Here is a 117,064-nt window from a genome sequence, read left to right as displayed (position 1 = left end):
GGGAATCTCTCCAACAGCGTCTTCCCCTTCAAAAATACTTCCGTGGCCCTGGCCAAACACTCCCTTAACCCCACTCCACCATCTGGAGATCAATCAATCAATCAATCAATCGTATTTATTGAGCGCTTACTGTGTGCAGAGCACTGGACTAAGCGCTTGGGAAGTACAAGTTGGCAACATATCAAGCCATATATATATATAGCCAAACATATCAAGCCATAACATATCATGGAGATCAAGCCATCCCTCCTCCCATTTCTGTTCAAGCGCTTTAATTATCGTGATCGATCGGGGTACTGGTTAGCAGTTTTTACGGGCCACCACCAAGCACAATGGTAGACACAACATAATCGGTTTGGACACCATCTTTGAACCTAATCCCCATTTTACAGATGAGGAAACTGAGGCCCAGAGCTGAAGGAACTGAACTTCTTATCTTCCCCCCAAAATACTTTCCTCCCCTAACTTACCCATCATTGTAGATGGTGTTGCACGTAAAATTATGCCTGTTCCTTGCTCTGCATGGTCATGAGACACATGACGATCTCCAAATTTTATTCTGCAGAATCATCATCAATCGTATTTATTGAGCGCTTACTATGTGCAGAGCACTGTACTAAGCGCTTGGGAAGTACAAATTGGCAACATATAGAGACAGTCCCTACCCAACAGTGGGCTCACAGTCTAAAAGGGGGGGATGGTCAAATGCCACACCTCGGGAGGTGATCAGTGTACATATGTATATATGTTTGTACATATTTATTACTCTGTTTATTTATTTATTTATTTTACTTGTACCTATCTATTCTATTTATTTTATTTTGTTAGTACGTTTGGTTTTGTTCTCCGTCTCCCCCTTTTCGACTGTGAGCCCGCTGTTGGGTAGGGACTGTCTCTATATGTTGCCAATTTGTACTTCCCAAGCGCTTAGTACAGTGCTCTGCACATAGTAAGCGCTCAATAAATACGATTGATGATGATGATGATGATATATGTTTGTACATATTTATTACTCTATTTATTTTACTTGTACATATCTATTCTATTTATTTTATTTTGTTAGTACGTTTGGTTTTGTTCTCTGTCTCCCCCTTTTCGACTGTGAGCCCACTGTTGGGTAGGGACTGTCTCTAGATGTTGCCAACTTGGACTTCCCAAGCGCTTAGTCCAGTGCTCTGCACACAGTAAGTGCTCAATAAATACGATTGATTGATTGATTGATTGTAAGACCCCTCCACCCTACCCCGAAGACATTTTTTTTCTTCTTCTTCTTTTTCTTGTATTTATTCTATTTAGGTGGTACTATTCTATTTATTTTGTATTTATTTTATTTATTTTGTATTTATTCTTGTATTTATTCTATTTAGGTTGTACTATTCTATTTATTTTGTTAATACAACCCAAACAATAGCCCCCCTTCCTTCCCCTCCCCTACATGCACATTTCAATCACTACCATAGACGTCTTGATTCTCAATGGTCGCAGTAAAATTCAGCCATTACAAAGGATTCTCTAAACCAGAGGCATCAAGCACTTAAAAAGCTATATTAACATTTTAAAAGTTCTCTTCAGTGTTCCTCAAAAAGGTGTTACTTCAGCTGAGGGCTAGGTTTCCAGCAAATGGCAGTGCCTTGGCTCAGGTAGGGCAGTTTCATTATATTGCTTTCCCCAGTGGAAATAGGTCTCACAAACCCGAACGGTGTTATCCTTGACTCCTCTCATTCAACCCACATACTCAATAAATACGAATATTTATTACTAAATCCTATTACTAAATCCTATCCTATCCTAAATTACTAAAGTCACTAAATCCTATCGGTTCCACCTTCACAACATCAATCAATCAACCCAATCAGTCGTATTTATTGAGCGCTTACTGTGTGCAGAGCACTGTACTAAGCGCTTGGGAAGTCCAAGTTGGCAACATCTAGAGACAGTCCCTACCCAACAGTGGGCTCCCAGTCTAGAAGGGGGAGACGGACAACAAAACATGGCTAGCCTCGGCCCTTTCCTCTTCATCTAAACTGCTACCACATTAATCCATTCATTCATTCAATCGTATTTATTGAGCGCTTACTGTGTGCAGAGCACTGGACTAAGCGCTTGGGAAGTCCAAGTTGGCAACACATGGAGACGGTCCCTACCCAACAGCGGGCTCCCGGTGTAGAAGGGGGAGACAGACAACAAAACAACGCATATTAACACAATAAAAGAAATAGAATATGTAAATATGTGCAAGTGAAATAAATAGCATAATATATCAATCAATCATATTTATTGAGCGCTTACTGTGTGCCGAGCACTGTACTAAGCATTTGGGAAGTACAAGTTGGCAACATCTAGGGACAGTCCCTACCCAACAGTGGGCTCACAGTCTAAAAGGGGGAGACAGAGAACAAAACCGAACATACTAACAAAATAAAATAAATACACTAGATATGTACAAGTAAAATAAATAAATAAATAGAGTAATAAATATGTACAAACATATATACATATATACAGATATATCTGTATCAAGTTCTATATAGGCGCTGTGGGGAGGGGAAGGAGGTAGGGCCAGGGGGATGGGGAAAGGAAAGAGGGGGCTGAGTGTGGGAAGTCTTCTTGGAGGAGGTGTGCTCTCAGTATTCATTTATTCAATCGTATTTATTGAGCGCTTACTGTGTGCAGAGCACTGTACTAAGCGCTTGGGAAACAGAGTGGCTCAGTGGAAAGAGCCTGGGCTTTGGAGTCGGAGGTTGTGAGTTCAAATGCCGGCTCCGTCATTTGTCAGCTGTGTGACTTTGGGCAAGTCACTTCACTTCTCTGGGCCTCAGTTCCCTCATCTGGAAAATGGGGATTGAGACTGTGAGCCCCCCGTGGGACAACCTGATTACCTTGTATCTACCCCAGCGCTTAGAACAGTGCTTTGCACATAGTAAGCGCTTAACAAATACCAACATTATTATTATTATTATTATTATTGGGACGTCCAAGTTGGCAACATGCAGAGCCGGCCCCTACCCAACAGCGGCCTCCCAGTCTAGAAGGGGGAGACAGACAACAAAACAAATTAACAAAATAAAATAAATAGAACAGTAGATATGTACAAGTAAAATAGAGTAATAAATCTGTCCCGACATCTATACAGGCGCTGTGGGGAGGGGAAGGAGGTAGGGCGAGGGGGATGGGGAGAGGCAGGAGGGGACTGAGTGGGGGAAGGCCTCCTGGAGGAGGTGAGCGCTCAGTATTCATTCATTCAATCCAATCATTTATCCTATCCCGCCTTGATTACTGTATCAGCCTCCCTGCCTACCTAGCTCGCTTCCTCCCTTCAAAGCCCTCCTGAGAGCTCACCTCCTCCAGGAGGCCTTTCCAGACTGAGCCCCCCCCCATTTTATCTCTCTCCCTCCTCCTCTCCATCACCCCTTCCCCACAGCACTTGTATATATTTGTACCTATTTATTACTCCATTTTATTTGTACATATTTCTTACTCTATTAAGGATGGGCATAAAGCTCTAATTCTATTTATTCTGATGGTATTGACGCCTGTCTACTTGCCTACCTCGCTGCCTCCGATCTCACCCCACTCCAGTCCATAATCCACTCTGCTTCCCAGATCATTCAGGCCATGTTTTTCCCACTTTTCAAGAAACTCCAGTGGTTGTCCATCCACCCCAGCATCGCACAAAAACTCCTCACCTTTGGCTTTAAAGCACTCAATCACCTTTGCCCCCTCCTACCTCGCCTCACTACCCTCTCGCTACACCGCAGCCGGCACACCTCAAACGCTAACCTTCTCACTGTACCTTGATCTTCTCTACCTCACCCCTCGCCCATGTCTTGCCACTAGCCTGGAATGCCCTCCCTTCCCAAATCCGACAGGCAATTCCTCTCTCCCCCTTCAAGGCCTCGCTGAAGGCACATCTCCTCCAAGAGGCCTTCCCTGACTAAGCCCGCCTTTCCCTCTGCATCACTCTGACTTGCTCTCTTTATTCATCCCCCCTCCCAGCCCAAGTAGCACAAGTAGGGTGCAAAATAGGTTAACTCGGTGTAATTATCGACAAGTAGGGTGCAAAATAAGTTAACTCGGTGTAAATCCGCAGCAGGATGCTTGTAGATTGGGAAAATGACTCGGAGACATGAGTTCAGATAGATCAGTAAAGAAGGAAAGTGGCTACCTGCCCGTTCACCTCCCGGGAGAGGGACGAGTGACAAAGCAGCCCCGATCCCAATATTTTATTGAGTTACAGGAACATGGGGGTGGGGCATTTGGAAATTTCAGGAATTCATTTAGGACCGGCAGGGTGTTACAAATTCCCTTTGTCCCCTTTGTCCTATGGCCTTGTGCAAGATGTTGGTATTTGCCCTATGCCCTTGCATAGATAGGTCTGTAAATTCTCATTAATAGGGAGGTAAATTCTAGTTAAGAGGGAGGTAAATTCTCGGTATCTTCGGATGGGTGTTCCTTGATGGCCTTGAAGGCATCTGTTGCAGACTTGTTCTCTCGGCCTGCGCAAATGGAGGGTTACTGTCAGCGTACACAAAAGGGAGTCAGTTATGTCAAGTCCGCGAGTGGACAACATACACATCTATAATTTATTTACTTATATAAATGTGTCTCCCCCTCTAGACTGTAAGCTTCTCCATCTGGATGTCTGCCCGCCATCTAAAACTCAGCATGTCCGAGACTGAGCTCCTTATTCACCCCGCACCCTCCGCTCCTCTGCCGCTAACTCCTCTCTGTGCCTCGTTCTCGCCCGTCCCGCCGTCGACCCCCGGCCCACGTCGTTCCCCCGGCCCGGAACGGCCTCCCTCCGCGCATCCGCCAAGCTCGCTCTCTTCCTCCCTTCAAAGCCCTACTGAGAGCTCACCTCCTCCAGGAGGCCTTCCCACACTGAGCCCCCCCATTTTTTCTCTCCTCCTCCTCCTCCTCTCCATCGCCCTACCCCCTTCCCCACAGCACTTGTATATATTTGTACCTATTTATTACTCCATTTTATTTGTACATATTTATTACTCTACTTTATTAATGATGGGCATAAAGCTGTAATTCTATTTATTCTGATGGTATTGACGCCTGTCTACTTGTCTTGATGTGTTGTCTGTCTCCCACTTCTAGCCCTTTGTTGGGTAGGGACCGTCTCTAGATGTTGCCGATTTGTACTTCCCAAGCACTTCGTACAGTGCTCTGCACACAGTAAGCGCTCAATAAATACGACCGAATGAAGGAATCCCGACTCTGTCGTATTGTATTCCCCCAGGTGCTTAGTACAGTGCTCTGCAAACAGGAAACGTTCTATAATAATAATAATAATAATAATGATGGCATTTATGAAGCGCTTACTATGTGCAAAGCATTGTTCTAAGCGCTGGGGAGGTTACAAGGTGATCAGGTTGTCCCACAGGAGGCTCACAGTCTTCATCCCCATTTTTCAGATGAGGTAACTGAGGCCCAGAGAAGTGAAGTGACTTGCCCACAGTCACACAGCTGACAGTTGGTGGAGCCAGGATTCGAACCCGTGACCTCCGACTCCAAAGCCCGGACTCTTTTCCACTGAGCCACGCTGCTTCTATAAGTAACATCGATTGACTGATTGACTAATAAATCCATCAATTTAAGAGAAGCAGCGTGGCTCAATGGAAAAGAGCCCGGGCTTCGGAGTCAGAGGTCACGGGTTCAAGTCCCGACTCCACCAACTGTCAGCTGCGTGACTGTGGGCGAGTCACTTCACTTCTCGGTGCCTCAGTTCCCTCATCTGCAAAATGGGGATGAAGACTGCGAGCCCCCAGTGGGACAACCTGATCACCTTGTCACCTCCCCAGCGCTTAGAACAGTGCTTTGCTCATAGTAAGTGCTTCATAAATGCCATCATTATTATTAATAAATAGTATTGAAACCATTTCCTCTCCCTGGTCACCGACTGTCCCACCAAATCGAACAGAATCCAGCGCGACTGTCCCACCAAATCTAGCAGAATCCAGCGCTTAGAACAGTGCCCGGCGTTTAGAATAGTGCTTTGCACATAGTAAGCACTTAACAAATACCATCACCATAATAATAATAATAATTCAATAATTCAGTCAATTATTATTATTATTATTATTATTACTCCGTCTTAATCCTCCTTGACCTGTCTTTGACGTTTTGGGCTACCCCCTTCCCCCACCTCTCACCCCAGCCCCACAGCCCTGAAGTCTCTTACTCCACCATTTTCCCGATCTGCAGTTTATTTTAATATCTGTGTCCCCCCACCCCGCCTCAGACCGTAAGCTACCCGTGGGCGCGGGATCTCACCTACCGATTCGGTAATAGCGTACTTTCTCGAGCGCTTAGTACAGTGTTTTGCACGGAGTAAGGGCTCGGTAAAGTGCTTCTCCTCAGTTTTGTTCACTGGCTCCCGCTTTCCTACCTCCCACCCCTTACCTGGTGGCTCCAGTTCTATTCCGGACCCTCCTCTCAACACCCGAAGCCTCTTTATCGGGGAGCCCATCTGCTCTCATGGCTCCATTCATTCATTCAATCGTATTTATTGAGCGCTTACTGCGTGCAGAGCACTGGACTAAGCGCTTGGGAAATTGGCAACATCTAGAGACGGTCCCTACCCAATGGTGGGCTCACAATCTAGAAGGGGGAGACCAGAGAACAAAACAAAACATATTAACGAAATCAAATAAGCACAATAAATATGTACAAAAACGCTATCCGGCACCAGAGCCAGAAATAATAATAATAATAATAACGATGGCATTTATTGGCAACATATTGAGACGGTCCCTACCCAACAGTGGGCTCACAATCTAGAAGGGGGAGACAGAGAACAAAACAAAACATATTAACAAAATCAAATAAGCACAATAAATATGTACAAAAACGCTATCCGGCACCAGAGCCAGAAATAATAATAATAATAACGATGGCATTTATTGGCAACGTATTGAGACGGTCCCTACCCAACAGTGGGCTCACAATCTAGAAGGGGGAGACAGAGAACAAAACAAAACATATTAACGAAATCAAATAAGCACAATAAATATGTACAAAAACGCTATCCGGCACCAGAGCCAGAACTAATAATAATAATAATAACGATGGCATTTATTAAGCACTTACTATGTGCAAAGCACTGTTCTAAGCGCTGGGGAGGTTACAAGGTGATCAGGTTGTCCCACGGTGGGGGGGCTCACAGCCTTAATCCCCATTTTCCAGATGAGGGAACTGAGGCTCAGAGAAGTGAAGTGACTTGCCCAAAGCTGACAGTTGGCGGAGCCGGGATTTGAACCCATCATCATCATCATCATCATCAATCGTATTTATTGAGCGCTTACTCTGTGCAGAGCACCGTACTAAGCGCTTGGGAAGTACAAATTGGCAACACATAGAGCCAGTCCCTACCCAACAGCGGGCTCACAGTCGAAAAGGGGGAGACAGAGAACAAAACCAAACGTACCAACAAAATAAAATAAATAGGATAGATATGTACAAGTAAAATAAATAAATAAATAGAGTAATAAATATGTACAACCCATGAACTCCGACTCCAAAGCCCGGGCTCTTTCCCACTGAGGCACGCTGCTTCTCAGAAAGATACCTGGCGCCCAGAGATACTACAGGTCAGCGGGGGCTCAGAAAGGATCTCGGGGGCTCGGAAAATCTTTCCGGCCGCCCCTCGGAGAGCAACCGTGTCGGGATCCTGGCCAAATTCGAAGGCCAAAGGTACGAAGAGCTTTTCCCGCCCCGTCAGTGAGATTCCAGGTCCGGCATCAGGCCTGGCACCTTTAGCTGGACCGAATGAACCTCCTCACGCCCGCTGCCGGACCGAATGGATCAGATCCCTGACCCTCTCCGAGGTCATCCGGAGCCACGTTTCGCTTTCCGGTGGGCGGAGGACAATCTTCCCGTCTGTTCCCGGTTTGGAGCGGGGGCGGCTTTTCACATCGCCGGTCAGGATCCTCAACCCGTCTTCTCCTTCTTCCCGCTCCACCGTGGCGGGCAGGTCGGTGGCCATCGGGGAGGCATCAGTAGCCGTGGGATCCAGGTCTCATGGGGGACATTTTTAAGGCCATGGCTAAAGTGGAGACGTCTAAACCGTTCTTCTTTCCAAAACAGGGCCACGGAGTTTGCCCGATGGTCCCCTAACACCGGCGGCTCCTCCTTCTCCCTCTCCCTCCAGGACCTGTTCCCGATGTATGTGCCAAGCACTGTCCTGAGCGCTGGGGTAGATACAAAGTAATCAGGTCGTTTTCAGGGGACGTCCCAGTCTTCATCCCCATTTTCCAGATGAGGGAACTGAGGCCCAGAGAAGTGAAGTGACTTGCCCGAAGTCACCCAGCTGACCGTTGGCGGAGCCGGGATTGGAACCCATGACCTCTGACTCATTCATTCATTCATTTCATTCAATCTTTTAGACTGGGAGCCCGCCGTTGGGTAGGGACTGTCTCTATATGTTGCCAACTTGGACTTCCCAAGCGCTTAGTCCAGTGCTCTGCACACAGTAAGCGCTCAATAAGTACGATTGATGATGATGATGTTGACTGTTGGGTAGGGACTGTCTCTATATGTTGCCAACTTGGACTTCCCAAGCGCTTAGTCCAGTGCTCTGCACACAGTAAGCGCTCAATAAATACGATTGATGATGATGGTGATGATTCAGTCGTATTTATTGAGCACTTACTAGGTACAGAGCACTGCACTAAGCGCTTGGGAAGGACAAGTTGGTAACATCTCGAGACGGTCCTTACCCACCAGCGGGCTCACGGTCTAGAAGGGGGAGACGGACAACAAAACAAAACATATTAACAAAATAAAATAAATAGAATAGTCAATATGTACGAGCAAAATAGAGTCATCAATCTGGACAAACAAATGCCATCATTTTTATTGCATCTACCCCAGCGAGCCGTACAGTTTTTGGCGTGCGGTACGCGCTTAGTGTAGACCGTTATTATTATTATTATTATTATTATTATTATTATTATTATTATATCATCATCATCATCACTTCGACTCCAAAGCCCATGCTCTTTCCACTAAGCCACAGTGCTTCTCTTACCGACTTGTACTTCCCAAACGCGTAGTACAGTGCTCTGCACACAGTAAGAGTGAGAACTGAGGCCCAGAGAAGTTAAGTGACTTGCCCAAGGTCACACAGCAGACATGTGGCGGAGCGGGGATTCGAACCCATGACCTCGGACTCCAAAGCCATAAAATAATAATGACAACATTTGTTAAGCACTTACTACATGCAAAGCACTGCTCGATTTAATATTTTAATAATTAATATATTAATTTTAACAATAATGAAACAATTAATTGATGGAATAATAAAAATAATTAAAATGTCAGCTGTATTATTTATTACACTATTTATTTTACTTGTACATATTTCTTCTATTTGGTTTATAATAATAATGATGATGGCATTTGTTGAGCGTTTACTATGTGCAAAGCACTGCTCTATTTAATATTTAAATGATTAAGATATTAGTTTTAACAATAATTAAGCAATTAATTAATGGAATAATTAATGGAATCATTAAAAAAATTAAAATGTTAGCGGTAATATTTATTACTCTGTTTATTCTACTTGTACATATTTATTCTATTTATTTTATTTGGTTTATAATAATAATAATAATGATGATGGCATTTGTTAAGCGCTTACTATGTGCCAAGCACTGTTCTAAGCGCTGAGGGGGGATACAAGGTGATCAGGTTGTCCCACGGGGGGCTCACAGTCTTAATCCCCGTTTTACAGGTGAGGGAACTGAGGCTCAGAGAAGTTAAGTGACTTACCCAAGGTCACACAGCAGACATGTGGCAGAGCGGGGATTTGAACCCATGACCTCGGACTCCAAAGCCATAAAATAATAATGACAACATTTGTTAAGCACTTACTACATGCACAGCACTGCTCTATTTAATATTTTAATAATTAATATATTAATTTTTAACAATAATCAAACAATTAATTGATGGAATAATAAAAATAATTAAAATGTCAGCTGTAATATTTATTACACTATTTATTTTATTGTACATATTCTATTTATTTTATTTGGTTTATAATAATAATAATAATGACGGCATTTGTTGAGCACTTACTACGTGCAAAGCACTGCTCTATTTAATATTTTAATTATTAAGATATTAGTTTTAACAATAATTAAGCAATTAATTAATGGAATAATTAATGGAATCATTACAATAATTAAAATGTCAGCTGTAATATTTATAACTCTATTTTACTTTTACATATTTATTCTATTCATTTTATTTGGTTTATAATAATAATAATAATGATGGCATTTGTTGAGTGCTTACTACGTGCAAAGCACTGCTCTATTTAATATTTTAATAATTAAGATATTAATTTTAACAATAATTAAACAATTAATTAATGGAATAATTAATGGAATCATTAAAATAATTAAAATGTCTGCTGTAATTTATTAGTCTATTTTACTTGTACATATTTATTCTATTTATTTTATTTGGTTTATAATAATAATAATGATGGCATTTGTTGAGCGCTTACTACGTGCAAAGCACTGCTCTATTTAATATTTTAATAATTAAGATATTAATTTTAACAATAATTAAACAATTAATTAATGGAATAATTAATGGAATCATTAAAATAATTAAAATGTCAGCTGTAATTTATTACTCTATTTTACTTGTACATATTTATTCTATTTATTTTATTTGGTTTATAATAATAATAATAATAATGATGGCATTTGTTGAGCGCTTACTACGTGCAAAGCACTGCTCTATTTAATATTTTAATAATTAAGATATTAGTTTTAACAATAATTAAACAATTAATTAATGGAATAATTAATGGAATCATTAAAATAATTAAAATGTCAGCTGTAATTTATTACTCTATTTTACTTGTACATATTTATTCTATTTATTTTATTTGGTTTATAATAATAATAATGATGGCATTTGTTGAGCGCTTACTACGTGCAAAGCACTGCTCTATTTAATATTTTAATTATTAAGATATTAGTTTTAACAATAATTAAGCAATTAATTAATGGAATAATTAATGGATCATTAAAATAATTAAAATGCCAGCTGTAATATTTATTACTCTGTTTATTCTACTTGTACATATTTATTCTATTTATTTCATTTGGTTTATAATAATAATGATGATGGCATTTGTTAAGCGCTTACTATGTCCCAAGCACTGTTCTAAGCGCTGAGGGGGATACAAGGTGATCAGGTTGTCCCACGGGGGGCTCACAGTCGTAATCCCCATTTTACAGATGAGGGAACTGAGGCTCAGAGAAGTTAAGCGACTTGCCCAAGGTCACACAGCAGACATGTGGCAGAGCGGGGATTCGAACCCATGACCTCTGACTCCAAAGCCATAAAATAATAATAATAATGACAACATTTGTTAAGCGCTTACTACATGCAAAGCACGGCTCTATTTAATATTTTAATAATTAATATATTAATTTTAACAATAATGAAACAATTAATTGATGGAATAATAAAAATAATTAAAATGTCAGCTGTATTATTTATTACACTATTTATTTTACATGTACATATTTATTCTATTTATTTTATTTGGTTTATAATAATAATAATAATAATGGCATTTGTTGAGCGCTTACTACGTGCAAAGCACTGCTCTATTTAATATTTTAATAATTAAGATATTAATTTTAACAATAATTAAACAATTAATTAATGGAATAATTAATGGAATCATTACAATAATTAAAATGTCAGCTGTAATTTATTACTCTATTTTACTTGTACATATTTATTCTATTTATTTTATTTGGTTTATAATAACAATAATAATAATGATGGCATTTGTTGAGCGCTTACTACGTGCAAAGCACTGCTCTATTTAATATTTTAATAATTAAGATATTAGTTTTAACAATAATTAAACAATTAATTAATGGAATAATTAATGGAATCATTAAAATAATTAAAATGTCAGCTGTAATTTATTACTCTATTTTACTTGTACATATTTATTCTATTTATTTTATTTGGTTTATAATAATAATAATGATGGCATTTGTTGAGCGCTTACTACGTGCAAAGCACTGCTCTATTTAATATTTTAATTATTAAGATATTAGTTTTAACAATAATTAAGCAATTAATTAATGGAATAATTAATGGATCATTAAAATAATTAAAATGTCAGCTGTAATATTTATTTCTCTGTTTATTCTACTTGTACATATTTATTCTATTTATTTTATTTGGTTTATAATAATAATGATGATGGCATTTGTTAAGCGCTTACTATGTCCCAAGCACTGTTCTAAGCGCTGAGGGGGATACAAGGTAATCGGGTTGTCCCACGGGGGGCTCACAGTCTTCATCCCCATTTTACAGATGAGGAAACTGAGGCTCAGAGAAGTTAAGCGACTTGCCCAAGGTCACACAGCAGATGTGTGGCAGAGCTAGGATTCGAACCCATGACTTCTGACTCCAAAGCCCGGGCTCTTTCCACTGAGCCACGCTGCTTCTATGTTTTGTTTTGTTGTCCGTCTCCCCCTTCTAGACTGTGAGCCCGCAGGGGACCGTCTCTAGATGCTGCCGGCTTGGACTTCCCAAGCGCTTAGTACAGTGCTCTGCACACAGTAAGCGCTCAATAAATACGATTGAGTGAATGAATGAAAATGTGGCCTGTACACAGTAATTGCTCAATAAATACGATTGAATGAATGAAAAAGTGGTCTGTACACAGTAAGCACACAATAAATACAAATGAATGAATGAATGAATGAATGAATGAATGAAAAAGTGGTCTGTACACAGTAAGCGCTCAATAAATACGACTGAATGAATGAATGAATAAATACAACTGAACGAGTGAATCCCCCTTCTACAGATTAGGAAACCGAGGCCCAGAGAAGGGAGGTGACTTGCCCAAGGTCACACAGCGGGATAGGGGCGGAACCTGCCCCCCCCCCCCCACGCCACCTGTATATATGTATATATGTTTGTACGGATTTATTACTCTATTATTTATTTTATTTGTACATATTTATTCTATTTATTTTATTTTGTTAGTATGTTTGGTTTTTGTTCTCTGTCTCCCCCTTCTAGACTGTGAGCCCACTGTTGGGTAGGGACCGTCTCTCTATGTTGCCGACTTGTACTTCCCAAGCGCTTAGTCCAGTGCTCGGCACACAGTAAGCACTCAATAAATACGATTGAATGAATGAATGAATGAAAAAGTGGTCTATACACAGTAAGCGCTCAATTAATACGATTGACAACGAATGAATGAATGAAAAAGTGGTCTGTACACAGTAAGCACTCAATAAATACGATTGAATGAATGAATGAATGAAAAAGTGGTCTGTACACAGTAAGCGCTCAATAAATACGATTGATTGATTGATTGAATGAATGAATGAATAAATACAACTGAATGAGTGAATTCCCCTTCTACAGATTAGAAAACCGAGGCCCAGAGAAGGGACATGATTTGCCCAAGTTCACACAGCGGGATAGGGGCGGAAACTCCCCCCGCCTTACCTCCTTCCCCTCCCCACAGCACCTGTATATATGTATATATGTTTGTACGGATTTATTACTCTATTTATTTTATTTGTACATATTTATTCTATTTATTTTATTTTGTCAATATATTTTGTCTTGTCTGTCTCCCCCTTCTAGACTGTGAGCCCACTGTTGGGTAGGGACCGTCTCTAGATGTTGCCAACTTGGACTTCCCAAGCGCTTAGTACAGTGCTCTGCACACAGTAAGCGCTCAATAAATACGATTGAGTGAATGAATGAATGAAAAAGTGGTCTGTACACAGTAAGCGCTCAATAAATACGATTGAATGAATGAATGAAAAAATGGTCTGTACACAGTAGGCGCTCAATAAATACGATTGATTGAATGAGTGAATGAATAAATACAACTGAACGAGTGAATCCCCCTTCTACAGATGAGGAAACCGAGGCCCAGAGAAGGGAAGTGACTTGCCCAAGGTCACACAGCGGGATAGGGGTGGAACCTCCCCCCCCCCCGCCTTACCTCCTTCCCCTCCCCACACCACCTGTATATATGTTTGTGCGTATTTATTACTCTATTATTTATTTTATTTGTACATATTTATTCTATTTATTTTATTTTGTCAATATGTTTGTTTTTGTTCTCTGTCTCCCCCTTCTAGACTGTGAGCCCGCTGTTGGGTAGGGACCGTCTCTAGATGTTGCCAACTTGGACTTCCCAAGCGCTTAGTCCAGTGCTCTGCACACAGTAAGCGCTCAATAAATGCGATTGAACGAATGAATGAATGAAAAAGTGGTCCGTACACAGTAAGCCCTCAATAAATACGATTGAATGAATGAATGAATGAAAAAGTGGTCCTTACACAGTAAGCGCTCAATAAATACGATTGAACGAATGAATGAATGAAAAAGTGGTCCGTACACAGTAAGCGCTCAATAAATACGATTGATTGAATGAATGAATAAATACAACTGAATGAGTGAATCCCCCTTCTACAGATTAGAAAACTGAGGCCCAGAGAAGGGAGGTGACTTGCCCAAGGTCACACAGCGGGATAGGGGCAGAACCTCCCCCCACCTCCCCACACCACCTGTATATATGTATATATGTTTGTACGGATTTATTACTCTATTTATTTTATTTGTACATATTTATTCTATTTATTTTATTTTGTCAATATATTTCGTGTTGTGAGCCCGCTGTTGGGTAGGGACCGTCTCTCTATGTTGCCGACTTGGACTTCCCAAGCGCTTAGTCCAGTGCTCTGCACACAGTAAGTGCTCAATAAATACGATTGAATGAATGAATGAATGAATGCAAAAGTGGTCCGTACACAGTAAGGGCTCAATAAATACGATTGATTGAATGAATGAATGAATGAATGAATGAAAAAGCGGTCTGTACACAGTAAGCGCTCAATAAATACGATTGATTGAATGAATGAATGAAAAAGTGGTCCGTACACAGTAAGCGCTCAGTAAATACGATTGAATGAATGAATGAATGAATGAAAGAAAAAGTGGTCCGTACACAGTAAGCGCTCAATAAATACGATTGATTGAATGACTGAATGAATAAATACAACTGAACGAGTGAATCCCCCTTCTACAGATTAGGAAACCGAGGCCCAGAGAAGGGACGTGACTTTTTTTTTTTTAATCGTCTTTATTGAGCGCTTACTATGTGCAGAGCACTGTACTGAGAAGCAGTGTGACTCAGTGGAAAAAGCACGGGCTTTGGAGTCAGAGGTCGTGGGTTCAAATCCCGGCTCCACCACTTGTCAACTGTGTGACTTTGGGCAAGTCACTTAACTTCTCTGGGCCTCAGTTCCCTCATCTGTAAAATGGGGATGAAGACTGTGAGCCCCCCGTGGGACAACCTGATCACCTTGTAAATTCCCCAGCGCTTAGAACAGTGCTCTGCACATAGTAAGCGCTTAATAAATGCCATTATTATTATTATTATTATTATTACTAAGCGCTTGGGAAGTACAAATTGGCAACATATAACATGACTTGCCCAAGGTCACACAGCAGGATAGGGGCAGAACCTCCCCCCTCCCCACAGCACCTGTATATATGTTTGTGCGTATTCATTACTCTATTATTTATTTTATGTGTACATATTTATTCTATTTATTTTATTTTGTTAATATGTTTTGTTTTGTTCTCTGTCTCCCCCTTCTAGACATTGAGCCCGCTGTTGGGGAGGGACCGTCTCTAGATGTTGCCAACTTGGACTTCCCAAGCGCTTAGTACAGTGCTCGGCACACAGTAAGCGCTCAATAAATACGACTGAATGAATGAATGAACCAGCCGCCTGACCCCGGGCCTCCATCCCCGCCCCTTTCCCAAGCGCTTAGTCCAGTGCTCTGCACACAGTAGGCGCTCAATAAATACGATTGATTGATTACGTGTTGGGAAGTAGACCCCGCGGCGTACAATCTGCTGAATTGTGCTTCCCAAGCGCTCAGTACAGTGCTCTGTGTTGAGTAAGCGACGAACGAACGAACGAACGAACGAACGAACGAACGAACGAACGAACGAACGAACGAACGAACGAACGAACGAACGAACGAACGAACGAACGAACGAACGAACGAACGAACGAACGAACGAACGAACGAACGAACGAACGAACGAACGAACGAACGAACGAACGAACGAACGAACGAACGAACGAACGAACGAACGAACGAACGAACGAACGAACGAACGCCCCCAAAGGGCTGCTCAGCTCTCTGCCCGCGGCGGCGCAGGCGCAGAAGCCTCGATCGCCCCTCCCTCGGGGCTGCAGCGGCGCAGGCGCAGAAGCATCGACCGGGGCTGCAGCGACGCAGGCGCAGAAGTGGCGGCTCGGCCTCCCCCGCGTCCGCAGCGGCGCAGGCGCAGAAGCGTGGGACCGGGTGTGCGCGAGCCCGGGAGACTGCGGATGACGTGCCGTGCGGAGCGCGCGCGCCCGACCGCCCGCCCGCCAGCTGGTCACCCGGGGAGACGGCCCAACGGGGAGCCGCCGGCCGGGGAGCAAACATGGCCGCGCGGGTCAGTGAGGAGACGCCGGGGGGGGGGGGGGGGGGGGGGGGGAGAGTGCGGGGGGAGTGTGTGAGGGGAGAGGGGGGAGTGTGAGGGGGGAGTGTGAGGGGAGAGAGGAGTGTGAGGGGGGAGTGTGAGGGAGGGGGAGAGTGTGAGGGGAGAGTGGAGTGTGAGGGAGAGGGGAGTGTGAAGGGAAGAGTGTGAGGGGGGAGTGTGAGGGAGAGAGGAGTCTAAGGGGGGGAGTGTGGGGGGGGAGTGTGAGGGAGAGAGGAGTCTAAGGGGGGGGAGTGTGAGGGGGGAGTGTGTGAGGGAGAGGGGGGAGTGTGTGAGGGAGAGAGGGGAGTGTGAGGGGAGAGAGGAGTCTAAGGGGAGGAGTGTGAGGGAGGGGGAGTGTGAGGGAGAGAGGGGGGGAGTGTGAGGGGGGAGTGTGTGAGGGAGAGAGGGGGGAGTGTGAGGGAGAGAGGAGTCTAAGGGGGGGAGTGTAAGGGAGAGAGGGGAGTGTGAGGGAGAGAGGAGTCTAAGGGGGGGAGTGTGAGGGGGGAGTGTGTGAGGGAGAGTGGGGGGAGTGTGAGGGAGAGAGGAGTCTAAGGGGAGGAGTGTGAGGGAGAGAGGGGAGTGTGAGGGAGAGAGGAGTCTAAGGGGGGGAGTGTGGGGGGGTGTGAGGGAGAGAGGGGCGTGTGAGGGAACGAGGAGTCTAAGGGGGGAGTGTGAGGGGGGAGTGTGTGAGGGAGAGTGGGGGGGGGTGTGGGGGGAGTGTGAGGGAGAGGGGGGAGTGTGAGGGAGAGAGGAGTCTAAGGGGGGGAGTGTGAGGGGGGAGTGTGTGAGGGTGTGAGGGGGGAGAGTGGGGGGGAGTGTGAGGGAGAGAGGAGTCTAAGGGGGGGAGTTTGAGGGGGGAGTGTGTGAGGGAGAGAGGGGAGTGTGAGGGGGGAGTGTGGGGGGGGGAGTGTGTGAGGGAGAGGGGGGAGTGTGAGGGGAGAGAGGAGTCTAAGGGGGGGAGTTTGAGGGGGGAGTGTGTGAGGGAGAGAGGGGAGTGTGAGGGGGGAGTGTGGGGGGGGGGGAGTGTGTGAGGGAGAGGGGGGAGTGTGAGGGAGAGAGGAGTCTAAGGGGGGGGAGTGTGAGGGGGGGTGTGTGAGGGTGTGAGGGGGGAGAGTGGGGGGAGTGTGAGGGAGAGAGGAGTCTAAGGGGGGGAGTTTGAGGGGGGAGTGTGTGAGGGAGAGAGGGGAGTGTGAGGGGGGAGTGTGGGGGGGGGAGTGTGTGAGGGAGAGGGGGGAGTGTGAGGGAGAGAGGAGTCTAAGGGGGGGAGTTTGAGGGGGGAGTGTGGGGGGGGGAGTGTGTGAGGGAGAGGGGGGAGTGTGAGGGAGAGGGGGGAGTGTGAGGGAGAGAAGAGTCTAAGGGGAGGAGTGTGAGGGGAGTGTGTGAGGGAGAGTGGGGGGAGTGTGTGAGGGAGAGTGGGGGGAGTGTGTGAGGGAGAGTGGGGGGAGTGTGTGAGGGAGAGTGGGGGGGGGAGTGTGAGGGAGGGGGGAGTGTGAGGGAGGGGGGACTGTGAGGGGGGGACTGTGAGGGGGGAGTGTGTGAGGGAGCGGGGGGAGTGTGAGGGGGGGGGGAGTGTGAGGGAGAGAGGAGTCTAAGGGGGGGAGTGTGAGGGGGGAGTGTGTGAGGGAGAGTGGGGGGGGGAGTGTGAGGGAGGGGGGAGTGTGGGTGGGGAGTGTGAGGGAGAGAGGGGAGTGTGTGAGGGAGAGTGGGGGGACCTGTATATATGTTTGTACATATTTATTACTCCATTTATTTATTTATTTTACTTGTACATGTCTATTCTATTTATTTTATTTTGTTAGTATGTTTGGTTTTGTTCTCTGTCACCCCCTCCTAGACTGTGAGCCCACCGCTGGGTAGGGACCGCCTCTATAGGTTGCCACCTTGTACTTCCCAAGCGCTTAGTACAGTGCTCGGCACACAGTTAGCGCTCAGTAAATACGATTGATTGCTTGATTGATTGGGAGTGTGGGAGTGTGAGGGAGAGAGGAGTCGAGGGGGGAGAGTCTGAGGGAGGGAGAGAGTGTGAGGGAGGGAGAGGGAGGAGTGCGCAGTAAGCGCTCAGTAAATACGATTGAATGAATGAATACCCCCCCCCCCCCCGCCTTACCTCCTTCTCCTCCCCACAGCACCTATATATATATGTTTGTACAGATTGATGACTCTGTTTCGCTCGTACATATTGACTACTCTATTTCTTTTATTTGGTTAATATGTTTTGTTTTGGTGGCCGTCTCCCCCTTCTAGACCGTGAGCCCGCTGGTGGGTAGGGACCGTCTCTAGATGTCGCCGACTTGGACTTCCCAAGCGCTTAGTACGGTGTTCCGCACACAGTAAGCGCTCAATAAATACGATTGAGTGAATGAATGAGTGTGAGGGAGAGAGAGGAGTGTGAGGAAAGGGGAGAGTGTGATGGAGAGTGGGGGGAGTGTGAGGGAGAGTGGGGGGGAGTGTGAGGGAGAGTGGGGGGAGTGTGAGGGAGGGGGGAGTGTAAGGGGGGAGTGTGAGGGAGAGAGGAGTGTAAGGGGGGAGTGTGAGGGAGAGAGGGGAGTGTGAGGGAGGGGGGAGAGTGTGAGGGAGAGTGTGAGGGAGAGGAGGGAGAGTGGGAGGACAGCGTGAGGGAGAGGAGGGAGAGTGGGAGGAGAGCGTGAGGGAGACTGAGGGAGAGCGTGAGGGAGAGGAGGACTAGTGGGAGGAGAGCCTGAGTGGGAGGAAGGGAGAGGGGAGAGTGGGAAAAGAGCATGGAGGAAAGGAGAAAAGGAGAGGAGAAGGTGGGGGAGAGGAGAAAGCTTGAAGGAAAGAGGAGGAAAGATGAGGGAAGAAGAGGAGGGGTGGGGTAATCATCATCAATCGTATTTATTGAGCGCTTACTATGTGCAGAGCACTGTACTGAGCGCTTGGGAAGTACAAATTGGCAACATATGCAGTCCCTACCACCCAACAGTGGGCTCACAGTCTAAAATCGAGGGAGAGAAGGGAGTGTGGGAGGAGAGCATGGAGGAAAGGAGAGGAAAGATGGGGGAGAGGAGAATGTGGAGGAAGGGGAAGGGGGAGAAGTGGAGGGAGGGAAGGCAAAAAGGGAGGAGGTGGGGGTGCAGGGAGGGAGAGTAGAGATGGGGCCAGGAGGGGAAGGACCAGTGAGGGTCCTTGGTTGAGGGGTAGAGAGCAGGGAGGGAGTTTGGGGGGTGGAAGGCCCTGCTCAAGTTTGGAAACGGCTCAGGGGGGAAAAGGGGCTATGGGGGTGGCATCCTCCCCTACCCCCTTTGGGCTTTCCTGCCTCGTTCCTCGATTGCTTTGGTGCTGGGCTATCGCTGGGTGACGATGGGGCTAGCAGCGGCGCGGCGCGGCCTGGCCCCCTCCGTTAGCGGACCCCCCGGGATGTACCCGGGGCGGCCCCTCCACTAGCGCTGGGAAGAAGAGGAGGGTGGCAGCTACACCCGCCCTGCGCCGCATCACCCTTCGGAGGCCGATGAGTGGGAGAGGTGGAAATTGAAGCTGTTGCTAAGGTAGAAAGCTGTGCGGTGTGGGAACGGGCTTCGATTAGCTCTTCGGCTTCCAGTGGAAGCCGAGGGCGTAGTTAGAGTGGACGCTGATGCGAGGGCAGGGCCAGGATGGGCACTGGGGGACTGTAACGCATCTTTCCGCCTGGCAGAAACCGAGGGCAAGGCTGGGAATTAAGACTGTGAGCCTTCTGTGGGACAGGGACTGTGTCCAACCCGCTTATCTTGCATCGACCCCGGCGTTGAGAGCAGTGCCTGGCATATAGTAAGCACGCAACAAATATCATAATAGTAATTATTATTGTACCTCCTGGCAGAAGCTTAGGGCACCGAAGGACTCTAATGCAGCATACTGCCGCGTGGCCTAGTGGATGGAGCACGGACGTGGGGGTAAGAAGGACCTGGGTAATTAATAATAGTAATGATGGTGTTTGTCAAGCGCTTACTATATGCAAAGCACCGTTCTAAGCGCTGGGGAGGTTACAAGGTGATCAGGTTGTCCCACGGGGTGCTCATGTTTTTTAATCCCCATTTTCCAGATGAGGGAACTGAGGCACAGAGAAGTTAAGTAACTTGCCCAAAGTCACACGGCTGACAGTTGGCGGAGCCGGGATTTGCCCGTGCTCTTCTTTCCCCCGAGGCACGGGTACTGATCTCAGCTCCGCCACCTGCCTCCTGTGTGACCTTGGACAAGTCACTTCCCTGGGCCTCAGTTCCCTCATCTGTAAAATGGGAATTAGGACTGTGAGCCTTACGTGGGACAGGGACTGTGTCCAACCGGATTATCTTGTGTCTACCCCAGCGTTGAGGGAACTGAGGCACAGAGAAGTTAAGTGACTTGCCCAAAGTCACACGGTCACAGGTACTGATCTCAGCTCCGCCACCTTCCTCCTGCGTGACCTTGGACAAGTCACTTCCCTGGGCCTCAGTTCCCTCATCTGTAAAATGGGAATTAGGACTGTGAGCCTTATGTGGGACAGGGACTGTGTCCAACCGGATTATCTTGTGTCTACCCCAGCGTTGAGGGAACTGAGGCACAGAGAAGTTAAGTGACTTGCCCAAAGTCACACGGTCACAGGTACTGATCTCAGCTCCGCCACCTGCCTCCTGTGTGACCTTGGGCAAGTCACTTCCCCGGGCCTCAGTTCCCTCATCTGTAAAATGGGAATTAAGACTGTGAGCCTTATGTGGGACAGGGACTGTGTCCAACCGGATTATCTTGTGTCTACCCCAGCGTTGAGGGAACTGAGGCACGGAGAAGTTAAGTGACTTGCCCAAAGTCACACGGTCACAGGTACTGATCTCAGCTCCGCCACCTGCCTCCTTTGTGACCTTGGGCAAGCCACTTCTCTGGGCCTCAGTTCCCTCATCTGCAAAATGGGAATTAAGACTGTGAGCCTTACATGGGACAGGGCCTGTGTCCAACCGGATTATCTTGTGTCTACCCCAGCGTTGAGGGAACTGAGGCACAGAGAAGTGAAGTGACTTGCCCAAAGTCACACGGTCACGGGTACTGATCTCAGCTCCGCCACCTGCCTCCTGTGTGACCTTGGGCAAGTCACTTCCCCGGGCCTCAGTTCCCTCATCTGTAAAATGGGAATTAGGACTGTGAGCCTTACGTGGGACAGGGACTGTGTCCAACCGGATTATCTTGTGTCTACCCCAGCGTTGAGGGAACTGAGGCACAGAGAAGTTAAGTGACTTGCCCAAAGTCACACGGTCACAGGTACTGATCTCAGCTCCGCCACCTGCCTCCTTTGTGACCTTGGACAAGTCACTTCCCCGGGCCTCAGTTCCCTCATCTGTAAAACGGGAATTAAGACCGTGAGCCTTACGTGGGACAGGGCCTGTATCCAACCGGATTATCTTGTATCTACCCCAGCGTTGAGAACAGTGCCTGGCATATAGTAAGCACATAACAAATATCATAATAATAATAATAGTAATTATTATACCCCCTGGCAGAAGCTTAGGGCAGGGCCAAAGTGGGCACGGAGGGACTCCAATGCGGCAGACCGCCTGGCAGGAGCTGAGGGCGGGAGGAGGGGAGCTCTGAGGGATGCTAATGCAGCATTCCGCCTGGCAGAAGGATTTCCCCACGACACTAAGCAGGATAAACCGCTCTTTATTCCGAGACCGCACCGCCCGCGGCCCCGCAGCGAACATCAGCTGCATCACTCTGTGGGGAGGGAGCGGGGATAATAATAATAGTAATAATGATGGCATTTGTTAAGCGCTTACTATGTGCACAGCGCTGGGGGGAATACAAGGATGGAGTCGGCTCTCGACAGATGTGCGTGTGTCTTTTTTTGCGGGTGTGCATATATAGCTGCCCTGCGTACTCAAGGAAGACACGACGGGGAATGCGTGCCGGAGACTGAAAAGGCAATGCGACACTCACAGTCCTGACCGCATTGTGTACCCGTAGTGCGTATACTCTCCATGGCCCCCAACACTGGTTTATTTCCTATTCATTCATTCATTCATTCATTCATTCAATCGTATTTATTGAGCGCTTCCTGTGTGCAGAGCGCTGGACTAACAGCACAGATTTCTCCCTTGTGGTATGGTGGTTTGGAGGGGGCAGCTTGACCTAATGGAAGGAGCAGGGGGCTAGTCAATCAATCAATCAATCAGTGGTATTTGCTCAACACCTACTGTGTGCAAGTCAATAAATCATATTTATCGAGTGCTTTCTGTGTGCAGCACTCTGTACTAAGTGCCTGGGAGAGGACAGTGTAACAGAGTTGATAGATAATAATAATGGTATTTGTTAAGCGCTTACTGTGTGCAAAGCACTGTTCGAAGCACCGGGGGGTTACAAGGTGGTCAGGTTGGCCCACGTGGGGCTCACAGTCTTAATCCCCGTTTTCCAGGTGAGGGAACTGAGGCACAGAGAAGTGAAGCGACTTGCCCAAAGTCACACAGCTGACAGGTGGCGGAGCCGGGATTTGAACCCACGACCTCTGACTCCGAAGCCCGGGCTCTTTCCACTGAGCCACGCTGCTTCTCTGTACCTCTGTAGATCTGTACCTCCTTCCCTTCCCGTATATATGTATATGTGTTTGTACGTATTTATTACTCTATTTATTTTACTTGGACATATCTGTTCTGTTTATTTTATTTCGTTAATGTGTTTCGTTCTCCGTCTCCCCCTTCTAGACAGTGAGCCCACTGTTGGGTAGGGACCGTCTCTATGTGTTGCCGACTTGGACTTCCCAAGCGCTCAGTACAGTGCTCTGCACACAGTAAGCGCTCAATAAATACGATTGATTGATTGATCTGTTCCCTGCCCACAACACGGGGTGGCCTTTCCATGGGCCTGACGTGGCCAGGGCTGGGGTTCCCACACACTCTCGTGGCTGAATTCCACCATCACTGATGCGGTCTTCAGGTGCCCTAGATTGGAAGCACCTTGAGGGCAGGGATCGCATACCCTCGGATCTGCACCCTTTAAACCCTTGGTATTCACCTCACCACACCTATAATCGTATATGTAATTTATTGTAATGTCTGTCTCCAGTTCTAGACTGTGAAGCTCTCTGTGGGCTGGGAACATCAGTCAATCAATCAATCGTATTTATTGAGCGCTTGGGCAAGTTGGCAACATATAGTAGTAGTAAAAGTATAATGTAGTCATATTCTCTTTAGAAATATTTTCATCTATTTAAACTCCCATAGGTGTCTTTAATACACGTAGTTGTACATGCCTACTGCATGGAGAACACCGGAATCAATCCATCAATAGCATTTATTGAGCACTTACTGAGGACAGAGTGCTCTACTAAACACTTGGGAGAGCACAGTACAACAAAGGTAGTAGACACGATCCTTTCATTCATTCAGTCGTGTTTATTGAGCGCTTACTGTGTGCAGAGTACTATACTGAGCGCTTGGGAAGTACGATTCAGCAACAAATAGAAGCAATCTCTGCACACAACAGGCTTACAGTCTAGAAGGGGGGAGACGGAGGTCGAAACAAGTGAACAGGCATCAGTAGCATCATTATAAATAAATAGATTTATAGATTCATTCATTCATTCAGTCGTATTTATTGAGTGCTTACTGTGTGCAGAGCACTGGACTAAGCGCTTGGGAAGTCCAAGTTGGCAACATCTCGAGACGGTCCCTACCCAATAGCGGGCTCACAGCCTAGAAGGGGGAAACGGCCGACAAAACAAAACATATTCACAAAATAAAATAAATAGAATAGTCAATATGTACGAGCAAAATAGAGTAATCAATCTGTACAAACATATACAAACCAACCGTACTAACAAAATAAAATAAATAGAATAGATATCATCATCAATCGTATTTATTGAGCGCTTACTATGTGCAGAGCACTGTACTAAGCGCTTGGGAAGTACAAATTGGCAACATATAGAGACGGTCCCTACCCAAGAGTGGGCTCACAGTCTAAAAGGGGGAGACAGAGAACAAAACCAAACATATTAACAAAATAAAATAGAATAGATATGTACAAATAAATTAAATAAATAAATAGAGTAAAAAAAATGTACAAGTAAAATAAATAAATAGAGTAATAAGTACGTACAAACATATATACAGGTGCTGTGGGGAGGGGAAGGAGGTAGGGCGGGGGGATTCATTTCAATCGTATTTATTGAGCGCTTACTGTGTGCAGAGCACTGTACTAAGCGCTTGGATAGATACACAGCATGGCTCGGTGGAAAAGAGCCCGGGTTTTGGAGTCACATCATCATCATCAATCGTATTTATCGAGCGTGTACTATGTGCAGAGCACTGTACTAAGCGCTTGGGAAGTACAAATTGGCAACATATAGAGACAGAGTCTATAGAGTCACATGGGACAACCTCATCTCCTTGTATCCCCCCAGCGCTTAGAACAGTGCTTTGCACATAGCAAGCGCTTAACAAGTACCAACATTATTGTTATATACATTTATACAGGTGCTGTGGGGAAGGGAAGGAGGTAAGGCGGGGGACACGTCTCCCAACTGCGTTGTCCTCTCGAAAGCGCTGTGCACACGGAAAGCACTCAGTAAATCCTGTTGATGGGCTGGTGACGTATACTCATTCGTGTTTTCCTAAATGCTCTGGACAGACCGTCGCCGTCTCCAATTTTTCCATCTTCGAAGCCCTGCCAGTGTCCTCCAAGAGATCAACCCCTCATTTGACCCTCCCTCCTGTGTTGCTTAGGCACTTGGATCTGTAACCTTTAGGCACTTTGATATTCACCAGCCCCATCTCCATTTTTCCATTTTTCCATCTCCGAAGCCCTGCCAAAATCTTGTGTCCTCCAAGAGATCAACCCCTCATTTGACCCTCCCTCCTGTGTTGCTTAGGCACTTGGATCTGTAACCTTTAGGCACTTTGATATTCACCAGCCCCATCTCCATTTTTCCATTTTTCCATCTCCGAAGCCCTGCCAAAATCTTGTGTCCCCCAAGAGATCAACCCCTCATTTGACCCTCCCTCCTGTGTTGCTTAGGCACTTGGATCTGTAACCTTTAGGCACTTTGATATTCACCAGCCCCATCTCCATTTTTCCATCTTCGAAGCCCTGCCAAAATCTTGTGTCCGCCAAGAGATCGACCCCTCATTTGACCCTCCCTCCTGTGCTGCTTAGGCACTTGGATCTGTAACCTTTAGGCACTTTAATATTCACCAGCCCCATCTCCATTTTTCCATCTCCGAAGCCCTGCCAAAATCTTGTGTCCCCCAAGAGATCAACCCCTCATTTGACCCTCCCTCCTGTGTTGCTTAGGCACTTGGATCTGTAACCTTTAGGCACTTTGATATTCACCAGCCCCATCTCCATTTTTCCATCTCCGAAGCCCTGCCAAAATCTTGTGTCCTCCAAGAGATCGACCCCTCATTTGACCCTCCCTTCTGTGTTGCTTAGGCACTTGGATCTGTAACCTTTAGGCACTTTGGTATTCACCAGCCCCATCTCCATTTTTCCATCTCCGAAGCCCTGCCAAAATCTTGTGTCCTCCAAGAGATCGACCCCTCATTTGACCCTCCCTTCTGTGTTGCTTAGGCACTTGGATCTGTAACCTTTAGGCACTTTGATATTCACCAGCCCCATCTCCATTTTTCCATCTCCGAAGCCCTGCCAAAATCTTGTGTCCGCCAAGAGATCAACCCCTCATTTGACCCTCCCTCCTGTGTTGCTTAGGCACTTGGATCTGTAACCTTTAGGCACTTTGATATTCACCAGCCCCATCTCCATTTTTCCATTTTTCCATCTCCGAAGCCCTGCCAAAATCTTGTGTCCGCCAAGAGATCAACCCCTCATTTGACCCTCCCTCCTGTGTTGCTTAGGCACTTGGATCTGTAACCTTTAGGCACTTTGATATTCACCAGCCCCATCTCCATTTTTCCATTTTTCCATCTCCGAAGCCCTGCCAAAATCTTGTGTCCGCCAAGAGATCGACCCCTCATTTGACCCTCCCTCCTGTGCTGCTTAGGCACTTGGATCTGTAACCTTTAGGCACTTTGATATTCACCGGCCCCATCTCCATTTTTCTATTTTTCCATCTCCAAAGCCCTGCCAAAATCTTGTGTCCTCCAAGAGATCAACCCCTCATTTGACCCTCCCTCCTGTGCTGCTTAGGCACTTGGATCTGTAACCTTTAGGCACTTTGATATTCACCAGCCCCATCTCCATTTTTCCATTTTTCCATCTCCGAAGCCCTGCCAAAATCTTGTGTCCCCCAAGAGATCGACCCCTCATTTGACCCTCCCTTCTGTGTTGCTTAGGCACTTGGATCTGTGACCTTTAGGCACTTTGATATTCACCAGCCCCATCTCCATTTTTCCATTTTTCCATCTCCGAAGCCCTGCCAAAATCTTGTGTCCCCCAAGAGATCAACCCCTCATTTGACCCTCCCTTCTGTGCTGCTTAGGCACTTGGATCTGTAACCTGTAGGCACTTTGATATTCACCAGCCCCACAGCACTTAGGTACACATCCATCTCTGTATTAATGTCCGTCTCCCTCTCTGTGGGCAGGGATCCCAACGTCCCGGATTATCTTTCGACGGAAACGTTCGGGACGGGTCGCCCCCCTCCTCGAAAATCCCCAGTGGTTACCTGTCAACCTCCATATCAAGCAAAACCTCCTCACTATTGGCCTCAAAGCTCTCAATCCCCTTTCCCCTTCTTACCTCACTTCCCTGCTCTTCCTCTACATCCCAGCCCGCACATTAATAATAATAATAACGGCATTTATGAAGCGCTTACTCTGTGCCAAGCCCTGTTCTAAGCGCTGGGGAGGTTACAAGGGGATCGGGTTGTCCCACGGGGGCCTCACAGTCTTAATCCCCGTTTTCCAGATGAGGGAACTGAGGCCCAGAGAAGCGAAGCGACTTGCCCCAAGTCACACAGCTGACAATCGGCCGAGCCGGGATTTGAACCCATGACCTCTGACTCCAAAACCTGGGCTCTTTCCACTGAGCCACGCTGCTTCTCATTCCGCTCCTCCGCTTCTCACTGTGCCTCGATCTCACCTGTCCCACGGTCGACCCCGGGCCCACATCCCCCCTTCAAAGCCCTACTGAAAGCTCACCTCTTCCAGGAGGCCTTCCCAGATTAAGCCCCCCTTTTCCTCTTCTCCCCCTCCCCGTTGCCCCGCAGCACTTGTGTATGTATGTACATATTTCTCTCTCCCTTTAGCTCGCTTCCTCCCTTCAAGGCCCTACTGAGAGCTCACCTCCTCCAGGAGGCCTTCCCAGACTGAGCCCCTTCCTTCCTCTCCCCCTCGCCCCCCTCTCCATCCCCCCCATCTTACCTCCTTCCCTTCCCCACAGCACCTGCATACATGTTTGTACATATTTGTTACTCTATTTATTTTACTTGTACCTATCTATTCTATTTATTTTATTTTGTTAGGATGTTTGGTTTCATTCTCCACCTCCCCCTTTTAGACTGTGAGCCCACTGTTGGGTAGGGACTGTCTCTATATGTTACCAACTTGTTCTTCCCAAGTGCTTAGTACAGTGCTCTGCACACAGTAAGCTCTCAATAAATACGATTGATGATGATGATATTTATAACTATAATTCTATTTATTGTTATTAACGATAATAATAATAATAATGACATTTATTAAGCGCTTGCTATGTGCAAAGCCCTGTTCTAAGCGCCGGGGAGGTTACAAGGTGATCAGGCTGTCCCACGGGGAGCTCACAGTCTTCATCCCCATTTTCCAGGTGAGGGAACTGAAGCCCAGAGAAGTGAAGTGACTTGCCCAAAGTCACACAGCTGACAGTTGGCGGAGCCGGGATTTGAACCCATGACTTCTGACTCCAAAGCCCGGGCTCTTTTCCACTGAGCCATGCTGTGTATCTATCCAAGCGCTTAGTACAGTGCTCTGCAATCAATCAATCAATCGTATTTATTGAGTGCTTACTGTGTGCAGAGCACTGTACTAAGCACTTGGGAAGTACAAGTTGGCAACATATAGAGACAGTCCCTACCCAACAGTGGGCGCACACAGTAAGCACTCAATAAATACGATTGAATGAATGAATCCCCCCGCCCTACCTCCTTCCCCTCCCCACAGCACCTGTATATATGTATATATGTTTGTACATACTTATTACTCTATTTTATTTGTACATATTTATTCTATTTATTTTAGTTTGTTAATATGTTTTGTAGTGTATATGTTCGTACAGATTGATTACTCTATTTTGCTCGTACATATTGACTATTCTATTTATTTTATTTTGTTAGTATGTTTTGTTTTGTCGTCCGTCTCCCCCTTCTAGACTGTGAGCCCGCTATTGGGTAGGGACCGTCTCGAGCTGTTGCCAACTTGTACTTCCCAAGCGCTTAGTACAGTGCTCTGCACATAGTAAGCGCTCAATAAATACGATTGAATGAATGAATGAATTACTCTATTTTGCTCGTACATATTGACTATTCTATTTATTTTATTTTGTTAATATGTTTTGTTTTGTCGTCCGTCTCCCCCTTCTAGACTGTGATCCCGCTATTGGGTAGGGACCACCTCTAGATGTTGCCAACTTGTACTTCCCAAGCACTTAGTACAGTGCTCTGCACATAGTAAGCGCTCAATAAATACAATTGAATGAATGAATGAATCTATAAATCTGTTTATTTATAATGATGCTACTGATGCCTGTTTACCTGTTTCGACATCCGTCTCCCCCCTTCTAGATTGTGAGCCTGTTGTGTGCGGAGATTGTCTCTATTTGTTGCTGAATCGTACTTCCCAAGCGCTCAGTATAGTACTCTGCACACAGTAAGCGCTCAATAAACACGACTGAATGAATGAAAGGATCGTGTCTACTACCTCAGTTGTACTGTGCTCTCCCAAGTGTTTAGTACAGCACTCTGCCCTCAGTAAGTGCTCAATAAATGCTATTAATGGATTGATTACAGTGTTCTCCATGCAGTAGGCATGTACAACTACGTGTATTAAAGACACCTATGGGAGTTTAAATGGATGAAAATACTTCTAAAGAGAAAGTGACTACATTATACTTTTACTGCATTTTCTAGGATTAGGTTAACTCTTCTTAAACTCCCAGAACTCACTGGCAGAGTTTTCAGAGTCTTGTGTCTGACCCCTTTTTTTTTTCCTCTCCTTTCTCTTGCTTTTTTTACCCGGTTAGTCCATGCAAGCGGCAAGATGCCCAACAGATGAACTGTCCTTGAGCAACTGTGCCGTGGTGAATGAAAAGGACTTCCAGGCATTCCAGTGAGTATCTGATATTACCGTATATTTTCTTTACCTTGGAGAACCGGGCCTCTCTCGGGGGCGGCTCCGTTACTCACCGTTTTGGCCAGATGTCTCGATGAGGGAAGGGAGAGGATTGGGAAGAGTCAAAGTAGGTGGAAAGAACTCAAACGTCTTGCCCTGCCTCACCTTGATGCTGTTCTATTTATTTTCTTTTGTTAATATGTTCGGTTTTGTCCTCCGCCTCCCCCTTCTAGACTGTGAGCCCACTGTTGGGTAGGGACCGTCTCTATATGTTGTAGTCCAGTGCTCTGCACACAGTAAGTGCTCAATAAATACGATTGGTTGATTGATTGATGCTCTTCTTCAACAGCCCAGCCATCACACTTTGCTCCTCTAATGCCAACCTACTTACTGTACCTCGATCTCATCTCTCTCACCACCACCGTCTCGCCCGCGTCCTGCCTCTGGCCTGAAACACTCTCCCTCCCTAAATCCGACAGACAATTCCTCGCCCCACCTTCAAAGCCTAACTGAAGGCCCGTCTCCTCCAGGAGGGCTTCCCTAAGTAGGCCCTCAGTTTCCTCTTCTCCCGCTCCCTTCTGTGTCACCCTTGCTATAGGATTTGTACCCTTTATTCACACGTCCCTCAGCACTTATGTACATATATGTTGCCAACTTGTACTTCCCAAGCGCTTAGTACAGTGCTCTGCGCACAGTAAGCGCTCAATAAATACGACTGATTGAAATACGATTGATTGATATTCGCAGTTTATTTATTTATATTAATGTCTGTATCCCCCCCTCTTGACTGTTAGCTTGTTGTGGGCAGGGAACCTTTCTATTATCTCTGTTATATGGTGCTGTCAAGTGCTTAGTACCATGTTCTGCACACAGTAAGTCCTCAATAAATACCATGGATTGATTGATTGAGGAAATTAGAGAAGCAGCGTGGCCTATGGGGAAGAGTCGGAGGATCCGTGTTCCCATCCCGGCTCTGCCCGGTGCCTACCGTGTGACTTTAGGGAAGTCACTTCATTTTTCTGGGCCTCAGTTCCATCGTCTGTGAAATGGAGATTAATGCTTGGGAGCCTCATGTGGGACATGGGCTTTGTCCCGTCTGATTATCTTGTATCTGCTCCAGCGTTCAGTGAAGTGAAGCGCTTAACAAGTACCATTAAAAAAAAAAAGCATTTGTGCTTTGAGTTTCTGTAGTTTCCCTAGCTCCAGTGTTCAGTGATGTGAAGCGCTTAACAAATACCATTAAAAAAAGAAAAGCATTTGTGCTTTGAGTTTCTGTAGTTTCCCTAGCTCCAGCGTTCAGTGATGTGAAGCGCTTAAAAAATACCATTAAAAAAAGAAAAGCATTTGTGCTTTGGGTTTCTGTAGTTTCCCTAGCCCACCCTGGTTCTTCCAGCTCTGGTGGGGAGGATCCCCGGGTGCCAATTTGACTTCCACCACCCTCCCCAACTTCAAAAGCCTTCTGAAATCTCATGTCCTCCAGGAGGCCTTTCTCGATTAATTTCTGTCCTCCCCACCCTTTTTCTCCCACTTCAGCATTTTGGCACCCTGTATGCACTCTAATCCATCAGTCAGTTGTATTTATTCCGGTCTTACTGTGTACTGAGCACTGTATTAAGCACTTGGGGAGCACAATAGAAGAGTCGGTGGGCGCGTTCCCTGCCCACAAGGAGCTTACAGTCTAGAGCGGGAGACAGACTTTAATATATTTAAATAAGGACTGTGTACATAAGTGTTGGGGGGCTGAATATATATAAATAAATAAGGACTCTGTACATAAGTGCCGTGGGGCTGAGTGATAGGTGAGTAAAGTGCGAGGGCGATGCAGAAGCGAGTGGGAGAAGAGTAAATGAGGCCTTAGTCAGGGAAGGCCTCTTGGAGGAGATTTGCCTTCAGTAAGGCATGGAGGTGAATATATCTGTCAGATATGAAGAGGAAGGGCGTCGCGGGCAAGATGTGGGCGAGAGGTAGGAGGTGAGATAGATGAGATGGAGGTACAGTGAGTAGGTTGGCCTGCGGGCTTGGTTCTAGAAGGAGAGTAGTGAGGTGAAGTAGGAGCGGGCAAGGTGATCGAGTGCTTTAAAGCTGATGGTAAGGAGTTTTTGTCTGATGCGGAGGTGGAAGGGCAACCACTGGAGGTTTTTGAGGAGTGGAGAGACTTGGACCAAACGGTTTTGTAGAAAAATGATCGGGACAGCAGAGTGAAGTATGGACTGGAATAAGGAGAGACAGGAGGCAGGGAGGTCAACAGGGAGGTTGATGAGGAAATCAAGGCGGGATAGGGTAAGTGCTTTGATTAACGTGGTAGTGGTTTATATGGAGAAGTACAAATTTTAGCAAGGTAGAACTGACAAGATTTGATGACAGATTGAATATGTCTTCTAGACTGTGAGCCCACTTTTGGGTAGGGACCGTCTCTATATGTTGCCAACTTGGACTTCCCAAGCGCTTAATACAGTGCTCTGCACACGGTAAGCGCTCAATAAGTACGATTGAATGAATATGTGGGTTAAATGAGAGAGAAGAGTTGGGGATAATGCCTAGGTTATGGGCTTGTGAGACAGGGAGGATGGGTGGTGGTGCCGTCTCCAGTAGATGGGAAAGTCATGGGGAGGACAGGGTTTGGGTGGGAAGATAAGGAGGTCTGTTTTGGACATGCTGAGTTTGAGGTGTTGGAGGGACATCCAGTTAGAGCTGTCCTGAAGGCAGGAAGAATTATGAGACTGCAGAGGAGGAGAGAGATCAGAGCCGGAGACGTAGATTTGGGAATCAGCCGCGTACAGGCGATAGCTGAAGTCGTGGGAGTGGATGAGTTCTCCAAGGGAGTGGGTGTAGATGGAGAATAAAAGGGGATCCAGAAGTGAGCCCTGAGGGACTCCCACAGTTAAGGGGTGGGTGGCAGAGGAGGAGCCCGTGAGAGACTGAGAATGAGCGGCCAGAGAGGTAGGAGGAAAACCAGGGGAGGACGGTGTCGGCGAAGCCGAGGTTGGGTAGTGTTTCCCGGAGGAGGTGGAGCTGAAAGGTGGAGGAGGATTAGGATTGTGAGGCCTGTGGTGGCTCAGAGGGAAAGTAACAGCCTCGAAAGGTTGGAGGCCTGGGTTCTAATCCCCCCTCTGGTGTGAGAGTTGAAAAAAAATTGTAAATACCTAGGAGGGTTCAGAATAGATCACCTAAGAGTGCTGAGATAAAATTTTTCATTCTACCTTGTCAGTACTCTCTAAAATTGATTAATTGATCCCTATCATTCTTAATCACCGGTGCTAATGCAATCGTTGTTGTTAACGTTACCGTTTGTAATCGACCAAGGTATTGTTTCTGTCATCATTGTTGCTGTAAGCGCTTAGTACAGTGCTCTGCACATAGTAAGCGCTCAATAAATGCGATTGGTGATGATTGAGTAGAGGCCATTGGATTTGGGAAGAAAGGAGATCGTCGGTGACCTCTGAGAGTTAGGTTTCCGTGGCGTGAAGGGGGCGGGGTCCAGATTGGAGGGGGTCAAGGAGAGAGTTGGAGGAGAGGAAGTTGAGGCAGCAGGTGTCGGCGAGGGGACTCGCTCAGGGAGTTTGGAGAGGAATTCTAGGAGGAAGGTGGGGCGATAACCGGAGGGAGCAGCGAGGTCGAGGGAGGGTTTTCGTGGGATCGGGGAGACACGGGCATGTTTGAAAGCAGTGGGGAAAAAGGCATTGGGGGGGTGAACTGTTGAAGATGGCAGTCAAGGAGGGACAGAGAGAGGGGGGCAAGCACTTTGATAAGGTGCGACGGGATGGGGTGGGAGTGCGGGTGGAGGGAGTGTATTTTGAGAGGACTTCAGTCCAGCCCCTGAGTGTTCATGTGCCTATTTTACATCACCACACACTTAAATGCGAAATGGAGGATGATTAGGATTGAGTTTTAGATTGTGAGCCCACTTTTGGGTAGGGACCGTCTCTATATGCTGCCAACTTGTACTTCCCAAGCACTTAGTACGGTGCTCTGCACACAGTAAGCGCTCAATAAATACGATTGATTGATTGATTGAGTAGAGGCCATTGGATTTGGGAAGAAAGGAGATCATCGGTGACCGAGGGGGACAAGCACTTTGATAAGGTGCGACGGGATGGGGTGGGAGTGCGGGTGGAGGGAGTGTATTTTGAGAGGACTTCAGTCCAGCCCCCGAGTGCTCACGTACCCATTTTACCTCACCACACACTTCAATGCGAAATTCCCTTTTCTTTCTTCAGTTGGTAATTGCTTTTGAAGCCGCTGTCCCACCGCTCGATTGCAAACTCCTTGAGGGCAGGGATCACGTCTGATTCCGTTGCAGTCTCCCGAGTGCGTAGCACGGTGCTCTGCGCACAGTTGGCACTCAGGGAGTACGATGGATTGATTGGAAATGGTTCCGAGTGGCTATGGATTGCTAATAATATCAGTAGTATATATGTGTATGTATAGGTATACCTATATGTAGGTATATCTATACATATATATATATAGATATACCCATATATATAGATATAGACATATCTATTTATAGACATACCTATATATAGATATACCTATATATATAGATATAGATATAGATAGATATATAGATATACCTATATATATAGATACCTATAGATATAGATAGATAAAGATATATAGATATACCTATATATACACATATATATATAGATATACCCATAGATATACCTATATATAGATATAGATATACCTAGGTATATCTATATCTATATGGGCATATCTATCTATATAGATATAGGTATATCTATATCTATATATGTAGGTATATCTATATATAGAGATATATACCTATAGATATAGATATACCTATATATCCATCTGTATGTAGATATAGATATACCTATATATATCTATATCTATATCTATCTATCTATATATATATGTATACACCTGTATATATGTTTGTACATATTTATTACTCTATTTTATTTGTACATATTTATTCTATTTATCTTATTTTGTTAATATGTTTTGTTCTCTGTCTCCCCCTTCTAGACTGTGAGCCCACTGTTGGGTAGGGACCGTCTCTAGGTGTTGCCAACTTGGACTTCCCAAGCGCTTAGTACAGTGCTCTGCACACAGTAAGCGCTCAATAAATACGAATGAATGAATGAATAGTGGTGCTTAGGGCGTGCCGTGTAAGCACTGGCATAGATAGATTGAAGATAATCAGATTCGACGTGGTGGTTGTCTGTAGCTGCGGATAATGCCACTTATCATTTCAAGCTCGCTGCCTTCTGATTTCCTTCTGATTTCCTTCCTCAGATTGTTTTGTGTTTTTAGGTTATTGGATCAGTGGTTCATTAACGTTGCACAGAGATCTTAATTATAACTTCAAAGTTCATCATTACTTAAGATTTTCTGGGTGCAGAAGTAGTCGTAGCGTGGCCTTTTGGGAGTTAGAGATCCTGGGTCCTTATCCCAGTTCCGCAACTTGCCTGCCGCATACCCTTCGGGAAGTCGCTTCACTTTTCTGGGCCTCAGTTTCCTCATCTAGAAAATGGGGATTGAATACCTGTGATCCCTTCCCTTTCGACTGAGAGGAGAACCAGGAGAGGACGGAGTCAGTGAAGCCAAGGTCGGATAACTTATCAAGGAGAAGGGGATGGTCCACAGTGTCAAAAGCAGCCGATACGTCGAGGAGGAATAGGATGGAGTAGGAGCCGTGTGGACCGGACTGCGTAATAATAATGACATTTATTAAGCACTTACTATGTGCAGAGCACTGTTCTAAGCGCTGGCGAGGCTGCAAGGTGACCAGGTTGTCCCACGGGGGTGGCTCACAGTCTTCATCCCCATTTTACAGATGAGGTAACTGAGGCACAGAGAAGTGAAGTGACTTGCCCAAAGTCACACAGCTGACAGTTGGTGGAGCCGGGATTCGAACCCATGACCTCTGACTCTTCTCACTGAGCCACGCTGCTTCTGTAACGTTACTATTTTATATCCACCCCAGTGCTTGGTACAATGCTTGATACATAGGGAGCACTAAACCATCGGAGCAATAAGTAGAAGTAATAGTGTTTATTTGGGGGGTGGGGCAGTTCATTCAATCATTCAGTCGCATTGAGCGCTCACTGTGTGCAAAGCACTGTACTGAGCGCCTGGGAGAGTACATTATAACAACAGACACATTCCTGCCCACAGTGAGCTCACCGTCTAGAGGGGGAGGCAGACATTAATATAAATAAATAAATAGATTAAATAGATAACTAACGCTCAGCGCATCACACCCCACCTAGCCTCCATACCCAATCATCATCATCATCAATCGTATTTATTGAGCGCTTACTGTGTGCAGAGCACTGTACTAAGCGCTTGGGAAGTCCAAGTTGGCAACATATAGAGACAGTCCCTACCCACCAGTGGGCTCGCAGTCTAAAAGCCCGCTCTTGATTACCAAATAAATGCTTTCAACGCCACCCTCTCAACTCCCTCGCTCCCCTACCCCTTGGTCGCTCCCGACCCACTAACCCACAGCCCCGGACCGTCCGCCTCCCTCGCTGTTCCGCTCGAGCCGCTGCCGGCGGAAAGCTAAATATCAGGCCCACGTTGTCCACTTGAAGTTTGGCCTTTCTCGCCTTAACTCCGCCCGGCAGAACTATATCTCTTCCCTTACGGGCACCCGTGACCATCACCCTCGCCAGCTGTTCCAGACATTTAACTCCCTCCTCAGGCCCCCTGTCCCTCCCCTTCCCCATCTCTCACCCCCCAATGATCTGACCATCTACTTTATTAAGAAAATTAATGCCATCAGGTGCAAGCGCCCCCAGATCACCCCGCCCCCGCCGCAATGCCCCCCCTCGGCCCCCGCTTCAACTTTCCCATCCTTCCCAGCAGTATCTCCAGAGGCGATCTCCTGCCTCCTCTCAAGTGCCGCTGCCTCCACATGAGCGTTGGACCCCATTCCTTTTCACCTCATAAAAACTCTCTTCCCTCCTTAACTACCATCTTCAACCGCTCACTCTCCAGTGGCTTCTTCCCCACTGCCTTCAAACATGCCCACGTCTCCCCCATCCTGAAAAAAAGCCCTCCCTTGACCCCCACACAGTTCTTGCCTCTTCTCCCTCCTACCTTTCCTCTCCAAACTCCTTGAGTGAGTCATGTATGCTCGTTGCCTTGAATTCCTCTCTTCCAACGCTCTTCTGGACCCCCTCCCATCTGGCTTCCGCCCCCTTCGCTCCACTGAAACCACCGACCTCCTTCTTGCCAGATCCAACGGCTCCGACTCCATCCTATTCCTCCTCGACCTTTCAGCTGCTTTTGACGTTGTGGACCATCCCCTTCTCCTTGATAAGTTATCCAACCTTGGCTTCGCTGACTCCGTCCCCTCCGGGTTCTCCTCTTACCTCTCTGGCCGTTCACTCTCAGTCTCCTTCGCCGGCTCCTTCTCCCCCTCCCACCCCATTGAGAAGCAGCGTGGCTCAGTGGAAAGAGCCCGGGCTTTGGAGTCGGAGGTCATGGGTTCAAATCCCCACTTGTCAGCTGTGTGACTGTGGGCAAGTCACTGCTCTGGGCCTCAGTTCCCTCATCTGTCAAATGGGGGTGAAGACTGTGAGCCCCCCGTGGGACAACTTGATCACCTTGTCCCCAGCGCTTAAACGGTGCTTTGCTCATAGTAAGCGCTTAATAAATGCCATTATTGTTATTATTATTATTATTATTATCCCCCAATTGTAGGGTTCCTCAAGGTTCAGTTCTTGATCCCCTTCTGCTTTCCATCTACACTCACTCCCTTGGAGAACTCATTCACTCCCACGGCTTCAACTACCATCTCTGTCATCATCATCAATCGTATTTATTGAGCGCTTACTGTGTGCAGAGCACTGTACTAAGCGCTTGGGAAGTACAAGTTGGCAACATATAGAGCCAGTCCCCACCCAACAGTGGGCTCACAGTCTGAAAGGGGGAGACAGAGAACAAAACCAAACATACTAACAAAATAAAATAAATAGAATAGATATGTACAAGCAAAATAAATAAATAAGTAATGCGGATGCCACCCAAGTCTATTATTCTCCCCTCTTCTCTCTCCCTCCCTCCAGGCTCACATCTCCTCCTGCCCTCAGGACACCTCTACTTGCATATATCCTCCCGCCACCTCATATAACTCTATTTATTCCGCTGGTATCGGCACCCGTCTAATATCCTCCCGCCACCTCATATATTCTATTTATTCCTCTGGTATCGGCACCCGTCTGCTTGTTCTGTTTTGTTGCCTGTCTCCCCCGTCTAGACGGTGAGCCCGTTGTTGGGTAGGGACCGTCTCTCTGTATTTCCCAAGCGCTTAGTACAGTGCTCTGCACACAGTAAGCGCTCAGTAAATACGATTGAATGAATTCATTCAGCCATTCTGAATGACTGAATGAATGAACGGAGGAGATGTGCTTTTAATAAGGCTCTGGAGGGGAAGAGTGATCGTCTGTTGGATCCAAACGGGGAGGGTGTCCCAGGCCGGAGGCAGGAAGTGGGCAAGGGGGCTGGTGGCGAGATAAATGCGATTGAGGCACAGCAGAGTAGGTTGGTGTCAGAGGAACGTAGTGTGCGGCCGGAGTTGCCGCAAAATAGGAGGGGGTGAGGAGATCGAGTGCTTTACCGTTGGTGGTAAAGAGTTTCTATCTGATGGGCAACCACTGGAGGTTTTTGAGGAGTCGGGAGGTGCGGACGGGGTGGTTTTGTAGAAAGATGACCCTGGCAGCAGAGTGGCGTATGGACTGGAGCGGCGAGAGACAGGAGCTGCCGGACCGAGGTTGGGAAGTGGTCGGGTTCTGAAACTGAAGCTCGGTCCTGGGGCTGCTCCCTTGCCCAGCCTCAGGAGGAAAAAATAAAAAAACAAAACACTCTGCGGCCTGGGCGTCTTCCAGGGGAAACTCCGGTTGGTAAAAAGCAAAGCTGAGGAATGGAGTATTCTGGGTGGGCTTTTCTTCCATGGTGTCTTGTTTGTCAATCAATCGATCGTATTTATTGAGCGCTTACTGTGTGCGGAGCACCGTACTAAGCGCTTGGGAAGTCCAAGTTGGCGACATATAGAGACGGTCCCTACCCAACGGTGGGCTCACGGTCTAGAAGGGGGAGACAGACAACAAAACCATCGCTTAACATCCTTCAAGTTCTGCCAGTGGCGCAAATATTTTTCTTTTCTATTAACTTAAACTCGACGAGCCCGATGGACGGCTTCAGTTCTCTCGGTCCCTAGTGTCTTTATGGCATTTTAGTGTCCGTCTTCCCTGGGAGACTGGAAACTCCTTGAGGGCAAGGATTGTGTCTTTTCCCTCTTTTGTACTCTCCCAAGTGCGTAGTCCCCTCTCTTGGTCACACCTGGAGAGTTTCCAGTCCTCTACCAGCCTCAAACAGCATGGCTCACTGGAAAGAGCCCAGGCTTTGGAATCAGAGGACGTGAGTTCGAATCCCAGCTCCACCACATGTTTGCTGCGTGACCTTGGGCAAGTCACTTAACTTCTCTGAGCCGTCGAGCCTGAGCCGAGCCGTCGAGCCATCGTCGAGCCTGAGTAGTGCACTGCACAGAGAAGCAGCGTGGTTCAGTGGAAAGAGCCTGGGCTTTGGAGTCAGAGGTCATGGGTTCAAATCCCGGCTCCTCCAGTTGGTAGCCGGGTGACTTTGGGCAAGTCACTTCACTTCTCCGGGCCTCGTTACCTCGTCTGTAAAATAGGGATTAAGACTGTGAGCCCCCCATGGGACAACCTGATCACCGTGTATCCCCCCCCGTGCTTAGAACAGTGCTCTGCACCTAGTAAGCACTTAACAAATACCATCATTGTTATTATTATAGTAAGCGCTTAACAAATACCATTATTATTATTATTATAGTAAGCGTTTAACAAACGCCATCATTATTATTATTATTATTTGGGAGGGAGAGCCAAGCGGAGGCCTACCCATTCCCTTCCCACCTTGGGCGGTGGCTAGCGAGTTGGAAAGCCATCTGCTCCAAGTCAAAATTCCCTCGTGCGGGAATTCAAATCGCGGCTCCACCAGTTGGCAGCCGGGTGACTTTGGGCAAGTCACTTCACTTCTCCGGGCCTCAGTTACCTCGTCTGTAAAATGGGGATGAAGACTGTGAGCCCCCCGTGGGACAACCTGATCACCGTGTATCCCCCCCCCCCCGTGCTTAGAACAGCGCTCTGCACCTAGTAAGCACTTAACAAATACCATCATTATTATTATTATAGTAAGCGCTTAACAAATACCATTATTATTATTATAATAGAAAGCGTTTAACAAACGCCATCATTACTATTATTATAGTAAGCGCTTAACAAGCGCCATCATTATTATTATTATAGTAAGCGCTTAACAAACGCCATCATTATTATTATTATTATTCGGGAGGGAGAGTCAAGCGGAGGCCTACCCATTCCCTTCCCACCTTGGGCGGTGGCTAACGAGTTGGAAAGCCATCTGCTCCAAGTCAAAATTCCCTCGTGCGGGAATTCAAATCCCGGCTCCACCAGTTGGCAGCCGGGTGACTTTGGGCAAGTCACTGCACTTCTCCAGGCCTCAGTTACCTCGTCTGTAAAATGGGGATGAAGACTGTGAGCCCCCCGTGGGACAACCTGATCACCGTGTATCCCCCCCCCCCGTGCTTAGAACAGTGCTCTGCACCTAGTAAGCACTTAACAAATACCATCATTATTATTATTATAGTAAGTGCTTAACAAATACCATTATTATTATTATAATAGAAAGCGTTTAACAAACGCCATCATTACTATTATTATAGTAAGCGCTTAACAAGCGCCATCATTATTATTATTATAGTAAGCGCTTAACAAACGCCATCATTATTATTATTATTATTATTATTCGGGAGGGAGAGTCAAGCGGAGGCCTACCCGTTCCCTTCCCACCTTGGGCGGTGGCTAGCGAGTTGGAAAGCCATCTGCTCCAAGTCAAAATTCCCTCGTGCGGGGCGGCAGCAGCACGGATGAGAGTCGAGGGTGGAGGCTCGAGGGGACTGCGGAAAAAGGCCAGGTTAAACCACTGCCGTATTTTTACCAAGAAAACCCTATAGATACACCATCAGGACGATTAAAGACGGAGGCGGGGAGTTCTGAGAGAGACGCGTCCGCGGCGGCGTCGCGTCGGGTCAGAGACGACCCGACGGCCTAAGAAAAGACAAGCGCTTAGTACGGCGGCGCCCAGCCCGCAGTAGGAGCTCAGTGAATTCAGTTTGATGAATTCTGTTTATTTTGTTAGTATGTTCGGTTCTGTTCTCTGCCTCCCCCTTTTAGACTGTGAGCCCACTGTTGGGTAGGGACCGTCTCTATATGTTGCCAATTTGTACTTCCCAAGCGCTTAGTACAGTGCTCTGCACAGCGCTCAATAAATACGATTGATGATGATGATGCGGACGAGGGACTTGGTCGATGCAAGGAGGCGGTTACCTTCCGGTGACTCAGTGGTTCCTCGTATTCTCCTCGACATCGGTGAAATTGTCGTCGTTTCCCTGTGCGGCAAATTAAATCCGATGGCTTACTAGGCCCGTGTTTGGTTGCCTAAAGCGGAGCGTGATGCAGTTGTAAGCGCTTGTAGCTGGGAATTTATTTGTAATTTTAAAGAGTTGGAAACAGTAAGGATGCTTTCCCCTTTCATAATATATTTTTATAGGCAATATTTATTCTATTTATTTTACTTCGTTAATATGTTTTGTTGTCTGTCTCCCCCCCTCCTTCCCCTCTGCATCCCCCCCGCCTTACCGTAGTACAAGCGCTTAGTCCAGTGCTCTGCACACAGTAAGCACTCAATAAATACGATTGATTGATTGATTACCTCCTTCCCTTCCCCACAGCACCTGTTTATGTTTGTACGTATTTATTACTCTGTTTTACTTGTACGTATCTGTTCTATTTATTTTATTTTGTTAATATGCTTTGTTTTGTTCTCTGTCTCCCCCTTCTAGACTGTGAGCCCACTGTTGGGTAGGGACCGTCTCTATATGTTGCCAATTTGTACTTCCCAAGCGCTTAGTACAGTGCTCTGCACATAGTAAGCGCTCAATAAATACGATTGATGATGATGATGATGATGATGAGGACGGGGGACTTGGTCGATGCAAGGAGGCGGTTACCTTCTGGTGACTCAGTGGTTCCTCGTATTCTCCTCGACATCGGTGAAATTGTCGTCGTTTCCCTTTGCGGCAAATTAAATCCGATGGCTTACTAGGCCCGTGTTTGGTTGCCTAAAGCGGAGCGTAATGCAGTTGTAAGAGCTTGTAGCAGGGAATTTATTTGTAATTTTAAAGAGCTGGAAACAGTAAGGATGCTTTCCCCTTTCATAATATATTTTTATAGGCAATATTTATTCTATTTATTTTACTTCGTTAATATGTTTTGTTGTCTGTCTCCCCCCCTCCTTCCCCTCTGCATCCCCCCCGCCTTACCTTAGTACAAGCGTTTAGTCCAGTGCTCTGCACACAGTAAGCGCTCAATAAATACGATTGATTGATTACCTCCTTCCCTTCCCCACAGCACCTGTATGTGTTTGTACGGATTTATTACTCTATTTATTTTACTTGTCCGTATCTGTTCTATTTATTTTATATTGTTAATATGTTTGGTTTTGTTCTCTGTCTCCCCCTTCTAGACTGTGAGCCCACTGTTGGGTAGGGACCGTCTCTAGATGTTGCCAACTTGGACTTCCCAAGCGCTTAGTACAGTGCTCTGCCCACAGTAGGCGCTCAATAAATACGATTGATTGATTGATTACCTCCTTCCCTTCCCCACAGCACCTGTATATGTTTGTATGGATTTATTACTCTATTTTACTTGTACGTATCTGTTCTATTTATTTTATTTTGTTAATATGTTTTGTTCTCTGTTTCCCCCTTCTAGACTGTGAGCCCGCTGTGGGGTAGGGACCGTCTCTCTATGTTGCCCACTTGGACTTCCCAAGCGCTTAGTACAGTGCTCTGCACACAGTAAGCGCTCAATAAATACGATTGAATAATTCAGTGCTCTTGTTGGGTAGGGACCGTCTCTGTATGTTACCAACTTGTACTTCCCAAGCGCTTAGTCCAGTGCTCGGCACACAGTAAGCGCTCAATAAATACGATTGAATGAATGAATGCTCTGCACCCAGTAAAGGCTCGAGCAATAATAATGATGGCATTTGTTAAGCGCTTACTATGTGCAAAGCACTGTTCTAAGCGCTGGGGGGATACAGAGTGATCAGGTTGTCCCACGGGGGGCTCGCCGTCTTAATCCCCATTTTACAGATAAGGTAACTGAGGCTCAGAGAAGTTAAGTGCCCAAGGTCTCACAGCGTTGACGAATTGACTGCCGAGCACTGTACTAAGCGCTTGGGAAAGCACAGTGCAGCAGAGTTGGTAGACGCGACCCGTGCCCACTGAGCGACGAGTGTTTGGGAAACTTGGTCTCCTTGATTCATTCATTCATTCAATTGTATTTATTGAGCGCTTACTGTGTGCAGAGCACTGGACTAAGCGCTTGGGAAAGCGCAGTGCAGCAGAGTCGGTAGATGCGACCCGTGCCCACTGAGTGATGAGTGTTTGGGAACGTTGGTCGCCTTGGTTCATTCATTCATTCATTCATTCATTCATTCAATCGTATTTATTGAGCACTTACTGTGTGCAGAGCACTGGACTAAGCGCTTGGGAAAGCGCAGTGCAGCAGAGTCGGTAGATGCGACCTGTGCCCACTGAGTGATGAGTGTTTGGGATCCTTGGTCTTCTTGGTTCATTCATTCATTCATTCATTCATTCAGTAGTATTTATTGAGCGCTTACTGTGTGCAGAGCACTGTACTAAGCGCTTGGGAAAACACAGTGCAGCAGAGTCGGTAGACGCAACCCGTGCCCACTGAGCGACGAGTGTTTGGGAACCTCGGTCTCTTTGATTCATTCATTCACTCATTCATTCATTCATTCAGTCGTATTTATTGAGCGCTTACTGTGTGCAGAGCACTGGACTAAGCGCTTGGGAAGTCCAAGTTCCAAACAACGGGCTCCCAGTCTAGAAGCGGGAGACAGACAACAAAACAAAACACACGGACAGGTGTCAAGTTGTCAGGACAAATAGAATTAAATAGAATTAAAGCTAAATGCACATCATTAAAATAAACAGAATAGTAAATGTGTCCCAGTAAAATAAACAGAGTAATAATAATAATAATGGTGTTGGTATTCGTTAAGCGCTTACTATGTGCAAAGCACTGTTCTAAGCGCCGGGGAGGTTACAGGGTGATCAGGCTGTCCCATGGGGGGCTCACAATTTTAATCCCCATTTTACAGATGAGGGAACTGAGGCCCAGAGATTAATAATAATAATAATGATGTTGGTATTTGTTAAGCGCTTACTATGTGCAAAGCACTGTTCTAAGCGCCGGGGAGGTTACAAGGTGATCAGGTTGTCCCATGGGGGGCTCACAATTTTAATCCCCATTTTACAGATGAGGGAACTGAGGCCCAGAGAATAATAATAATAATAATAATGATGTTGGTATTTGTTAAGCGCTTACTATGTACAAAGCACTGTTTTAAGCGCTGGGGAGGTTACAAGGTGATCAGGCTGTCCCATGGGGGGCTCACAATTTTAATCCCCATTTTACAGATGAGGGAACTGAGGCCCAGAGAATAATAATAATAATAATAATGATGTTGGTATTTGTTAAGCGCTTACTATGTACAAAGCACTGTTTTAAGCGCTGGGGAGGTTACAAGGTGATCCGGTTGTCCCATGGGGGGCTCACAATTTTAATCCCCATTTTACAGATGAGGGAACTGAGGCCCAGAGAATAATAATAATAATGATGATGGTATTTGTTAAGCGCTTACTATGTGCCAAGCACTGTTCTAAGCACTGGGGAGGTTACAAGGTGATCAGGCTGTCCCATGGGGGGCTCACAATTTTAATCCCCATTTTACAGATGAGGTAACTGAGGCACAGAGAAGTCTTCTAGACTGTGAGCCCACTGTTGGGTAGGCACTGTCCCTATATGTTGCCAACTTGCACTTCCCAAGCGCTTAGTACAGTGCTCTGCACACAGGAAGCGCTCAATAAATACAACTGATTGATTGATTGACTTGCCCAGAAAGTGAAGTGACTTGCCCAGGGCCACACAGCCGACGAATGGCAGAGCCGGGATCACCTTGGAAGCTCCCCGGCGCTCAGAACAGTGCTTTGCACATAGTAAGCGCTCAGCAGATGCCATTGTTATAAGAAGTGGCGGATTTTTGCGTCCGCCCCAGTGCTTAGCGCCTACGTCAGCCCCCGCGCACCTGGCCCTGGATCGGATCGGAGAAATCCCCCAAACATACATCATCATCATCAATCGTATTTATTGAGCGCTTACTATGTGCAGAGCACTGTACTAAGCGCTTGGGAAGTACAAATTGGCAACATATAGAGACAGTCCCTACCCAACAGTGGGCTCACAGTCTAAAAGAGGGGAGACAGAGAACAAAACCAAACCTACTAATAAAATAGAATAGATCTGAGTGCTTTGGGGAGGGGAAGGAGATCAATCAATCAATCAATCAATCAATCGTATTTATTGAGCACTTACTGTGTGCAGAGCACTGTACTAAGCGCTTGGGAAGTCCAAGTTGGCAACATCTAGAGACAGTCCCTACCCAACAGCGGGCTCACAGTCTAAAAGGGGGGAGACAGAGAACAAAACCAAACATACTAATAAAATAAATAGAATTGATCTGGGTGCTGCGGGGAGGGGAAGGAGATCAATCAATCAATCAATCAATCAATCGTATTTATTGAGCGCTTACTGTGTGCAGAGCACTGGACTAAGCGCTTGGGAAGTCCAAGTTGGCAACCTATAGAGACAGTCCCTACCCAACGGCGGGCTCACAGTCTAAAAGGGGGAGACAGAGAATAAAACCAAACATACTAACAAAATAAAATAGATATGTACAAGTCAAATGAATAAATAAATGAATAGAGTAATAAATAAATAGAGATGGGGAGGGGGAGAGGAAAAAGGGCGCTCAGTATGGTCCCCCCCGGCCCCCCAACGGCGCTCTGTGTTTGTTCCAGGCACGTCGTCGTGAGGACCTCCGCCAACCACAGATACACGTTTACACTCAGGACCCACCCGTCCGTGGTCCCGGGGAGCATCGCCTTCAGCCTGCCGCAGGTACTGTTTGGCCGCCCCCCTCCCCACCCCCTCCCGTCTTGAGTTCGAGGAAGAAGGTCCGCTCCCGGCCTCGGCTCCAATATCAGGGAGCCGGTGCGGCCAAGCGCACCGGGGCGGCGGGGGGAGAGGGAGGATGGGATGTGTTGTCGGCCTGCCTTTGTAACCCGGGGCAAGGCGCTGAACGTCTCCGGGCCTCAGTTTCCTCATCTGTACAGTGGGGGTAAGCTATATGTATATATTTTTATTTTATTTTATTTTGTTAGTATGTTTGGTTTTGTTCTCTATCTCCCCCTTTTAGACTGTGAGCCCACTGTCGGGTAGGGACTGTCTCTAGATGTTGCCAACTTGGACTTCCCAAGCGCTTAGTCCAGTGCTCTGCACATAGTAAGCGCTCAATAAATACGATTGATGATGATGATGATGCTTGTTCGTATTTATTACTCTATTTATTTTACTTGTACATATCTATTCTATTTATTTCATTTTGTTAATATGTTTGGTTTTGTTGTCTGTCTCCCCCTTCTAGACTGTGAGCCCACTGTTGGGTAGGGACCGTCTCAACTTGTACTTCCCAAGCGCTTAGTCCAGTGCTCTGCACACCGTAAGCGCTCAATAAATACGATTGAATGAATGAATGAATTGATTGATTTTAGACTGTGAGCCCACTGTTGGGTAGGGACTACCTCTATATGTTGCCAACTTGGACTTCCCAAGCGCTTAGTCCAGTGCTCTGCTCACAGTAAGAGCTCAATAAATATGATTGATTGATTAGTCCAGTGCTCTGCACACAGTAAGTGCTCAGTAAATACGATTGAATGAATGAATGAATTGATTGATTTTAGACTGTGAGCCCACTGTTGGGTAGGGACCATCTCTAGATGTTGCCAACTTGGACTTCCCAAGCGCTTAGTCCAGTGCTGTGCTCACAGTAAGAGCTCAATAAATATGATTGATTAGTACAGTGCTCTGCACACAGTAAGTGCTCAATAAATACGATTGAATGAATGAATGAAGTGATTGATTTTAGACTGTGAGCCCACTGTTGGGTAGGGACTATCTCTAGATGTTGCCAACTTGGACTTCCCAAGCACTTAGTCCAGTGCTCTGCACACAGTAAGAGCTCAATAAATATGATTGATTAGTACAGTGCTCTGCACACAGTAAGTGCTCAATAAATACGATTGAATGAATGAATGAATGAATGAATGAATGAGTTCATCCCCCTTTCCCTTCTCCCCACAAAGGGACCCACTTCCGAAAGTTGTTTTTTTTTCCCCCTTTTCTTTCTCCACAGCGAAAATGGGCCGGCCTTTCCATCGGACAAGAGATAGAAGGTAGGAGGCCTTCCCAGACTGAGCCCCTTCCTTCCTCTCCCCCTCGTCCCCCTCTCCATCCCCCCCATCTTCCCTCCTTCCCTTCCCCACAGCACCCGTATAGATGTCTGTACAGATTTATTACTCTATTTACTTTACTTGTACATATCCGTTCTATTTATTTTATTTTGTTTCCCTTCCCCACAGCACCTGTATAGATGGATATATGTTTGTACATATTCATTACTCTATTTCACTTGTACATATCCGTTCTATTTATTTTATCTTGTCAGTATGTTGGGTTCTGTTCTCCGTCTCCCCCTTTTAGACCGTGAGCCCGCCGTCGGTAGGGACTGTCTCAACTTGGGCTTCCCAAGCGCTTAGTCCAGTGCTCCGCGCACAGTCAGCGCTCAGTAAATGCGACCGAGCGACCGAGTGACTGTCTCCCACTTTCCGGTCGCAGTGTCCCCGTACGCGTTCGACAAGGCCAAGCAGTGCGTCGGCACCATGACCGTGGAGATCGATTTCCTGCAGAAGAAGAGCGTCGACTCCAACCCCTACGACACGGATAAGATGGCGGCCGAGTTCATCCAGCAGTTCAACAGCCAGGCCTTCTCAGTGGGCCAGCAGGTAGCCGCGGGGGGCCAGCCCGGCCCGTCCCCTTAACGTGGGGGCGATCACCCCATCCTCAATTCGAGCGTTTCCCGATGGGGATTCTTGAGAGAAATTTTGGTTTTTAACGGCCTTTGTTAAGCGCTCTCCCCGTGGGATGAATGCGAGCCGGTCGGGGTTAACACAGTCCACGTCCCGCATGGAACATTTTGACAGATGAGGGAACTGAGGCACAGAGAAGTGAAGGGACCTGCCCGGAGTCACTCAGCAGACAAGCGGGGAAGCTGGGATTAGAAGCCAGGTCATTCATTCATTCATTCACATTTATTGAGCGCTTACTGGGTGCGGAGCACTGTACCAAGCGCTTGGGAAGTCCAAGTTGGCGACATAGAGAGACGGTCCCTACCGTCTAGATCATGAGCCCCTTCACTCAGTCGTATTTATTGAGCGCTTTCAATCTCCATTTTGACAGATGGGGGAACTGAGGCACAGAGAAGTGAAGGGACCTGCCCGGAGTCACTCAGCAGACAAGTGGGGAAGCTGGGATTAGAACCCAGGTCATTCATTCATTCATTCACATTTATTGAGTGCTTACTGGGTGCGGAGCACTGTACTAAGCGCTTGGGAAGTCCAAGTTGGCGACATAGAGAGACGGTCCCTACCGTCTAGACTGTGAGCCCCTTCACTCAGTCGTATTTATTGAGCGCTTTCAATCTCCATTTTGACAGATGAGGGAACTGAGGCACAGAGAAGTGAAGGGACCTGCCCAGAGTCACTCAGCAGACAAGCGGGGAAGCTGGGATTAGAACCCAGGTCATTCATTCATTCATTCACATTTATTGAGGGCTTACTGGGTGCGGAGCACTGTACTAAGCGCTTGGGAAGTCCAAGTTGGCAACATAGAGAGGCGGTCCCTACCATCTAGACTGTGAGCCCCTTCACTCAATCGTATTTATTGAGCGCTTACTGGGTGCAGAGCACTGTACTAAGCGCTTGGGAAGTCCAAGTTGGCGACATAGAGAGACGGTCCCTACCGTCTAGACCGTCAGCCCCTTCACTCAGTCGTATTTATTGAGCGCTTTCAATCTCCATTTTGACAGATGGGGGAACTGAGGCACAGAGAAGTGAGGCGACCTGCCCGGAGTCACTCAGCAGACAAGTGGGGAAGCTGGGATTAGAAGCCAGGTCATTCATTCACATTTACTGAGCGCTTACTGGGTGCGGAGTACTACCCAGGTCATTCATTCATTCATTCACATTTATTGAGCGCTTACTGGGTGCGGAGCACTGTACTAAGCGCTTGGGAAGTCCAAGTTGGCAACATAGAGAGACGGTCCCTACCATCTGGACTGTGAGCCCCTTCACTCAGTCGTATTTATTGAGCGCTTTCAATCCCCATTTTTACAGATGAGGGAACTGAGGCACAGAGAAGTGAAGGGACCTGCCCGGAGTCACTCAGCAGACAAGCGGGGAAGCTGGGATTAGAACCCAGGTCATTCATTCATTCATTCACATTTATTGAGGGCTTACTGGGTGCGGAGCACTGTACTAAGCGCTTGGGAAGTCCAAGTTGGCGACATAGAGAGACGGTCCCTACCATCTAGACCGTCAGCCCCTTCACTCAATCGTATTTATTGAGCGCTTACTGGGTGCAGAGCACTGTACTAAGCGCTTGGGAAGTCCAAGTTGGCGACATAGAGAGACGGTCCCTACCATCTAGACTGTGAGCCCCTTCACTCAGTCGTATTTATTGAGCGCTTTCAATCCCCATTTTGACAGATGGGGGAACTGAGGCACAGAGAAGTGAGGCGACCTGCCCGGAGTCACTCAGCAGACAAGCGGGGAAGCTGGGATTAGAACCCAGGTCATTCATTCATTCATTCATTCACATTTATTGAGCGCTTACTGGGTGCGGAGCACTGTACTAAGCGCTTGGGAAGTCCAAGTTGGCGACATAGAGAGACGGTCCCTACCGTCTAGACTGTGAGCCCCTTCACTCAGTCGTATTTATTGAGCGCTTTCAATCCCCATTTTGACAGATGGGGGAACTGAGGCACAGAGAAGTGAAGCGACCTGCCCAGAGTCATTCAGCAGACAAGTGGGGAAGCTGGGATTAGAAGCCAGGTCATTCATTCACATTTACTGAGCGCTTACTGGGTGCGGAGTACTACCCAGGTCATTCATTCATTCATTCACATTTATTGAGCGCTTACTGGGTGCGGAGCACTGTACTAAGCGCTTGGGAAGTCCAAGTTGGCAACATAGACGGTCCCTACCATCTAGACTGTGAGCCCCTTCACTCAGTCGTATTTATTGAGCGCTTTCAGTCTCCGTTTTTACAGATGAGGGAACTGAGGCACAGAGAAATGAAGGGACCTGCCCAGAGTCACTAAGCGGGGAAGCTGGGATTAGAACCCAGGTCATTCATTCACATTTGTTGAGCGCTTACTGGGTGCGGAGCACTGTACTAAGCGCTTGGGAAGTCCAAGTTGGCAACATAGAGAGACGGTCCCTACCATCTAGGCTGTGAGCCCCTTCACTCAGTCGTATTTATTGAGCGCTTTCAATCTCCATTTTGACAGATGGGGGAACTGAGGCACAGAGAAGTGAAGGGACCTGCCCAGAGTCACTCAGCAGACAAGCGGGGAAGCTGGGATTAGAACCCAGGTCATTCATTCATTCATTCTCATTTATTGAGCGCTTACTGGGTGCAGAGCACTGTACTAAGCGCTTGGGAAGTCCAAGTTGGCAACATAGAGAGACGGTCCCTACCATCTAGACTGTGAGCCCCTTCACTCAGTCGTATTTATTGAGCGCTTACTGGGTGCAGAGCACTGTACTAAGCGCTTGGGAAGTCCAAGTTGGCTACATATAGAGACGGTCCCTACCCACCAGCGGGCTCACAGTCTAGAAGGGGGAGACAGACAACAAAACAAGACATATTAACAGAATAAAATAAATAGAATAGACATAGTAAGCGCTTAATAAATGCCATCATTATTATTATTACTATTATTATTCTCTGGGCCTCAGTTCCCTCCTCTGTAAAATGGGGATGAAGACTGTGAGCCCCACGTGGGACAACCTGATCACCTTGTAAATTCCCCAGCGCTTAGAACAGTGGTTTGCACATCGTAAGCGCTTAATAAATGCCATCATCATTATTATTACTATTATTATTCTGTGGGCCTCAGTTCCCTCCTCTGTAAAATGGGGATGAAGACTGTGAGCCCCACGTGGGACAACCTGATCACCTTGTAAATTCCCCAGCGCTTAAAACAGTGCTTTGCACATCGTAAGCGCTTAATAAATGCCATCATCATTATTATTACTATTATTATTCTCTGGGCCTCATTTCCCTCCTCTGCAAAATGGGGATGAAGACCATGAGCCCCCCGTGGGACCACCTGATCACCTTGTAAATTCCCCAGCGCTTAGAACAGTGCTTTGCACATAGTAAGCGCTTAATAAATGCCATCATTATTATTATTCCTATTATTATTCTCTGGGCCTCGGTTCCCTCCTCTGTAAAATGGGGATGAAGACTGTGAGCCCCACGTGGGACAACCTGATCACCTTGTAAATTCCCCAGCGCTTAGAACAGTGCTTTGCACATCGTAAGCACTTAATAAATGCCATCATCATTATTATTACTATTATTATTCTCTGGGCCTCAGTTCCCTCCTCTGTAAAATGGGGCTGAAGACTGTGAGCCCCCCGTGGGACCACCTGATCACCTTGTAAATTCCCCAGCGCTTAGAACAGTGCTTTGCACATAGTAAGTGCTTAATAAATGCCATCATTTTATTATTCCTATTATTATTCTCTGGGCCTCAGTTCCCTCCTCTGTAAAATGGGGATGAAGACTGTGAGCCCCACGTGGGACAACCTGATCACCTTGTAAATTCCCCGGCGCTTAGAACAGTGCTTTGCACATAGTAAGCGCTTAATAAATGCCATCATCATTATTATTACTATTATTATTCTGTGGGCCTCAGTTCCCTCCTCTGCAAAATGGGGATGAAGACTGTGAGCCCCCCGTGGGACAACCTGATCACCTTGTAAATTCCCCAGCGCTTAGAACAGTGCTTTGCACATCGTTAGCGCTTAATAAATGCCATCATTATTATTATTACTATTATTCTTCTGTGGGCCTCAGTAACCTCCACGTAAAATGGGGATGAAGACTGTGAGCCCCCCGTGGGACAACCTGATCACCTTGTAAATTCCCCGGCGCTTAGAACAGTGCTTTCCACATCGTAAGCACTTAATAAATGCCATCATCATTATTATTACTATTATTCTTCTCTGGGCCTCAGTTCCCTCCTCTGTAAAATGGGGATGAAGACGGTGAGCCCCACGTGGGACAACCTGATCACCTTGTAAATTCCCCAGCGCTTAGAACGGTGCTTTGCACATGGTAAGCGCTTAATAGATGCTATAATAATAATAATAATAATAATAATTATTATTATTATTATTATTATTATTATTATTAATCCTTCCCCGCCCCGCCTCTCCCCTCTCCTGCTTTTCCCATAGCTCGTGTTCAGCTTCAACGACAAGCTGTTTGGCCTCCTCGTGAAGGACATCGAAGCCATGGACCCCAGCATCCTTCGGGGCGAGCCCGCGACCGGGAAGAGGCAGAAGGTGAGGCGCACTCGGTAGTGGAAAATCCGGCCCACGCCAGGTCCTGGATTCATTCCTTCCGTCGTATTTATTGAGCGCTTACCGTGTGCCGAGCACTGGACTAAGCGCTTGGGAAGTCCAAGTCGGCGACATCTAGACACGGTCCCTACCCGACAGCGGGCTCACGGTCTGAAAGAAGTTAGAAGTTAAGAGGAGTGTTGCCAATTTGTACTTCCCAAGCGCTTAGTACAGTGCTCTGCACATAGTATGCGCTCAATAAATACGATTGATTGATTGATTGATTGATTGACTTGCCCGAGGTCACACAGCAGACAAGTGGCCGAACCCAGGTCCTCTGACTCGCAAGCCCGTGCTCTTTCCGCTAAAACCACGCCGCTCGTACTTTCCGAGCGCTTAGTACAGTGCTCTGCACTCAGTAAGTGCTCAGTAATGCTACTGAGGAGGACGACGAGCAATCCCAACAGTACATATTTATTACTCTATTGATTTATTTTACTTGTACCTATCTATTCTATTTATTTTATTTCGTTAATATGTTTGGTTTCGTTCCCTGTCTCCCCCTTTTAGACTGTGAGCCCACTGGTGGGTAGGGACCGTCTCTATATGCTGCCAATTTGTACTTCCCAAGCGCTTAGTACAGTGGTCTGCACATAGTAAGCGCTCAATAAATACGATTGATGATGATGATGAAATCCCGGCTCCGCCAATTGTCAGCTGTGCGACTTTGGGCAAGTTCTCTGGGCCTCAGTGACCTCATCTGTAAAATGGGGATGAAGACTGGGAGCCCCACGTGGGACAACCTGATCACCCCGGCGCTTAGAACAGCGCTTTGCACATAGTAAGCGCTCAATAAATGCCAAAAAAGAACTGATGGAGTGCAAAATGAGATTCTAACGCCCCGTTTCTCTGTCCCCCTTGCCCAGATCGAAGTCGGCCTCGTTCTCGGCAACAGCCAGGTTGCGTTTGAAAAGGCGGACAACTCTTCCCTCAGTCTTATCGGTAAGCCGTCCGGGATTTTCCAGGGATTTTCCGCCGGGCGAGGGGCCGGGACTGGGGCCCAGACCCGGATTGAGCCCGATCGGGCACGGTCCGGGTTTTGGAATAGCGTGTAGAAACGGGCCCCGGGGGGTCCGGCCCACCTTTGGCCGGGGTGCGGAGGGGGCCGACCACCGTCTGCAGGGGCGTGGAGAGGACCCGTCTTTCATTCATTCATTCAATCGTACTTATTCATTCATTCATCCAATCGTATTTACTCATTCATTCATTCATTCATTCAATCGTATTTATTGAGCACTTACTGTGTGCAGAGCACTGCACTAAGAGCTTGGGAAGTCCAAGTTGGCAACATATACAGACGGCCCCTACCCAGCTTTATTGAGCGCTTACTGTGTGCAGAGCACTGTACTAAGCGCTTGGGACGTCCACGTTGGCAACATCTCGAGACGGCCCCCACCCAGCAGCGGGCTCACAGTCTAGAAGGGAGGAGACGGACGACAAAACAAAACATATTCACAAAATAAAACAAGTAGAATAGTCAATATGTACGAGCAAAATAGAGTAATCGATCTGTACAAACATATGCAAACAAAACATATTAACAAACTAAAATAAATAGAATAAATACGTACCAATAAAATAGAGTAATTCATTCATTCGGTCGTATTTATTGAGCGCTTACTGTGTGCAGAGCACTGTACTAAGCGCTTGGGAAGTCCAAGTTGGCAACATCTAGAGACGGTCCCCACCCAACAGCGGGCTCACAGTCTAGAAGGGGGAGACGGACGACAAAACAAAACATATTCACAAAATAAAATAAGTAGAATAGTCAATATGTACGAGCAAAATAGAGTAATCGATCTGTATAAACGTATACAAACAAAACATATTAACAAACTAAAATAAATGGAATAAATACGTACCAATAAAATAAATAGAGTAATTCATTCATTCAGTCGTATTTATTGAGCGCTTACTATGTGCAGAGCACTGTGCTGAGCGCTTGGGAAGTCCAAGTTGGCAACATCTCGAGACGGCCCCTACCCAACAGCGGGCTCACAGTCTAGAAGGGGGAGACGGACGACAAAACAAAACGTATTAACAAAATAAAATAAATGGAATAGTCAATATGTACGAGCAAAATGGAGTAATCGATCTGTACAAACATATACAAACAAAACATATTAACGAACTAAAATAAATAGAATAAATACGTACCAATAAAATAAACAAATAGAGTAATTCATTCATTCAATCGTATTTATTGAGCGCTTACTATGTGCAGAGCACTGTACTAAGCGCTTGGGAAGTACAAGTTGGCAACCTACAGAGACAGTCCCTACCCAACAGCGGGCTCACAGTCTAGAAGCGGGGAGACGGACGACAAAACAAAACATATTCACAAAATAAAATAAGTAGAATAGTCAATATGTACGAGCAAAATAGAGTAATCGATCTGTATAAACGTATACAAACAAAACATATTAACAAACTAAAATAAATAGAATAAATGCGTACCAATAAAATAAACAAATAGAGTTATTCATTCATTCAATCGTATTTATTGAGCGCTTACTATGTGCAGAGCACTGTACTAAGCGCTTGGGAAGTCCAAGTTGGCAACATCTCGAGACGGCCCCTACCCAACAGCAGGCTCACAGTCTAGAAGGGGGAGACGGACGACGAAACAAAACATATTCACAAAATCAAATAAGTAGAATAGTCAATATGTACGAGCAAAATAGAGTAATCAATCTGTGTAAACATATACAAACAAAACATATTAACAAACTAAAATAAATAGAATAAATACGTACCAATAAAATAAATAAATAGAGTAATTCATTCATTCAATCGTATTTATTGAGCGCTTACTATGTGCAGAGCACTGTACTAAGCGCTTGGGACGTCCAAGTTGGCAACATCTCGAGACGGTCCCTACCCACCAGCGGGCTCACAGTCTAGAAGGGGGAGACGGACGACAAAACAAAACATATTCACAAAATAAAACAAGTAGAATAGTCAATATGTACGAGCAAAATAGAGTAATCGATCTGTACAAACGTATACAAACAAAACATATTAACAAACTAAAATAAATAGAATAAATACGTACCAATAAAATAGAGTAATTCATTCATTCGGTCGTATTTATTGAGCGCTTACTGTGTGCAGAGCACTGTACTAAGTGCTTGGGAAGTCCAAGTTGGCAACATCTAGAGACGGTCCCCACCCAACAGCGGGCTCACAGTCTAGAAGGGGGAGACGGACGACAAAACAAAACATATTCACAAAATCAAATAAGTAGAATAGTCAATATGTACGAGCAAAATAGAGTAATCGATCTGTACAAACATACAAACAAAACATATTAACAAACTAAAATAAATAGAATAAATACGTACCAATAAAATAAATAGAGTAATTCATTCATTCAGTCGTATTTATTGAGCGCTTACTATGTGCAGAGCACTGTACTAAGCGCTTGGGAAGTCCAAGTTGGCAACATCTCGAGACGGTCCCTACCCAGTAGCGGGCTCACAGTCTGGAAGGGGGAGACGGACGACAAAACAAAACATATTCACAAAATAAAATAAGTAGAATAGTCAATATGTACGAGCAAAATAGAGTAATTGATCTGTACAAACGTATACAAACAAAACATATGAACAAACTAAAATAAATGGAATAAATGCGTACCAATAAAATAAATAGAGTAATTCATTCATTCAGTCGTATTTATTGAGCGCTTACTATGTGCAGAGCACTGTACTAAGCGCTTGGGAAGTCCAAGTTGGCAACATCTCGAGACGGTCCCCACCCAGTAGCGGGCTCACAGTCTAGAAGGGGGAGACGGACGACGAAACAAAACATATTCACAAAATAAAATAAATAGAATAGTCAATATGTACGAGCAAAATAATCAATCTGTACAAACATATACAAACAAAACATATTAACAAACTAAAATAAATGGAATAAATGCGTACCAATAAAATAAATAAATAGAGTAATTCATTCATTCAGTCGTATTTATTGAGCGCTTACTATGTGCAGAGCATTGTACTAAGCGCCTGGGAAGTCCAAGTTGGCAACATCTAGAGACGGTCCCTACCCAGTAGCGGGCTCACAGTCTAGAAGGGGGAGACGGACGACAAAACAAAACATATTCACAAAATAAAATAAATAGAATAGTCAATATGTACGAGCAAAATAATCAATCTGTACAAACATATACAAACAAAACATATTAACAAACTAAAATAAATGGAATAAATGCGTACCAATAAAATAAATAAATAGAGTAATTCATTCATTCAGTCGTATTTATTGAGCGCTTACTATGTGCAGAGCACTGTACTAAGCGCTTGGGAAGTCCAAGTTGGCAACATCTCGAGACGGTCCCCACCCAGTAGCGGGCTCACAGTCTAGAAGGGGGAGATGGACGACAAAACAAAACATATTCACAAAATAAAATAAATAGAATAGTCAATATGTACGAGCAAAATAGAGTAATCGATCTGTACAAACGTATACAAACAAAACATATGAACAAACTAAAATAAATGGAATAAATACGTACAAATAAAATAAATAGAGTAATAAGTACGTACAAACATATATACAGGTGCCGTGGGGAGGGGAAGGAGGTAGGGCGGGGGGATTCATTCATTCAATCGTATTTACCTCCTTCCCTTCCCCACAGCACCTGTATATATGTATATATGTTTGTACAGATTTATGACTCTATTTATCGATTTATTTATTTTACTTGTACATATCTATTCTATTTATTTTATTCTGTTAGTATGTTTGGTTTTGTTCTCTGTCCCCCCCTTCTAGACCGTGAGCCCGCTGTCGGGTAGGGGCCGTCTCTAGATGTTGCCAACTTGGACTTCCCAAGCGCTTAGTAGCAGACAGTAAGCGCTCAATACATACGATTGATTGATTCTGCGGGGGAGCGGAGGGGGCAGCCCACCGCCCGCCGGTCTGCCATCAATCAATCAATCAATCAATCAATCAATCGTATTTCTTGAGCGCTTACTGCGTGCAGAGCACTGTACTAAGCGCTTGGGAAGTGCAAGTTGGCAGCATCTAGAGGCGGTCCCTACCCAACGGCGGGCTCACAGTCTAAAAGGGGGAGACAGAGAACCAAACCAAACATACTAACGAAATAAAATAAATAGAATCGATATGTGCAAGTAAGATAAATAAATAAATAGAGTAATAATAGAGATCCAAGTGTTAAACCCGTGACAAAGCCCATCATCATCATCATCAATCGTATTTATTGAGCGCTTACTGTGTGCAGAGCACTGTACTAAGCGTGGCTCAGTGGAAAGAGCCAGGACTTTGGAGTCAGAGGTCATGGGTTCAAATCCCGGCTCCGCCACTTGTCAGCTGTGTGACTTTGGGCAAGTCACTCACTTCTCTGGGCCTCAGTTCCCTCATCTGTCAAATGGGGATGAAGACTGTGAGGCCCCTGTGGGCCAACCTGATCACCTTGTAACCTCCCCAGCGCTTAGAACAGTGCTTTGCACATAGTAAGCGCTTAATAAATGCCATCATTATTATTATTATTATTATTATTATTACTAAGCGCTTGGGAAGTACAAGTTGGTAACATATAGAGCCCACGGCAAAGCTCGCGCATTCGAGTCCTCCAACAAGGGCCTGCACCCCTAAACCCTGCTTATCATCTAACCCCCCACATTCCGGAGAGCTGCATCCCATTTCCCGCCGAGCCTCCAGGGAATTGCCAACTTCCTGGACGCCGCGGATCCCAAATATAGGGATCGAGGGTCACGGGGACAAATAGATCCGGTTTCTCTGCGAGCCGGCATTGATCCCTTCTCGACCGTGAGCCCGCTTTTGGGTAGGGACCGTCGCTATATGTTGCCAACTTGGACTTCCCGAGCGCTTAGTACGGTGCTGTGCACACAGTAAGCGCTCAATAAATACGATTGATTGATTGATTGATTGATTGATCGCGCCTCGCCCCACCCGCGGCTCCCTGGCACCCCGGGCCCTTCATCATCCCCTGCGAAAAGAGTCCTCTGACAGCCACAGTTAATAATAATAATAATAATAATTGGCATTTGTTAAGTGCTTACTATGTGCAAAGCACTGTTCTAAGTGCTGGGGAGGATACAGGGTGATCAGGTTGTCCCACGTGGGGCTCACAGTCTTAATCCCCATTTTCCAGATGAGGTAACTGAGGCCCAGAGAAGTTAAGTGACTTGTCCAAGATAACACGGCAGACACGTGGCGGTCGGGATTCGAACCCATGACCTCCGACTCCAGAGCCCATGCTCCTTCCACTGAGCCACGCTGCTTCCCGTTTGCTCTGTGCAGGCAAGGCCAAGACCAAGGAAAACCGGCAGTCCATCATCAACCCCGACTGGAACTTCGAAAAGATGGGAATCGGAGGCCTGGATAGGGAGTTTTCCGACATCTTTCGGCGAGCGTTTGCCTCTCGAGTGTTCCCTCCGGAGATCGTAGAGCAGATGGGTGAGTCGGGGCCCCGGCCTCCCTGAGCCCGGGCCGGCGGGGCGGGGATTAATAATAATAATAATAATAATAATAATAATAATGATAATGATGGTATTTGTTAAGCGCTTACTATGTGCTGAGCACTGTCGGGGGGATCCTTCTGGGGAGTGCTCTGAAAGCATTTCTTGCCCGGGGGGCCGGCTTGGACGAGTAACTAAACCTCAGCGGGCCCCAATTTCCTCATCTGTAAAATGGGGATAAAATACATGCTGTCCATACCGCTTAGACCTGTGATGGGAAATCCCTCCGAGGTAATTCATTCAGTCAGTCGTATTTATTGAGCGCCTGCTGTGTGCAGAGCACTGGACTAAGCGCTTGGGAAGTCCAAGTCGGCAGCATAGAGAGACCTCTGCGGGCCCCAGTTTCCTCATCTGTAAAATGGGGAGAAAATACACGCTCTCCATACCGCTTAGACCTGTGATGGGAAATCCCTCCGAGGTAATTCATTCAGTCAGTCGTATTTATTGAGCGCCTACTGCGTGCAGAGCACTGGACTAAGCGCTTGGGAAGCCCAGGTGGGCAGCATAGAGAGACCTCTGTGTATCCCAGTTTGCTCATCTGTAAAATGGGGATAAAATACACGCTCTCCATACTGCTTAGACCTGTGATGGGAAATCCCTCCGAGGTAATTCATTCAGTCGGTCGTATTTATTGAGCGCCTACTGCGTGCAGAGCACTGGACTAAGCACTTGGGAAGCCCAAGTGGGCAGCATAGAGAGACCTCTGCGGGCCCCAATTTCCTCATCTGTAAAATGGGGAGAAAATACACGCTGTCCATACCGCTTAGACCTGTGATGGGAAATCCCTCCGAGGTAATTCATTCATTCAGTTGTATTTATTGAGCGCCTACTGTGTGCAGAGTACTGGACTAAGCGCTTGGGAAGTCCAGGTTGGCAGCATAGAGAGACCTCTGCGGGCCCCAGTTTCCTCATCTGTAAAATGGGGATAAAATACACGCTGTCCATACCGCTTAGACCTGTGATGGGAAATCCCTCCGAGGTGATTCATTCAGTCGGTCGTATTTATTGAGCGCCTACTGCGTGCGGAGCACTGGACTAAGCGCTTGGGAAGCCCAAGTTGGCAGCATAGAGAGACCTCTGCGGGCCCCAGTTTCCTCATCTGTAAAATGGGGAGAAAATACACGCTCTCCATACCGCTTAGACCTGTGATGGGAAATCCCTCCGAGGTAATTCATTCAGTCAGTCGTATTTATTGAGCGCCTACTGCGTGCAGAGCACTGGACTAAGCGCTTGGGAAGCCCAAGTTGGCAGCATAGAGAGACCTCTGTGGGCCCCAATTTCCTCATCTGTAAAATGGGGATAAAATACACGCTGTCCATACCGCTTAGACCTGTGATTGGAAATCCCTCCGAGGTAATTCATTCAGTCAGTCGTATTTATTGAGCGCCTACTGTGTGCAGAGCACTGGACTAAGCGCTTGGGAAGTCCAAGTTGGCAGCATAGAGAGACCTCTGCGGGCCCCAGTTTCCTCATCTGTAAAATGGGGATAAAATACACGCTCTCCATACCACTTAGACCTGTGATGGGAAATCCCTCCGAGGTAATTCATTCAGTCAGTCGTATTTATTGAGCGCTCACTGCGTGCAGAGCACTGGACTAAGCGCTTGGGAAGCCCAAGTTGGCAGCATAGAGAGACCTCTGCGGGCCCCAATTTCCTCATCTGTAAAATGGGGCTAAAATACACGCCCTCCATACCGCTTAGACCTGTGATGGGAAATCCCTCCGAGGTAATTCATTCAGTCAGTTGTGTTTATTGAGCACTCACTGTGTGCAGAGCACTGGACTAAGCACTTGGGAAGTCCAAGTTGGCAGCATAGAGAGACCTCTGCGGGCCCCAGTTTCCTCATCTGTAAAATGGGGATAAAATACACGCTGTCCATACCGCTTAGACCTGTGAGGGAAATCCCTCCGAGGTAATTCATTCAGTCGGTCGTATTTCTTGAGCGCCTACTGTGTGCAGAGCACTGGACTAAGCGCTTGGGAAGCCCAAGTTGGCAGCATAGAGAGACCTCCGCGGGCCCCAATTTCCTCATCTGTAAAATGGGGAGAAAATACACGCTGTCCATACCGCTTAGACCTGTGAGCCCTGTGTGCAGAGCACTGGACTAAGCGCTTGGGAAGTCCAAGTTGGCAACATAGAGAGACGGTCCCTACCCAACAGTGGGCTCACGGTCATTTTCCAGATGAGGGAACTGAGGCAAAGAGAAGTGAAGTGACTTGCCCAAAGTCACCCAGCTGACAATGGGCGGAGCCGGGATTTGAACCCATGACCTCGGACTCCAAAGCCCGGCCTCTTTCCACTGAGCCACGCTGCTTCTCTAATGGGATACACACCGCGCCAAGGCCGCTGTCATAGTGGTAGTGTCATAGTAAGCGCTTAATAAGTGCCATCCTTATTAATCGGCAGAGCCGGGATTCGGGATTCAGTCAGTCGAGGGTATCTACTGAGCGCTTAATGGGGTGTTGAACCGCGGACTAAGCGCTAGAGGAGGACACGTTCCAGGAATCGGCGGTATTTATTGAGCAGTTACTGTGTGCAAGCCACTGAACGTGGGAGAGGATAATACAACAGGAGCTCCCGGTCTAGCGGAATCAATCAATCGTATTGATTGAGTGCTTACTGTGTACTAAGCGCTTGGGGAGTCCAAGCCGGCAGCGTATAGAGACGGTCCCTGCCCGACGGCGGGCTCGGAGTCCAGAAGAAGAGCGGTTTCGTGGCAACGGGACCCTTCTTTTTCCACCCCCAGGATGCAAGCACGTGAAGGGCATCCTGCTGTACGGCCCCCCGGGCTGCGGCAAGACCCTCCTGGCCCGGCAGATCGGCAAGATGCTGAACGCCCGAGAGCCCAAGGTGGTGAACGGGCCCGAGATCCTCAACAAGTACGTCGGGGAGTCCGAGGCCAACATCCGCAAGCTCTTTGCCGACGCCGAGGAAGAGCAGAGACGGGTAACGGTCACACGGGAGCCTCCCCCGGCCCTCCCCCAGGCGTCTAGTACAGGGCCCGGCCCGAGCCCGCGAGGGTCACGGTTGGTTGGCCGACGGGTCGCTTGGCGCGGGGTGGCTTCAGGAATCCCCTCCGGCCACCCGGTCGATCCGTGATATTCCTTGAGCTTTTACTACGCGCCGAGCGTTAGACGAAGCGTCGGGAAGAGATGGTACAAGCCCCTTGTCCTTCCCAAGCGCTTAGTCCAGTGCTCTGCACACAGTAAGTGCTCAATAAATACGATTGGGTGAATGAATGAATATGTTTGTACATATTTATTGCTCTCTTTATTTTACTTGTATATATTTATTCTATCTATTTCATTTGGTTTATATGTTTCGTTTCGTTGTCTGTCTCCCCCTTCTAATAATAATAATAATAATAATAATGGCATTTATTAAGCACTTACTATGTGCAAAGCACTGTTCTAAGTGCTGGGGAAGTTACAAGGTGATCAGGTTGTCCCACGGGGGCTCACAATCTTACTCCCCATTTTACAGATGAGGTCACTGAGGCCCAGAGAAGTGAAGTGACTTGCCTAAAGTCACACAGCTGACAGTTGGCGGATCTGGGATTCGAACCCATGACCTCTGACTCCAAAGCCCGGGCTCTTTTCCACTGAGCCACGCTGCTTCTCTGACTGTGAGACTGTGAGACTAGACTAGACTGTGAGCCCGCTGTTGGGTAGGGACCGTCTCTATACGTTGCCAACTTGGACTTCCCAAGCGCTTAGTCCAGTGCTCTGCACACAGTAAGCGCTCAATAAATACGATTGGATGAATGAATATGTTTGTACATATTTATTACTCTATTTATTTTACTTGTTTATATTTATTCTACCTATTTTATTTGGTTTATATGTTTTGTTTTGTTGTCTGTCTCCCCCTTGGTAGACTGTGAGCCCGCTGTCGGGTAGGGGCCGTCTCTAGATGTTGCCAACTTGGACTTCCCAAGCGCTTAGTCCAGTGCTCTGCACACAGTAAGCGCTCAATAAATATGATTGAGTGAATGAATATGTTTGTACATATTTATTACTCTCTTTATTTTACTTGTATATATTCTACCAATTTTATTTGGTTTATATGTTTTGTTTTGTTGTCTGTCTCCCCCTTCTAGACTGTGAGCCCACTGTCGGGTAGGGGCCGTCTCTAGATGTTGCCAACTTGGACTTCCCAAGCGCTTAGTCCAGTGCTCTGCACACAGTAAGCGCTCAATAAATACGATTGGATGAATGAGTATGTCTGTACATATTTATTACTCCATTTATTTTACTTGTTTATATTTATTCTACCTATTTTATTTGGTTTATATGTTTTGTTTTGTTGTCTGTCTCCCCCTTCTAGACTGTGAGCCCACTGTCGGGTAGGGGCCGTCTCTAGATGTTGCCAACTTGGACTTCCCAAGCGCTTAGTCCAGTGCTCTGCACACAGTAAGCGCTCAATAAATACGATTGAATGAATGAATGAATGAATGGTATTCACCGAGCGCTTACTATGTTCAGAGCACTGTATTAAGTGCACGGGAAAGTACAGTGCACCAGAGTTAGACGTGTTTCCCTCCCTTGACGAGCTTACGGTCTAGAGGGGTACACAGACGTTAATGGAAATAAGTAATTTAACCTGATCACCTTGTAAATTCCCCAGCGCTTAGAACAGTGCTTTGCACATAGTAAGCGCTTAATAAGTGCCATCATTATGATTATTATTATTATTACCGCTCCGGGGCCGCACAGCGTGGGGCTTAGAGCCCTCTCTGGGCCACCAGCTGGGACCCAGTGAGGTGGACGATGATGATGATGATGGTGGTGGTGGTGTTATTTGGTGTGCACTTACTATGCACCAGGCACTGTACTAAGCGTCGGGAGTAGATACGAGGTAATTGTGTTGGATACGGTCTCTCCCACATAATAATAATAATGGTGGTAGTGTTTGTTGGGCGATTACTATGTGCCGGGCACTGTACTTAATGGTTACGGTCTAGAGGGGTACACAGACGTTAATAGAAATAAGTAATTTAACCTGATCACCTTGTAAATTCCCCAGCGCTTAGAACAGTGCTTTGCACATAGTAAGCGCTTAATAAGTGCCATTATTATTATTATTATTATTATTATTATTATTATTATTATTATTATTACCGCTCTGGGGCCAGCACGGCGTGGGGCTTAGAGCCCTCTCTGGGCCTCCAGCTGGGACCCGGTGAGGTGGATGATGATGATGATGATGGTGGTGTTATTTGGTGTGCACTTACTATGCACCAGGCACTGTACTAAGCGTCAGGAGTAGATACGAGGTAATTGCGTTGGATGCGATCTCTCCCACATAGTAATAATAGTGGTGGTAGTATTTGTTGGGCGATTACTATGTGCCGGGCACTGTACTTAATGCTTACGGTCTAGAGGGGTACACAGACGTTAATGGAAATAAGTAATTTAACCTGATCACCTTGTAAATTCCCCAGCGCTTAGAACAGTGCTTTGCACATAGTAAGCGCTTAATAAGTGCCATTATTATTATTATTGTTATTATTATTATTATTATTATTATTACCGCTCTGGGGCCAGCACGGCGTGGGGCTTAGAGCCCTCTCTGGGCCTCCAGCTGGGACCCGGTGAGGTGGACGATGATGATGATGATGGTGGTGGTGGTGTTATTTGGTGTGCGCTTACTATGCACCAGGCACTGTACTAAGCGTCGGGAGTAGATACGAGGTAATTGCGTTGGATACGATCTCTCCCACATAATAATAATAGTGGTGGTAGTATTTGTTGGGCGATTACTATGTGCCGGGCACTGTACTTAATGCTTACAGTCTAGAGGGGTACACAGACGTTAATGGAAATAAGTAATTTAACCTGATCACCTTGTAAATTCCCCAGCGCTTAGAACAGTGCTTTGCACATAGTAAGCGCTTAATAAGTGCCATCATTATTATTATTATTATTATTATTATTATTACCGCTCTGGGGCCGCACAGCGTAGGGCTTAGAGCCCTCTCTGGGCCTCCAGCTGGGACCCAATGAGGTGGACGATGATGATGGTGATGGTGGTGGTGGTGTTATTTGGTGTGCACTTACTATGCACCAGGCACTGTACTAAGCGTCGGGAGTAGATACGAGGTAATTGCGTTGGATACGGTCTCTCCCACATAATAATAATAGTGGTGGTAGTATTTGTTGGGCGATTACTACGTGCCGGGCACTGTACTTAATGCCGGGGCAGATGCAGAGATATTGAGTCGGATACAGTCCTCGTCCCACTTAATGATGTACTTCCCAAGCGCTTAGTACAGTGCTCTGCAATAAATCCGAGGGAATGACTGCTCGGCGCGCCGCGGGCACACGATAAATGCAGCCGTCCCCCTTCCTCGGGCCGGCCCCGAGCCGGCCCCGGTTCCGGACCGGGGGTCTCGGCTCCCGGGGCGCGTCTCGAACCCGCCTCCTCTCCTAGCTGGGCGCCAACAGCGGGCTGCACATCATCATTTTTGACGAGATCGACGCCATCTGCAAGCAGCGAGGGAGCATGGCCGGGTCCACGGGCGTCCACGACACCGTCGTCAACCAGCTGCTGTCCAAGATCGACGGCGTGGAGCAGCTCAACAACATCCTGGTCATCGGTACGGGAGCGGGGCGGGGAGCCCACGGAAATTCCCTGGATCTTGGGGCGGAGCGGGAGTTGGGAATGTGTGCCGCGGGGCCCTGAGAAAGCCTTGGAATCAGTCCGAGGAACTTCATAATAATAATAATAATAATAATAATGTTAGCATTTGTTAAGCGCTTACCGTGTGCAAAGCGCTTTTCTAAGCGCCGGGGCGATGCAAAGTGATCAGGTGGGGCCCATTTTCCAGCTGAGGGAACCGAGGCCCGGAGAAGCGAAGTGCCTTGCCCAGAGTCGCCCAGCCGGCGGTTGGCGGAGCCGGGATTTGAACCCATGACCTCCGACTCCAAAGCCCGGGCTCTTCCCACCGAGCCACGCTGCCGCTCGTTTCCCGACCCTTCGCCGTGCCACTGGGCCGAGCGCTTCAATCAATCAATCATCAATCGTATTTATTGAGCGCTTACTGTGCGCAGAGCACTGTACAATCGATCAATCAATCGTATTTATTGAGCGCTTACTGTGCGCAGAGCACTGTACAATCAATCAATCGTATTTATTGAGTGCTTACTGTGTGCAGAGCACTGTACAATCGATCAATCAATCGTATTTATTGAGTGCTTACTGTGTGCAGAGCACTGTACAATCAATCAATCGTATTGAGCGCTTACTGTGTGCAGAGCACTGTACAATCAATCAATCAATCAATCGTATTTATTGAGCGCTTACTGTGTGCAGAGCACTGTACAATCAATCAATCAATCGTATTTATTGAGCGCTTACTGTGTGCAGAGCACTGTACAATCGATCAATCAATCGTATTTATTGAGCGCTTACCGTGTGCAGAGCACTGTACAATCGATCAATCAGTCATATTTATTGAGTGCTTACTGTGTGCAGAACACTGTACAATCAATCAATCGTATTTATTGAGCGCTTACTGTGCGCAGAGCACTGTACAATCGATCAATCGTATTTATTGAGCGCTTACTGTGTGCAGAGCACTGTACAATCAATCAATCGTATTTATTGAGCGCTTACTGTGCGCAGAGCACTGTACAATCAATCAATCGTATTTATTGAGTGCTTACTGTGGGCAGAGCACTGTACAATCAATCAGTCGTATTTATTGAGCGCTTACTGTGTGCAGAGCACTGTACAATCGATCAATCGTATTTATTGAGCGCTTACTGTGTGCAGAGCAGTGTACAATCAATCAATCATATTTATTGAGCGCTTACTGTGTGCAGAGCACTGTACAATCGATCAATCAATCGTATTTATTGAGCGCTTACTGTGTGCAGAGCACTGTACAATCAATCAATCAATCGTATTTATTGAGCGCTTACTGTGCGCAGAGCATCAATCAATCGTATTTATTGAGCACTTACTGTGTGCAGAGCACTGTACAATCGATCAATCAATCGTATTTATTGAGCGCTTACTGTGTGCAGAGCACTGTACAATCAATCCATCGTATTTATTGAGTGCTTACTGTGTGCAGAGAACTGTACAATCAATCAATCAATCGTATTTATTGAGTGCTTACTGTGTGCAGAGCACTGTACAATCCATCAATCAATCGTATTTATTGAGCGCTTACTGTGTGCAGAGCACTGTACAATCAATCCATCGTATTTATTGAGCGCTTACTGTGTGCAGAGCACTGTACAATCGATCAATCAATCGTATTTATTGAGCGCTTACTGTGTGCAGAGCACTGGACTAAGCGCCTGGGAAGTCCGGTCCCTCCCCAACAGCGGGCTCACAGTCTAGAAGGGGGAGACAGGGAACAAAACCAAGCATATGAACAAAATAAAATAAATAGATATGGACAAGGAAAATAAATAAATGTATTGCTGCTCCACCGATAAAATAAATAGAATAGACACGTACAAGGGAAATTAATAAATGTATTGCTGCGCGGTGGGCACTCAATAAATGCAGATCTCCCGCTTCCTCAGGACGGCCCGAAAACGGCCACCCTCCCAACCGAGTTAGCGGACTCGTTCCCTGCCCACGGAGAGCTGTCAGTCATCCTCATCATCATCAATCGTATTTATTGAGCGCTTACTATGTGCAGAGCGCTGTACTAAGCGCTTGGGAAGGACAGATTGGGACCAGCGGACTTGGCTTGCCCAAAGGAAGCAGGCCCCACTGTAGGCGCGGAGGATTAAGGCGGCGGAAAGAGCAGGGACTGGGATTCGAGAGAGCCGAGTTCAACTTTCGGCCGCGGGCGGGTTGCCGAAGAGAAGCAGCGTGGCTCAGTGGGAAGAGCCGGGCTTGGGCGTCGGGGGTCGGGGGTTCGAATCCCGCCTCGGCCGCCCCTCAGTGACCTCAGCTGTAAAATGGGGGGGCGAAGACCGTGAGCCCCACGTGGGGCAGCTTCATTACCTCGTATCCGCCCCGGCGCTTCGAGCGGTGCCTGGCGCGTCCGTTCATTCATTCAATCGTATTTATTGAGCGCTCACTGCGTGCCGAGCACTGTACTGAGCGCTCGGGAAGTCCAAGTGGGCAACGTCTAGAGGCGGTCCCTGCCCAACAGCGGGCTCACGGTCTAGAAGGGGAGGCAAGGGGGAGCGCTTAACGAATACCAACCTTATCGTTATTATTATTATTATTATTATATAATATATTATATTACATATTATATTATATTATTATTATATAATATATTATATTATATTATTATTGTATATTATATTGTGTTATATTATATTATATTATATAATAATAATAATAATAATAATGGCATTTATTAAGCGCTTACTATTTGCAAACCTCTCTGGGCTCCGCTTTCTTCCTCTGTCGAATGGGGACGAGATGCCCGCTCTTTCCGTTCATTAGTGAGCCCTAAGGGGCTCCGGGGCGGCGACTGAGGCATCACCCTGTACCCGCCTGGCACCGGGCGGGCGCTAAAAAACGCCGTTCTTTGGAAACGAACCGGTTCGGGGTGAAATCGCCCGGCTTTTTCCCCACTGCCGGATTCAGGCATGACCAACAGGCCGGACCTGATAGACGAGGCGCTGCTGCGGCCCGGGAGGCTGGAGGTCAAGATGGAGATCGGTAAGCAGGGCGTTCATCTATCCATCCGTCGATCAATCAATCGTATTTATTGAGCGCTTACTGCGTGCAGAGCACTGGACTAAGCGCTTGGGAAGTCCAAGTTGAGACGGTCCCTACCCGACAGCGGGCTCACAGTCTAGAAGGGGGAGACAGAGAACAAAACCAAACATATTAACAAAATGAAATAAATAGAATAGATATGTACAAGTAAAATAGAGTAATAAATGTGTACAAACATATATACATATATGCAGGTGCTGTGGGGAAGGGAAGGAGGTAAGACCGTATTTTCATTCATTCATTCAGTCGTATTTATTGAGCGCTTACTGTGCGCAGAGCACTGGACTAAGCGCTTGGGAAGTTGAGACGGTCCCTACCCAACAGCGGGCTCACAGTCTAGAAGGGGGAGACAGAGAACAAAAACATATTAACAAAATAAAATAAATAGAATAGATATGTACAAGTAAAATAGAGTAGTAAATGTGTACAAACATATATACATATATGCAGGTGCCGTGGGGAAGGGAAGGAGGTAAGACCGTATTTTCATTCATTCATTCAGTCGTATTTATTGAGCGCTTACTGGGTGCAGAGCACTGGACTCAGCGCTTGGGAAGTTGAGACGGTCCCTACCCAACAGCGGGCTCACAGTCTAGAAGGGGGAGACAGAGAACAAAAACAAACATATTAACAAAATGAAATAAATCGAATAGATATGTACAAGTAAAATAAATAGAGTAATAAATGTGTACAAACATATATACAGGTGCTGTGGGGAAGGGAAGGAGGTGAGATGGTATTTTCATTCATTCATTCATTCAGTCGTATTTACTGAGTGCTTACTGTGTGCAGAGCACTGGACTAAGCGCTTGGCTGGCAACATATAGAGACGGTCCCTACCCAACAATGGGCCCACAGTCTAGAACGGGGAGTGCTCTGCACATAGTAAGCGCTCAATAAATACGATTGATGGTGAACGGGGAGGAGATAGGAAAGAATGAGAGACTGGGAGCCCCGGTCTCTCTGCCACTGGCCCCCTTGTGCAGCCTAGGGAAAGTCTGTGGTTCTCTCCGGGCCTCAGTTTCCTCACGTGTTATACAGGGTGAGGGTGACCATCTCCTCCCCAAATCCCTCTGCCCCCACCTCTTCATGTCCCATTGAATTATCCCGTATCTGCCCCAGGGCCTGGCACCTAGTGACAATCAATCAATCGTATTTATTGAGCGCTTACTGTGTGCAGAGCACTGTACTAAGCGCTTGGGAAGTCCAAGTTGGCAACATATAGAGACAGTCCCTACCCAACAGTGGGCTCACCTAAGTGACCATGTGTTATACGGGGCGATGGCGACCATCTCCCCCCCCAAATCCCTCTGCCCCCACCTCTTCGTGTCCCGTTGAATTATCCCGTATCTGCCCCAGGGCCCGGCACCTAGTGACAACTAAGTGACCACGTGTTATACAGGGCGATGGCGACCATCTCCCCCCGAAATCCCTCTGCCCCCACCTCTTCGTGTCCCATTGAATTATCCCGTATCTGCCCCAGGGCCCGGCACCTAGTGACAACTAAGTGACCACGTGTTATACAGGGTGAGAGTGACCATCTCCCCCCGAAATCCCTATACCCCCACCTCTTCGTGTCCCATTGAATTATCCCGTATATCTACCTCAGGGCCCACACCTAGTGACAACTAAGTGACCAGGTGTTATACAGGGCGAGGGCGACCATCTCCCCCCTAAATCCCTCTGCCCCCACCTCTTTGTGTCCCATTGAATTATCCCGTATCTGCCCCAGGGCCCACACCTAGTGACAACTAAGTGACCACGTGTTATACAGGGCGACGGCGACCATCTCCCCCCGAAATCCCTCTGCCCCCACCTCTTCGTGTCCCATTGAATTATCCCGTATCTGCCCCAGGGCCCGGCACCTAGTGACAACTAAGTGACCACGTGTTATACAGGGTGAGAGTGACCATCTTCCCCCCAAATCCCTATACCCCCACCTCTTCGTGTCCCATTGAATTATCCCGTATATCTACCTCAGGGCCCACACCTAGTGACAACTAAGTGACCACGTGTTATACAGGGCGAGGGCGACCATCTCCCCCCTAAATCCCTCTGCCCCCACCTCTTCGTGTCCCATTGAATTATCCCGTATCTACCTCAGGGCCCAGACCTAGTGACAACTAAGTGACCACGTGTTATACAGGGCGAGGGCGACCATCTCCCCCCTAAATCCCTCTGCCCCCACCTCTTCGTGTCCCATTGAATTATCCCGTATCTACCTCAGGGCCCGCACCTAGTGACAACTAAGTGACCATGTTATACAGGGCAAAGGCGACCATCTCCCCCCTAAATCCCTCTGCCACCACCTCTTTGTGTCCCATTGAATTATCCCGTATCTACCTCAGGGTCCACACCTAGTGACAACTAAGTGACCACGTGTTATACAGGGCGAGGGCGACCATCTCCCCCCCAAATCCCTCTGCCCCCACCTCTTTGTGTCCCATTGAATTATCTTGTATCTGCCCCAGGGCCCGGCACCTAGTGACAACTAAGTGACCACTTGTTATACAGGGCGAGGGTGACCATCTCCCCCCTAAATCCTTCTGCCCCCACCTCTTCGTGTCCCATTGAATTATCCCGTATCTGCCCCAGGGCCCGGCACCTAGTGACAACTAAGTGACCAGGTGTTATACAGGGCGAGGGCGACCATCTCCCCCCCAAATCCCTCTGCCCCCACCTCTTCGTGTCCCATTGAATTATCCCGTATCTGCCCCAGGGCCCGGCACCTAGTGACAACTAAGTGACCACATGTTATACAGGGCGATGGCGACCATCCCCCCCCTAAATCCCTCTGCCCCCACCTCTTCGTGTCCCATTGAATTATCCCGTATCTACCTCAGGGCCCGGCATCTAGTGACAACTAAGTGACCACGTGTTATACAGGGCGAGGGTGACCATCTCCCCCCGAAATCCCTCTGCCCCCACCTCTTCGTGTCCCATTGAATTATCCCGTATCTGCCCCAGGGCCCGGCACCTAGTGACAACTAAGTGACCACGTGTTCTACAGGACGATGGCGACCATCTCCCCCCCAAATCCCTCTGCCCCCACCTCTTCGTGTCCCATTGAATTATCCCGTATCTGCCCCAGGGCCCGGCACCTAGTGACAACTAAGTGACCACATGTTATACAGGGCGATGGCGACCATCCCCCCCCTAAATCCCTCTGCCCCCACCTCTTCGTGTCCCATTGAATTATCCCATATCTACCTCAGGGCCCGGCATCTAGTGACAACTAAGTGACCACGTGTTATACAGGGCGAGGGTGACCATCTCCCCCCGAAATCCCTCTGCCCCCACCTCTTCGTGTCCCATTGAATTATCCCGTATCTGCCCCAGGGCCCGGCACCTAGTGACAACTAAGTGACCACGTGTTCTACAGGACGATGGCGACCATCTCCCCCCCAAATCCCTCTGCCCCCACCTCTTCGTGTCCCATTGAATTATCCCGTATCTGCCCCAGGGCCCGGCACCTAGTGACAACTAAGTGACCACATGTTATACAGGGCGATGGCGACCATCCCCCCCCTAAATCCCTCTGCCCCCACCTCTTCGTGTCCCATTGAATTATCCCGTATCTACCTCAGGGTCCACACCTAGTGACAACTAAGTGACCACGTGTTATACAGGGCGAGGGTGACCATCTCCCCCCGAAATCCCTCTACCCCCACCGCTTCGTGTCCCATTGAATTATCCAGTATCTACCTCAGGGCCCATCACCTAGTGACAACTAAGTGACCACGTGTTATACAGGGCGAGGGCGACCATCTCCCCCCCAAATCCCTCTGCCCCCACCTCTTCGTGTCCCATTGAATTATCCCATATCTGCCCTAGGGCCCGGCACCTAGTGACAACTAAGTGGCCACGCCACAAGTCACTGCTATAACCGAGCGTATGAGCTCGGTCACGGGGGTCGTCGCGGGGCGGCGGCGGCGAGAGGCAGCTCTCGGGACGCTGTCGTCCCCTCAGGGCTGCCCGACGAGAAGGGGCGGCTGCAGATCCTGCACATCCACACGGCCCGGATGCGGGGCCACCAGCTGCTGGCCCCTGACGTGGACATCAAGGAACTGGCGGGAGAGACCAAGAACTTCAGCGGCGCCGAGCTGGAGGGGCTGGTGCGGGCCGCCCAGTCCACGGCCATGAACCGGCACATCAAGGTGAGGAGCGCCGCACCTTCCCCTCCCGTCCCTGAGGTGAACCCCTAGCAGGGCCGGAGGGGGAGGCCGGGGCACCACGGTTGGAGCGACGGGCGCGGTTTTCCCCGGGCCCTTAGATGGGGGCGGCCCAGATGGTCCCAGGAACGGGATCCGGGAGAGCCGAGGCACCAGTGGCGTTGGGATGCTCTCCGGCGGTTTGGGCCGAGCCCTGGAAAACACACAAGGATGAGAACCGGGCTCGTTTCTCAGGCCACGGAGATGTCTCCCCTGGGCATTTCCCCACTGTAGCTCTTGCCCCGAAGTCGCTGGGGTCGAGATGGACGTAGACGACGGGCGGGAGGGAGGCCGGGGGGAGCCTGGAGCTGCACCGTGCAGAGCGGCCGTTCCCATCCGCTCCCGCCCCCGGGAAGGGCAGTGGCCATCGGGACTGCGCCAGGCGGGGCCCGGGTTGGGGCGTTTTTGGTCCCCCAAGGCATCCCAGATGCTCACGGAGTCCCACACCCTTGGGCCGAGCCCTGGGAAAACACCCGAGGATGAGAACCGGGCTCGTTTCTCAGGCCACGGAGGTGTCTCCGTTGGGGAAAAAAACTTGGAATTTCCCCTCCGTAGCTCTGGCCCCGAAGTCCCTGGGGTCGAGATGGACGTAGACGACGGGCGGTAGAGCGGCCGCTCCCGTCCGCTCCCGCCCCCGGGACGGGCAGGGGCCATCGGGACTGCGCCAGGCGGGGCCCGGGTTGGGGCGTTTTTGGTCCCCCGAGGCATCCCAGATGCTCACGGAGTCCCACACCCTTGGGACGAGCCCTGGGAAAACACCCGAGGATGAGAACCGGGCTCGTTTCTCGGGCCACGGAGGTGTCTCCCCTGGGGAAAAGCTTGGCATTTCCCCACCGTAGCTCTGGCCCCAAAGTCCCTCGGGTCGAGATGGACATAGACGACGGGCGGTAGAGCGGCCGCTCCCGTCCGCTCCCGCCCCCGGGAAGGGCAGGGGCCATCGGGACTGCGCCAGGCGGGGCCCGGGTTGGGGCGTTTTTGGTCCCCCAAGGCATCCCAGATGCTCACGGAGTCCCACACCCTTGGGCCGAGCTCTGGGAAAACACCCGAGGATGAGAACCGGGCTCGTTTCTCAGGCCACGGAGGTGTCTCCGTTGGGGAAAAAAACTTGGAATTTCCCCTCCGTAGCTCTGGCCCCGAAGTCCCTGGGGTCGAGATGGACATAGACGACGGGCGGTAGGGAGGCCGCTCCCATCCGCTCCCGCCCCCGGGACGGGCCGGGACCATCGGGACTGCCCGGGTTGGGGCGTTTTTGGTCCCCCGAGGCACCCCTGATGCTCACGGGGTCTCACACCCTTGGACCGAGCCCTGGGAAAACACCCGAGGATGGGAACCGGGCTCGTTTCTCAGGCCACGGAGGTGTCTCTGTTGGGGAAAAAAACTTGGAATTTCCCCTCCGTAGCTCTGGCCCCGAAGTCCTTGGGGTCGAGATGGACATAGACGACGGGTGGTAGGGAGGCCGCTCCCATCCGCTCCCACCCCCGGGACGGGCCGGGACCATCGGGACTGCCCGGGTTGGGGCGTTTTTGGTCCCCCGAGGCACCCCTGATGCTCACGGGGTCTCACACCCTTGGGCCGAGCCCTGGGAAAACACCCGAGGATGAGAACCGGGCTCGTTTCTCGGGCCACGGAGGTGTCTCCCCTGGGGAAAAACTTGGCATTTCCCCTCCGTAGCTCTGGCCCCGAAGTCCCTGGGGTCGAGATGGACGTAGACGACGGGCGGTAGAGCGGCCGCTCCCGTCCGCTCCCGCCCCCGGGACGGGCCGGGACCATCGGGACTGCCCGGGTTGGGGCGTTTTTGGTCCCCCGAGGCACACCTGATGCTCACGGGGTCCCACACCCTCAGCTTACCCATCGCCACGGGCCCCTGCCATCCTCAGCCACACTCCTGCTGGCCCAAGACTGAGGCGATCTGGAGGCGGCCAGGCAGGCCGGGATCGGGCTGGGATTGGGCCGGGATCGGGCCGGGATCGGGCTGGGATCGGGCTGGGATTGGGCCGGGATCAGGCTGGGATCGGGCCGGAATCGGGCTGGGATCGGGCCAGGGTCAGGCACTCCCTGCCAGCCTCCAGCCTGGGCAAGTGACTTGCCCAAAATCACCAGCTGACAGGCAGCGAAGCCGGGATTCGAACCCAGGACTTCCGACTCCAAAGCCCGGGCTCTTCCCGCTGAGCCCCGCTGCTCAGAACTTAAAGAGTTCTGAGAGTCAAGTGGGTATTTGTTAAACACTTACTCCGTGTCGGGGACCGCGCTCGGCACTGGGGTAAATGCGAGCTAATCCGACGCAGTTCGTGTCCCACGTGGGGCTCACAGTCTCAGTAGGCGTGGGAACAGGAATCGGACCCCCATTTTACAGCTGAGGAAACCGAGGCACGGAAACGTCCAGTGACTCACCCAAGGTCACCCAGCAGGCAAGACCTTAGAACCGAGGTCCTCTGACTCCCAGGGATATGAGCTTGGAATTAAATCGTATTTATTAAGCGCTTACTGCATGCAGAGCACTGGACTAAGCGCTTGGGAAGTCCAAGCTGGCAACATAGAGAGGAAGCAGCGGGGCTCAGTGGAAAGAGCCCGGGCTTTGGAGTCAGAGGTCCTGGGTTCAAATCCCGCTCCGCCACCTGTCAGCTGTGTGACTTGGGGCAAGTCACTTCACGTCTCTGTGCCTCAGTTACCTCATCTGTAAAATGGGGACGAAGACTGTGAGCCTCCGGTGGGACAACCCGATCACCTTGTAACCTCGCCAGCGCTTAGAACAGTGCTTTGCACATAGTCAGCGCTTAATAAATGCCATTCTAGACTGTGAGCCCACTGTTGGGCAGGGACCGTCTCTATATGCTGCCAACTTGTACTTCCCAAGCGCTTAGTACAGAGCCGAGCACACAGTAAGCGCTTAATACGATTGATTGATTGACTGATTATTATGAGAAGAAGCGTGGCTCAGTGGAAAGAGCCTGGGCTTTGGAGTCAGAGGTCATGGGTTCAAATCCCGGCTCCGCCACTTGTCAGCTGTGTGACTTGGGGCAAGTCACTTCACTTCCCTGTGCCTCAGTTACCTCATCTGTAAAATGGGGATGAAGACTGTGAGCCTCCCGTGGGACAACCCGATCACCTTGTAACCTCGCCAGCGCTTAGAACAGTGCTTGGCACATAGTGAGCGCTTAATGAATGTCATCATTCTACAGAGACGGTCCCTACCCAACAGCGGGCTCACGTTCATTCATTCAGTCGTATTTATTGAGCGCTTACTGTGTGCACTGGACTAAGCGCTTGGGAAGTCCAAGTCGGCAACATCTGGAGACGGTCCCGACCCGACAGCGGGCTCACGGTCTAGAAGGGGGAGACGGAGAACAAAACCAAACATATTAACGAAATAAAATGAATAGAATAAATATGTACAAATAAAATAAATAGAGTACTAAATACGTACAAACATATATACAGGTGGTGTGGCCAAAATGGGGCACCTCTTTTCCTCCGACGGGAGGGGTGTTAGCCGAACCCCGTGAAGGAGGGTTTTCCGGAGGCCGGAGCCCCGGGTTCGGGCCTGGCCCTGCCACTGCCCTGCTGCGTGACCCCGGGCCAGTCTCTTTTCCCCTCCAAGTCTCATCCTCCTCGTCTGTAAAATCATCATCATCATCAATCGTATTTATTGAGCGCTTTCCGTGTGCAGAGCACTGTACAGAGCGCTTGGGAAGTCCAAGTTGGCCACTTATAGAGACAGTCCCTACCCAACAGTGGGCTCACAGTCTAAAAGGGGAGAAGATACTCACCCATCCAGCCTCGCCGGGAATAGCGGGAGGAGACGTGGGGATCACCCGTCTGAGAAGCTCTTCGGAAAAATAAAAGGGCCGGGGAAGCCGGCAGCGTCACCGTTACAGTTTGATTGCCTTCATTGACCACCACAGCAGCCGTCATTCGTTCATATTGATTGAGCGCTTCCTTCCTCTCCCCCTCGTCCCCCTCTCCATCCCCCCCTTCTTACCTCCTTCCCTTCCCCACATCACCTGTATATATGTTTGTACAGATTTATTACTCTATTTATTTTACTTGCACATATCTATTCTATTTATTTTATTTTGTTAGTACGTTTGGTTTTGTTCTCTGTCTCCCCCTTTTAGACTGGGAGCCCGCTGTTGGGTAGGGACCGTCTCTATATTTTTGCCAATTTGTACTTCCCAAGCGCTTAGTCCAGTGCTCCGCACACAGTAAGCGCTCAATAAATACGATTGATGATGATGACGATGTGTGCAGAGCACTGGACTACGCGCTTGGGAAGTCCAAGTCGGCAACATCTAGAGACGGTCCCGACCCAACAGCGGGCTCACGGGCTGGGAGGGGGGAGACGGACAACAGAACAAAACGTATTAACAAAATAAAATAAATAGAATAGTAAATATGTACAGGTAAAATAGAAAAAAAGTTTTGCCGGGAGGGACAGTGTGGTAGAGAAGGCAGATTAAGAGTAATCATCATCGTCATCATCAGTAATTGTGGTCTTTGTTAGGCATTAATTTTTAGACTGTGAGCCCACTGTTGGGTAGGGACTGTCTCTATATGTTCCCAAGCGCTTAGTACAGTGCTCTGCACACAGTAAGCGCTCAGTAAATACGATTGATTGATTAATTATATCTGCCCTACTTTGTTAGATGCCGCACTAAGCACTGGGATAGATACAGTAATAACAGTAATAATGAAGGCATCATCACCATCATATCCCTCATCATCCCGAGAGCCAGGAAATGGCTTTCCCCTCTCCCTTTAGACTGGAAGCTCCTCTTCCCAAGCGCTTAGTCCAGTGCTCTGCACACAGTAAGCGCTCAATAAATACGATTGATGATGATGATGATGGTGGTGGGCAGGGGGCACGTCCACCAACTCTGTTGGATTGTTTTCCTTCAAGGGCCGAGTACCTGCACGCTGTAGCGCTCAGCCAGTAATAATAATATTAACGATGGCATTTGTTAAGCGCTTACTATGTGCAGAGCACTGTTCTAAGCGCTGGGGTGGGGGGCACAAGGTGAGCAAGTTGTCCCACACGGGGCTCGCAGTCTTCATCCCCATTTTACTGATGAGGTAACTGAGGCTCAGAGAAGTTCGGTGACATGCCCGAGGTCACACAGCAGACGTGTGGCGGAGCGGGATTCGAGCCCATGACCTCTGACTGCAAAGCCCGGGCTCTTTCCACTGAGCCACGCCGCTTCTCATTCATTCATTCGTATTTATTGAGCGCCTACTGTGTGCAGAGCACTGTACTAAGCGCTTGGGAAGTACAAGTCGGCAACACATAGAGACGGTCCCTACCCGCAGCGGGCTCACAGTCTAGAAGGGGGAGACAGACAACAAAACAAAACGTATTAACAAAATCAATCAATCAATCAATCAATCGATCGTATTTATTGAGCGCTTACTATGTGCAGAGCACTGTACTAAGCGCTTGGGAAGTACTAATTGGCATCACATAGAGACAGTCCCTACCCAACAGTGGGCTCACAGTCTAAAAGGGGGAGACAGAGAACAGAACCAAACATACCAACAAAATAAAATAAGTAGGATAGAAATGTACAAGTAAAATAAATAAATAAATAAATAAATAGAGTAATAAATATGTACAACCATATATACATATATACAGGTGCTGTGGGGAAGGGAAGGAGGTAAGACGGGGGGATGGAGAGGGGGACGAGGGGGACGACGATAAATAAAATAAATAGAAGAAATATGTACAAATAAAGTAGGGTAATAAATCTGTACAAATATATTTATACATGTATATATACATATAGTCTCATAGTGGTAGTAGTATGGATGGATGGATGGGTCCTGCGTGGCTGTGACTTTCCCTAGTCCAGTGCTCTGCACACCATAAGCGCTCAATAAATACAATTGATTGATTGATTGATTGATTCTCCCCCATCACCCAGGCGAGCACCAAGGTGGAGGTGGACATGGAGAAGGCCGAAAGCCTGCAGGTGACAAGGGGAGACTTCCTTGCCTCGTTGGAGAATGACGTCAAGCCGGTGAGCGTTCCCGCCCGAAGCAGGGCGCGTCGTGATCCCCCCCCTTCCCTCGGATCGCCCCGATTGGGGGGTGTCCGGGACCGCGCCCCAGGAATGGGGTGGCTGTGGTCTGGACGGAAGGGCTGGGGAACGCGAGGCAGCTCGCCTCTCCCGGAATTCCCGCCGCTGGGATGGTCCTCGCCAGCGGGCCGGACCCCGCCAGCCCCCCGCACCGATCCCGGCCGGGGAAGAGCGAAGTCCCCGCTCCTTGTCCGCCCCGCAGGCCTTCGGGACCAATCAGGAGGACTACGCGAGCTACATCATGAACGGCATCATCAAGTGGGGCGACCCGGTCACCCGCGTCCTGGAAGACGGGGAGCTCCTGGTCCAGCAGACCAAGAACAGTGACCGCACGCCCCTGGTCAGCGTCCTCCTGGAGGGTGAGTCCGTCAATCAATCAATCAATCAATCAATCAATCAATCAGTCGTATTTATTGAGCGCTTCCTATGGGCAGAGCACTGGGCTGAGCGCTTGGGAAGTCCAAGATGGCAACCTATAGAGACAGTCCCTACCCAGCAGCGGGCTCACGGTCCAAAAGGAGGGAGACGGAGAACGAAACCGAACATACTAACAAAATAAAATAAATAGAATAGATATGGACAAGTAAAATAAATAGAGTAATAAATATGTACAGGTGCTGTGGGGAAGGGAAGGAGGAAAGATGGAGAGGGGGACGAGGGGGAGAGCCTCGGGGCCCCCCATCCGCTCCACCCCAGCCCTGCTGTGGCCCGGCAGTAGGGCGTTTCGGGAGCAGTGGAAGACGGCGATTGATTTCCCCCGCCGAGCAGCGCGGCTCGGTGGAAAGAGCCCGGGCTTTGGAGTCAGAGGTCCTGGGTTCGAATGCCGGCTCCGCCGCGAGCCTGCGGCGTGACCTCGGGCCAAGTCACGTAACTTCTCTGAGCCCCAGTTCCCTCATCCGTAAAAATGGGGGTTAAGACCGTGAGCCCCACGTGGGACAACTTGATCACATGGTAGCCCCCCCAGCGCTTGGAACGGTGCTTGGCACATAGGAAGCGCTTAACAAATGCCGTCATTATTATTATTATTATTATTATTATTATGGAACACCTGTGGCCGAAGAGCTGGCTGACCCGCTTCTGTGACCCGTGGGCCCAGGGCAGGGCAGGCTGCGGGCGCAAGTGAGGATCACCCTGGGATGGGGAAACTGAGGGGGCCCGGGAGAGCCGGGGAAGGAGAGAGACCTTGCCCGGGCAGGGGGAGGAGGAGAGCGAGCCAGAGAGCAGCGAATGAATAATAATAATAATAATAATGATAGCATTTATTAAGCGCTGGGGAGGTTGCAAGGTGATGAGGTTCCCAGTCTTCATCCCCATTTTCCAGCTGAGGGGGACTGAGGCCCAGAGAAGTGAAGCGACTCGCCCAAAGTCACGCAGCCGGCAGTTGGCGGAGCCGGGATTGGAACCCACCACCTCCGACCGCCAAGCCCGGGCTCTTTCCACCGAGCCACGCTGCTTGGCGGGGGAGCCGATGGGGAAAATCCGCCGCTCTGTGGCTTTTTCCTGTCAATCAATCAGTCAGTCGCATTTATTGAGCGCTTACTGCGTGCAGAGCACTGTGCTAAGCGCCTGGGAAGTCCAAGTTGGCAACGTATAGAGACGGTCCCTACCCGACAGTGGGCTCACGGTCTTAAAGGGGGAGACAGAGAACAAAACCAAACGTACTAACAAAATAAAATAAATAGAATAGAATGGTCAGTTCTTCATTCTCTGTCCAGCTCTTTTGGTACATTCATTCATTCATTCAGTCATATTTATTGAGCGCTTACTGTGTGCAGAGCACTGTACTGAGCTCTTGGGAAGTCCAAGTTGGCAACGTATAGAGACAGTCCCTACCCAACAGTGGGCTCACAGTCTAAAAGGAGGAGACAGAGAACAAAGCCAAACATACTAACAAAAGAAAATAGAATAGAATAGAATGGTCAGTTCTTCATTCTCTGTCCAGCTCTTTTGGTACATTCATTCATTCATTAGTCTTATTTATTGAGCGCTTACTGTGTGCAGAGCACTGTACTAAACGCCTGGGAAGTCCAAGTTGGCAACAGATAGAGACAGTCCCTACCCAACAGTGGGCTCACGATCTAAAAGGGGGAGACAGAGAACAAAACCAAACATACTAACAAAAGAAAATAAATCATCATCAATCGTATTTATTGAGCGCTTACTGTGTGCAGAGCACTGTGCTAAGTGCTTGGGAAGTCCAAGTTGGCAACGTATAGAGACAGTCCCTACCCAACAGTGGGCTCACGGTCTAAAAGGGGGTGACAGAGAACAAAACCAAACATACTAACAAAAGAAAATAAATAGAATAGAATGGTCAGTTCTTCATTCTCTGTCCAGCTCTTTTGGTACATTCATTCATTCATTAGTCGTATTTATTGAGCGCTTACTGCGTGCAGAGCACTGTGCTAAGCGCTTGGGAAGTCCAAGTTGGCAACAGATAGAGACAGTCCCTACCCAACAGTGGGCTCACGGTCTAAAAGGGGGAGACGGAGAACAAAACCAAACATACTAACAAAAGAAAATAAATCATCATCAATCGTATTTATTGAGCGCTTACTGCGTGCAGAGCACTGGACTAAGCGCTTGGGAAGGCCAAGTTGGCAACATATAGAGACGGTCCCTACCCAACAGTGGGCTCACAGTCTAAAAGGGGGTGACAGAGAATAAAACCAAACAGACTAACAAAAGAAAATAAATAGAATAGATAGGTACAAGTGAAATAAATAAATAAATAGAGTAACAATAGAGATCCAAGTGCTAAACCCATGACAAAACCAGACTAACAAAATAAAATAAATAGAATAGATATGTACAAGTAAAATAAATAAATAAAGAGAGTAAGCAGCAGATTTTCCCCGTCGTCAGGTAGGGCCGACCCACCGCCTCTGTCCCCAGAGACCGCCGTCCACCGCCGAGGTGCGGTGGTCTCTCCGGCTCGCCCTCCGAGGGGTGCGTCCTGCCCACCGGTTCGCTCCATCAGTCAGTCGTATTTATTGAGCGCTACCGTGTGCCAGGGCGCCGTACTAAGTTCTGGGGAAAGTACGCCACAACAATACAACAGACCGGTCCCCTGCCCACGGTGAGCTGACAGGCCGCGGGGGGGAGGCGGACATTAATAGAAAAAAAATCAATTACGGCTATGTACGCAAGTCCCGTGGGGCTGAGAGAAGGGTGAGTGAGGGGTGCGAATCCGCGGGCGAGGGCGACGCAGGAGGGAGCGGGAGAAGAGGAAGCGAGGGCTTCGATTCATTCAGTTTAGACTGTGAGCCCACTGTTGGGTAGGGACCGTCTCTAGATGTTGCCAATTTGTACTTCCCAAGCGCTTAGTACAGTGCTCTGCACACAGTAAGCGCTCAAGAAATACGATTGACGACGATGATGATGATTCATTCGTTCCCCCCTTTTAGACTGTGAGCCCACTGTTGGGTAGGGACTGTCTCTATTTGTTGCCACTTTGTACTTCCCAAGCGCTCAGTACAGTGCTCTGCACACAGTCAGCGCTCAATAAATACGATTGACGACGATGATGATGATTCATTCATTCATTCCCCCCTTTTAGACTGTGAGCCCACTGTTGGGTAGGGACTGTCTCTATTTGTTGCCAATTTGTACTTCCCAAGCGCTTAGTACAGTGCTCTGCACACAGTAAGCGCTCAAGAAATACGATTGACGACGATGATGATGATTCATTCGTTCCCCCCTTTTAGACTGTGAGCCCACTGTTGGGTAGGGACTGTCTCTAGATGTTGCCAACTTGTACTTCCCAAGCGCTTAGTACAGTGCTCTGCACACAGTAAGCGCTCAAGAAATACGATTGATGATGATGATGATTCATTCGATCGTATTTATTGTACTTCCCAAGCGCTTAATACAGTGCTCTGCACACAGTAAGCGCTCAATAAATACGATTGATTGATTGAGCGCTTACTGTGTGCAGAGCACTGTACTAAGCGCTTGGGAAGTCCGAGTTGGCAACGTATAGAGACGGTCCCGACCCAACAGCGGGCTCACAGTCTAGAAGAGAAGGCTTCAATATGTCTTTGAAGGTGGGGAGAGGAATCGTCCGTCGAATGGGAAGAGGGAGGGCATCTCCGGTCAGAGGCGGGATGTGGGCGAGAGGTTGGCAACAAAATCGTGTACTTCCCAAGCGCTTAGTACAGTGCTCTGCACACAGTAAGCGCTCAAGAAATACGATTGGCGACGATGATGATGATTCATTCATTCCCCCCTTTTAGACTGTGAGCCCACTGTTGGGTAGGGACTGTCTCTAGATGTTGCCAATTTGTACTTCCCAAGCGCTTAGTACAGTGCTCTGCACATAGTAAGCGCTCAATAAATACGATTGATGATGATGATGATTCATTCGATCGTATTTATTGTACTTCCCAAGCGCTTAATAATAATAATAATAATAATAATAATAATAATAATGGTATTTATTAAGCGCTTACTATGTGCAAAGCACTGTTCTAAGCGCTGGGGGGATACAAGGTAATCAGGTTGTCCCACAGGGGGCTCACAGTCTTAATCCCCATTTTACAGATGAGGTAACTGAGGCACAGAGAAGTTAAGTGACTTGCCCAAAGTCACACAGCTGACAATTGGCGGAGCCGGGATTTGAACCCCTGACCTCTGACTCCAAAGCCCGTGCTCTTTCCATTGAGCCATGCTGCTTCTGCTTTGCACACAGTAAGCGCTCAGTAAATACGATTGATGGATTGATTGATTAATTGAGCGCTTACTGTGTGCAGAGCACTGTACTAAGCGCTCGGGAAGTCCAGGTTGGCAACGTATAGAGGCGGTCCCGACCCAACAGCGGGCTCACAGTCTAGAAGAGAAGGCTTCAATATGTCTTTGAAGGTGGGGAGAGGAATCGTCCGTCGAATGGGAAGAGGGAGGGCATCTCCGGTCAGAGGCGGGATGTGGGCGAGAGGTTGGCAACAGAATCGCGTACTTCCCAAGCGCTTAGTCCAGTGCTCCGCACACAGTAAGCGCTCAATAAATGCGATTGCCTGAAAACCGAGGCACAGCGACGGCGGCTCCCGTGGGGCCGAGCCGAGCGGCGTTCCCGTCGGGAGACGGGCCGCCCGGGGGGGCCCCGGCCTGACGGGGCGGCCGCCTCTCCCCCCACGCAGGCCCGCCGCACAGCGGGAAGACGGCCCTGGCCGCCAAGATCTCCGAGGAATCCAACTTCCCCTTCATCAAGATCTGCTCCCCCGACAAGATGATCGGCTTTTCCGAGACGGCCAAGTGCCAGGCCATGAAGAAGGTAGCGCCGCTCTTGGGGTCTCCGGTCGCCGGCGGCTCCCGGGTCGCGGCGGGGTGGGGGGGTGGCCCCGGTCCCAGCCTCTTTTCCCACCTTTAACGGGGAGGTGGGACCGCGAGCCCCATGTCGGGCAGGGACCGTCTCTAGATGTTGCCAACTTGGACTTCCCAAGCGCTTAGTCCAGTGCTCTGCACACGGTAAGCGCTCAATAAATGCGATTGATGATGATGATGATGATGTCATCACCCGGCCCACGTCATCCCCCGGGCCTCCCTCTGCCCCTCCGCCAAGCTGGCTCTCTTCCTCCCTTCAAGGCCCTGCTGAGAGCTCACCTCCTCCAGGAGGCCTTCCCAGACTGAGCCCCTTCCTTCCTCTCCCCCTCGTCCCCGTCTCCATCCCCCCCACCTTCCCTCCTTCCCTTCCCCACAGCACCTGTATAGATGGATATATGGTTGTACATATTTATTACTCTATTTATTTATTTATTTTACTTGTACATTTCTATCCTATTTATTTTATTTTGTTGGTATGCTTGGTTCTGTTCTCTGTCTCCCCCTTTTAGACTGTGAGCCCACTGGTGGGGAGGGACTGGCTCTATGTGTTGCCAATCTGGACTTCCCAAGCGCTTAGTCCAGTGCTCTGCACACAGTAAGCGCTCAATCAATACGATTGATGATGATGGTGATGATGTGAGCCCACTGTTGGGTAGGGACCGTCTCTAGATGTTGCCAACTTGGACTTCCCAAGCGCTTAGTCCAGTGCTCTGCACACAGTAAGCGCTCAGTAAATACGATTGATGATGATGATGATGATGTGAGCCCACTGCTGGGTAGGGACCGTCTCTAGATGTTGCCAACTTGGACTTCCCAAGCGCTTAGTCCAGTGCTCTGCACACAGTAAGCGCTCAATCAATACGATTGATGATGATGGTGATGATGTGAGCCCACTGTTGGGTAGGGACCGTCTCTAGATGTTGCCAACTTGGACTTCCCAAGCGCTTAGTACAGTGCTCTGCACACAGTAAGCGCTCAATAAATAGGATTGATTGATAGGGGGGGTCCCTGAAATCAGGGTGCAACCGTCCCCTCCAACACCACCCCCAGCCCTGCCAGTCGTGCCAGCCCGTCGTCTTCCAGTAGACGATGAAAGACTTTACTGAGTTCCCTGCCCTGCCCACCATACTTTACTGAGTACACTTTACTGAGCGTCCACCATACTATCATCAGTCGTATTTATTGAGCGCTTACGGTGCGCAGAGCACTGTACTAAGCGCTTGGGAAGTACAAGTTGGCAACATCTAGAGACAGTCCCTACCCAATAGTGGGCTCACAGTCTAAAAGGGGGAGACAGACAACAAAACCAAACATACTAACAAAATAAAAGAAATAGAATAGATAAGTAAAATAAATAAATAAATGGAGTAATAAATATGTACAAACATATCTACATCTATACAGGTGCTGTGGGGAAGGGAAGGAGGTAAGATGGGGGGGATGGAGAGGGGGACGAGGGGGAGAGGAAGGAAGGGGCTCAGTCTGGGAAGGCCTCCTGGAGGAGGTGAGCGCTCAGCAGGGCCTTGAGGGGAGGAAGAGAGCGAGCTTGGCGGAGGGGCAGAGGGAGCGATATTTCACAACAATAATAATAATGACAATGCTGATCAATCAGCGGGGAAGCACTGGGGAAGCAGCGTGGCTCAGTGGAAAGAGCCCGGGCTCTGGAGTCAGAGGTCATGGGTTCGAATCCGGGCTCTGCCAGCTGTCAGCTGTGTGACTTTGGGCAAGCCACTTCGCTTCTCGGGGCCTCAGTTACCTCAACTGTAAAATGGGGATTAAGATTGTGAGCCCCCCCTGTGGGACAACCTGATCACCTTGTAACCTCCCCAGCGCTTAGAACAGTGCTTGGCACATAGTAAGCGCTTACTAAATGCCATCATTATTATTAGTAGTAGTATCAATCAATCGTATTGAGCGCTTACTGTGTGCAGAGCGCTTGGGAAGTCCACGATGGCAACATATAGAGACGGTCCCTACCCAACAGCGGGCTCACAGTCTAGAAGGGGGAGACAGAGAACAAAACCAAACATATTAACAAAATAAAATAAATAGAATAGATATGTACAAGTAGAATAAATAAATAGAGTAATAAATACGAACAAATATATACAGGATATACATATATACAGGATATGCATATATATCATATATATGATGGTGCTTCTGTGCGAAGCGTTGGGGTGAAAGATAAAATAAAATCCGATCAGTCAATCAATCGTATTTATTGAGCGCTTACTGTGTGCAGAGCACTGGACTAAGCGCTTGGGAAGTCCAAGTTGGCAACATCTAGAGACGGTCCCTACCCAACAGTGGGCTCACAGTCTAGAAGGGGGAGACATAGAATAAAACAAAACATTAACAAAATAAAATAAATAGAATAGATATGTACAAGTAGAATAAATAAAGAAATAGAGTAATAAATACAAACAAATATATACAGGATATACATATATGCAGGATATGCATATATAATCATATATTATGATGGTACTTTTGTGCGAAGCGCTGGGGTGAAAGATAAAATAAAATCCGATCAATCAATCAATCAATCAATTGTATTTATTGAGCACTTACTGTGTGCAGAGCACTGTACTAAGCGCTTGGGAAGTCCAAGTTGGCAACATCTAGAGACGGTCCCTACCCAACAGTGGGCTCACAGTCTAGAAGGGGGAGACATAGAATAAAACAAAACATTAACAAAATAAAATAAATAGAATAGATATGTACAAGTAGAATAAATAAAGAAATTGAGTAATAAATACAAACAAATATATACAGGATATACATATATGCAGGATATGCATATATAATCATATATTATGATGGTACTTTTGTGCGAAGCGCTGGGGTGAAAGATAAAATAAAATCCGATCAATCAATCAATCAATCAATTGTATTTATTGAGCACTTACTGTGTGCAGAGCACTGTACTAAGCGCTTGGGAAGTCCAAGTTGGCAACATTATAGAGACAGTCCCTACCCAACAGTGGGCTCACAGTCTAAAAAGTGGGCTCACGGTCTACAATCAGACCCAGTCCCTGTTCCACTGGGGACTTAGAAAGATGGATATTTTAGATGGATATTTTCCCCCATTCCCCCATTCCGCACCTGAGGAAACGGAGCCGGCCGGGAATGTCCGGAGATGCGAGAATAGCAGGCTGGGAATGCAGCTGGGCTGGGGGCTCCGGGGGTCCCCTCAGCCCCCCTCGCTCCTGGTTCTCTTTGTCCTGTCCCGGTGAACCCGTGGGCCAACCTGATCACCTTGTAACCTCCCCAGCGCTTAGAACAGTACTTTGCACATAGTAAGCGCTTAATAAATGCCGTCATTATTATTATTATTATGAAGGAGGGAGGGAGAGGCAAGGCCGTCATTATCATTATCATTATGAAGGAGGGTGGACTTCCCAAGCGCTTAGTCCAGTGCCCTGCACACAGTAAGCGCTCAATAAATACAAATGAATGAACTGAAGGCACATCAAGTGGGGTGACTTGCCCAGGGTCACACGGCTGACAAGTGGCGCCGTCAGAATTTGAAATACGATTGAATGAATAAATCCCCCCTGCCTTACCTCCTTCCCCTCCCGACAGCACCTGTATATATGTCTATATGTTTGTGCGTATTTATCACTCCATTCATTTATTTTATTTGTGCGTATTTATCACTCCATTCATTTATTTTATTTGTACATATTTATTGATTTTAGTTTGTTAATATGTTTTGTTTGTATATGTTTGTACAGATCGATTACTCTATTTTGCTCGTACATATCGGCTATTCTATTTATTTGATTTGGTTAATATGTTTTGTTTGTATATGCTTGTACAGATCGATTATTCTGCTCGTACATATTGACCATTCTATTTATTTGATTTGGTTAATATGTTTTGTATATGTTTGTACAGATCGATTATTCTGCTCGTACATATTGACCATTCTATTTATTTGATTTGGTTAATATGTCTTGTTTGTATATGTTTGTACAGATCGATTATTCTGCTCGTACATATTGACCGTTCTATTTATTTGATTTGGTTCATATGTTTTGTTTTGTTTGTATGTGTTTGTACAGATTGATTACTGTGTGCACAGCACTGTACTAAGCGCTTGGGAAGTCCAAGTTGGCAACATATAGAGACAGTCCCTACCCAGCAGTGGGCTCACAGTCTAGAATGTATGTCTACATACATATGTATGTATATATGTTTGTACGTATTTATTGTTCTATTTATTTTATTTTGTTCATACGTTTTGTTTGGTTCTCTGTCTCCCCCGTCTAGACCGTGAGCCCACTGTTGGGTAGGGACCGTCCCTAGGACTTCCCAAGCGCTTAGTCCAGTGCTCTGCACACAGTAAGCGCTCAATAAATACGATTGATTGAATGAATGAATGAATGCCTGCTAATTCTCTTGAACTCAGCCCAGTGTGCCGTACAAGGTGGGCGCCCGGCCGGTCCCCGAGTTTGACACCTCAGTCCCCGTTCCCGGCACGGGTGGAGAGCCAGCCCCATCCTTTGCCAGATCACCTCACCGTCTCGTTCCCTTTCAGATCTTCGACGACGCGTACAAATCTCAGCTGAGCTGTGTGGTGGTGGACGACATCGAGAGACTTCTAGGTGAGGCGTAGCTTCGGCCCCCAGCCCTTCCCGACTTGAAATAGTGGATGTTTGAGAGGGACCCCAGGTCGGTCGGAAGGGTTCGATGGGCTTGCTTCCCCAACTTGATAGTCCGGTTTCTGACATTTTGCCCGTTTCCTCCTCCTCCTCCTCCTTTTTACAAATTCCCTTTCGCTTGATCTTAGGCCTCCCCAAGGAGCTGGCCCCTGAAGAAAGGGGAGGCCTATATATGGCATATAAATAAATGACGGAAATGTACGAAAGTGTGGAGGGGTAAATGAAGGGTAGAAATCCCAGTGTAAGGGTGATGCAGAAGGGAGGAGGAGGAGAAATGAGGGCAGAATCTGGAAAGACCTGGAGGAGAGGGGTAAAGGAAGAGGGGTGACGGGAGGGAGGGAGGAATATTCACACCTGCCTCATTTTCTCCTCCTTAGATGCTCAGGAAATGTAACATAAAACCCCAGTCACATTTGCACTGAGAATATTCACACCTGCCTCATTTTCTCCTCCTTAGATGCTCAGGAAATGTAACATAAACACCCGGTCACATTTGCACAGAGAATATTCACCCCTGCCTCATTTTCCCCTCCTTAGATGCTCAGGAAATGTAACATAAAACCCGTCACATTTGCACTGAGACTATTCACACCCGCCTCATTTTCTCCTCCTTAGATGCCCGGGAAATGTAACATAAAACCCCAGTCACATTTCCACTGAGAGTATTCACAGCTGCCTTATTTTCTCCTCCTTAGATGGTCAGGAAATGTAACCTAAAAGCCCGGTCACATTTGCACTGAGAATATTCACCCCTGCCTCATTTTCTCCTCCTTAGATGCTCAGGAAATGTAACCTAAAAGCCCGGTCACATTTGCACTGAGAATATTCACACCCGCCTCATTTTCCCCTCCTTAGATGCTCAGGAAATGTAACCTAAAAGCCCGGTCACATTTGCACTGAGAATATTCACACCTGCCTCAAATTCTCCTCCTTAGATGCTCAGGAAATGTAACCTAAAAGCCCGGTCACATTTGCACAGAGAATATTCACACCTGCCTCATTTTCTCCTCCTTAGATGCTCAGGAAATGTAACCTAAAAGCCCGGTCACATTTGCACAGAGAATATTCACCCCTGCCTCATTTTCCCCTCCTTAGATGCTCAGGAAATGTAACATAAAACCCGTCACATTTGCACTGAGAATATTCACACCCGCCTCATTTTCTCCTCCTTAGATGCCCGGGAAATGTAACATAAAACCCCGGTCACATTTCCACTGAGAGTATTCACAGCTGCCTCATTTTCTCCTCCTTAGATGGTCAGGAAATGTAACCTAAAAGCCCGGTCACATTTGCACTGAGAATATTCACCCCTGCCTCATTTTCTCCTCCTTAGATGCTCAGGAAATGTAACATAAAAGCCCGGTCACATTTGCACTGAGAATATTCACACCCGCCTCATTTTCCCCTCCTTAGATGCTCAGGAAATGTAACATAAAACCCCGGTCACATTTGCACTGAGAATATTCACAGCTGCCTCATTTTCTCCTCCTTAGATGCTCAGGAAATGTAACCTAAAAGCCCGGTCACATTTGCACTGAGAATATTCACCCCTGCCTCATTTTCTCCTCCTTAGATGCTCAGGAAATGTAACCTAAAAGCCCGGTCACATTTGCACTGAGAATATTCGCACCTGCCTCATTTCCTCCTCCTTAGATGCGCTCAGAAAATGTAACATAAAAGCCCGATCACATTTGCACTGAGAATATTCACCCCTGCCTCATTTTCCCCTCCTTAGATGCTCAGGAAATGTAACCTAAAAGCCCGGTCACATTTGCACTGAGAATATTCACCCCTGCCTCATTTTCTCCTCCTTAGATGCTCAGGAAATGTAACCTAAAAGCCCGGTCACATTTGCACTGAGAATATTCACACCCGCCTCATTTTCCCCTCCTTAGATGCTCAGGAAATGTAACCTAAAAGCCCGGTCACATTTGCACTGAGAATATTCACACCTGCCTCAAATTCTCCTCCTTAGATGCTCAGGAAATGTAACCTAAAAGCCCGGTCACATTTGCACAGAGAATATTCACACCTGCCTCATTTTCTCCTCCTTAGATGCTCAGGAAATGTAACCTAAAAGCCCGGTCACATTTGCACAGAGAATATTCACCCCTGCCTCATTTTCCCCTCCTTAGATGCTCAGGAAATGTAACATAAAACCCGTCACATTTGCACTGAGAATATTCACACCCGCCTCATTTTCTCCTCCTTAGATGCCCGGGAAATGTAACATAAAACCCCGGTCACATTTCCACTGAGAGTATTCACAGCTGCCTCATTTTCTCCTCCTTAGATGGTCAGGAAATGTAACCTAAAAGCCCGGTCACATTTGCACTGAGAATATTCACCCCTGCCTCATTTTCTCCTCCTTAGATGCTCAGGAAATGTAACATAAAAGCCCGGTCACATTTGCACTGAGAATATTCACACCCGCCTCATTTTCCCCTCCTTAGATGCTCAGGAAATGTAACCTAAAAGCCCGGTCACATTTGCACTGAGAATATTCACCCCTGCCTCATTTTCTCCTCCTTAGATGCTCAGGAAATGTAACCTAAAACCCCAGTCACATTTGCACTGAGAATATTCACACCTGCCTCATTTTCTCCTCCTTAGATGCTCAGGAAATGTAACCTAAAAGCCCGGTCACATTTGTACTGAGAATATTCACCCCTGCCTCATTTTCTCCTCCTTAGATGCCCAGGAAATGTAACATAAAACCCCGGTCACATTTGCACTGAGAATATTCACAGCTGCCTCATTTTCTCCTCCTTAGATGCTCAGGAAATGTAACCTAAAAGCCCGGTCACATTTGCACTGAGAATATTCACCCCTGCCTCATTTTCTCCTCCTTAGATGCTCAGGAAATGTAACCTAAAAGCCCGGTCACATTTGCACTGAGAATATTCGCACCTGCCTCATTTCCTCCTCCTTAGATGCGCTCAGAAAATGTAACATAAAAGCCCGATCACATTTGCACTGAGAATATTCACCCCTGCCTCATTTTCCCCTCCTTAGATGCTCAGGAAATGTAACCTAAAAGCCCGGTCACATTTGCACAGAGAATATTCACACCTGCCTCATTTTCTCCTCCTTAGATGCTCAGGAAATATAACCTAAAAGCCCGGTCACATTTGCACAGAGAATATTCACACCTGCCTCATTTTCTCCTCCTTAGATGCTCAGGAAATGTAACATAAAACCCCAGTCACATTTGCACTGAGAATATTCACACCTGCCTCATTTTCTCCTCCTTAGATGCTCAGGAAATGTAACATAAACACCCGGTCACATTTGCACAGAGAATATTCACCCCTGCCTCATTTTCCCCTCCTTAGATGCTCAGGAAATGTAACATAAAATCCCAGTCACATTTGCACTGAGAATATTCACACCTGCCTCATTTTCCCCTCCTTAGATGCTCAGAAAGTGTAACCTAAAAGCCCGGTCACATTTGCACTGAGAATATTCACACCTGCCTTTGCCTCGTTTTCTCTCCTTAGATGCTCAGGAAATGTAACATAAAAGCACGGGTCACATTCGCACTGAGAATATTCACACCTGCCTCATTTTCTCCTCCTTAGATGCCCAGGAAATGTAACATAAAAGCCCGGTCACATTTGCACTGAGAATATTCACACCTGCCTCATTTTCCCCTCCTTAGATGCTCAGGAAATGTAACCTAAAAGCCCGGTCACATTTGTACTGAGAATATTCACCCCGCCTCATTTTCTCCTCCTTAGATGCCCAGGAAATGTAACATAAAAGCCCAGTCACATTTGCACTGAGAATATTCACACCTGCCTCATTTTCTCCTCCTTAGATGCGCTCAGGAAATGTAACATAAAAGCCCGGTCACATTTACACTGAGAATATTCACCCCTGCCTCATTTTCTCCTCCTTAGATGCTCAGGAAATGTAACCTAAAAGCCCGATCACATTTGCACTGAGAATATTCACCCCTGCCTCATTTTCTCCTCCTTAGATGCCCAGGAAATGTAACATAAAAGCCCAGTCACATTTGCACTGAGAATATTCACACCTGCCTCATTTTCTCCTCCTTAGATGCTCAGGAAATGTAACATAAAAGCCCGGTCACATTTGCACTGAGAATATTCACACCCGCCTCATTTTCCCCTCCTTAGATGCTCAGGAAATGTAACCTAAAAGCCCGATCACATTTGCACTGAGAATATTCACCCCTGCCTCATTTTCTCCTCCTTAGATGCCCAGGAAATGTAACATAAAAGCCCAGTCACATTTGCACTGAGAATATTCACACCTGCCTCATTTTCTCCTCCTTAGATGCTCAGGAAATGTAACATAAAAGCCCGGTCACATTTGCACTGAGAATATTCACACCCGCCTCATTTTCCCCTCCTTAGATGCTCAGGAAATGTAACCTAAAAGCCCGGTCACATTTGCACTGAGAATATTCACCCCTGCCTCATTTTCTCCTCCTTAGATGCGCTCAGGAAATGTAACATAAAAGCCCGGTCACATTTGCACTGAGAATATTCACCCCTGCCTCATTTTCTCCTCCTTAGATGCTCAGGAAATGTAACCTAAAAGCCCGGTCACATTTGCACTGAGAATATTCACCCCTGCCTCATTTTCTCCTCCTTAGATGCTCAGGAAATGTAACCTAAAACCCCAGTCACATTTGCACTGAGAATAGTCACACCTGCCTCATTTTCTCCTCCTTAGATGCTCAGGAAATGTAGCATAAAAGCCGGGTCACATTTGCACTGAGAATATTCACACCTGCCTCATTTTCTCCTCCTTAGATGCTCAGGAAATGTAACATAAAAGCCCGATCACATTTGCACTGAGAATATTCACACCTGCCTCATTTCCTACTCCTTAGATGCTCAGGAAATGTAACCTAAAAGCCCGGTCACATTTGCACTGAGAATATTCACACCTGCCTCATTTTCTCCTCCTTAGATGCTCAGGAAATGTAACATAAAAGCCCGATCACATTTGCACTGAGAATATTCACACCTGCCTCATTTCCTCCTCCTTAGATGCTCAGGAAATGTAACCTAAAAGCCCGGTCACATTTGCACTGAGAATATTCACACCCGCCTCATTTTCCCCTCCTTAGATGCTCAGGAAATGTAACATAAAAGCCCGGTCACATTTGCACTGAGGCAGATGATTAAATATTAAGGATTTTTTCTTTACCAGGCGTGAAAACGGGGCAACTGAAATGGAAGCTCGGGAACCCCTTAGCAGGACAAGCGACAGTTGTCTCCTCCTTCTAGACCGTGAGCCCACTGTTGGGTAGGGACCGTCTCCATATGTTGCCAACTTGTACTTCCCAAGCGCTTAGTACAGTGCTCTGCACACAGTAAGCGCTCAGTAAGTACGATTGACTGATTTACTGGCCTGCTGATTGTCGTGATCAGCCCAGGGCCACGCGTATCCTTCCAAATAGAGGAGGGCAGGTGCTTTGATTTTGACTCAGTTTGTTTTTTGTGGTATTTGTTAAGGGCTTATTCATTCATTCATGCGTTCGGTCGTATTTACTGAGCGCTTACTGTGTGCAGAGCCCAAGTGGTTCGTTCAGTAGCCTGCACACAGTAGGTGTCTGATAAATACCACTGATCAATTGATGATTCGTCTTCACAATCTCTAGCTGTTCCCTTTTTTATATGGTACTTGTTAAGCACTTATTTTTGTGCCAGGCACTGTACTGAGTGCTACGGTAGATGCAAGCTCATCAGCTTGGACACCGTCCGTGTCCCACAGTCTTAATCCCCATTTTTCAGATGAGGTAACTGAGGCACAGAGAGGTAACTGTCTCCCCCTTCTAGACTGTGAGCCCACTGTTGGGTAGCGACCGTCTCTATATGTTGCCAGCTTGGGCTTCCCAAGCGCTTAGTCCAGTGCTCTGCACACAGTAAGCGCTCAGTAAATACGCTTGAAGCAGCGTGGCTCAGTGGAAAAGAGCCCGGGCTGTCATGGGTTCAAATCCCGGCTCTGCCAGTTGTCAGCTGTGTGACTTTGGGCGAGTCGCTTCACTTCTCTGGGCCTCAGTTCCCTCCTCTGGAAAATGGGGATTAAGACTGTGAGCCCCCCCGAGGGACAACCTGATCGCCTTGTAACCTCCCCTGCGCTTAGAACAGGGCTTTGCACGTAGTAAGCGCTTAATAAATGCCATCATTATTAATAAATACGATTGAATGAATGACAGTGGCCACTGCTCTAGGGGCCAGGAGCCCCCCCAAACCCAGTGGCTTCCCCACCCCACCTGGGTGAGGGCAGGGCCAACTGTGATGTGCTGAGATCGCCTCTCCCAATCAATCAATCAATCAATCAATCGTATTTATTGAGTGCTTACTGTGTGCAGCGCACTGTACTAAGCGCTTGGGAAGTCCAAGTTGGCAGCATCTGGAGACAGCCCCTACCCAGCAGCGGGCTCGCAGTCTAGAAGGGGGAGGCAGAGAACGAAACGAAACATATTAACCAAATAAAATAAATAGAATAGATAGGTACAAGTAAAATAAATCAATAAATAGAGTAATAAATCCGTACAAATATATATACATATATACAGGTGCTGTGGGGAGGGGAAGGAGGTAAGGCGAGGGGGAGGTCTTGATAGTGAAACACGCACACAAACACACGCCCGCCCACGGACGTGCCATGATGTTTTAGTTTTATTCCCCAAACGCTCCCACTCTTGTGATGTGAGAAGCGGCGGGGCTCAGCGGAAAGAGCCCGGGCTTTGGAGTCCGAGGTCATGGGTTCGAATCCCGGCTCCGCCAACCGTCTGCTGGGGGACTTTGGGCAAGTCACTTCTCTTCCCTGGGCCTCCGTTCCCTCATCTGGGAAGTGGGGATTAAAGCTGGGACCCCCCCCCCCGTGGGACAACCTGATCAATCCGTCAATCAATCGTATTTATTGAGCGCTTACTGTGTGCAGAGCACTGGACTAAGCGCTTGGGAAGTCCAAGTTGCCAACATAGAGAGACGGTCCCTACCCAACAGTGGGCTCACAGTCTAAACCTGATCACCTTGTATCCTCCCCAGCGCTTCAAATGGTGCTTTGCACATAGTAAGCGCTTCATTCATTCATTCATTCATTCAATCGTATTTATTGAGCGCCTACTGTGTGCAGAGCACTGGACTAAGCGCTTGGGAAGTCCAAGCTGGCCACACATAGAGACGGTCCCTACCCAACAGTGGGCTCACGGTCTAGTATCTTAAGCTCCTTGGGAGCAGGGAACATGTCTACCAGATCTGTTATATCGTACTCGTCCCGCTTAGTACAGTGCTTTGCCCTCAGCGAGCGCTCAGTAGATACCATTGATTGACTGTGTATAGGTTTGTACAGATTTATTACTCTATTTTATTCGTACAGATTTATCCTATTTATTTTATTTTGTTAATATGTTTGGTTTTGTTGTCCGTCTCCCCCTTCTAGACTGGGAGCCCGCTGTTGGGTAGGGACCGTCTCTAGATGTTGCCAACTTGGACTTCCCGAGCGCTTAGTCCAGTGCTCTGCACACAGTAAGCGCTCAATCAATACGATTGAATGAATGAATGAATGAATAGAAGACAGTGGGCTCACAGTCTAGAAGGCAAGAGCCCGGGCTTTGGAGTCAGAGGTCTTGGGTTCAGATCCCGGCCCCGCCGCTTGTCAGCTGGGTGACTTCGGGCAAGGCACTTCTCTGGGCCTCAGTTCCCTCATCTGGAAAATGGGGATGAAGACGGGGAGCCCCCCCGTGGGACAACCTGATCACTTTGTAACCTCTCCAGCGCTTAGAACAGCGCTTTGCACAGAGTAAGCGCTCAATCAATACGATTGAATGAATGAATGAATGAATGAATGAATAGAAGACAGTGGGCTCACAGTCTAGAAGCCAAGAGCCCGGGCTTTGGAGTCAGAGGTCTTGGGTTCAGATCCCAGCCCCGCCGCTTGTCAGCTGGGTGACTTCGGGCAAGGCACTTCTCTGGGCCTCAGTTCCCTCATCTGGAAAATGGGGATGAAGACCCGGAGCCCCCGTGGGACAACCTCATCACCTTGTCAGCTCCCCAGCACTTAGAACAGTGCTTTGCACATAGTAAGCGCTTAATAAATGTTATCGTTAAGACGCGGGCAGCCCGAAAACCCATCGGAGCCCTTCCCACTGCCTCTCTGGAGCTGATGCGAAGCCCCGCAGGGACCAGGCTAGTCAGTCATTCATTCATTCGGTCGTACTTATTGAGCGCCTACTGTGTGCAGAGCACCGGACTAAGCTCCGTCTATCCGCCCTTCCCCACGCCACCCCTTCTGTCTTCCAGATTACGTCCCCATCGGGCCGCGCTTCTCCAACCTGGTGCTGCAGGCCTTGCTCGTGCTGCTGAAAAAGGCCCCCCCTCAGGTAAAACAACTGCCCCGGAGCCCCGGCCTCTCCTGACCCGTCCCATCCTGTCAGTCGATCAGTCAATCAGTCGTATTTATTGAGCGCTTACTGCGTGCGGAGCACTGGACTAATCCCGTCCCATGCCTCACCTTCCGTCGGCCGAACGGGTGGGCAGCCTCGGCACCGGTTCTCCCGCCGGGCCCAGATCGAGAGAGTCCTCACCTCACTCCCGCGGCGGCGTGCTCAGAGCCGGCGGAGGGGTATTTATTGAGCGCTTCCTGTGCGCAGAGCACTGGACTAAGCGCTTGGGAAGTCCAAGTTGGCAACTTCTAGAGCCGGTCCCAACCCCACAGCGGGCTCACAGGCTAGAAGGGGGAGACGGAGAACAAAACCAAACATACCAAGAAAATAAAATAAATAGAATAGATATGTACAAGTAAAATCAATCAATCAATCATATTTATTGAGCGCTTACTATGTGCAGAGCACTGTACTAAGTGCTTGGGAAGTACAAATTGGCAACATCTAGAGACAGTCCCTACCCAACAGTGGGCTCACAGTCTAAAAGGGGGAGACGGAGAGCAAAACCAAACATACCAAGAAAATAAAATGAATAGAAGAGATATGTACAAGTAAAATCAATCAATCAATCATCATATTTATTGAGCGCTTACTATGTGCAGAGCACTGTACTAAGTGCTTGGGAAGTACAAATTGGCAACATCTAGAGACAGTCCCTACCCAACAGTGGGCTCACAGTCTAAAAGGGGAAGACGGAGAGCAAAACCAAACATACCAAGAAAATAAAATGAATAGAAGAGATATGTACAAGTAAAATCAATCAATCAATCATCATATTTATTGAGCGCTTACTATGTGCAGAGCACTGTACTAAGCGCTTGGGAAGTACAAATTGGCAACATCTAGACACAGTCCCTACCCAACAGTGGGCTCACAGTCTAAAAGGGGGAGACGGAGAGCAAAACCAAACATACCAAGAAAATAAAATGAATAGAAGAGATATGTACAAGTAAAACCAATCAATCAATCATCATATTTATTGAGCGCTTACTATGTGCAGAGCACTGTACTAAGTGCTTGGGAAGTACAAATTGGCAACATATAGAGACAGTCCCTACCCAACAGTGGGCTCACAGTCGAAAAGGGGGAGACAGAGAACAAAAACAAACATACCAAGAAAATAAAATGAATAGAATAGATATGTACAAGTAAAATCAATCAATCAATCATATTTATTGAGCGCTTACTATGTGCAGAGCACTGTACTAAGCGCTTGGGAAGTACAAATTGGCAACATATAGAGACGGTCCCTACCCAACAGCGGGCTCACAGTCTAAAAGGGGGAGACGGAGAACAAAACCAAACATACCAAGAAAATAAAATGAATAGAATAGATATGTACAAGTAAAATCAATCAATCAATCATATTTATTGAGCGCTTACTATGTGCAGAGCACTGTACTAAGCGCTTGGGAAGTAAAAATTGGCAACATATAGAGATGGTCCCTACCCAACAGTGGGCTCACAGTCGAAAAGGGGGAGACAGAGAACAAAACCAAACATACCAAGAAAATAAAATGAATAGAATAGATATCTACAAGTAAAATCAATCAATCAATCAATCATATTTATTGAGCGCTTACTATGTGCAGAGCACTGTACTAAGCGCTTGGGAAGTACAAATTGGCAACATATAGAGATGGTCCCTACCCAACAGTGGGCTCACAGTCGAAAAGGGGGAGACAGAGAACAAAACCAAACATACCAAGAAAATAAAATGAATAGAATAGATATGTACAAGTAAAATCAATCAATCAATCAATCATATTTATTGAGCGCTTACTATGTGCAGAGCACTGTACTAAGCGCTTGGGAAGTCCAAATTGGCAACATCTAGAGACGGTCCCTACCCAACAGCGGGCTCCCAGTCGAAAAGGGGGAGACGGAGAACAAAACCAAACGTACTAACAAAAGAAAATAAATAGAATAGATATGTACAAGTAAAATCAATCAATCAATCATTTATTGAGCGCTTACTATGTGCAGAGCACTGTACTAAGCGCTTGGGACGTCCAAATTGGCAACATATAGAGACGGTCCCTACCCAACAGCGGGCTCCCAGTCTAAAAGGGGGAGACGGAGAACAAAACCAAACGTACTAACAAAAGAAAATAAATAGAATAGATATGTACAAGTAAAATCAATCAATCAATCAATCAATCAATCATATTTATTGAGAACAAAACCAAACGTACTAACAAAAGAAAATAAATAGAATAGATATGTCCAAGTAAAATAAATAAATAAATAGAGTAATAAATCTGTACAAACATATATACAGGATAAAAAATAAATCTGTACAAGCATATATACATCTCTACAGGTGCTGTGGGGAAGGGAAGGAGGTAAGATGGAGAGGGGGACGAGACTCTAGACTGAGCCCGCTGTTGGGTAGGGACCGTCTCTAGATGTGGCCGACTTCCCAAGCGCTTAGTCCAGCGCTCCGCACAGAGTAAGCGCGCAATCAATGCGATTGATTGATCGATTCTCGTCGCCTCTGTTGTTCAGAGAAGCCGCCTGGCTTCCGGCCCGCCCCCGCCCGAGCTAATAATCCCTTCTCCCTCCGCCCCGCCGTGCCCAGGGCCGCAAGCTGCTCATCATCGGGACCACGAGCCGCAAGGACGTGCTGCAGGAGATGGAGATGCTCAACGCCTTCAGCACCACCATCCACACGCCCAACATCGCCACCGGCGAGCAGCTGCTGGAGGCCCTGGAGGTATGGCGGCCGGGGGGCCCGGGGGGTTTGGGGGGGTCCCTCCCGTCGGCCGGAGTGCGGCCCCCACCCCCCGGCCCGTCTCGGGAAAGACCGGACTACCGCGTGGAGCCGGGGACGAACGGCGGGCCGGCCGGGGACCGCGGCACGGAGGATAATCATCATCATCATCATCATCATCATGGCGTTTGTTAAGCGCTTACTATGTGCAAAGCACTGTTCTAAGCGCTGGGGGGGGGGCTACAGAGTGATCAGGTTGTCCCATGTGGGGTTCACAGTCTTAATCCCCATTTTACAGACGAGGGAACTGAGGCTCGGAGAAGTGAAGTGACTTGCCCAAGGTCACACAGCGGACGTGGCAGAGCTGGGATTCGAACCCATGACCTCTGACTCCAGAGCCCGGGCTCTTTCCACTGAGCCCCGCTGCATCATCATCATCGTGGCGTTTGTGAAGCGCTTGCTATCAATCAATCAATCAATCAATCAGTCGTATTTATTGAGCGCTTACTAGGTGCAGAGCACTGGGCTAAGCGCTTGGGAAGTACAGATTGGCAACACATAGAGCCAGTCCCAGCTCACAGTCTAAAAGGGGGAGGCAGAGAACAGGACCAAACGTACCAACAAAATAAAATAAATAGGATAGAAATGTACAAGTAAAATAAATAAATAAATAGAGTAATAAATATGTACAACCATATATACATATATACAGGTGCTGTGGGGAGTACTATGGGCAAAGCACTGCTGTAAGCGCTGGGGTAGATACAAGGTGATCAGGTGGTCCCACGGGGGGCTCACGGTCTTCATCCCCATTTGACAGATGAGGGAACTGAGGCTCAGACAATAATAATAAAGATGATGGCGTTTGTTAAGCGCTTACTACGTGCAAAGCACTGTTCTAAGCGCGGGGGGGATACAAAGTGGTTAAGACTGGGAGCCCCATGCGGGACAGTCTGATAATAATAATAATAATAATAATAATGGCGTTTATTAAGCGCTTACTACGTGCAAAGCGCTGTTCTAAGCGCTGGGGGGATACAAAGTGGTTAAGACTGGGAGCCCCATGTGGGACAGTCTGATAATAATAATGGTGTTTATTAAGCGCTTACTATGTGCAAAGCACTGTTCTAAGCGCTGGGGGATACAAAGTGGTTAAGACTGGTAGCCCCATGCGGGACAGTTTGATAATAATAATAATAATGATAATGGCGTTTATTAAGCGCTTACTATGTGCAAAGCACTGTTCTAAGCGCTGGGGGATACAAAGTGGTTAAGACTGGTAGCCCCATGCGGGACAGTCTGATAATAGTAATAATAATAATGGCGTTTATTAAGCGCTTACTATGTGCAAAGCACCGTTCTAAGCGCTGGGGTAGATACAAGGTGATCAGGTTGGCCCACGAGGGGCTCAGAGTCTTCATCCCCATTTGACAGATGAGGGAACTGAGGCTCAGACAATAATAATAAAGATGATGGCGTTTGTTAAGCGCTTACTACGTGCAAAGCACTGTTCTAAGCGCTGGGGGGATACAAGGTGTTTAAGACTGGGAGCCCCATGTGGGACAGTCTGATAATAATAATAATAATAATGGCATTTATTAAGCGCTTACTATGTGCAAAGCACTGTTCTAAGCGCTGGGGGGATACAAGGTGTTTAAGACTGGGAGCCCCATGCGGGACAGTCTGATAATAATAATAATAATAATGGCATTTATTAAGCGCTTACTATGTGCAAAGCACTGTTCTAAGCGCTGGGGGGATACAAGGTGGTTAAGACTGGGAGCCCCATGCAGGACAATCTGATAATAATAATAATAATAATGGCGTTTATTAAGCGCTTACTATGTGCAAAGCACTGTTCTAAGCGCTGGGGAGGTTACAAAGGGATCAGGTTGTCCCCCGGGGGGCTCCCAGTCTTCATCCCCGTTTTCCCGATGAGGGAACTGAGGCCCAGAGAAGTGAAGTGACTTGCCCCAAGTCACACAGCTGCCAGTTGGCGGAGCCGGGATTTGAACCCAGGACCTCTGGCTCCAAAGCCCGTTACCCTTTCCACTGAGCCACGCTGCTTCTCTTAAGATGAAGATTAAGACTGTGAGCCCCCCGTGGGATAACTTGATCCCACTGTATCCCCCCCAGCGCTTAGAACAGTGCTTTGCGCAGAGTAAGCGCTTAACAAATGCCATCATTATTATTCATCATCAGTCGTATTTATTGAGCGCCTACGATGTGCAGAGCACTGTACTAAGCGCTTGGGAAGTACAAATTGGCAACATATTGTTATTTTATTTGTACATATTTATTCTATTTATTTGATTTTGTCAGTACGTTTGGTTTTGTTCTCCGTCTCCCCCTCCCAGACTGGGAGCCCGCCGTCGGGGAGGGACCGTCTCCCGTTGTGCCGACCTGGACTTCCCACGTCCGGTGCTCTGTAGTAAGCGCTCAATCAGTACGATCGAATGAACGAATCGAATGTTCCCCTTCCAGCTCCTGGGCAACTTCAGAGATAAGGAACGTGCCGCCATCGCCCAGCAGGTCAAAGGGAAGAGGGTCTGGATCGGAATCAAGAAACTGCTCATGCTGATCGAGATGTCGCTGCAGGTGAGAAGCGTCTCTTAAGCAAGGAGAACTCACCGTCTCGTTCATCCGGTCGTATTTATTGAGCGCTCACCGTGCGCAGAGCACTGGGCTGAGCGCTTGGGAAGGCCAAGTTGGCAACGTGACGGCGCGGACGATGGCCTTCGCCCAGGGCCGGCCTAGGAACCGGGTGGTCAGGATGGAGCCTGTCTCTCTGTGTTGCCAATTTGTCCTTCCCAAGCGCTTAGTACAGCGCTCTGCACATAGGAAGCGCTCAATAAATACGATTGATGATGATGGTGATTGGAGCGGCCTTCCCCAGGGTCCCGTCCAGACCCGGAATAATAACGATAATAACGGCGTTTATTGAGCGCTTACCGTTCTAAGTGCTGGGAAGGGTACAAGGCGATCAGGTTGTTTTTTTGTTGGTTTTTTTTAGCATTTATTAAGCGCTTACTATGTGCCAAGCACCGTTCTAAGCGCTGGGGAGGTTACAAGGCGATCAGGTTGTTTTTTTGTTGTTTTTTTTTTAGCATTTATTAAGCGCTTACTATGTGCCAAGCACCGTTCTAAGCGCTGGGGAGGTTACAAGGCAATCAGGTTGTTTTTTTTTTTAGCATTTATTAAGCGCTTACTATGTGCCAAGCACCGTTCTAAGCGCTGGGGAGGTTACAAGGCGATCAGGTTGTTTTTTTGTTTTTTTTTTTTAGCATTTATTAAGCGCTTACTATGTGCCAAGCACCGTTCTAAGCGCTGGGGAGGTTACAAGGCGATCAGGTTGTTTTTTTGTTGGTTTTTTTTTAGCATTTATTAAGCGCTTACTATGTGCCAAGCACCGTTCTAAGCGCTGGGGAGGTTACAAGGCGATCAGGTTGTTTTTTTGTTGGTTTTTTTTAGCATTTATTAAGCGCTTACTATGTGCCAAGCACCGTTCTAAGCGCTGGGGAGGTTACAAGGCGATCAGGTTGTTTTTTTGTTGTTGTTTTTTAGCATTTATTAAGCGCTTACTATGTGCCAAGCACCATTCTAAGCGCTGGGGAGGTTACAAGGCGATCAGGTTGTTTTTTTGTTGTTGTTTTTTAGCATTTATTAAGCGCTTACTATGTGCCAAGCACCATTCTAAGCGCTGGGAGGTTACAAGGCGATCAGGTTGTTTTTTTGTTGGTTTTTTTTAGCATTTATTAAGCGCTTACTATGTGCCAAGCACCGTTCTAAGCGCTGGGGAGGTTACAAGGCGATCAGGTTTTTTTTTTTGTTTTTTTTTTTTTTAGCATTTATTAAGCGCTTACTATGTGCCAAGCACCGTTCTAAGCGCTGGGGAGGTTACAAGGCGATCAGGTTGTTTTTTTGTTGTTTTTTTTTTAGCATTTATTAAGCGCTTACTATGTGCCAAGCACCATTCTAAGCGCTGGGGAGGATACAAGGCGATCAGGGGTTTTTTTTGTTTTTTTTTTTAGCATTTATTAAGTGCTTACTATGTGCCAAGCACCGTTCTAAGCGCTGGGGAGGATACAAGGCGATCAGGTTTTTTTTGTTGTTGTTTTTTTTTTAGCATTTATTAAGCGCTTACTATGTGCCAAGCACCGTTCTAAGCGCTGGGGAGGTTACAAGGCGATCAGGTTGTTTTTTGTTGTTTTTTTTTAGCATTTATTAAGCGCTTACTATGTGCCAAGCACCGTTCTAAGCGCTGGGGAGGTTACAAGGCAATCAGGTTGTTTTTTTTTTAGCATTTATTAAGCGCTTACTATGTGCCAAGCACCGTTCTAAGCGCTGGGGAGGTTACAAGGCGATCAGGTTGTTTTTTTGTTTTTTTTTTTTAGCATTTATTAAGCGCTTACTATGTGCCAAGCACCGTTCTAAGCGCTGGGGAGGTTACAAGGCGATCAGGTTGTTTTTTTGTTGGTTTTTTTTTAGCATTTATTAAGCGCTTACTATGTGCCAAGCACCGTTCTAAGCGCTGGGGAGGTTACAAGGCGATCAGGTTGTTTTTTTGTTGGTTTTTTTTAGCATTTATTAAGCGCTTACTATGTGCCAAGCACCGTTCTAAGCGCTGGGGAGGTTACAAGGCGATCAGGTTGTTTTTTGTTGTTTTTTTTTAGCATTTATTAAGCGCTTACTATGTGCCAAGCACCGTTCTAAGCGCTGGGGAGGTTACAAGGCGATCAGGTTGTTTTTTTGTTGGTTTTTTTTAGCATTTATTAAGCGCTTACTATGTGCCAAGCACCGCTCTAAGCGCTGGGGAGGTTACAGAGGGATCAGGTTGTCCCACCGGGGGGGCTCCCAGTCTTCATCCCCATTTTCCAGATGAGGTCACTGAGGCTCAGAGAAGTGACTCGCCCACAGTCACCCAGCTGACGAGTGGCGGGGCCGGGATTTGAACCCGTGACCTCGGACTCCAAAGCCCGGGCTCTTTCCGCCGAGCCCCGCTGCTTCTCCAAGGTCGGCCCTTAATCCCCGTTTTCCAGATGAGGGAACGGGCCCGGAGAAGTCACCCAGCTGACGAGTGGCAGGGCCGGGATTTGAACCCATGACCTCGGACTCCAAAGCGCGGGCTCTCTCAGTGTGGCTCAGTGTGACTGCCGTGTCCCAGCCGCCCCATCCCCAGGCTCCCACAGGCCAGGACCCCCGTGGGATGGAGGTGCAGGGGGCCCCATTTGACAGATGAGGGAACTGAGGCCCAGGCAAGAGAAGTGACTCGCCCACAGTCACAAAGCTGACAATAATAATAATGGTATTTGTTAAGCGCTTACTAGGTGCCGAGCCCTGTTCTAAGCGCTGGGGAAGATACAAGGTGATCAGCTTGTCCCCCGGGGGGCTCCCAGGCTTCATCCCCATTTTACAGATGAAGGAACTGAGGCCCAGACAAGTGATGTGACTCGCCCACAGTCACAAAGCTGACAATAATAACAATAATAATGGTATTTGGTAAGCGCTTAGTAGGTGCCAAGCACTGTTCTAAGCACTGGGGAAGATACAAGGTGATCAGGTTGTCCCCCGGGGGGCTCCCAGGCTTCATCCCCATTTTACAGATGAAGGAACTGAGGCCCAGACAAGTGACGTGACTCGCCCACAGTCACAAAGCTGACAATAATAATAATGGTATTTGATAAGCGCTTAGTAGGTGCCAAGCCCTGTTCTAAGTGCTGGGGAAGATACAAGGTGATCAGGTTGTCCCCCGTGGGGCTCCCAGGCTTCATCCCCATTTTACAGATGAAGGAACTGAGGCCCAGGCAAGTGAAGTGACTCGCCCACAGTCACAAAGCTGACAATAATAATAATAATAATGGTATTTGGTAAGCGCTTACTATGTGCCGAGCCCTGTTCTAAGCGCTGGGGAAGATACAAGGTGATCAGGTTGTCCCCCGTGGGGCTCACAGGCTTCATCCCCATTTTACAGATGAAGGAACTGAGGCCCAGACAAGAGACGTGACTCACCCACAGTCACAAAGCTGACAATAATACTAATAATAATGGTATTTGTTAAGCGCTTACTATGTGCCGAGCCCTGTTCTAAGCGCTGGGGAAGATACACGGTGATCAGCTTGTCCCCTGGGGGGCTCCCAGGCTTCATCCCCATTTTACAGATGAAGGAACTGAGGCCCAGACAAGAGAAGTGACTCGCCCACAGTCACAGAGCTGACAATAATAACAATAATAATGGTATTTGATAAGCGCTTAGTAGGTGCCGAGCCCTGTTCTAAGCGCTGGGGAAGATACAAGGTGATCAGGTTGGCCCACGGGGGGCTCCCAGGCTTCATCCCCACTTTACAGATGAAGGAACTGAGGCCCAGGCAAGAGAAGTGACTCGCCCACAGTCACAAAGCTGACAATAATAATAATGGTATTTGTTAAGCGCTTACTAGGTGCCGAGCCCTGTTCTAAGCGCTGGGGAAGATACAAGGTGATCAGCTTGTCCCTCGGGGGGCTCCCAGGCTTCATCCCCATTTTACAGATGAAGGAACTGAGGCCCAGACAAGTGACGTGACTCGCCCAGAGTCACCCAGCTGACGATAATAACAATAATAATGGTATTTATTAAGCGCATACTAGGTGCCAAGCCCTGTTCTAAGCGCTGGGGAAGATTCAAGGTGATCAGGTTGTCCCCCGGGGGGCTCCCAGGCTTCATCCCCATTTTACAGATGAAGGAACTGAGGCCCAGACAAGAGAAGTGACTCACCCACAGTCACAAAGCTGACAATAATAATAATGGTATTTGGTAAGCGCTTAGTAGGTGCCAAGCCCTGTTCTAAGCGCTGGGGAAGATACAAGGTGATCAGGTTGTCCCCCGGGGGGCTCCCAGGCTTCATCCCCATTTTACAGATGAAGGAACTGAGGCCCAGACAAGTGAAGTGACTCGCCCAAAGTCACCCAGCTGACGATAATAACAATAATAATGGTATTTATTAAGCACATACTAGGTGCCAAGCCCTGTCCCTGCCCCAATCAATCAATCAGTCAATCAGTCAGATTTATTGAGCGCTTACTGTGTGCAGAGCACTGTACTGAGCGCTTGGGAAGTCCAAGTTGGCAACATATCATCATCACCAATCGTATTTATTGAGCGCTTCCCGTGTGCACAGCACTGTACTGAGCGCTTGGGAAGTCCAAGTTGGCAACATATCATCATCACCAATCGTATTTGTTGAGCGCTTCCCGTGTGCAGAGCACTGTACTGAGCGCTTGGGAAGTCCAAGTGGGCAACATATCATCATCACCAATCGTATTTATTGAGCGCTTCCCGTGTGCAGAGCACTGTACTGAGCGCTTGGGAAGTCCAAGTTGGCAACATATCATCATCATCAATCGTATTTATTGAGCGCTTACTGTGTGCAGAGCACTGTACTGAGCGCTTGGGAAGTCCAAGTTGGCAACATATCATCATCACCAATCGTATTTATTGAGTGCTTCCCGTGTGCAGAGCACTGTACTGAGCACTTGGGAAGTCCAAGTTGGCAACATATCATCATCACCAATCGTATTTATTGAGCGCTTACTGTGTGCAGAGCACTGTACTAAGCGCTTGGGAAGTCCAAGTTGGCAACATATCATCATCATCAATCGTATTTATTGAGCGCTTCCTGTGTGCAGAGCACTGTACTGAGCGCTTGGGAAGTCCAAGTTGGCAACATATCATCATCACCAATCGTATTTATTGAGCGCTTACTGTGTGCAGAGCACTGTACTGAGCGCTTGGGAAGTCCAAGTTGGCAACATATCATCATCACCAATCGTATTTATTGAGCGCTTCCTGTGTGCAGAGCACTGTACTGGGCGCTTGGGAAGTCCAAGTTGGCAACATATCATCATCACCAATTGTATTTATTGAGCGCTTACTGTGTGCAGAGCACTGTACTGAGCGCTTGGGAAGTCCAAGTGGGCAACATCTAGAGACGGTCCCTACCCAACAGCGGGCTCACAGTCTAGAAGGGGGAGACGGCCAACGAAACGTATTAACAAAATAAAATAAATAGACAGTCAATACGTACGTATGAGCGAAATAGAGTAACCAATCTATACATATACAAATGAAATGTACTAAAACAGAACTTCCCAAGCGCTCAGCACAGTGCTCTGCACACAGTAAGCGCTCAATAAATAGGAGCGAACGAACAGACACTGGCCCTCGGAGGGAGGAAGGGCCGACGCGCGTCGTGGTGCAGCGGTTCCGCCCGGACCCGCGGCGGTCGGCTGACCCGGCGTCCCGGTGTCTCTCCCGTGGCGCGCAGATGGATCCGGAATACCGCGTCCGCAAATTCCTGGCTCTCCTGCAGGAGGAAGGGGCGTAAGTATCCCGTCCGGCTCCCGGCCCGGTTTGTCCCGCGCCGCCCCGCTCGTCGTCAGTCAATCAGTCAATCAATCAATCGTATTTATTGAGCGCTTACTGTGTGCAGAGCACTGTACTAAGCGCTTGGGAAGTACAAATTGGCATCACATAGAGACAGTCCCTACCCACCAGTGGGCTCACAGTCTAAGAGGGGGAGGCAGAGAACAAAACCAAACGTACCAACAAAATAAAATAGGTAGGATAGAAATGTACAAGTAAAATAAATAGAGTAATAAATATGTACAACCATATATACATATATACAGGTGCTGTGGGGAAGGGAAGGAGGTAAGATGGGGGGGTGGAGAGGGGGACGAGGGGGAGAGGAAGGAAGGGGCTCAGTCTGGGAAGGCCTCCTGGAGGAGGTGAGCTCTCAGCAGGGCCTTGAAGGGAGGAAGAGAGCCAGCTTGGCGGGTGGGCAGAGGGATTGGGGGCATTCCGGGCCCGGGGGAGGACGGGGGCCGGGGGTCGATGGCGGGACAGGCGAGAGCGAGGTACGGGGAGGAGATCAGCGGCGGAGGAGCGGAGGGTGCGGGCTGGGCTGGAGAAGGAGAGAAGGGAGGGGAGGTAGGAGGGGGCGACGGGATGGATGGACAGCCTTGAAGCCCAGGGTGAGGAGTTTCTGCCCGATGCGCAGATTGATCGGTAGCCACTGGAGGTTTTTGAGGAGGGGAGTGATATGTCCAGAGCGTTTCTGGACAAAGACAATCCGGGCAGCAGCGTGAAGTATGGATTGAAGTGGGGAGAGACACGAGGATGGGAGATCAGAGAGAAGGCTAGTGCAGTAGTCCAGACGGGATAGGAGGAGAGCTTGAATTAGCAGGGTCCTTCCCGGGCGGGCCCTGCCCCGGGCCCAGGGGACCCACGACTGCTGGGGGCCCACCCCCCGGCCCCGGCGGGACCCCCGGGGTGGGGACGGGAGCGAGGGACGGGGCGGGAGAGGAGCCCCCACCGCCCTGACGCCGCTCTCCGGTCCGTCCGTCTCTCTCAGCAGCTCCCTCGACCTGGACAAATACAGCTCGTGGGCCCAGCTGGACGAGCAGGGGAAAGGGCCTCGGTAAAGATGGCACCGAGCCCGCCGCCCCGGCCCGCTCCGACACGCGCTCCGGGTTTGCATGTTTGGGCCGTCCCCTTTGACGTGTTCCCCGGGTGGCCCGCGACGGGCCGGGCCGCCGCCGCCGCGCTCGGTGAGCCCGGGCCGGAGGGCGCGAGGCCGAGCCGAGCGGATCACCCCCCCACCCACCCCGCTCCTGATCCGGGATCCCGACGGATCCCTAGGCACCCACCCCTCCTGCCCAGGAGAACCGGGAGAGCCACGCCGGCCCTCGGCCTGGTCCGCCGGCTGCCTCCGGCCCAAGATGGGAGCATCCCATCGTGGCCACCCGCCCCGCCACGCTTTCCCCCGTCCCACCCTTAGCGTGGGACCACGGCGGGTCTCGCACGCCCTGCGCCCGTCCCTTTCCGCACGGGCACCTTGACCTCTGACCCCGTCCGCCCGTCCGCTGCTGCTCGGTGGATTCTGTGGTGCGTGTGTCGTGTCGTGGCAGCCAGCCCCTTCTGCCCGAGTGTCCTCGTCGTCGTCGTCGTCGTCGCCTCCGCCGCCCCGCCTTCCGTCTGGTTACGGGAAGCCCGTCGTGCCGTGCTGCGCCCCGGCCCCGACCCCACCGTGGATGGAGACAAAACGGGGCAATAAAGAGCCCGGATGCTTGAAGGCGCCGTGCCTCTCTGGGGACGGGTGGACGGGGCCTCCGACGGCTCTGTTTTGGACGGGGGGATACGGCCACCTTTGATCCATCTATCAATCAATCAATCGTATTTAGTGAGCGCTTACTACGTGCAGAGCACTGGACTAAGCGCTTGGGAAGTACAAATCGGCAACACATAGAGACAGTCCCTACCCAACAGTGGGCTCACAGTCTAAAAAGTGGGCTCACAGTCACAGCCCCTACCCCGTGGCAGGATCGCTGCTCCGCCCTGCCTCACTCAATCAATCAATCAGTCGTATTTATCAAGCGCTTACTGCGCGCAGAGCACTGGACTAAGCGCTTGGGAAGTCCAAGTTGGCAACATTTAGAGACCCAACGGCGGGCTCACAGTCTAAAAGAGCGCTTGGGAAGGACGATTCGGCAACATCTAGAGACGGTCCCGACCCAACGGCGGGCTCACGGACTAGAACCATCCATTCAGCCAATCGTATTTATTGAGCGCTGACTGTGTGCAGAGCACTGGACTAAGCGCTTGGGAAGCACAACCGAAAGCGGGCTCGCAGTCTAGACGTAACAAAGACTACGATCACTAACACCATCATTCTTATTATCTACCACAGCGCTTGGCGTCTAGTAAGCGCTTAACAAATACCATCATTATCACTACTAGTATTATCATTATTTTTATTATGATGAGAAGAATACCATCTATTCATCCAATCATATTTATTGAGCGCTGACCGTGTGCAGAGCACTGGACTAAGCGCCGCGTGACCTACAAGTTGACAACACATAGCGACAGTCCCTACCCAAAAGTGGGCTCCCAGTCTAAAAGGGGGAGACAGAGAACAAAACCAAACCTACTAACAAAATAAAATACATAGAATAGATAGGTACAAATAAAATAAGTAGAGTAATACGTACAAACATATTAACCAAATGAAATAGAATAAATATGTACAAATAAAATCAATCAATCGTATTTATTGAGCACTTACTGTGTGCAGAACACTGTACTAAGCGCTTGGGAAGTACAAGTTGGCAACACCTAGAGACGGTCCCTACCCAACAGCGGGCTCCCAGTCTAAAAGGTGGAGACAGAGAACAAAACCAAGCATACTAACAAAATCAAATAAATAGAATAAACATGTACAAATAAAATAGAGTAATACGTACAAACATATTAACCAAATAAATAGAATAAATATGTACAAATAAAATCAATCAATCGTATTTATTGAGCACTTACTGTGTGCAGAGCACTGTACTAAGCGCTTGGGAAGTCCAAGTTGGCAACGTGTAGAGACAGTCCCTACCCAGCAGTGGGCTCACAGTCTAAAAGGGGGAGACAGAGAACGAAACCAAACATACTAACAAAATAAAATAAATAGAATAAATATGTACAAATAGAATAGAGTAATACGTACAAACATATTAACCAAATAAATAGAATAAATATGTACAAATAAAATCAATCAACCGTATTTATTGAGCACTTACTGTGTGCACAGTACTGTACTAAGCGCTTGGGAGGTACAAATTGGCAACTTATAGAGACAGTCCCTACCCACCAGTGGGCTCACAGTCTAAAAGGGGGAGACAGAGAACAAAACCAAACGTATTAACAAAATAAAAATAAATAGAATAGATATGTAAGTAAAATAGAGTAATAAATACGTACAAACATATATACATATATACAGGTGCTGTGGGGAGGGGAAGGAGGTAGGTGAGGTGAAGCAGCCGGAAGTGACGTCACGCGGCGCCCCGCCTGAGGCGAGCCGCTAGAAGTGACGTTCCTCAGCCCCGCCTGAGGTAAGGCCGCCGGAAGTGACGTCACTCAGCCATGGCAGTCCCCGAATGAAGTCGTAATGGCGGAAGTGGCGTCGTCTCGTCACCTGCCGGGGGCCCCCCCCCCCCCGCAAGTTCGATCTCGCGAGACTTCCTTGGAGCCGCGGGCGCGCGGGGGTGTGTGTGTCATGTGACCTCCCCTCAGGTGTCCCGCGGCCGCCTGAGGACGGTGAGCGCTGCTGTCATCATCAAAATAATCATTTTGTGAGGCGCCTACTACGTGCCAAGCACTGTCCTAAGCGCTGGGGAGGTTACCAGGGGATCAGGTTGTCCCCATGAGGGGGCTCACTGTCTTCATCCCCATTTTACAGATGAGGGAACTGAGGCCCAGACAAGTGAAGTGACTCGCCCACAGTCACCCAGCTGACAGTAGTAATAATAATAATAATGGTATTTATTAAGCGCATACTAGGTGCCAAACACTGTTCCAAGCGCTGGGGAAGATACAAGGTGATCAGCTTGTCCCCCGGGGGGCTCCCAGGCTTCATCCCCATTTTACAGATGAAGGAACTGAGGCCCAGACAAGTGACGTGACTCGCCCACAGTCACAAAGCTGACAATAATAATAATAATGGTATTTGTTAAGTGCTTACTATGTGCCGAGCCCTGTTCTAAGCGCTGGGGAAGATACAAGGTGATCAGGTTGTCCCCCGTGGGGCTCTCAGGCTTCATCCCCATTTTACAGATGAGGGAACTGAGGCCCAGACAAGTGAAGTGACTCGCCCAGAGTCACCCAGCTAACAATAATAATGGTATTTGTTAAGCGCTTACTAGGTGCCGAGCTCTGTTCTAAGCGCTGGGGAAGATACAAGGTGATCAGGTTGTCCCCCGTGGGGCTCCCAGGCTTCATCCCCATTTTACAGATGAAGGAACTGAGGCCCAGACAAGTGAAGTGACTCGCCCAGAGTCACCCAGCTAACAATAATAATGGTATTTGTTAAGCGCTTACTAGGTGCCGAGCTCTGTTCTAAGCGCTGGGGAAGATACAAGGTGATCAGGTTGTCCCCCGTGGGGCTCCCAGGCTTCATCCCCATTTTACAGATGAAGGAACTGAGGCCCAGACAAGTGAAGTGACTCGCCCAGAGTCACCCAGCTAACAATAATAATGGTATTTGTTAAGCGCTTACTAGGTGCCAAGCACTGTTCTAAGCGCTGGGGAAGATACAAGGTGATCAGGTTGTCCCCCGTGGGGCGCTCAGGCTTCATCCCCATTTTACAGATGAGGGAACTGAGGCCCAGACAAGAGAAGTGACTCGCCCACAGTCACAAAGCTGACAATAATAATAATAATCATAATGGTATTTGGTAAGCGCTTAGTAGGTGCCAAGCCCTGTTCTAAGCGCTGGGGAAGATACAAGGTGATCAGGTTGTCCCCCGTGGGGCTCCCAGGCTTCATCCCCATTTTACAGATGAAGGAACTGAGGCCCAGACAAGTGAAGTGACTCGCCCAAAGTCACCCAGCTGACAATAATAACAATAATAATGGTATTTGTTAAGCACTTACTATAATAATAATAATAATGTTGGTATTTGTTAAGCGCTTACTATGTGCAAAGCACTGTTCTAAGCGCTGGGGGGAATACAAGGAGATGAGGTCGTCCCATGTGGGCTCACAGTCTTAATCCCCATTTTACAGATGAGGGAACTGAGGCACAGGAAAGTTAAGTGACTTGCCCAAGGTCACACAGCAGACATGTGGGGAAGGCGGCATTCGAACCCATGACCTCTGACTCCCAAGCCCATGCTCTTTCCACTGAGCCACGCTGCTTTTTTTTTTTTACTAGGTGCCAAGCACTGTTTTAAGCGCTGGGGAAGATACAAGGTGATCAGGTTGTCCCACGGGGGGCTCACAGGCTTCATCCCCCATTTGACAGATGAGGGAACTGAGGCCCAGAGAAGTCAAGTGGCTTGCCCAAAGTCACACAGCTGACCATAATAATTAATAATAATAATGATGATGGCATTTGTAAGCACTTACTAGGTGCCAGGCACTGTTCTAAGCGCAGGGGAGGATACAAGGTGATCAGGTTGTTCCACGGGGGGCTCACAGGCTTCATCCCCATTTTCCAGATGAGGGAACTGCGGCTCAGAGAAGCGAAAGGACTTGCCCAAAGTCACACAATTGACAATAATGATAATAATAATAATAATGGTATTAAGTGCTTACTATGTGCCAAGCACTTTTCTAAGCGTTGGGGAAAATACAAGGTGATCAGGTTGTCCCACGTGGGGCTCACCGTCTTCATTCATTCATTCATTCAATCATATTTATTGAGTGCTTACTGTGTGCAGAGCACTGTACTAAGCGCTTGGGAAGTACATCCCCACTTTAGGTAGTTGAGGCCCAGAGAAGTGAAGTGACTTGCCCAAAGCCACCCAGCTGATAATAATAATAATAATTATAATGGTATTTGTTAAGCGCTTACTATGTGCCGAGCACTGTTCTAAGCGCTGGGGTAGACACAAGGTGATCAGTTGTACCCTATGGGGCTCACAGTCTTCATCCCCCATTTGACAGATGAGGGAACTGAGGCCCAGAGAAGTCAAGTTACTTGCCCAAAGTCACACAGCTGACCATAATAATTAATAATAATAATGATGATGGCATTTGTAAGCACTTACTAGGTGCCAAGCACTGTTCTAAGCGCTGGGGAAGATACAAGGTGATCAGGTTGTCCCCCGGGGGGCTCACAGGCTTCATCCCCCGTTTGACAGATGAGGGAACTGAGGCCCAGAGAAGTCAAGTGACTTGCCCAAAGTCACACAGCTGACCATAATAATTAATAATAATGATGATGATGGCATTTGTAAGCACTTACTAGGTGCCAAGCACTGTTCTAAGCGCAGGGGAGGTTACAAGGTGATCAGGTGGTCCCCCGGGGGGCTCACAGTCTTCATCCCCATTTTCCAGATGAGGGAACTGCGGCTCAGAGAAGTGAAAGGACTCGCCCAAAGTCCCACAGCTGACAAGTGGCAGAGCCTGGACTAGAACCTTAATTAATTAATTAATTAATAATGGCATTTATTAGTAAGTGCTCAATAAATACCCTCAATAAATTCCCCCTTTTAGACTGTGAGCCCACTGTTGGGTAGGGACTGTCTCTATATGTTGCCAATTTGTACTTCCCAAGCGCTTAGTACAGTGCTCTGCACATAGTAAGCGCTCAATAAATACGATTGATGATGATAAATACGATTGATTGATTGATTGATTGAACGCTTATTATGTGCAGATGGGGGAGGTTACAAGACGATCGGGTTGTCCCACGGGGGGCTCACGATCTTCATCCCCATTCGACGGATGAGGGAACCGAGGCCCAGAGAAGTGAAGGGACTCGACCAGAGTCACCCAGCCGACAGCTGTCGGAGCCGGGATTTGAACCCATGACCTCCGATTCCCAAGCCCAGGCTCTTTCCACTAAGCCACGGTGATGATGGGGATATCTGTGAAGCGCTTACTCTGTGCCAAGCGCTGTTCTAAGCACCGGGGGGGGGGGATACAAGGTGATGAGCTTGGGGGGGCTCACAGTCTTCATCCCCATTTGACAGATGAGGGAACCGAGGCCCGGAGAAGTCGGGTGACTTGCCCAAATTTTGTTAGTATGTTTGGTTTTGTTCTCTGTCCCCCCCTTTTAGACTGCGAGCCCGCTGTTGGGTAGGGACCGTCTCTAGATGTTGCCAATTTGGACTTCCCAAGCGCTTAGTACAGTGCTCTGCACATAGTAAGCGCTCAATAAATACGATTGATGATGATGAGGAGAATCCATTTGTGCAGTTGGTGAGCGGGGTCGCCTGGCTCTGGACAAAGCTACGTGAACGAAAATCTGGAGGTGGAGACAGGTGGGGGCCCAGAAGGGCCGGATGCCCACTGCACTTACCGATAATAATAATAATAATTATTATTATTAAGCGCTTACTATGTGCAAAGCACTGTTCTAAGCGCTGGGGAGGTTACAAGGCCATCGGGTTGTCCCACGGGGGGCTCACAGTCTTCACCCCCGTTTTCCAGATGCGGTAACTGAGGCCCAGAGAAGTGACTCGCCCAAAGTCACCCAGAGCCGGGATCATCATCATCAATCGTATTTATTGAGCGCTTACTCTGTGCAGAGCACTGGACTAAGCGCTTGGGAAGTACAAATTGGCAACCTATAGAGACAGTCCCTACCCACCAGTGGGCTCACAGTCTAAAAGGGGGGAGACAGAGAACAAAACCAAACATACCAACAAAATAAAATAAATAGGATAGATATGTACAAGTAAAATAAATAGAGTAATAACTATCATCATCATCATCAATCGTATTTATTGAGCGCTTACTACGTGCAGAGCACTGGACTAAGCGCTTGGGAAGTACAAATTGGCAACACATAGAGCCAGTCCCTACCCACCAGTGGGCTCACAGTCTAAAAGGGGGAGACAGAGAACAAAACCGAACATACCAACAAAATAAAATAAATAGGATAGATATGTACAAGTAAAATAGAGTAATAAATATCATCATCATCATCAATCGTATTTATTGAGCGCTTCCTGTGTGCAGAGCACTGTACTAAGCGCTTGGGAAGTACAAATTGGCAACATATAGAGACAGTCCCTACCCACCAGTGGGCTCACAGTCTAAAAGGGGGGAGACAGAGAACAAAACCGAACATACCAACAAAATAAAATAAATAGGATAGATATGTACAAGTAAAATAGAGTAATAAATATCATCATCATCATCAATCGTATTTATTGAGCGCTTACTATGTGCAGAGCACCGGACTAAGCGCTTGGGAAGTCCAAGGTGGCAACATATAGAGACAGTCCCTCCCCACCAGTGGGCTCACAGTCTAAAAGGGGGGAGACAGAGAACAAAACCAAACATACCAACAAAATAAAATAAATAGGATAGATATGTACAAGTAAAATAGAGTAATAAATAT

At 47.9% G+C, this 117,064-nt stretch overlaps 1 protein-coding gene across 2 annotated transcripts; it reads left to right on the top strand.

The window, feature by feature from the left end:
- The first annotated feature begins 16,415 nt into the window (after positions 1-16,415).
- On the top strand, positions 16,416-110,293 carry NSF (N-ethylmaleimide sensitive factor, vesicle fusing ATPase). 2 transcript variants are annotated; one of them, XM_038763496.1, is made up of 21 exons: positions 16,416-16,548; positions 29,704-29,789; positions 45,820-45,919; positions 47,214-47,253; positions 47,696-47,862; positions 52,387-52,494; positions 53,418-53,493; positions 58,846-59,001; positions 61,811-62,010; positions 65,497-65,662; positions 68,632-68,706; positions 72,736-72,923; positions 78,896-78,991; positions 79,254-79,410; positions 84,187-84,320; positions 88,917-88,983; positions 97,329-97,408; positions 100,053-100,187; positions 102,669-102,782; positions 108,485-108,540; positions 109,577-110,293. In XM_038763496.1, the coding sequence occupies exons 1-21, from the start codon at positions 16,537-16,539 to the stop codon at positions 109,641-109,643; spliced, it is 2,280 nt and encodes a 759-aa protein (XP_038619424.1). In that variant the 5' UTR covers positions 16,416-16,536; the 3' UTR covers positions 109,644-110,293. The 2 variants fall into 2 exon arrangements, with proteins under 2 accessions (XP_038619424.1, XP_038619423.1); XM_038763495.1 differs by having other exon boundaries at positions 109,574-110,293.
- The last annotated feature ends 6,771 nt before the right edge of the window (positions 110,294-117,064 follow it).

This window comes from Tachyglossus aculeatus, chromosome 21 (genome assembly GCF_015852505.1).
Source record: "Tachyglossus aculeatus isolate mTacAcu1 chromosome 21, mTacAcu1.pri, whole genome shotgun sequence".
Classification (NCBI taxonomy): domain Eukaryota; kingdom Metazoa; phylum Chordata; class Mammalia; order Monotremata; family Tachyglossidae; genus Tachyglossus; species Tachyglossus aculeatus.
Note: the sequence above shows the minus strand (reverse complement) of the source record. Positions and strands in the feature narration are given on the sequence as shown.

Bases quoted from the DNA above. Each gene is read 5' to 3' on its own strand.
- NSF (XM_038763495.1), top strand. The intron at 53,494-58,845 runs GTAAGCCGTCCG...TGCTCTGTGCAG, and splicing joins CTCTTCCCTCAGTCTTATCG to GCAAGGCCAAGACCAAGGAA. The intron at 84,321-88,916 runs GTAGCGCCGCTC...GTTCCCTTTCAG, and splicing joins AGTGCCAGGCCATGAAGAAG to ATCTTCGACGACGCGTACAA.